Raw genomic sequence first — 119453 nt, forward strand, 5'->3', positions numbered from 1 at the left:
TTAAAAGATGACCGAGACCCCTAAATGTTGATCTTAACCAGAAGCACATAGCCAACAAATCCCAGCTGTAGTGGAGGGTCTTGAATATAAGAGACCATGTTATTTTTATGCCAGTATCACACAATCTTAATTTTATTAAGCAGGAAAACAGGCTACCTTTCAGTTGCCTAAACAACTGACTGAAAAGTGTTTTGAAAATAACTTTTTCACTATGATGCCCCAAAGAATTAGTGAATAAGAGAGTAACATCTAGTGGAGGGGTCCCCAACCTTTTTGAGCCTGTGGGCCACTTTGGAACTCTGACACGGAGTGATACACATCCCCACAAAATGGCTGCCATGGCTTACCTTCAGTCACAAAGTAAAGATCCTCATGCTACCATGGCAACTACTACCAAAGCAATGCTTTTAAAAGATCTGCACAGCCAAACAAGTCTCCAGTGCTGAATCAGAAGCTTTGCTTGGTAAAAAGCATCACCTAACCCTGTCCACTTTCCAAAAACACTTGGCAGGTACCAGGAAAGGTCCTAGTAGGCATTATGGCACCCACAGACACCACTTTGGGGACCCCTACTCTAGAGACCCGACTTGTACAAATTACATTTCTGTATTTTGATGAATAAGTGTTGAATATGAAGCATTATTTAAAAAAAAACATTTATCTTTATGTTCAGATGTACTTTATTATATGACAAAAACGCACAGAACTGTAGCTACAACAACTTTGGATGCATGTTTGTTAAAAATGCAAGTGACTGGAGACTAGATCAAATATTACATAGCAAGGCCATTAGTATTAGGTTACAGATGATAGATCAAATTGAACATATGTAAACCGAACTTTTTAAAAGTCATAAACATTCGACTAGTGTTTCACACTAAAGTAGTAGAAGGCTCAGTAGCATCTTATTATACTAAACTGAATCAATATAGCCTATGTTCCAGCTATTGGTACCATATAAGAAATGCTTACTGATTTGTCATTAACATCTGTAAATGTACCATTTTTTCATATAATCCAAATAAAAGTTGAACTAAACGGTAATTGTTTTTCCTGTGGGAAAAAAGGGCTATCTGGGGAAAATGTTCAAAACTTTATTGTACAAATGGGAAAGTGTCAAGCGAGTACCAGCTGTGGTTACTGTTTTTATAACATTATACTTCTTAAATCTGTAATGTGAAATTGTAACGAACTGCAGATAAAAATGCCCTGACAGTCTGTATACATTCTTTTCTACCAGCTTTGCTGCCAAACAGCAAAACTGAACCAGTGGATCCCCACTGGAAAGAAAGGCAGGTATAAATGAACTAAATAATAAAATGCTATTTTTTTTTCTGCAGCATGACTGACTCATAATGATGGTCAAGAAATTTAAGAATTAGAAACAAAGCAACTGTTTGTTACCTACAGAAATAAAAACTAAAAGCAGCCCCATTTCAAGCTTACAGGTTCCCTACCCCCCCAGTATTTCCTATGAGGCTAATTGTGAAGGTAAATTATTCTATGGCAATACGTTTACAAATACTGTACAAATTTTCTAAGACAGGAAAAATAAATAACACTGACAAGTGCAGTTCTCATTAAGGAGCAAAATTAGTAGCATCTGAGACTTCCCCACGTGTCCTAACATTTGTGCATATGCCCTTCTTTCTTTATGAGTCCTACAGGTCTTAAAAGAGGCACTGTATGCTCATATTCATAACTTTGTTTGCTATTTTTAAGAAAAAATAAACAGGTTAGTTAACATTGTCTGGTAACAGCCTGATATTAAAGTTTTACTGGGTTTTCTGGATTTTTCCAACTGGCAGTTAACACAGGGATGTTGGGGAAGGAGGGGAGATTACATTTTTAGACTCATAAAAAAATGACCGAATATCAGATAACAAGCTTCTGAGGCAAAGAACTCTCCTTTAGTAGAATTCCTAGCCTGAATGAAAATTAGAATAATCGTCTAGGAAACATGTTACAAAATGGTCCTAACTAGGACCATGCAAATGCTGTATTAGTAGCATGCTGCTGGAAGAGGCCACTTTCAGGACAAGAAAGCTAACATAGGCCCGGTATTGCTGCCATTGATTGTTTTCCATATATTGCTTAATGACTGCTATTTACAAAGAGGCAAACTCCAGAAACCACACCAACATACCCAAAGGAGGTTTTCCATTGCTTCAGCTTAAAAATGAGAGCCCAGGGAGTCCCATGAGCCATGCTTGGAGTTCATAAGCTCCCAAATAAAACAGGGACATGCTGTGTTCCACCTGGAGATAAATCTCCACGAGGAAACCACGTTTATTTCTTATGTAGGTAAATGTAGGTAAATGATTTAATTTTAGCCATAATCACCACTTAGAGAACATTTTATCCAACCTGCTTCTTTCTAAAAATATGACTCAAGAGAACTAATTAAAGCAAGATCTCAGGATCAACTGCTAAGATAGGACTGAGTATGGGAAAGTCATATAAATAGAATTGCCATACAAACTAGAGCAAATTATTTAGAGCTGACACTTGACATCAACAATGGGGGAAGACCTTTAATATAGCCATGGTATTAAAGGTTAAATTTACTCAAATAGTGGAAGCAGCATATAATGCCATGTAATTACCATAGCCGAGATTGCTGTTTTAGGAATAAGCAATCTGCACTTATCCAGAGGGACAGTTGACTTGTTAACTTTAAATATCTTGACACACCATACCGCAGTGATGTTGACATCCATTTTGAGGCTGAACAATGCTTACTATGTGGTGTGAGTGAAAACAAAATCTCAAAAGGAGAGCTGCTGTTAAGAGTTAGATCAAGTTCCTTTCCAGGTCAGGGCTAATATTTCTACTGATAAGCACATTAATATCAATTTGCCTTATACATATATAGGCTAATAAATGCTGAAAGGTCTTTTCATCCCAAAAAAAGTCTCCTGAAGAATTCCAAAGTCAGCTTTAATGGAAAATGAATGTACCACTCTACTCCATTATTCAGATCTAAATTATGTGTGCTAAGGAACACAAGGTAGAAGGCAGCCTTTTGTCAGTCAACTGTGACAACTGATCATATATCTAAGAGCCACAGCTACAGACCTGCCCAACCTATAAAGTGTTCTGCCTTAACATGACACTAGAGCATTTTTGCAACACAAATTTTATAGGCAGATTAATGCTACTGTTAAGTACTGGAAAAACATTAAGGGTTGTGGAAACCATTTTTTACATACGGAGGATATTAATTCATTATCTCCCACAGAACAATCCTACGTAGGTTTACATTCTATTGTTCAATGTGATTTATTCTCAAGTGTGCAAAGGATTACAGTCTAAATTATTGACATATTAACCAAAAACATTTAAATTCCAATCCTGTATCTGTTTAGCATATTTTCCATTGCTTTCACAAGTATAGCATATATGTGAAAAAGGGTATATATAGAACTTGTTGGGATTTTGTTTTAATTGAAAGGATTCCAATACAGAATTTCTTGCATTCAGCCAGCTATGCTTTTATTATTACTTACTGTTGTTTTCTTTTAAATGCACAACTAGAATACAATTTTTAAGATATTCTATATTTAGTAGCTACTTACACTAGTACTCTGTGCAGTTCTCAAGTATGCAATAACATAGCAAGATCACAGAAATCCTCATAGAAGGTAGTGATGATATCTCTGTCCAGATTTTGCTTAACTGCTGTAGTTGTATAAATATTGTGTCATATCGCTACAATTAGAATATGGTCTTCTAAGGTTACAATCCTATGTACACTTGAAATAAAATTCCAGTGAACCAAATAGAATTTACACATATACATACAAACACATATAGGATCAGGCTGTAAATATATTCAGGAAAAATAATAGCTTCAGGGTAGTAAGAGTACCACTGAACTAACTTTGCATTTTTTATTTATGCAATGGACTAATTTCTTCTTTAAACCTACATTCAGGCAAGTTATCTATGGGAACAGACCCAGAGAGTGAATCTCTTCCACATGTAATAGTGGTTTATCATTATTGCAATTAGTGAAACTGTTCACGATATTATTTTCTGCCCTTTATAAAGATGCAAGACAACTGACAACCATAACTATTAGAATTTATATATCAATTATTTTTAATAGGCTCATACACTCCTTTCTAAAGCACATCTCTCTTTAATATGTCTCTTAAAATGTAGAAACCATTAACAGATTTTAAAATACAATGTAGTGTATATATAAGCAATGTATCACAAAAGAACCAATATTTAAATATACAGTATAAGGATACAATTTCTATGACAGCTTTAACACAAAATGACAAACTAGTGGTGTTAAGACTGATTTAATCCTTATTGAGTCTGCATCCATATATTTAACATCCCATCTATTTAAAAATAAAATACCCAACAGCAGGTATTTAAATAATCCAGCAGTATTATCAAAGTTCTGCACATGGAACCCCATATTCAGAAATACACAAAAGGATTCTGTTTTACAATGATATTTTAAGAATATTGATGGATTGGGCATTTGAGAAACAATAAGATTAAAATACACTTCATTTTTACAGTCACAGCTGCTTACCTGCAAAGTATGCTGAACATTCTTTCGTCATAGTTTGAAAGCAAAAAGCTACTTATGCTGTAATTCATATGTTACACATACGTTGTATATGTGCTTTTCCTGGCATGAGTGTTAACCCACTATTTGGAAAACTGATATGCAAAATGATCGTGGATGTAGCAAAGACTTGCACCCTCAAAATTTTATTAAAGTGATATTAAAAATGTGTGTGTGTGAGAGAGAGAGAGCAAGAGAGCGAGATTGCGAGAGAGCTAGAATCTCAGTAAATTTGAGGCATCAAAAATTAAACTGCAAAGAAAGAACAGAACAGTAAAAAGTACAGGAGAATGATATCCAACAACAAGCAAATGATGCTGTGCAATGTAATTTCCAAAATTCCATCTTCACAAAGAAAATGCCATTTGTTAAGTTGAAAAAGAAACCCAGAGCAAGCTGTCTTGTCATTCCTAAAACTGCTGCTTCTGAAGAAAGACTGTGTGTTCAATACCTATCTACATGATTGTGTTTAAACACATTATATTTTAAAATGAACAGTCCTAAATTCTCATTTAGCAGCACATAATAACACAAGTATAAAGAGGGCCTGATGGCAAGGCAAAACTTTCACTTCAAACTATACTAACAGTATTGTTACCGCTTAAAAAATATGTAATCATACCACATTAAAAACTAATTGTACTTCTGACAACTTGCTAATCCTCTGATGGGCCCTCAAGGGGGAGGGCTCTCCCCCCAAGGAACACTCAGAAAGGCTAGCATACTATTGAGATCTGCTGAGCCCTCCCCCCCCCGATTGGCCATCACTGGGACAGCCCTCTCCCACTGATGGCCACTCAGAGGCTCTTCTCCATTCCCCCTCCTCCCACTTCACCTGAGCATGGAGAGTCAAGCAGGAGGTAAGTCACGCAGCTTGGGGTGAATTCCCCAGACATGCACCAACATGCTCCACTGTACTCTCCTGCCACTCCACCATTTCCTAGCAAGCCAAAGGCTGTGAAACCCCGTCCACCTGCACTCTTTCATGGCCACCCTGCCCATCTTGCTCTGCACAGCCAAAGGTAGCAGCAGGCTACAGCCTGGGTGCCAAAAGACTGCACTGCCTGTGCCGAGCCACAGTCACTGGAGGGCTCCTGCAGAGTGGGCTGACCTGGCCACTAAGCTTGTCTGCCCTGCTGTGTAAGAGTCCCCCCCACTTCACCCTCCATGCTCCTGCCTACTCTTTAATGTAGCAGCTGTGGCTTGCCGCCTATCCTGCCCTGCTGTGCACTGATGGCCACAAGAGAGGGTTCCTGTGCTCCTCCTCAGCATGCCCGCCCAACCCTCACCTTATGGCGACTTTCCCAAGATGTGCAGCAGCTGCCAGAGTTCCAGCTGGCCCACGCTGTTCTGTGCCCATTTTTAAAATGGGTTTTGCCACTAGTAAGATATAAACTCTGTAAACACAACTGATATATCTAGAACTTAAGAGACATTGCTTTTTAGCATTTTAATTATATTGGTAAATACCCAAACAGAAATTGTATACATACCATCAGAAAATAGCATCTGCCTGCAGGTTTCATAAAATAGAATACTTTATGTACATAGGATGCTAATATTTATTAATAGCTAATCAAGAAGAATGTTATCCTGTTTGGGTGTATTTCTTGCAGCTAGAACAGACCTAATATATTTTAATGGGTGCCAGTTTTCCTCAGAAAGACTAATCCTCAAGCTGGAATTTAAGGAATCAATCCTCATAAAATTATAGTACCAAAATCTAACAACCTTTGGTGGTAGGGATAAAGGGTACTCTCAAATGCCCTTAGGAGACAGGAAACATATTCTCTCACTGTACGGTTTATTCCCAGTAATATCAGAGAAATAAACACATACAGTAGGACAAGCAATTGAACTGCTACAATTATTAACAAGTGAAAAATGCCCTTTGAATGTATCATCAAGACAGCTTTAGAGAGTAACCTAAAAACCCTGTCTTTCTTTAAATATGTTCAGATTTATGTTTTCAAAATATTGCACTGAAATTCAAGCTAACATTCATGAAGTGACTTTAAGCCATTCATTCTTTTTGGCTATGATATGATGTCAAATCTTTGGTATGTAAATCTAAGCATCAATTGCCAAACATGACCAAGGCTACCAGCAGCCAACTTTTTTCTTTAAAATCAGGACTAACAAGTTCTAATAAAAATGTATTGCAGAAATTCAAGCCTTCACAAATGCTGAAACTATGAACAAGAATTGTTGCACAGTTTCAATGCATAAACAATATTAGTCTTCTTATAAAAAATAGTTTGAATTACTCTTTATTGCACCAGCAACATCTTTTAAAATACTTCCCTTTCAAGTTAAATGTTAAATTAATCCTTTTATAAACAAAATATAAGGTCTTCCTCTAAACACCAAGCAGAGATATGGAAGGGGCACCATAGAAAAAGAAGAGCGTAAAAGAATGACAAACATACAAATATCACAAATGATAAAAATATAAACTACTAGTTTTTTTTGTTACATCATTTACATGATTTTTTAAAATTTCCAAAGAACTTTTAGACACTTGTTATGCATCATCCTCAGATGACATCAAGGTGTTGGGGCAGGAGTCACTTTCAGACTATTAAGTGCTGCATGGATTCGGAAGTGTAATCTGGATTCCATGGAATAGTCTTTATAGTTATTCCTGTAAGACACAACATATTACTTGGACAGCCTCCAATTAGTCAGCTGGAATATCTTCTATATCATATTATTTTCCTTCATTACTCTTTTTTGGGCTTTTTCACACCCACCAATAAAAGTACAAGACATACTATGCTAGCAAACGAAGCTTCCATTTTGCAAATTGCATTTCTGGCGGCTGCTTGAAATGTTTCTTCCCACAAACTGAAGCTTGACTAGGCCAAAGGATTTTCACAGCACCAAAACCTAACTCACAGGCAGCTAGACCAGCCTTTCTCAACCAGGGTTTTATGATACCCTGGGGTTTGTTGGTGGCCCTGGAAGGATTTCCTAAATGGGAGAGAGTTAACGAATTTTTAATATATTTTAAAGCATTTATTGTGATATGATCATATATGGTCATGTTGACTACCCCTCCCCAAATGGTCAATAACAGGCCTGGAGGGGGCGAAGGAGAGCCTCGGTGGGGGGGGGGCAGGGACACAGTTATGTTTCCCAACCATATTCTGCATGATTGTGTCACTTCTGGGGTTTCTTGAAGCCTGAAGAATGTTTCAGGGGTTTCCAAAGTTTCAGGGGGTTCCAAAAAAGTTGAGAAAGGCTGAGCTAGACTCTGCACTAGAATATCCTTATTCATTGTTGTTCCTCTATATATTTCTGAAACAGTATAGGGGGTGGGACGTGTCCGGCTGTCCAAGTTGGAATAGGGCCAATCAGGGTGCAGCTAGCTCTCTAATATCGAGATGTTAGAGATCATTGAGATCTCTAAAATCGAGATCATTGTTAGATCATTGTTAGATCTATTGTCTTCTGAATATTATTCTCCCCACCAGGCTGAACTTGGGGGGAACTAAGATCAGAATTGTGACCACCGCCGCGTATATATTATATGTAACTTTTGTTGATGTTAATTGGGGTTTTTATGGGGATTTTATTGTGTTTTAACTATTTATGTTGTAAACCGCCCTGAGATCTATTTGGAGAAGGACGGTATAAAAATTAAATAACAACAACAACAACAACAACAACAACAATAATAGCTTTGTAGTGATTGGCCCTGCCATTGAGGCTCTCGTCTGCCAGTCCTGGACTCTAGCCTCTTTGCTCTCAGACACCTCAGTGCCTGGAGCCAGCAGCAGGTGAGAGGACCCTGGGCAAAGGGTCGTGGTGGAGGGCTTGCTAACGAGGGCCTTTTGGCCTGCTAGGCTGGGCCTGCTGACGAGGACCTCCCGGCCTGCTGACTGCCTGCTAAGGAGCTCTGTCTTGGGCCTGCTAATGAGCTGCACCGCCCCCGCCCACCCCACTTGATTTGACTGTGAGCTGTGGCCCAAAGCCACCTTAAGCTGCCTGACCAGGGGCCAGGGGAGGGGACCCTTTCAGGGCCCGTTCTTAGGAATGGGCTTTGAAGCTAGTTTGTCTCTATTATGAGGAAGCCCTCATAGCTAAGTTCTCACTTTCTGGAAAAAAATGACTTATTTTAGTATTTGACATGTTGTAGTCATCAACAGGCTTTGAACTATGTGTGTATCGAATTTCAGTGTACTGGGTATCCTAGAAGTATTTTAATCATTACAAGATACACTTGTTCTTACAAATGTCACTAAAATTTCTAATGTTATCAGAGTGGGTGTCTTGTATAGCAAAAGCCAGCTTTCTAGCTAGGGTGAGAATTGTTTAATCATTTGGGGGTCATCAAATCCATTGGTTTGAGATACACACACAAATACCAACATATAGCTAAGAAATATTTTTATTTATTTATTTTATTTATTTTTAGACCGCCAATCTCAGCATCAGGGTTTAAGCGGCACAGAGCTTTTATTCCAATCCGAGGTCGATTCAGTCCCTGCCATCTCCACTGAATGCGATTTCCATTTTGATTTTGTCAGATTTAAATTTTCCCTCTGCAACAAGCATGATTGATCCGAAGTGACCCTACCTTTATCCTGTGATATCTTAGAGTGCTTTTAACCCTTAATATTTTAAGAATCGGATTGAAAAGCCATGAGGAATTCCAGCTGCTTTGCATTTTGATGGAGACTCCAAGGTAGAGAAGCCCTGATTGGCTAGGGCTGACTCCTGTGATAGATTAGCCCTGATTGGCCAAGGCTGCCAAGCTTTCCTTAAAGAGGAAGCCCTAATTTTCTCCCCTCCTCTGCGGTATCCTATCATCTCTCCCCACCCCCCGCCCCCATTCAAGAAAAGAAAGAGGCTCCTGTTGCGCTTGGCTCCCCCCTCCCCTTCTGAGCTTCCCTAAGCACTTGCAGACCACTTTTCTGTTTCAATGGGGAGGGAGGGAGAAGAGGAAGATGCGAGTTCAAATTGATCTGGATTCAGCAGGATCCACAATGGAATAAAGAAAGTAAGTGCAGATTCAGCCCAGCTGTCTTGTGGCCATTTAACCTTAGCTACTACAAGCTACATTTTGAGGAAGAATATTGATGACATATTTAGATTTTTCCAGTAACTGGAGTTACAGTTTGTGGAAAAGAAACAAATGGCAGGAACCACAGCCAGACATCAAGACAAATTAAGGTTTTATTGGAGAGACCTTTAACTGTGTTTTCCACACAGAGGAAGAAGGGAAGGGACATTCATGAGATCTGAATACAGCCAGATTCCTATACCTATTAGAAGATCACTCCTTCTTACTCTCAGGCATATATTTTTTAAATGAAGGATCTAGCAAGGGAGGAGAAAACAGCTCTGATAACTGTTTTCCTGAAACTTTGTGAAAACATTCCCTTCAGTCCAGCAATCTGGTGCAGTAAGGTACATGCACTTTCCTTACAACAGCTTCCCTGTTCACTGTGAACAAACTTTAAGAATCTAAGTTTTGCTAATAGTTCATTTACACTGATAATGACAAGCTGTCAAATATGCTACAACAAGTAAACCTGGCCTTTTATATTTCAATCCATGACATAAAAGGTAACCACCACTTACTTTGCAGCTTCTATAAAACGTATTGCCTTTTCTCTTTCATCCTGTTCTTTGTACAGAAGGCCCAATTCATACATCGTGTATGGTACTAGATAATTATCGTATTTCAGTTGCTTCTCACTAATAGATCAAAGGAAAATTATATAACTTTTCAAGAAAATTCAACATGAAACAGTTATTAGGTTGAAACTCTACATAAATTAAAAGATAAAAACAAAAAAAACATCTAATATATTTATAGTCATCCAGCTCCACATCCAAGTTGATATACAGCCATCATAAGGTAATAAACAAACAGACAAGCAGAGCTTGAAGAAATACAGCACAGGTCTCTCTCCTGGTTTTTCCTTCACTGATTTCCTCCAGTAGCATTAACCCATACAGAAAATGGAAACTAGAATCATAGAATAACAGAGTTGGAAGGGATCTCATGGGTCATCTAGTCTAACTGCCCATAGAATGCAGGCCACTCACAACCCTATTTGTGTAGCCTGTCACCCCCTGTAGCCTGTCACCCCATTGCACCTTCACAGAATCAGCTTCTCTGTCAGATAGTTATCCAGCATCTGTTTAAAAATTTCCAAAAATGGAAAACGCACTGCCACCCAAGGAAGCCTGTTCCACAGAGAAACTGCTCTAACTGTTAGGAACTTCTTCCAGATGTTTATATGGAAATTCTTTTGAATTAATTAAATCCCATTGGTTCTGGTTTGTCCCTATGGGGTGAGAGAACAACTCTGCTCCATCCTCTATATGGCAGTCTTTTAATTACTTGAAGATGGTTAACAGATCCCCTCTCAGTCATCTCCTCTTTAGGCTAAACAGACCAAGCTCCCCCAACCTTTCCTCATATGTCTTGATCTCTGAACCTGTCACTATCTTTGTCACCCTCCTCTGGACATGCTCCAGTTTGTCCACATCACTGTCATTATTTGTTTCTGCCTCTTTAAAAACTCTTTAAGATTCTGCACAAACTAGTTTAGATTTAGGAGTAAAAGCTAGATGAAGGGAAAGCTAGATGACAGAAAGCCAGTTGTGGTGGGGTGATCCTGTTTCATGATATCATAGAATATCATTATGTACCCTAAAATTCAGGATTTGTTTTAGAAAATGTATACCCTCCCTTTGGGTATTCTCAACATTTTAAAATGGATTAGAATACTTCTTATGTATCTCTTCATCTCATAATGAAACCAAGGCTGTGCAAACATACTGTTCCCATAACCACCAGAAACCTCTCTCTTACTGCTTCTACCTCTGAATAACTTGATTGAAACAGAGTTCTGCTTGCAGGAGTCTTCCCAAATGTTTCAAACACAGGCCTTTCAACAGCTGCAACAGGCAGATGTCATCCATGTAGTATTCATTGTGATCTTAAAATAAAGCAGAATGTTTCAAATTACAAGCATAATAATTATGGCTATGACAAAATTAATCATAAACATCAAAAAAGGCCATAACAAAATTATGAAGCACATTTCAGTTGTAACTGATAAAACAAGACACATTTCCACCTAAGATTATTTCCACCTAACAAGGAGGAACCATGATACCCCCCCCCCCCGACACACACACACACTGCAGACTACTAAGACTTCTTGCGGGTTACTGGGATACCCAGGAACAGCACAGGTGCAAAGCAGGAGTCTTCAATGGGAGGAAGGGATTGATGGGGAAACAGTTCCTCTTTTTAATCAAAGTGCCCTTAGAAATGCATGGCTCAATATAGGACAAGCTCTCTCTTTCATGTAGATCCAGGATGCATAATATGCCACCCTACCAATAACTTTCCTGGCACCCTATCAATAACTTTCCCACCAATTGTTTTTAGAAAATGGGGAGCAAATGGGGCTTTTGTCCAGCAGGCTTTTGACTAGCCACTGGAGCATTGATTAGTTGTACAGATTTTTTTTAAAATAGGATATTCATTTTTAAAGGCATCCTGTTATGCAAAGCTTCTGCCTGAAATATCTAAGAGTTATTACCAGAGTCATGCATAACCTCACTCACTGATGTGTTGTAGTTGGCTTCATCTCCTTTTGTTCTTGGCTTCCCCTTCTGCAGAGGCCATTTTGTGAGCATACCTACCACCCTCTGTACCCAACCAACACCTTTTGTGGTACCCACCAAGCAGTTTTGGTAAATGGATGAAGCTAGATGGCACTTTCACACAGAAGGGGTTTTGATTGACTGTGGAGTTTTAAAAGCACCCTGTGAATATAAGCTTTGATCTGAAACATTACAGTTACTATTAGTGTTATTTATAACCTCGATCTCTGGCATTTCGTAGTGGGCTTCATCTTCTGCAGCAGCCATTTTGTGATTGACTTACTGTTGTAACCATTTTGTGATTGTGCCTACTGTCCTCTGTAAGAATTCCAAAAGTGCCTGCAAGCTCAAAACAGTTTGGGTCCCTAAATTACAGAAACAATGGCTGACTCAATATCAAACAATAAGCCTAAATCAGACTTAAGTAGAACTATCTGCTTAGCCATCACACCCTCATGTATTTTCCCCAGAAATTTAATATTGGTAAAGCCAATACTCAGAATTTCAAGACGGGTTGCATTCTGATCACTGCAAGCCACAAAATCATGATGAAAGCCAATACAGAATGAACAATCCAATGACTATTTAGATAAATCCTTCACAGGATAAATGCAGGCGCTAGAATATAATTCATTCTGAAATTAATACTTACTAGGTTCATTTTTTAAAGCCGTTTCTTCTTTTTCAATTGTTACCAGTAAATTTTCAGTGAGATCAGTTCTCTTTCCAACAATTGAAAATCCATTCCAGACATACATCATTTCCTGATAAAACAAGAAATAACCTATAATATTCCTTCACAATTAGCTAAAAACCTTCCTGCTGAGGCATCTGTATGCTGAGGTGAATCTGGCCTAAGCAAATCTGAGATTGTTTTGGTCTTTTCTATCAGACTGCTCGTAAAAGGTTGCAGTAAGACGTACTGAACAATCTCCTGGGAAGCTAACACAAATGGTGCTATAAGAGTCTGTGTTATCTCTCAGTTTATTTAATACCCATGTAAGACCCCTTAATGAGCCTGCCTGGAGTTTGGGAATATGCTAATGACATAATAAGCCAACTGCTGCTGTCTCTGCCCAGGGCCAGTGTCTAAAATGGGAGTTAACTTCCAAGTACACATGACTAGGGTTATTCGCAAAAGCTTCTGTTCCTCTATTCATACATTTAAGTCTACTCTCCCCTTGACCTATTGCTCAAGCAGCCCAATTAGCCAAGTCTGATATGAGCTAATTAGGGCTTTGGAGCTAAGCAGTATTAGCAATACTTGGTTGGGAGACCTCTAAGGAAGACTGGGGTTGCTATGCAGAGTAAGCCAGGGCAAACCACATCTGCCCATCAAATGCCTAGAAAGCTCTATAAAAGGAGTAACAAGGAGTCAGTTGTGACTTGACAGCATATTACAACAATCAGGTTGTAGGCAAAGACATTTTTCACAGCATCCAATAGCTCTTATTCGTTATTTGAAACTGAAACTGGCCTTCAGATACCCTCTGCTTTTGTAATAGAACTCAACGAAACATCACATTGTTTCATTAGGTGTCCAGAGATAGCATAAAGCTTGGGCTTAGTCCGCTTGCCAACTAATGTTATCATCCCTACGGTCGCAGGAGGAGGCATGCCAAGAATAGCCTTATCTAGGAGGCCCCCTGAAGAGATAGTATACCTAGGAGCATCCACAGATAAGCTCTGGCCCCTGCATAAGCTGCCCAATAGTTGGAGGGAAAAGCTATCAGTGTCATCTGCCAGCATTGGGCTAACAGCAGAGGCACTGAGCCACAGCATGGCCCAGACTCTGCCACAGTACAGAAGCTGCTCAGCAATGAAGGCAGCTCTGCCCCTCAAACATTCAGGCCAAACCATGTAGTGCTGGAGGCAAAGGAACATCATGACAAGCTCAATATGATAAAGGATTAATCCTGTACTGAATCTACCCAGAACACAAGTGTCAAATAAGTACCTGTAGTTCTCAAATCAAGGGGGAATTCATGTTTTTGTACACGAGACAACAGGACTGCATGTACCAGGAAGGTACAGGAAGCTCAAAAGCCTTCTATTTTCATTCATTATTAAAGATATCTATAACCTTATTTTAGTTAATCAAAATGAACAGTTGTAAATATACTGTAAAAATACCAGAGCCGGTACTACTAGCTTCACAGGTTGAGACCCTGCATAACGTCGTGCTTTCCTCACAGCAAACTTCTCTGTTGGGATAGATTTTCCTGCAATTCTTTGTTTTAGGCCTTCTACTTGTCTGCAAGAGGAAAAACAAGGTTTTTTAAAGTTACAGAATTGGAACCTCAACATTTTCATATCTAGAGTTAGCTTTGCTTATATCTTTAACCTAGCTTCATGAATACTCTACAATGAATACGTTTTATATATCTACACACAAACTCTGAATATTTATTTAGAGTTATTTTATTTCATTTTTATCTTGCCTTCCTCCAAGGAGTTCAGGGTAACATATATGGTTTCAGCTCTCTCCTCCATTTTATTTTATTGATTTTAAAGGAAGAAATTGGGAGACTTGGATTATGGGCTTGCCATTAAAAGACAGGATATGTTTTCTCCAGGCTGTTGGCAATCCTACTGTGCAATTCATTACAATTAAACAAAGGGCAATGAAATTGTTACATCCATCAAAAGATAATTACATCTGTAGCTGCTGTATGACCAGCTGGAATCATAACATAAAATATTACCTGAACAAAGCTACAATGCTTTCTCCTGTTGTTTTCACATCATCATCTGGAAGCATACACAAAATGGCAGCTTTTTGGAACACATAAATTGCCTATGTAAAACAAAATAAAATATTCAAACCATTTGTTATAGCATGTTCTGAAATAAACAGGCATCTAGCAGCCCTTCAGAAAGTACCAAGATGTTATTTCATCATAAAATTGTATAGACTAAAACCCACTTTACCAAGCTGCAATGCAATGCACTACACAAATGTTTATATATGGAATATAATAGAAGTAACAACTGAAAAGCAGGTTTGGGAAGTCTCTCGGATGAAATGTAATTATATTCAACAGAAATGCCAATCAAAAAAGTCCAGAAAATCTTACAACAGCAATAATTGGCTATTTCCATAATTTTGCCAAATTAGTTTTACTAAGAGGATATGGATAGGAAAAACCAAGATATCAACTAATCAAAGCAGTATATATTGATACTATTGTAACAGCAACAGCCCCAATCACAAAAAACATACATATGCAACATAAAGTATAAAATGGACAGAGGAGGGTGGTGACAGTTGTAGGACTGGGGATGACATCTTATCTTGCCTGTTGACTACTTTACTTTCTTTTCAGGCCAGATCAAAGTAATATTTTTACCCAATCTTATCAGCTTCTTAATAGTTGGCTTCTGTTTTACTAATAGTATGTCATAAGTGTGTGTGGGATCTTAATCAAAGTTTTATAACTACTAATTATTAACATATTTCCTAGCTCTCAGCTACCACTGGCTGGCTCAGAATGCTGTTCTCACTGGCTCCCCCATTGGTAATTTTTACAGTTCTGTCACAGATGAACAGAGATTTCTGTTCAAACTCATCATTACAAAATTATGTGGAGAACTCATGTCAATATTTTGATGAATTTATACTTTTTAAAGCATTTTCTTCATTTGACAGGTAATGTTTAAAAATGATATCCCGCATCACCAAGTAAATCTTCGATATATCAGTTTGTATTTATTTAGTAAATTTAATTCCAATTAAGAAGAAAACCAGCTTGTCACTGTTATCTCATAACTGCCAGCCAAAAACACATGCAGGGATTTTTATACTCAAAACAGTAAATTATTCCTGCTAGGAACCCCTATGCAGCAGGGAAGGTGGGAAAGTGATAAGCATTCCTTGGGGTGGAGTCAGTTCTAGGAAACCACCATTCCCTTTATGCCAACTGATTCAGATGCAGTTTTAATACCCCCTACATCTATTGTCACATAATCTTCTGAAGCTCAGTTGATTGAACCCATGAGCATTATCTTAGTGATATTTGACCTGAGCATTATCTAGTGATATTTGGATCAAATTTAGAGCAGAAAGGAGTCCTAAAAGGTACTGAAGCACTTAAATTTCAATACAAAAATGTAATTACTAGCGGATTTCGAAATTTCTTGAATAAATTGCTTCTTTTAATCTTCCAGTTACACCTATGCTGCCAAAGTGAGCATTGGCTTTAACATTGAAAGTGCTCTCACCACCATAACGACATCTATTCACCTATTTACCTTTGACCACCTGCTTTCTTTGCAAAGCAGATCTGCATACCGATATGCTTGAAGCCAGTTCTGCTGGAAGGAATAGCACCACATCAGTTCCCAGTAGCAAAGGTGATGGATCTGTTTCCACTCTTGCTGGGCTGCAATACATTCCTGGAATGTCACCTGAGCCTAGAATTCAAAATCACATTACAGACATATCAGTGAATGGTACCTCATTCAAAATTATGACTACTTAAGATAGGTGTTTACAAAGTAACTGAGTAAGTTTATGACTATCAAGAAAGCAGGCAGTGAATTAGAATATGTAATGTCTAAGTAAGATTCAGAGCTAGTAGTGGAGTGGAAAATATTGCCTTCCTCTGATCCATCAGATTAGTCTAGAGGTCCTTAAAAACCAACATTAAGAGAAGGATTTATTAGACCCAATGTGCAAATTGGAAACTGAAACAGATTTTACACATCTGGTACATAACTTGTTTATGAGGTTCAGAGTATATGAACAATATTCTCAGAACATTTTGATGCTTTGGATAGTGTGAATTTCTGACACCTGAGACTAATTTGAATGAATGGAAGCAAAATTAAGAGACGGTTGATGCAGTATACATCTCTAGTTGATGATATTAAGTAGAGAGGAAGGAAGGAGCAGAAAATACCGAAGCCCATGACATTCTTACTTGCTCCTGCATCCAAGGGAGCTCTCCCCCCTTCTGCTCCTAGGAGGGGAGTCAGAGAACCTTCATAAACTACATGAGATCAGAACATGTGGCAAAAATTGGCCAAAGTCATACAAACACCCTTATTAGTCACAAAGGTCATTATGTTAGTAGAATAGTACATTTGGAATCAATCTATATTTTTCATAGTCACACTAGAAGCTATTGACTTCCATTGGTAGAACCATGACTTTTTGAACTAATGTGGATGGTAGAAACAAGCTCTTAAAAAGTTCCTCCAAGTTACAGCAGCATTAAATTGGATTATAAGGGGACAGCTGTTACCTTTTCAAAGTTTCCTTTTACGCTATCTATTCTGGCATCATAAAACAGAATGAGGGCACCCTGGACAAAAAGAAAATGACAAATTATCACATTTTAGTAATAGTAAAATCATTAGTTTACAAAATGCCAATCCCCCCCCCCCCAAAAAAAAACCCTTACTTTTGGAAATTTCTGGAGATAGGGCTGAAGGAGGGCCTCTGCTTCTAAGAGGTTGGATTCTCCTGTTCCTATAAACATAAAAAAGTGTCTGAGTACTGACAATATATCAGCCGATTAATCTACTAACAGTGCCGTCTTAAGAAATCATACATCCTTCTAATTCCACTGAAGTCAATGAGCCTAGAAGGGTGTAACTCTGTTGAGGATTGCAAATATTTTTTTGTAGTTTTACTGGAAAACTATTCCATCTCATTGCATATCTTTAACTGCCCAGTGAGCGGTAACATATTTTGCTAAGGCTGTTGTGGGCAGAGAGTGGCCGGGCCCTCACCTGGACACGCCATGGCAACCAGAGAGTTCTAGCCACCCCCCCCCCAGGGTGTGTCAACCACAATATGGTAAGCTGAGGGCTCCGTGGGGGGGAGGGGCCCGGGGATGGCTTCTCTGGGCCCGTGGAGCACACCCACTGCCTCCCTGGGGTGCTGGGTGTGCTGGGCACTGGGGGGGGGGGCTTTCAAAGCCCGTTCTTATGAACGGGCTTTGAAACCTAGTATATATATAATCAATTTTCAGTGAAATTCAAAGCAAAACATAATAAACTTGTCAACAGGTTGTTCTATAAGTGAACATACTTGCAACCAGAGTAGAACAAAACTGTACCCTTGCAATTTGATTCTTGAATTAAATTTAAAACTTGAAGAAAAAATCCATGTTCAAGATTCTTAGGTATGACATCCTATACAATTTTTAACTGGTACAGAAAGAACTGGTACAGACAGGCTCACCTCAAGCACCACTCAGACACTAGAAGTCAGTCTTGACAATATCTGCTCCTTTCCTCCATGCAGCCCAGTCCTTTCTAGCTCAGATTTGCTTCTCCCGCCTTTGCATTGTTAGCCTAAATAGAACTGCATCCTTCTATAAGTTCACTGACTGCAGTGGATTTAGAAGAGCTATAGCTAAAAGGTAAAGGTATCCCCTGTGCAAGCACCGAGTCATATCTGACCCTTGTGGTGACGCCCTCTAGCGTTTTCATGGCAGACTCAATACGGGGTGGTTTGCCAGTGCCTTCCCCAGTCATTACCGTTTACCCCCCAGCAAGCTGGGTACTCAATTTACCGACCTCGGAAGGATGGAAGGCTGAGTCAACCTTGAGCCGGCTGCTGGGATTGAACTCCCAGCCTCATGGGCAAAGCTTTTAGACAACTGCCTTACCACTCTGCGCCACAAGAGGCTCTTGAGCTATAACTAGAGGCATGCAATTTTAAAAATGCGGGTTTTTTTCAGTTTGAATCTACTGGATTTAAATTTTTTTGTCATTTCCAAAAATTCCTGGATCCCAATACTGTTATGGTATCTGGATCCAGGATTCTCCAGAAATCTCAGTTTTTGGGCAGTCCAATAGACCTAAACCAAAAAATATCAGATTAAAACAATGAGGCCAGCCTGATCTTGGGGTTGGCTTGGCTTCTCCTGCAGAATGATTTGAACTGCTCTGCAGGAGAAGCCAGACCCAGGATCTGTGTGCTGCTGGGAGCAATCTCCACATGATGCACAGATCCCAACAGGGATGATTTTTTCTGTTTAAACTGGGCTGCTCCTCCAGCACTGCTGGTCCTTGCGCTGATTTCTGCGGTCCTTCTAAACTTTCTAAAGTGACAGCAATAAAACCCCAACAAACAGCTGACTGACAGGAGCGATCTGTTTTTGCCTCTCAGCTATTGTTTGGCTCTACAAGTAATTTCCAAATATATCAGGGGGGGTGTCGGGTTTTTCCCCTGGGCATTCTTGAAAAAACCCAGGTACATTTGGGATGCCAAAATATGACTAAAAATATTAATGATGTCAAATATATTTTTGACTTGGATAGATCCAAATGCATACCCCTAGTCATAATTATGACTAACACTGCACTGTTAATTGCTTTGAGAACTGGTCAGCGCTGCTGTTAATTCCAGTTAAACCTAACCAGAACTTCTTATAATCCAGGATATGAAGTCCACTTAAAATTGTTTTCATTGCTATTCCAACTACAGCATGAAACTATACATGAACTAAAAATAAGTATAAACTACAAACAAAATACTGTAACCTTTGTGATTCTTACCCAAGATTAATGAAACGTAGGTGTGATATAACAGCAGAACGAAACTACACAGTATGGCCCGCAGACTGGCACCAGAAGCCCCTTCTCGTAATTGTTGGAGGCCCAACTCCTATCAGCAATAACATAATTGTACAGGATGAAACAGCATTATCTCTAATTTCTAGTAGCACTAACAATTTCAAATAGTAGGAAAAGGAAGACTGAAAAGGGGGAATGGTTAGCTGGAGATTCCAAAGGTACAACAGCCTAAAGAACTGTATTATAAATTACACTGCTATATCCTTTCTTCAAAGACTTCAGAGTTAGAAAACAAAGTTTGAATCCTTTGAGTGGCACCTCTAAGACTAATGAAGTTTTATTCAAGGTACTAGTAAATAAGCCCGCTGCAGTTAGGAAATCAGCGGGTGCTAGAAAGGTCGTGCGGGGGGAGGGAAGACAGTGTGTGGGAAGGTGGTGTGCGGGCGTAGTGGCAGGGTGTGGGGAGGCACATGGCGGACTTACCGCTATGTAGTGAACGTCTCCAGGGAAGCCAGTGGGGCAAATAGACAGCAGATGGCAGGGTCACAGGTGTGCTTTACGTGGGGGGAGGGACATTGCCATGTCACTGGACTCTGCACTGCTGGCTTACCTGGCCTTCAGAGTCAGGGCCACGACGCACCTGGCGGGGCTCCAGCGACAACTGGCTGGCGGCATCGCAGCTTGTGTGTCGGCGGCTGGGTGCTCCAGCTCTGGAGTGTGATTTGTGGCTGCAGCCACAGCGGCTCTCCACCTCCTCCTCTGCCCTTAGAAGGCAGGGATTGTGTGGGCATGAGGTGCCAAATGCACCTCGAATCCGGCTTGAGGAGGTGGGCTCTATAGGGTCCGGGTTAAGCCGTGTGTTGCTGGGCAGGTGTGGCCGCTAGTGGGTGAGTCGGGCTGGTGGTGAAGCAAGTAAAGCAGAGGAGTGGAGTGGCGGGAGCCAGGCTGCGTCTGTTGGCAAGGGTGGCCATGCAGCTCACAGCTGGCTTTTGAAGGCGGGCACTCCAGGGGCCAGGCCAATCTGGTTGTGCCCATTGGCCCATGTGGGCAGAAGTGCAGGCCAGACACCAGATGTGTCCCACACAGCACTCCACCCACAGGGTGCTTTCCCAAATATTAGGAAGATCTTTATGGTAAGGATTAGGTTTTGTTTGCGCGCACATTTCCTCAGGTATAATGAAATGGGAGTCACCAGTTCATGCTTCTAGTTAAAGTGTGAGCAATAAACTAATATACAGCACAATGAAAATGCTTAACAGATTCCAGAATCAAAAAGGAATAACAAGCTTAGTTTATAAAGTTACCATTTGTTTGGGTAGAATTCCAGTGGATAATATAGCAAAGGAAATAAAAACATCAAAATGGGAAAGTAATGGGCAGATGTATCTTTAAGTGTGGGATGCTGATAGCAATTAGCTGAGACCCTGCCATTATGCTTCTCTCTAGCATGGATGTGACATTACAGCTTCTTCTTCCCTGAAGTGGGTCAAATGGCTGTGCAGAAACATTCCCCTTGTCTTTAGACCACAGAAAGACATATTGATCTACTGTTCGAAATTACATTAATTATACTATTCAGTACATTCATTACAATCTACTATTCAAATATATTATTTAATATCCTTACAATTTGTTCAATAAATATTTGTGAAAAGCCCCTGTAGGCGGGCCACTGTCCTGGATGACCGAACACAGCTTCCACCCACATGGGCCAAGCTGGGTGCGACCAAATTGGGCCAGCCCCTGGAGCACCCGCCTCCTTGCACTAGCTTTGAACTGCATGGCCAGCTTTGCCGCTGGACTCTGCCTGGCCATCGATGATGCCGCTGCTCCACTGCCAAGCCTTGCCCGTTGCACCACCGCGCTGCCCAGCTCCCGCTGCGATGTGCATGCCTCTGCAAAGAGTGCCCATCTCCCAGAGCCGCCTGCTCAGCAAGCGGCAAGACTCGCACCCAGATGCTGCCTCTGCTCTGGTCATACCGCTGCTTTGCCACCCAGCCGTTCCCACCAGCCTGCCATGCATCCCACCACCCGCACTGTCCTGCTCACCTCCACGCCCATTGCCCCATGCTCCTCCTTCTCATGGCACTTGCATGCTGCTACGCCTACCAGCCTTCCCCTTGCCCTGGCCGCCAGCGCTCTGAGTGGCTCCAGCACCACGTGCTTCGCTGCCTGCCTCTGGATGCCACGCCCCAACCGCGCTCCCCCACTCAAGATAGGCTGCCAGTGCTCCCCCTCCTCCCGGCTACTCTGCTGGAGCCCGCTGCATTCCTGTATGCAACAGGCTTTCAGGCTAGTTATTATATATTTTAATAGTAAAAAAATTGTGATGCAGCACAATGAATAGTATATAATGTAGTATAATTTGAAATGGAACAGCAACAATAATGGATACAGGGACCAAAAATAACTTTAATATAAGTGATTAAGGTATATAAAATTAGTGCTTTCTACTCAAAGGACCAGTAATCACGTAAATCAAATAATATACCCTGTTGCCTGAAAACCCAATAAATTCCAGAAGCCGGAGGATTCTTCCAGGTAAAAGGGACAACATCTGTAACAAAGGAGAAACAAATCATCCATCATTTTTGAAGCCTTCAAAATACAATACCAAACAAAGGAAAACCCATGCAGGATTTTTAAAAACTCGCAAATACTTTCAGTATTACTTTCAAATACCTAGTACTGTTTTCAGTTCATTTGAAAACAATAACACATATGTCAGTGAACACGCCCACAGAAATTCCAAATTATTCTACATTTTAAGATTAAGGAATTGTAGCACTACAACTTTGTTCCACAAAATTACAGCTACAAATCAAGTTTACTTTAAAAAGAACAGCACTATATTTTATGTTGCAAATAGTATGTCATAGCTGGCTTATAGTTTGGAGTCAAAGACACATACCAAATTGAATGCTCCTATTCCTAGCTGCACACCCCCTTCAAACTGGTAGTAGGTTTCATTTGTGCTTTTGCTATCTTGGGTCATCTGTAGAACTTGATGACATTCTCTTGGGATTTGAAAAAAGAGAGAAAGTAATGATGGGGGGGAATCTTTAAAGCAATATAAGAAATTATAATAAAAGATAAGATAGAACCATCACTCTCATTAGCTCTCCTTAATTTATTTTTGAATCATAACGTGTGCTGTAAACAAAAAAACTTTGGTTAATTTTATGATGGTAGCTGCCAGAATGGTTATTGCTAACAACTGGAAAAATGCTTAAAATTTGGTGATAGATAAATGGTGGAACTAAATCAACTTATGATACTAGAAAAAATAACTTAGAGTAATTCAAGGACCTTGTCAAAGTAATTAATTTGATTCAGTCTGGAATAATGTAGTAAAATACAATAGTAAAATACAATAAGAATTCTTCAGATAGCAATGTATGGGAGTTAATATGTTAATTTGTGTATTTAGTTAATTGTTTTGTGTGTGTTTTCCCCCCCAAAGTATTGGTGTTGGCATTGTAATTTTTCCTTTTTGTCTAATAAAAAATACTAAAAAAGAAAGTAACGATGGGAAGCACATCAGTAAAATATACACTGATGTAGAAATTCTAAAACTGCATCTGTATCACTATAAATTGCACACAATTATTTTGGCATCTCCACCATTCATCACGTAATACCTTAGCCTAATCTAACTAGTGATTTCTTGCACTACGTTCTTATTACAGTAAATGTTCTGTTATCTGGCTTTTGGTTAGTTTGAATGCTCAGTTAACCAGCACTGTTGAGGGGGCGAGATCCCCATTTCCCCAGCCACCATACCCCTGAGACTGGAGGGATCATGCACAGCTGGCCCACTTCTCTGGCTGCTGCACTGGATGGCTAACATGGGGGGGGGGGGGCTGACAGCCATTTAGTGCAATCTAGCTGTGAAAGTATTTTAACAAGTTACTCCCTCCAGCTCAGATTCATTCAATCTTTAATCTTTTATTTACTTCAACATATTTCTTCAAACTTCAAGATGCAGAACCTAAGGATTAAAGTAGGAATGCTCCTCCCCATTTCCCTGATGACAAAGGGGGGGGGAGTATTCAAGTCTCATGGGAATATACACCTCTGCAGCCAGGACAAGTAGGGACAATGTATGGGAAAACCATGCAGATGTGTTGCAACATAAAGTAACAGAGGCGCCTTTCAAAACTAGTCCTTTGCTGAAAAAGTCAAAAAATTATAAACAACATTTAAAGAATATAAACATAAAATTTTAAAAAGTCATTTTAAAGAGGGATTTAGAAAGGCATGTTAAAAAGCCATCAGACCTCTGTATATGAAAACATTTTTAAAATGATTTCTGGTACGCAAAGAATGAATTTTGAAGTGGTTTCTAACGGTTTTGTTTCTATTGCATGTATCCTAAAAAAGAACAAAAAAAACTTTTTCAAAACCAGCTTTTTGTATGAGAAAAATGGAAAACAATTTTCTATAGGTTGTTTTGTTTCTTTCACAACACACAGACATGAACTTCATGGTCGCAGAGGTATACAGCTATGGAACGTTTTAGGCAATGTCTTCCCCAGAGTCTGTGGTCTACTAAGACACCTTGGAAAAATTTAACAAAACACAAATTGTAAAATTCTCAGGATTTTCAATGGATCACACAAAGGGTGAGTTTTAACACAAAAAATAGTTCCCTAATAATGATTTCACCATAATGTTAGTTATAATTTATTTGAATCCACTGGAAAATTCCAGTAAAGACAGAAAATACTGAAATATTAATAGCTGCCTAGTTTATTCTTCCTGAGTTGCGATAAAATGTCAATGGGATGTTATTTATTTATTCAGAAATGTTAGTCTTTCTCAAAAAATGTACTTAAAGTGATTTACAAGAATATCAAGTAGAGAAATTAAAACAACATATTTTTAACGTCCACAGGGTTTTTAAAAGTCAGCAAGAGATCCCACAGAAAAAGCAAAGGTTCATGCAGCAGAATTTAAGTTCCTCATTGCAATTAAACGCAGAATAATAAAAGATACACCAAAATAAAAGAAACTTCAATCACACAGAAAATATTAAAAGCTGAATAAATTTCTAAAAGATCCCTAAAATCAACCGTGAACAACAATAATTATTAACTAATCAAGGATGTATGGAAGAGAGAGGTTTTATGATTTCATCAGAAGGCCAACAATGAAAGTGACAGATATACAGTACTTCTATGGAGAGAAACTTTCAGAACTTGGTAATCACACATGAAAAATGCTTCATGAGTGCTTACCTGCCTCACCTTTAAGGAGGTGGCCTTTTGTATTTAGGACACACCTGGCTAATAATAACATCTGGGCAGGTTCATATAGCCATAATTAGTTCTTCTGGTACTTTAGATTCAAATTGTGTAGGGCTTTAAAAGGTAGTAGAAGAAGAGTTGGTTTTTATATGCCACTTTTCTCTACCAGGAGTTGAAAGTGGCTTACATTCACCTTCCCTTTCCTCTCTCCACAACAGACACCCTGTGAGGGAGGTGAGGCTGAGAGAGCCCTGATATTACTGCTTGGTCAGAACAGCTTTATCAGTGCTGTGATGAGCCCAAGGTCACCCAGCTGGTTGCATGTGGGTGCATGGGGAAAAACCCAGCTTGCCAGATTAGAAGCTGATGCTCCTAACCACTACACCAAGCTGGCTCCAGGTAGTTACTATATTAAGGTGACCAGATTTTAACATTGGTAAAGCGGAACACCATTGACCGGGGGGGGGGGGGTGTCTTGATTAAAGATTTGGTCTATATAGAGCAACAAAATTTTTCATAGAACGCAAAAATCGTATTATAATATATATATTTTTAATTTTAACATAAGTACAATTTGCCAGGTGCCCCCAGATGTCCCTCCAAAAGTGGGACAATCTGGTCACCTTATACTATATTAGGTAAAATTCTAGCGGTAAAATTCTATTTGAGCCATTAGGTAAAATTCTAGCGGTTCCTTTGCTCTTTATTTCATCACTAGTAATCAAGCCTGCTGTAAAAAAATACAGCGGGCGCTAGGCAAGGGAGCCCCCGGCAGTCGCGCAGAGCGCGGCTGCCGGGGGTTCCCTTGGCCGGCGGCCTGACGCGTTGGAGGCGCTTTGCGCATTCCGACGTATCAGGCCGCCGGCAAGGGAGCAACCGTGAGCCGTGCTCTGCGCAACTCGCACTTGCTTCCTTGTCAGCAGGGCGGGAATCGGCTTTGCGCCTGTCGATTGGCCCGGCCGATGGTCTGTCCGGAGGAAGGGGCCAATCGCCACCCTTCCTCATCCCGGACAGAGCCTGCCCTAACTCCTCCCACAAAGCCCTTATGGCTTTATTTAGTCCGCAGCGCCCGCGGCGCCGTGGGCTGTGTTAAGATTAAGATAACCTCATGCCTTCATGAGGTCAGTACAGCTGTGGAACTATTTCATGTGGAGGATTGCTTACTTGAAGGGACACTTCAGTTTCCAGGGAAGTTGAACCAAACAGAACTCTATTTTCCCCTAGTGGTACCAGCTTCAAAAAAAGATATGTGAAGAAACAAGGTTGGAAAAATAATATTTCTGAAATCTGGTAACCTGGGACCTTTGCCAGCTAGGTAAATACTTCACCTGGGTAAACCAGAAAGGAAGCATTAGCTTTTTAATCACACATAATAATGGCAACAAAACCCATAATGTATATACAAAAAAAAAAAGAAAATTAAAAAAGAATTGAGTCATTTCTGTTTGAGCACACAGATGTGAGGAAACATTTTAATTTATTTTTCTTTGTCTGAAGCAGGGACAATGTAATATAAAGATGGCCCAGTACTTGAAGGATACCAAGACTGAATTACTTGAGCAAACAAAGACTTGAGCATGAAAATCTGAGGGCGCAGGAACTGCGAGTTCTCCTGATCTTATACACACCAGTCAGTCAGAATAGGACAAGGCAAGAGATGAGGAAAATCCACAGAGGAGTCTAGCGCTATAAGCATAGAGAACAATCTAAGGCCCAGAGAAAGGTACACAAGTCCCACAAGTAGCATATATGAAGAAGAGTGAAATAGACTGCAGGAGAAGGAACAGCAACATGCCTTAGAAATTCAGGGCCTTTTCGCACAGGGATCTTTGTTGCAAATTGTTTGCGGAATGAAAAATCGCCATTTAAAATAGTGGAATTCGTCGTTATGCATACCTGCCTTTGTAGTGGAATCAGTTGCGTTTTTTAGCGTTTCCCACAGGCTTCCGGTCTCGGCAGAAATCGCTAGAAAGGAAGCGCTATTGCCAAGCTCGTCCCGCCCCTGGCCGTCAAGCAGCCAATGGGCAGCCGTTAGCATGCTCCCAAACAGCCCCTTTCCCTTTAAGAAAGGTTTTTTTAAAAAAAAAAACGACCCATAGCAACGAATCTAGGTAGATTCGTTGCTACGGAGAGACCCATCCAGCTGCCTAATGTGAGCTGTCGTTTGATTGTATGATCGTTTGCACGCTGCCTCGAGTGATAAAAAAAAAATCCCCCCCCCTCTCACGGGCCCGATTTTCGGCTGAATTTATTTGTAAAAAATAAAGGGACTTTATTTCAGCAAACGGGCTTTTCAGTGGTTTGTGCTTAGTGACTAAAGGTGAAGGACTGAAGCCAGGGAAGCCTCTAAACAGAAAGAGGCTCGCCGGTGCGTTTATCCCCGCTCGCTCGGAGAAAAAAAAATGGCGATCGCTTCGCCGGAAGTTTGGAGGAGAGAGCCAGGGGGAGGGACTTTGAAGAACCAGCAACAATGGTAACGCACAGGTCTTTAGCGCTACTGTTGCAGATTGGTTGCAGGAGTGTATCGCTATCCGGAGGGTGAATCCACTTTTCTGGATTCCCCTGAAAGCGCCACAACGAAGCGCTTTTTGCTGATTGGTTTCAGGATTGTTGCAGATTGTCTACGACGTCGTGGGTTATGGCAAATTAGTAGCGTTTCCAAATAGCAACCATTCTGCTACTTTGAAGCCGTGCGAAATGGCCCTCAGAGTTTGCTGACAGAGCTAAAAGAAGAGTTATTTTCTAAAGACCACACCTTATTTCTCTGCAGTCTTCCTTAGTACCATGGAGAGAAGCAGCTCCAATATATCCACGTTTCAGCAGTGAGCAAGCCCTGAAATCCAGATAAGTAATTATCTAAATGTCTTTGATTCTCCAGGCCCTGCGAATGAATATCAGTGGCAAAGGTGGAAATGCCTAGAGAAAATGACATCAGTTGCCTCAAAATCTTCTTGTGGTGTAGTTGGTCCTGCTGATGACCAAGGTTGAGGAAAAAAGGATTTGTCAAGGGAATTATGCTGGGCAAGGGAAGATAAAGGGTATCAGTCCTTTCCAGATCACTAAGGTAGCTGTGAACTTCTTGCAAAATTCTGTATAACTCTGAGCATTCTCATCAGGAATGAGGCAAGGGGGAAATCTGAGTCTTATATACTTCTCTCTTGCGCACTGTATTGTGGAGTGCTGCAGAGGGTGATACTATCCCCCATGCTTTTTAACATGTATATGCACCATCTGCCACTGCTGGTCCAGAGTTTTGGACTGGGTTGTCATCAGTATGTGGATGACACCCAGTTCTATCTCCTGATGGATGGATAAAATGGCTATATTCTCCCCCGGAAACATCTTCCAGTTGTTTGGAAGCTGTTTCTGGATGGCTCAGGAAGAGTCACCTGAAACGCAATCCCTCCAAGACAGAAGTCCTCTGGTTGGGTGGAAGGGAACAGGAGCAGGAAGCATGTCTCCCCTGCCTGGATGGGGTGGTTTACAGCTATGCATGCACCCAGGAGTTTGGGGGTGATCTGCAATGCCTCCTTATCCATGGAGACTCAGGTCACAAAAGTAGCCCAAGCGGTATTTTTCCATCTGCTCCAGGCTAGGCTAGCACCCTAACCTGTCCTCGGCCACCTGGCCACGGTGATCCATGCAATGGTCATTTCCAGATTAGACTTCTGTAATTCGCTCTATGCTGGCCTTCCCTTGTCTCTGACCCAGAAATTGCAGCTGGTGCAAAATGCAGCTGCTAGAGTCCTCACAAGGTCATCTTAGAAGTCCCATGTCTCGCCTATGCTGAGGCAGCTGCATCGGTTGCTAATTGGCTTCCGGATCAGGCTCAAGGTTTTGGTTCTTACGTTTAAGGTCATCTGCGGCCTATCTGAGGGACCACTGTCTCCTTATGCCCCTCACAGGGCTCTCCGCTCTGTGGGCAGAATCTGCTGGTTGTCCCCGGTCCCTGGGAGGTGTGCCTGGACTCAACCAGGGCCAGGGCCTTCTCGGTCCTGGCCTGAACCTTGTGGAATGAGCTCCCAGAAGAGCTAATGGCCCTGACGGAATTGTCAACATTTAGCAGGGTCTGTAAAAGAGATCTTTGGCCAGGCCAGGAAGAGTCCTCCCTTCCTGCACGAGCCTATAGAAATATGCTGGGCCAGATACTCTCTGAAGCTGCCTCCTGGAGGGTTGACAGCTGTTGCATGTGAAGTTTGGGGGGAATGGGAAAAGAGTGGGTATCCTGCAGATAGTGATTTTACCACCATCTGGGTTGGTCTTTGTTGTGGGTATTGTTTTTATGTGGGTTTTTAAAAATACTATGTAAACCGTCACGAGCCAGCTGGGTCCAAGAGTGGAAGTTAACAAATACAACTGTAAATAAAACAAATGAGAGTTCTTCATCAGTTTGGCGACACACCTGATCAAGTCTAAAAACATGCAAAGTTCATAGGTGAACTGATGAGGTGCTGATGAGTTGTAAACAATTGTTCAAATGCTACTGATGTAGTTAGTGGGCTCAAGATGAAAAAAACTGCAGGGGTCATTAACCTCAAGAAGAAATCCCCTTGTCAATCCCAATGAATGCATAAACCCCAGTGTTCTTTATATGTATGGGGATGAAATTGAGGCCAAGATTTCTGATGGCACTAATAAAACACTGCAAGCTGAAGTTCTTAAACAAGAATCTTGTACAAAGCAGTCAGTTAACCCTTCTAAATGGCTGCTGTTTCTCATGAGGAGCTATACAAAGAAAAGTGTTTTTTGGTTAAGGATTGTCTGGGGAATTGATTCTGGATCTGACTTCATTCTGAAAAATAACGTGCCTGAAGTTCATGGAGAAACAGATCTGCTATATAGGAATTCTAAATACAAAGGGGCAAACTAGCTTACTAGGACCCATTCTGAACTAATAACTCTTAGGTCACTACTGTATTCTGTTCCACAACTGCAGAACGTTTGGAGAGTATCTGCTTTGGATACTCCCAGGTTCAGTCCATGACATCTACAGTTAGAAGAGAAGGATGAGGTAGTAGATGATGTGAAAGACCTCTGCTGGAAGGCCACTGCCAGGGTAGAAAATACTGACCTTGATAGGTGGGTGGTCTGACTCAGTACAAGGTAGCTTCATGCATTTACAGTGAAGTGAAATATGGCGTACTTTTTTGAAAGCTCCACCTTGCTTTACAGCTGTCATATCAACATTTGTTGTGCTTTACAGTCTTTTAAGGTTTATTTCCTCTCCTTCTAGACAACAACATATTTTAGCAGGATAATAATCTAAGACAACTGCATGCTGAATTTTATTTCCTTAATCTGTTCTAGATTAGAAACATTTGCTTTTTCCCCATCGCAAATAAACTTCTTGTGAAGATTACATTTTCTTCCTGGAAAGGGGAGGGGGGATACTGTGGTGAAATGGCACCTCAAAAGGTCCTTTTAGAATTGTATTTAAAATATTGATACCCTACTTTGTATCTCCATACTTATGAAGGCTAGCAAAGCATTTAGGTGTAACCACATCAAAAAACTATAACAGCTTATCAATAAGATAAAAACAACACACAAGAACAAAGCACATGTCATGTAACCAATGGAACCAAGAGGATGTTAGACAACAAAGGAACAATTACACTCTGGTAAACATTATATTCAGTTCCCCACTGATTTGTTAGATTCAAGGCCCTTATTTCCTGCATGTTATCAATTGGTCAGAAAACTGAATAATCTTTCGCTTGTTCAATATTTCATCTGTTTTGTAAATGAATACCTGCTAAGTAAAAGCTATATTTTCCCCTGTCACTTTCTGGTATTTTGTGCAATTTTACATAAGAACTTCCCACACTATCCAAGGAATTATACAAAACCCTCCAAATCCACACTCATGCCATGGAAGCTCACCTTGGGCCAGCCACATTCTCTCAGCCTAACCTACCTCACAGGGATGTTGTGAGGATAAAATGGAGGAGAAGAGAATGATGTAACCTGCCTTGGGTCCCCACTGGGGAGGAAAGCAGGGCACAAATAAAGGAAATTAATAAAGATTTCCAAGAAAAGCTAGTCACCTAAGAATTTGCATCATGCTTACTGTAAATAGTTGTAAAAGATTAGGAAATAATTGTGGAGGGTTGAAAGTAATGGACAGAAATAAAACAGAGTTAAGTGCAGAGAGATAAGAGGCAAGGAAAAGTAGGGCTTTAATGTTCACAATTAGTCTGAATTGGGACACAGGAGCAAATAGGAAGCAATTACAATTAAAGAGGGATGTTGAAAGAAGTAGATAATTTTGGCAGCCGAATCTAGGTTTGAAATCACAGAGCAGAGGTATCACAACAGAAGGTCAGAGAGGAACCTTCTGCAATAGTTCAGACAGGAGGGACCAGACTGTGAACAAAGATTTTGCTGTTGGGAGGGATAATAAACAAATTTCTGCAATGTTCTATGGTGAGACATGAATAAAACCAAGGCTTCATGTCTGATCCAAGATAATAGTGTCGTCAGTGGATACAGAAAGTATACCCGTAGGAGATGCCTTGAGAGAAGAGAAATTCATATGGGGGCAATTAGCATACAGGTGGCAATAAGACTTGTGGGGTTTGATGAGGCCATCTAGGGACTGAGCACAAAGCTAGTTGGAATGGCAGAAGACCTCTGAGAGATCCCAATGCAACTGAGAATCCAAAGGAAGAATTTCCCCAGAGGAAACATTAACAGAGAGAATAGTGGCACGGAGCCTGATGACATGAATTGAGCAAAACAATCATTAGATTTAAAGGCAGCAAACGCTGAGAAGAATAAAACGTTGAGGCTGATTTGCAAAAGGACAATTTCAATGGACAGCATAGCCAAATGGTAAAAAGCAGGAGTTAAGAGAAAAGCAAAACAATGTCAGTTAGTGATTACGTCAGGAATCTGAAAGCAAAAAGTAGACTGGAAATAGTACTTGGGAAGGAGAATGGTATTTTTTGCTAGTGGAGGGATGATTGTATGTTTGAATGCAATATGATCAGGAAGAAAAAGATAGGTCTATGTTGTAGACATATGAAAATGGAAGGGATTTAGCAGCCAGTAGTTGGGAGAGGACAGATTAACGAAGCACATGGAGTAGTTAAACAATGTTAACAGCTGAATAAATTCAAAGACAGAAAGCACAAGAGAGAAGGTAAAAGTGCAGACAGGAAATAGTGTAGTTGGCCTTAACAGAGTTATCATAACTAAAGTTTGGTTCCCATGATGCCATTCCTTCAGCAAAGCAACAGCTCTGATAGAATGGCTTTTATATTGATGCAGGAAGGCAGTCTGATTTTTGCTTACTACCCCCTCTTCCTGCAGATGATCACTCCCCCCGCATACACTGTTCCTTCAGGCCCAATGACTCAAAAAGCATGACGGGGGGGGGGGGAATGCCATGAGAGGGGCAGGTGGGGAAACTGACTTCCTCTAGTGCAACTTTGCTTGCATTGCTTTGCATCCCATTACACATACACAAGCAGAGCTATTCATAGGCAGTAAATTACTGCTGATTTGGAAATTACTCAACCAATATACAACTACAAGATTCAATTCAAAAGCCTGTATCAGCAAGGTTAATGCAGTACTGGCCATGACGCCAATTGCCTACTCCTCAGAACCTCTCCAGGCTCTGATACACTGAGAGGAGCCAAACCTACCAAAGTTTACTACAACCTTAAAGCTGACAGGCAATGACTGCCAGATAACAACACTAGTCCATAGGCTGTGAACATAAGATAGAAATATCATGCGAGAAGAAACTGGGATTTTTGAAACCAACTTCAACGAAGAAAAAAGGTGCACAGAAGAAGAGCACTTCGATGTCCCTTAGGGGCAAACAAGTACAGGCTAGTCTACAAGCACATTACAAAGTGCTTGTGCAACAGATGCCTTAGACACCTGGCCTTCTCTTATCAACCCCATCTGCTTTTTACCCTTCATTTATTTGCCCATTTTTCTCTGCGTGTTGTTTAAGGTATGTCTTCCACTCCCCTCAAAGAATCACTCCCTTAAACTGGACTCATCCAACAAGTCTATCTTGGGTGACATATAAATGTGCTTTTTATTTTATTCTCAAGTATTTTATTTTTATACTCAAATAACTTTCTGGAACAAGGAAGCATCTCTCACATTCTTTTGAGCACATATCCATGCACAGACTAAGTATGCATACCTCCACCTATTCTCAAAATGTGCTCTTCTGTATTCATTAAATTTCCCCCAGGTTTTTCAGCAGTAGTTCTCAAATTTGTGAAGCAAGATCCATTTCTAAATCTTCTTCTCTTTTGAGACTCACCACCAAAGCACCACAGACTACGGCCTGCCTCAGATGTAGCTGCTACCAGCAAAGGTCCAGGAGGCAGCCAAGAGCAAGCCAAGATCCTAAGAAGGAGCAAAGCTACAAGTCAAAAGAGAGGGTGGGAGAATGCAGCTGTTCCACCCTTTCTCCTGTTGCTGGATGCTGCATCATATGCCTTTCAACCATATCCTGGGACAGAAAAACCTGGCAACAATTTTTTGCTCTTCAGCAAAGGCAGGACATCATTTGTTGCAACACATAGAAATAGCACACATGTCCTGGTGACTTACTTGTATATTTGATAACTTGTTCTAATTTTGAGGCCGCCCTTTATGAAGTTGACCATATTTTCATCCTGGAAAAAAGGACATGGGGGAAAATCAAGCAAAGCTATGTAGCTGCCAAGATCTTACCAAAATAGAATTGAGCAAGATAAGTATAAAAACTGAACAAAACTGAAAATACATTTTGAAAAACAAAATGTATGATCTTATTAATGACATTAATATCAGCATGCATAAGAGCTCTGTGCTCCTCCGCCACCAACCGGCTAATGGTCCCTGGCCCTAAAGAAGTCCGCCTGGTCTTGACCAGGGCCAGAGCATTCTCTGTCCTGGCCCCCACCTGGTGGAATGAGCTTCCAGAAGAGATCAGGGCCCTGACGGAGCTTAAACAGTTCCGCAGGGCCTGCAAAAAGGAGCTCTTCCGCCAGGCATTTGGTTGAGACCAAGCACAATCAACAACGAATGAAGGGCCCCTGCTCTCCCCTCCCCTTCCTCCCAGAACTCCAACAGAGTGCTCTGGACCTGTTGTGCCATTTGCACGGTTGCACTGTTATACTGTTATACTATTATTATTGTTATACTGTTCACTATACTGTTTTCTGTTATAACCACTGTTATTATTATTATTATTGTATGAGTATTAATGAAGACTGTTCCATGTATTGTTTATATGTTTAATGTAAACCGCCCTGAGCCTCTGGGGAGGGCGGTATAGAAATATAATTAAATAAATAAATAAATAAATAAAATAAACAAGGAGACACCTTTTATCTATACATATAGTACATACAAATTTTCAAAGGTAAAATTCAGAGAAAAAGCACAATAAAATCAGAGTCCAGTAGCACCTTTAAGACCAACAAAGATTTATTCAGGGCATGAGCTTTCTAGTGCAAGCACTCTTTCTCAGACTATGATCTCCTTACATGACAGAGAAAAAACACTTATACATTCAGTCATGTGGAAAGACAAGATATACCACTAGATGGTGCAATGTATCTAAAACTCTCTACTGGTGGAGGAGGGAAGTGCTTTGAAGTTGCGGCTCACTTATGGTGACTCCAAAGACTTCCTTGCTGGTCTCTCATCCCAATAGTAACCAGGGTAGTTCCTGATTAGCTTCTGAAATCTGTCACGATTGGGCTAGTCTGGGCCATCCAGATCAGGGTAGAATGCTTTATTTAATATTTATATACAATAGCCCTTAATAAAATTATGGAATGCTTAAAGATGTGCATGCTATCCTCAGACAGGGGCCAGTTTCAGTTTTGCTGTGTGTACCAAAGAAGCAAATTATAGCTCCTACACACAGTAACCAAGTCCAGTTTACCAGCAGTTAGAAACTGTAATAATTATTAGACTTGCTGAGAATTCTTAATAAGATATTTTGTAGTTAATGGCTTGTATCCAAGGGTGATTTACTACCACCAGAAGAACCCTTCCACTGGAATAAGACGACTGGTGTTTTAGGAGGACACTGATGAGCTACAGCAGGATAGGTAAATAATAATAACAGAATAAAACTAATCAAAATAAGAAGATTGTTAATTTTTCTAACCCACCCTTCCCATGAAACTCGGGGTACATTATAATCTGATAATAAAATACAACAATAAATAAAGTTAAATGTGCATATTAATTTAATTAAAACAATTCTTCACTTTTTACCATTTCTTTGCCTGACTAGACTTAAATTTCTGAGAAGGTTTTGTTCTTTAGGTGGATGGATCTTCCCTGCATATTCCCACAGATGTTTCCCCAGCCAATTTGGTGTTATAGGTGTTATGTTCCCAGCTTCAGTCATAGGCCTGGCAGAATAGCTCTGTCTTACAGGCCTATGGAACTGATTAAGGTCCCACAGCGCCCTGATCTCAGTTGGCAGAGCATTTCATCAGGCTGGGGCCAAAAAGGTTGAGGCCAGTGTTACCACTTTGGGGCCAGGAACCCTGAGCAGATTTTGGTCTGCCGACTGTAATGCTCTTTGGGAGACATACCAGGAGAGGCGATCCTGCAGATAAGATGGTCTCAAACCATTTAGGGATTTGAAGGTCAGTACCAAAACTTGAATCTAATCCGGTCTCCAATCTGGAGCCAATGCAGTTGGGCAAACACCAGCGTACTCCAAACACATATGTGCGTACACTGCTGAAGTGTGAAGATTACATTACCTGTACAAATGTCAGAGCTGCTTTCTGTAGTAAACATTCAGCATAGCAGATTTCTGCATGCATTTCCTCTGTTAAATAAAACAAATCATACAATTGGTATATTTAAAGTACTATTGAATATTAAATATTTGTTCCCAGACAACAACTCTTCATCTAACCTTTTTGTCTTACATCTTTGTCCTACTCCATTGTTGATATTATTTTAAGTTGATGGTCCATTACTGTTAATTACCAAAGTTCTTCAAGTATATAATAAGTCCCCTCCCCCAGACTGAAAAATCTAAAGGCAATAAATCCTTAAAATAAATTCAGTTTGTCAGTTGTACACATGTATAATTATAGTAACACTTAAAATAACTCAGTAAAATCTCTTCTGAGTGACTGTAAAGGGGAAATGGAAGGTTTGTCTCACCATGAATCTTACTTCTTGGTGGGCCTGGAGTGAAGCAGTCTGAAAAGCATGGGAGTAAACTCCTCCCTAAGGGTAGGCAGGATCTCTGATCTTTGCAATTTCTGAGGGGAGGGGTTTCTTTCCCTGTCTGGTTCTGAAGCAGTTCAACTTGCACTCCAAAGTATTTCAAATCTCCAACAAACGTCCAAATGAAAAATAGATAAACAACTCACAAGGATTAGCAGACAGCCCTTCTGGGAAAAAAAAATTCCAAGGAAGCTTTCCTGAAGGACAGGAACATGGTATCTGTTTTGTGAACCCCCTTAAGTCCTGTCTATCTAGAAGCTCATTGCTCTCTTTATATATAACGAGTGCCATTTCTTTTCCTGAGGAGGTTTAGGATTTGGGCAGAACAAAGGAAGAATCAGTTCATCTGACTTACGAAAGGAACAATTAACCTTTGGGACAAGGTTGGGAGTGAAGGACTATCCTGCCATTGTGAAAAAGAAACAGTTCTTTATTGCTGAGATGAGACGGTAGCCACCTGTCTTTTCAGAGTTCTGTAACTCAAACTATCAAAACTCACCAGAAGGAAAGAAAGAAGATTGCCCACTTTCACTGAGCATAGGTCCAACGCTTTATCTGAGTACCCTGTCAGTTTTTAGATGCTACTAGAGCGCTACTAGGGATTTCCAAGGAACTCAAGAAGCAGCTTCGGAAAAACTTCCAGATCTTCTTCATCCAATACCTCACACTCCTCCTTAGGAGAGGAAGAGTCAAAGAAATCCAAGTCTTCAGAATCATGGTTCATCAAGAGTCTTAAGGTTTTAATGGAATACCTATTAGATGGAGCTTCAGTTAGTCTCTTTGAATGAGGAGCAGAAAGAGAATCCCTACTCTATCCTTTCCTTCCAGCACCAGAACTGGAGAGTGAGTGGTATTTAGTTCTGCTAGAAGGCCTAGAAGAATCTCTCATGATGAGGAGAACCTTGGAGAAGGCTGCTTTGAGCTCCTAATGCACTTTTCTTTTAATCCAAGCCAAGGTTGGCCTGAGCATTATCCCCCAAAGATCCAGAGTAGGTATTTCTGCTGTTTATGATTCAGGAGGGGAAAGGCAAGGCTTGAAGCAAACCCTTCCTGCGGTGCAAGCTCCAAAAAATCCATTTGAGCTTTCACTGGGGAAATTTCCTGCCTTTTATTTAAGGGGAGAAGGAGGATTGCTATTATCCTCCTTCCTCAAAACTGGCCTGCTTGCCTTACCAGGATTCAGTAGAGTGACTTAAGGAGATGCTTGGCAACAAGACGTAGTGTCTAGATGTGCCTTGTCAGCACATCTAGGCTACAGGGGGAAACAACAGAGCTCCTGCTGAGGAAGCCACTGATGCTCCGCAGATCAAAGAAGCAGCTGGGAAAGCTACTAACCCAAAGGCTGGAGTCCCTATAGCTTGCTTCTTTTCCCTGAAAGGACCAGAGGTGCATGTGGTTGGAGGTGTCTTGCCATAGGGATATACCCACAAGAGCCCTCTTTAAGGAATTGACATATTTCCTTGACCTCCTCTACTCCTGAGGAGAGACTGAAGGTGTGTGTGTGTGTGTGGGTGGGGAGTTCTCTTTGAAGTCAGGCTCCCTACCAATCACCTGTAAAAGGTGATAGCCTCCCTGGAACCCCACAAACAAAAAGTAAGAAAACACAAAGAAAAAGAAAAGCAATTGGGCATTCTAATGACAGCACTGCCCTGCAAGCAGTGCCAAGACTGGGGTCTGGGAGAGAAGACCCTCTTCATTGAAAACAACAGTGACTCTTCCTGCCTCTAGGGAGGAGTTTCTTACTATGTATTTAAGACTGCCCCACCCTGGACCACTGGAGAATGTACAAATCTTAAGTTACATTCAGAAACTTGGCAGTAAATGAGGACCTTTGAGATTTTAGGCAGTACTACCTTTTTCTCACTTGCAATGGCTTCTATTAGCCAACATGGTGAGCAGACCCCCAAGTCCTTAAGAAGTAAGACAATGCAAATAAGAATAAAACCTAACATTAAGAAGTTGGCCAAAGACTGTGTACAAAGATTGCCTGTAAATATCTTTTAATTTCTGGAGGAATAAGTGATATGCTTGATATATCTTGATAATTTAATTCAAATCAAGTGAGACTGAAATCAGTTTAATTTCCCTTAAAATTAGATATGAACAATTGCTAGAGTAAATGTCCAAAAGCACAGTATACACATAGCCAAGTTATTCTGCTAAAAAATAGACACAGCTAAAACTTGAAAGTCTAGAACCAGGCCCTTCTCTGTAAGAGACACAGACTGATCTTCAGGCACATGGCTGCATATCCAACATGCCCCCCTCCCTAATGGAATGCAGAGTGGCATAAACGGGACTCCTAGGAGATCTTCCAGCCAGGCACTAAACGAGAATAAGCAGTGCTAATTTAATATTCAGAGCAAATGACATACTACAGCATTTTAAATTACATGGTCTTTTAGATCCTGCAACCCTAACTGAGAAGCAGCAATCCCAAGCGTGCATGACAACGGCAGTATACTGTTCTGCTTTGCAGAGCATGTTCCCTTCTTTGCACAACTGAGATGAGCCCTGGGGTGCAAACAGTGTCAGTGAAGATGGCAGCATGGAAGAAGGTAATAGGCATATATTCGCCATGAAACTGTCAGCTGAGTCTAAGGTCAGCCTCTGAAATACTCCTAGCATATCTGGCCAAGTAAAACTCTCATTTCTTACCTCTGCCAACACATCCATATCTTTACGGATAGACATTGTCGTCCCCCACAACTCACACCAAAAATGTTGCCTACTCTACTATAGATATGTTTACTTCACTTATACCTTTTTTCTCCAATGGGGACACAAAGATGTTTACATCATTCTCCTCTCCTCCATGTTTTCTTTATAACAACCCTGTGAGGTAGGTTTCATCAAAAGTGTGTGACTGGCCCAAGATCACCCAGCTAGTTTCAGGGTTCAAACCAGGGTCTCCCAGCTCCTAGTTCAACATTCTAACCACTATGCCACTAGAACGATTGCATATTGCCATATGATCAAAACAATCTAAGAATAAGCATTACAAAAATTATAACTCACCCTGTGGTTTTCTTACCTTCACTCAACTGCTCTACAGACTGTTTTGAAACTAAACTGGACAATGATTCCACCACTGTATTTCTTTTCCTGAATCTACATTATTATGAATGAGAAAGAGAGAATCAGTTAAAAACGTACTTTTATTAAAGGAAATATTGTGAAACATTTGCACGCTTGACAAAAGTTCAGAGGAGAAACAGCAGCAAAGTTCAGTAATGGATAAAATAAACTGTTAATAATATGGAACAACAGTTGAGGGCAGGGTCCAAAGCATACTATTACTTAGCCAGTTTGCTGGAGAGAATTTGGAAAATTGGTAAAGGATGGTGCAGATTGATAAATACAACCAGTAGTCATCACCCTAGTATGTGGGTGTTAACTCATCTGAGTTTCTGGACTGGCTAATCACAAATACTAAAAATACTCTAGGATACAGACATAGTCCTCTCTTTAAACATTTGGACTGTGTCCTAAGCCTAAAAATACAATAGAGATTTTATTTTGACATTTGAGAGTATCTACTCATAGCTCATTTTTCACACCCAGTACACATGGTGAATTAATAAGATTTGTAAAAAATTCTCTGTCTAGCCCTAAGAAATGATGGGTTATGTAGGCTCTGACTCCTTTCCCTTGAAAAAAGTAGATATTCCACTCTGTACTCAGGTGGATTAAATATTATGTTGCATACAAATACTGAAAAAAGTTATACTGTACACCAAAGGGGAAAAATGGTTTTAAAGGCTTCTAACTGAACTTTTTTTTTTGTAAAGCAATAATGTATCTATCTCAGTATAAACCAGCATTTTATGAGCAAGTCTGTAGAAAGGGTGATAGATACTCTTTAGAAAATACTAAAAATCCCAGTAGCAGTGCAGAGTTCTCCACACACACACACTCAGAGACACACTATTTAGTAACCAAGTTATAGAATCATAGAATCATAGAATCATAGAGTTGGAAGGGGCCATACAGGCCATCTAGTCCAACCCCCTGCTCAACGCAGGATTAGCCCTAAGCATCCTAAAGCATCCAAGAAAAGTGTGTATCCAACCTTTGCTTGAAGACTGCCAGTGAGGGGGAGCTCACCACCTCCTTAGGCAGCCTATTCCACTGCTGAACTACTCTGACTGAGAAAAACTTTTTCCTGATATCTAGCCTATATCGTTGTACTTGAAGTTTAAACCCATTACTGCGTGTCCTTTCCTCTGCAGCCAGCAGAAACAGCATCCTGCCCTCCTCCAAGTGACAACCTTTCAAATACTTAAAGAGGGCTATCATGTCCCCTCTCAACCTCCTTTTCTCCAGGCTGAACATTCCCAAGTCCCTCAACCTATCTTCATAGGGCTTGGTCCCTTGGCCCCAGATCATCTTCGTCGCTCTCCTCTGTACCCTTTCAATTTTATCGATGTCCTTCTTGAAGTGAGGCCTCCAGAACTGCACACAGTACTCCAGGTGTGGTCTGACCAGTGCCGTATACAATGGGACTATGACATCTTGTGATTTTGATGTGATGGCTCTGTTGATACAGCCCAAAATGGCATTTGCCTTTTTTACCGCTGCATCACACTGCCTGCTCATGTTTAGTTTACAATCCACAAGTACCCCAAGGTCTCGTTCACACACAGTGCTACCTAGAAGCGTATCCCCCATCCAGTAGGCATGCTTTTCATTTTTCTGACCCAGATGCAGAACTTTACACTTATCTTTATTAAATTGCATCTTGTTCTCATTTGCCCATTTTTCCATTGTGTTCAGATCTCGTTGAACTCTGTCTCTATCTTCCGGAGTATTTGCCAGTCCTCCCAATTTGGTGTCATCTGCAAACTTGATGAGTAGTCCCTCCACCCCCTCATCTAGATCATTAATAAATATGTTAAAAAGTACCGGGCCGAGCACCGAACCCTGAGGTACCCCGCTACTCACCTCTCTCCAGTCTGATGAAACACCATTGACAACAACTCTTTGAGTGCGGTTCTCTAACCAATTCCCTATCCACCTAACGATCTGAAAATCCAGATTGCAGTCCTTCAACTTATCCATCAGAACATCATGGGGAACCTTGTCAAAAGCTTTACTAAAATCCAAGTAAATGACATCAACCAAATTTCCCCGATCCAGCAAACCTGTTACTTGGTCAAAAAAGGAAACTAGGTTGGTCTGGCAGGACCTGTTGGAGACAAATCCATGCTGACTTCCTTGGATCACCAAATTGTCCTCCAGATGTTTGCAGATCGCTCCCTTTAATATCTGCTCCATTATCTTCCCCACAACAGAGGTCAGACTCACTGGTCTGTAGTTTCCCGGGTCATCCTTCCTCCCTTTTTTGAAGATCGGAATAACGTTTGCTCTTTTCCAGTCCTCCGGGACATCTCCAGTCCTTAAAGAGGTTCCGAAGATGATGGACAAGGGCTGTGCAAGTTCTCTGGAAAGTTCTTTGAGTACTCTCGGGTGCATTTCATCTGGACCAGGGGATTTGAACTCATCCAGTGCAGCTAAATGCCTCTCGACCACCTCTCTATCCATGTTAACCTGCCACCCAGACACTATCCTTTGGCTACAGCCATCTCTAGATGTGCCTAAACACTTTGACCTGTGGGAAAAAACAGATGTAAAATAGGCACTAAGCCTTTCTGCTTTCTCTGCATCTTTCGTTAGAGTTTGTCCATCCGTACCCAACAGCGGGCCTATTGCCTCCTTTACTTTACGTTTGCTCCTCACGTAACTGAAAAATCTTTTCTTGTTACAATGGGCTTCCCTGGCCAATCTTAGCTCACTCTCAGCTTTGGCCTTTCTGATGATTGATCTACAGTGCCTAGTAACCTGTAGGTACTCTTCTTTAGAGCTCTGTCCTTCCCTCCATTTCCTGAACATTTTCCTTTTCTTTCTTAGTTCCTCTTGAAGTTCTCTGTTCATCCAAATAGGCTTCTTAGAGCTCCTGCAGTGTTTTCGTATTTCTGGAATAGTCATTGATTGAGCATGCAATAGCTCTTGTTTGAGTAGCGCCCACCCTTCACATGCTCCCTTCCCTTCCAGCATTCTCGTCCATGGTATGACACTCATCATGTCTCTGAGTTTATTAAAGTTTGCCCTACGAAAATCCAACATCCGCGTCTGGCTACAAGCTTCCTTGGCTCCCAATCTCAAAAGGAATTCTATGAGGACATGGTCACTTCCCCCTAGGGTCCCCACCTCCTTCACCTCATCCACCAACTCTTGCCTGTTGGTCAGTATTAAGTCCAGTATGGCTGAACCTCTTGTAGGTTCATCTACCATTTGATAAATGAAATTGTCAGCCAGGCAGGTCAGAAACTTGCATGACTGAGGACGCTTCGCAGAGTTTGTTTCCCAGCACACATCTGGGAAATTGAAGTCACCCATGATGACAAGGTCCTGCCGTTTGGATATTTTCTCAAGCTGCTCACAAAGTGCAGCATCCACATCCTCTCGTTGGTCAGGCGGTCGGTAGCAGACACCAACCACCACACTGTTTGTTTTCCCCTCGCTTATTTTCACCCAGATGCTTTCCACTGTAGATATACTCTCCTTCACTAGAATTTCCTGACAGGTAAGCCCTTTCCTCACATACAGTGCCACTCCTCCACCTCTTCGATCTATTCTGTTTTTTCTGAACAGTTCATATCCATCCACCATTACATTCCAGTCATGAGAATCATTCCACCAAGTTTCTGTGATGCCTACTAGATCATACCTTTCCATCAGCATGAGAAGTTCCAGCTCTTCCTTTTTATTGCCCATGCTTCGGGCGTTAGTATAAAGACATCTGAATCCTTTTACTTTTGGTTCCCTATGAGCTGGCCTTGCCGGTTGGGCTGCCTCCGATAGTTTTCCTTCCATACACTCCCTATGTTGATCGTCTCCTTCCCCTAGTGGCTTTAGTTTAAAGCTCTCCTGATGAATCTCCCCAGGTTCCTGCCAAACACATTCTTCCCCAGTTTATGACCTAGTTATTCAGATGCATCTGTAAAAATTTGTCCCAGTCCTAAAGAATTATATGGATTCACTTCAGATCAACAATTGCATTTAACATAGAATACAACTGCATCTCCAAAGCATCCTTCAATAATACCTAAGGATGTTTATCCAGTCAAACTGAGAAAACCATACAGGATGCCTCCAAGGTTCTGACCTTTGTCATGTTCCCCCATTACATTTTCCTTCTGTTCTGCTTGTGTTTCCTATCCCCACTTCTCTTGCTCAGCTGACCACAGTCTTGACTTTGGCCCCAGCTCATTTATCTTGCTCTTTTTATTCCTGCTTTGAAATACACTGCTGACTTCTCATCTGCCTTGAGTGTAAAATGTGTTTGAAATACGAGGGAATACGAGGGACAGCCCTTCAGTGGCTGATCTCCTTCCTCTGGGATCGTGGACAGAGGGTTGCAATAGGAGAGAAAACATCAGACCACCGGCAACTTACTTGTGGAGTCCCACAAGGAGCGGTCCTTTCTCCTATCCTATTCAACATTTTCATGCGCCCTCTTGCACAACTGGTACGGAAGTTTGGGCTGGGTTGCCATCAATATGTAGATGACACCCAGCTCTTCCTCCTGATGGATGGCTGCTCTGACTCTCCCCCAGAAGCATTAGCCAGCTGCCTAGAAGCAGTGACGAGATGGCTCAAGCAGAGTTGTCTGAAGCTCAATCCTTCAAAGATGCAGGCCCTGTGGCTGGGTAGGAAGGGCCCATGTGAGGAAGCGCGTCTGTTTGCCCTGGATGGTGTGCAGCTCTCTACGGCTCACTCCGCCAGGAATCTAGGCGTGATTCTGGATGCTTCCCTTACAATGGAAGCCCAGATCACAAAGGTAGCGCGGCTGGCATTCTACCATCTCCGCCAAGCCAAACTACTAGAGCCCTACCTGGCCCCGGAATACGTAGCCACAGTGATCCATGTGACCGTCACCACTAGACTGGACTTTTGTAACTCACTCTACGCAGGCCTGCCCTTAGCCTTGACCCGGATCTACAGCTGGTTCAAAAGGCAGCGGCCAGGATCCTCACTGCAACACCGTGGAGGTCCCACATCCTGCCCATTCTCCACCAACTGCAATGGTTGCCAGTTGGATCAGACTAAAGGTTCTGGTAATTACCTTCAAGGCCATATGCCCAGTGGGCCCAGTGTACCTGAGGGATCGCCTCCCCGCCTATGCCCCCAAAAGAGCTCTGCGCTCCACTGCTACCAACCAGCTAAGGATCCCTGGCCCTAAAGAAGTCCGCCTGGTCTCGACCAGGGCCAGAGCATTCTCTGTTATGCACCTCACCTGGTGGAACGATCTCTCGGAAGAGATCAGGGCCCTGATGGAGCTTAAACAGTTCTGCAGGGCCTACAAAAAGGAGCTCTTCCGCCAGGCATTTGGTTGAGACCAGACATAATCAACAGCAACTGAAGGGCCCCTGCTCCCCCCCCTCTGCCCCCCCTCAGAATTCCGCCAGTATGCGCTGGACCTGTTTGCATTGTTGCACTGTTGTTTTGTCTATATTGTTTATACTGTTATGTTATATGGTTACAACTATTGTAAGGTTATTCACATGTTTATAGACTGTTTTATGTATTGTTCTTTGTTCTTATGTAAACTGCCCTGAGCCTCCAGGGAGGGCAGTATATAAACAAACAAACAAACAAATACATCTAACAAATTGCAGTGTTGCAACTTTCCCAATCTTATCTGTAGAGAAAATAAAAATGGCATGAAACTTCCTTCATCTGTACCTGTATGTGTGATGGCATTCTATTATCAGTAAAATTCACTTTATATTCTATCCAGCTCTAGAGAAAGGATCAGCCAGCTGAAGAATCCAGTGCAGGCCAATTTCCAAAAAAGGGTGGGGCAGAAAGAAATGATAAGAATATACATTTCAAAAGACAATTGCCAAGTTAGGGGTGTTACTAAAAACCTGCTCAGAACCCATGGCCATTCCCAGTGTTAAAATCAAGTCTTTTAAACCAAGTGAAGGTGCAAACTCAGGAACTGAGAGTGCCCTCTGCCTTGAGGTGTACCATGAAAGAGAATACATATATTAAATGTCAAATAATTATCCTTTAGTGCAGCTCAGCAGTTGTAAATTACAATCTGTTCTCAACCCAACCCAGAAATGTAGCTTCTCTTTATATTACCTTTTCTATTAGTACTGTATTCGATTTGTTGAACAGAACCACAAAAATGACCATGTAGAACCTACTAATATTTAAATTTCATCAATGCACAATTCAATAATGCTTACTTTTGGCAAGTGTGTAAAGCTTCTTTCATTGTAGCAAGTCCCATTTGGATATCCTGCTGTTCAAAAGTCATAGCAGCTTGCATAACTAAAATAGTGCTGTATCCTAGGGCATGGTACATACTGCCTTTTGACCTGTTGGGTGGGGGGGGGGGAATTGACATTTCAGTTCAAGTGGACTTTTAATAATACCTGCTCTACCAAAACATTACAAGTTTTGCAAAGTAACATGCAAAGTAATACATACACAACTTTTCTTTCTATATATAATAAAATAATAACACATACATACATATCAGAAGTTTCACTAGAAAAGCAGCTTCCTAAAACATTTTCAAACCTACTTCTAATGAGTTCCTTCAAATCTCTTTCATTCCTAGGGACCTGAATATTATTTTGGAACCCAGTCCTGGTTTGATATAAACTCAATTTTATCAAATGAAACAAAAAGTGTTTATACATTTTCTTCCTCTCCTCTAGGTGCCTATGCAACAAAACAGATGACATCTTAAAAATGTTAAAAGTCACTAATTCTGAGATCACAGTATAATCAAGAGTTCACATAACTGAAACAAACAATTGCAGAAGATCTGCGTTAACAGAATGGAAAACAATGGAAATGACAATGTTGAAACTTCCTGTTGAAACAGCAATCATCAAGAACCAGGTGGCCTTTCTAAACTACTCACCATGGACGAAGTAATTCTAGAGCTTCTGAGAATTTGTTGTTTAGAAATAAATTTAATGCCATTGTACACTCTTCCAAAGCACACTTGAGATCCATCTTGGTGGCTCTAAAAAAGCAAACAATTTTATGTAAGTTTTAATTAGTAATCTGTTTTTTCTCCAACCAACGTACAAATTGCATGGCATAGTTTAGCTTTTTTGTACACTCTATTTTAAACCTGTTCCAGATATAAAAGTAGACTGGATAAATTTAGATAGATTCACTATGTTTTCTCATCACATTATCTTACAGCTAAGAAATAAATATATTTAAGGTCACCATGCAGAAGAAGGAGCCTTTCTGACACGGTGAGTCTTCCGCCCGGCTTCTCCTCGCCCCAGGAAAAGGAGCAGGTCCCTGCTCCTTTCCCACCCTTGCTGCCTTAATGCTGCGGGGGGGGGGGGCTGGTAGCTGGGGGCCTTCTCCCAGGCCCAGGAACAGCCTCTTCCCGGGGCTGGCAGAAGGCCTCGAGTTGCAGTCGGGTGGGTGGGGAGCCCGGGGGGTAGAGAGCCCTGGGGGGGGAGCCCTTCCACGGCGGCCCGGAGCATGATGGCTGCCTCTCAGAGCCGGGGGGGCCCTGGGAGCGCTGCGCTGGCCTGCCCACCAACTGAGCTTCCCGTCAAACTCCTTCGGTCCCTGGTTGGGGCGGGGGGGTGTTGTGGGAGCGCTGACTCGCCCCCGCCAGATGGAAACGCGCATGCAGCAAGTCTGCGCGTGCACGTTTGTGCTGGGGCTGCCACATGTGTGCGGGGCCCTGGGCTGCCCTCTCCTGTTACCCAGGAGCAGCGGGCCGCAGCAGTCAGAAGGTTGCTGACCGCTGGTCTAAAGCAATACAAAAATGTCAATGATAATATTTTAAGATGTAATTTTAGGCCTTTTTATTATTGTTATAATAGAGTCCTGCATTGTGTACTTTTAATTGTTTTTGTACATATAATGTCCCCTTTTTAATAATTTTTTTTAAGTGACTGTCAAGTGTAAGGACTCCTGCCTCTAGAAAAGTGGGCCTTTGACTGTGAGCTTGTGTAAGAGCTGAATAGGGAGGAAAAGGATATGTAAGAGGTAACATCACCCTGTTTTAAAATAAAATGCTTAAAAGTGCTGTGGCCTCTGACTTCCTTCTTCAACGATCCGCTCATTCCAAGGTAGTGACCCTGGTCTTGGAACATGATTAATAATTCATTGACCAGAATCAATTAGCATTTTTAATCATTTCCCCTAAAGCATTACAGTGTTCTTGCAGAACTGTAAGTGCTATTGTGTCCACTTTGAAAACTTATTCTTTAACTGTGTTACTAAATTACAAATTAAAATTATTGCATAAATATGCATTTAGACTAACATTCAGCTGTTGGCACCATGCCTTGAGCAAGCAGATATAGGAGATGCGATACAATGAGGTTTCCATTATGCAGCAGCTTACAGCAACATTTAAAAATACAATGGCCTTTAAGTTAGCGCAAGTGGATTGAATGATACACACCACCATCTCTGTTCATGTAAATCTGAACTTTTTGGAATAAGTCTTAAGCAGTGCAGTGCTTAAGTGTTAACATCCCCAAATTCTGGGGCTTTGAAAGGTATAATTTTATTTAGGATTGCATTGCTAAATTGTCTTAGAAGCTGAGTGCTTCTTAAAGTAAAACTCCAGCAAAAGTATTCATCTTGCATTTTATTTATGTATTTATTTTATATTGATATTTATTACACCTTCAAGGTCAGGCTGACATACACCAGTCTCGCTTCCTCCCATTAACTCACAACAATCCTGTGAAGTGGGTTAGACTGTAAATGAGTGAATGGCCCAGGGCCACTCAGCAAGTTACCATGACAGAGAACCTTGGTATTCTAGATCCTTATATTCTGACACTCCAACCACTATGCCACAGTTGACAACAAAAAGCAAGAAATGAAAAAGAAGCAAGTTCTAAAAATAAAATAATAGCTGTTAGTTCATGACTAATAAGTCATGGCAGCTGTGTTTCCTCTTTTTACTTGGTTCACGGTGCATGCCTCTCCTGGATGCATATTCACACTGTTTAAAACAGGGGTAGTCAAACTGTGGCCCTCCAGATGTCCATGGACTACAATTCCCAGAAGCCCCTGCCAGCATTCGCTGGCAGGGGCTTCTGGAAATTGTGGTCCATGGACATCTGGAGGGCCGCAGTTTGACTACCCCTGGTTTAAAAGAATAAAATGGCAACAAGGCAGTCTTTTTGCAGCATAGTTATTTCCTTTATTCCCACATCCTTAATTTTGTACTGCTAATCCACAGAATTTATTGCCTTGGTGCTAGTTTAGTGCTGGCTGTTCTTGCTGCACACCCCATCTCTTTCACCTAAGAGCAGCCAAAGGTTGCTAGCAAGAATTTTTAACAAATGATGAACATCCTGATATATACAATACACTTGGGGGAGGGGAATCTAGCACAACTCCATTATATTATTAAACAATAATAAAGAGCTCTAGAAAGGTAGGAGAAACAGAACAACTGATTTAAAAATTCCCTAGAGGAAAACACAATCCAGCTACCCAGCATATAGGGCAACAATACCATGGCAGATGTTGATGGCAGTAGCACTGCGTCATAGAAATGTTGGCCCAGATCCAGATGCATGATTAGGACAGAGTAATCTTTTTTTTCTGTGACTTTTTGCAACTCTGCAATATTTTACATAAGTTACTGAACATTAATCTTAAATAATTTCTGTTGCCCTTCTTAAGTAATTTTTGTAGAATGCCCTCAAGTATAATCAGGTTCCCCCCCTTTATTTTGAGACTACTGATTCTTTACTATAAGCTTCTGTAATGAAGACAAATTTAAGTTATTAGACATCATCTATCTATGAGTTTAAATAAACTCTAAAACACCACACTGTACAGTCAGGTCAGATGTGTTCTATTGTGACAGTTTCAGGAACATATCCTGAAATACACATCTTGCAGTATATTGCATCTCAGGCAATTAAAGCACTGACATCAACAGGAAAAAAATGACGACTGCAAGAAATAAACTATGATGGAGTGAGGAAAAAATAAACCATGCCTTAAACAACTCAATGGTTAATATTTACCATGGACAATCAAAGACATGCTGAACTCACTATATTTTCATTGCAAAATATAATTCACTTCTATAAAAACCATCACTTTAAACCAATTTACACACACACACACACAAATTGCAAATACTCCCTCACTTATTCCCTCAATATCAGTTAATACTTAGTAAAGACAAGACATAATATACTCACAGAATTAAATGATTAGATAACTTCAGATGGAAGAAATGCAATCAGTATAGGGAGACAAGCCTCTGTCAGCCACGTTTTGTTTCCATCAGAAACAGAAAAGCCAGCAGAAAGCACCCAGCGCATATTCCATTTTCTGTATTTTATTCCTCAATACCCATGGGGTTCTTATTAATTAGTTATCAAGCAGAAGAATATAAAAGTTCATGCAGCAGCAGTTGGCATCACAGGAGTCCTCCATAACAGAATTTAAAATAAATGTCAGTTGGAATAGCTGCAGCTACAGCAATGCTGGTAGATGAAGCCTCTGCAGAAGAGGATGATGGGAAATTCTCCAATCTCTACTGCAGCCTAATTCTAATCCATCACTATCTAGCAGCAAAGGGAAAAACTGAAAGCAATTCAAGGATTCATATATTTAAAAATTTTAATAAAGTTACCTCAATGTTTTGCATTTAATTTATCATGAAATGTTTAAAATCAAATAAAAAGGTAAGCCAGACTATTTCACATTTAAATGACAGAAGTGTTTAATAATTCAGTTATTCCTGTTCTAAATACAGTTTTACAATAAGTAATGAGAACACTAAATATTTACTGGGAAACTACCATCTATTATTCTTCAAAACATTAATAATTTTCTAAAAGTTTATAGCTGTTATTTAAAAGGAGCTAGCTATAGATATCCTGTCACGTAAGAATCAAGGATATCTTGGAAGACATGTAGCAAGAGCATGAAAAAATGAAAAATGAAAAAGCCAACATAAAATAAATCCTTTAATAATGGTTCCAAGGAGCAACTAAAGAGATTTCTAGTAGGCTTCCTTCAGTCTTCAATGACATTTCAGTAATTCATATTCTCAAAGGAAGCATGTTGTTGCCCCTTTTGGGCCATGGAGGAGAAGGCTCTGGCTCTAGTCAAGGCCAAATTGATTTCTTCAGGACCAGGAATTACCAAGCTGTTGGAATATACAGAACAAGTTGCTCTTTAGGAAACATAGACAAACAGATGGTCCTTGAGGTATACAGGACCCTGATCACATATGTCCTTGAAGGTGAGCACCAGGACCTTAAATCTGATTGGGTATTCAATTGGTATCCAGTGAAGCTGTTGAAGGATTGGTGTAATATGTGTTCCCCATGGTGTTTGGGAGAATAATCAGGCAACCACATTTTGGACCAGCTGTATATCTGGAGCAGGGATAAGGGAAGGCAGTAATCTAGACTAGTGGTGACTGTTGCAGGTGGAGGAATGTCCAGATTCCTGACTGACTGCATTGTTCTAAGTTGATCACCGATGGGGAGACATGCAGCCTGGTCTGACCCTTTCCCACCTTTCCAAACAACCTCTGTCTTTGAGGGGTTGAGTTTCACACGACTATGATGAAACCATTCCACTACAGCCTCCAGGCACCTGGCCAAGCAATCTGGGATTTCAGGCTGGCCATCTATTAGGAGTTCAAGCTGGGTGTTGTCTGCATATTGGTGACAACTCAAGCTGTAGCTTCAGACCAGGGCAAGAGGGTGCATTAAAATGTTGAATAGTGTTGGGGAGAGTATTGGTCCCTCTGGGATTCCATATTAGAGTTCACAGTGTTGCAACTGGTTCTCTCTTATTACCACACTTTGTCCTTGACCTTGTGGTGCCCATGGGCACCGGGTGCCTACCATGATCTTCCAAACAATTCCAAATAAGTGGGTGGAGCCCCTTTTGCAGAGCAAGGCTTCTGATTGACTGTGCAGATTTTTAAAAAATGTTGCTTTGGCAGTAGCTACCATCACAGCACAAGGATCCACAAGGCGTTACTGGTGTTAAACTGTGGAAACATTTTGTGGCCGGCTCTGCCTCCTATGGAAGCCATTTAGTTGCTGTGCCAGAACTGCAAATATGCCTGCAGGCACAAGAAGGCTGGAAACTCCTAATCTACGTGTTCAAAGGGATGAGTTGGGATGGAAGCAAAGTGACAGACGATTGGAAAACTGAAAGAGAACCCAGTACACAGGGAAGCTAAGGGACCAGTGTGTGCAAAATCAGAGCTGAAGGACAACAGCAAATAGGCAAAAAAGTGGTATCAAAGAATAGTCTTCTGTCAGAGGTAGGAAAGCTAAATAAAGGCAAGGCAAAGTAAAGCTGGGAAGCCTCACACAATTTCATCAGTGGCAGCAGGATTTCTATGTTGAAGCATGAAGGGAAATATGCAAGCTTTGGAGAAAGAAGATGATTTAAATATTCATATCTTTTAACTACTTTGTTTTGCTATAACAGATTCAAGCCTTGGTAACATTCCTTGGTTCTACCTTTTTAGAAAAACATTTGTGGGATAATGATATTTCAATTTGAATGTATGATGAAGTTAAACTCTGATACTACTATTTAAAGACATGAAATGTTAGAGTAGGAACATTTTCCCCACTTTTTCCTCTTGAGGCATCTCCCAGACCATCTCCCAGAAAACAGCTATCTGGCCACTATGAATTTTGAAACTCTGTACACTTAACATCCCCCTTAAAGATGAACTACAAACCATTAGAAACATCATCCCTGCCAAAACCACAACAGATCTTAAAACTGTATTCTGTATGTTTGTTTACACCCACAACTATTTCAGGTTTAGTTACAACTTATACCTTCAAATCAATGGCACAGCTTCGGGCTCCACAACATGACATTTTCATGGTGAATCTAGAACAGTGTTTTTTGAACTCCTACTCATTGGCACCCCCCTTCAAGGATCGCTGCCTTGTTGTGGCAAGGGGGCTTGCGTAGTTCAGTGAAGCTATGAGCTATACCGTGCAGGGCCACCCAAGACGGACAGGTCATAGCTGAGAGCTCTGACAAAAGGTGATCCACTGGAGAAGGAAATGGCAAACCACTCCAGTATCTTTGCCATGAAAACTCTATGGACAGTTCCAATAGGCATAACGATATGACGCCGGAAGATGAGCCCGTCAGGTCGGAAGGTGTCCAATATGCTACTGGGGATGAGCAGACGGCTAGTACAAGTAGCGCCAGAATGAATGAAGCGACTGGGCCAAAGCCGAAAGGACGCTCAGTTGTGGAAGTAACTGGTGGCGAAAAGACAGTCCGATGCTGTAAAGATTTTTATTCCATAGGAACCTGGAACGTCAGATCCATGAATCAAGGTAAGCTGGACGTGGTCAAACAAGAAATGACAAGACTGAACATCGACATTTTAGGAATCAGTGAACTAAAATGGACAGGAATGGGTGAATTTAATTCAGATGACCATCAGGTATACTACTGTGGACAAGAATCTCGTAGAAGAAATGGAGTAGCCTTCATAACTAATAAGAGAGTAGGAAAAGCAGTCTTGGGATACAATCCCCAAAATGACAGAATGATCTCAGTTCGAATCCAAGGCAAACCATTCAACATCACAGTGATCCAGGTCTATGCCCCAACCACTGCTGCTGAAGAGGATGAAGTTGATCAGTTCTATGAAGCCCTACAACACCTTCTAGAAGCAACGCCAAAAAATGATGTGCTTATCATCATGGGGGATTGGAATGCTAAAGTAGGAAACCAAAAGATAACTGGGATAACAGGCAAGTTTGGCCTTGGAGTACAAAATGAAGCAGGGCACAGGCTGGTAGAATTTTGTCAAGAGAATACAATGGTCATAGCAAACACTCTTTTCCAACAACCCAAGAGACGACTCTACACATGGACATCACCAGACGGTCAACACAGAAATCAGATTGACTATGTGCTCTGCAGCCAAAGATGGAAAAGTTCTATCCAGTCAATAAAAACAAGACCAGGAGCTGATTGTGGTTCAGATCATGAGCTTCTTGTTGCAAAATTTAGGCTTAAATTGAAGAAAGTAGGGAAAAGCACTAGGCCACTCAGGTATGAACTAAATCATATCCCCAACGAATACACAGTAGAGGTGACAAATAGATTTAAGGAATTAGATCTGATAGACAGAGTGCCTGAAGAACTATGGACGGAGGTTCGCAACATTGTACAAGAGGTAGCAACTAAAACCATCCCAAAGAAAAAGAAATGCAAGAAATCAAAATGGCTGTCTGAGGAAGCTTTACAAATAGCTAAGGAGAGAAGGGAAGTGAAAGGCAAGGGAGAAAGAGAAAGATACACCCAACTGAATGCAGAATTCCAGAGAAAAGCTAGAAGAGATAAGAATGCCTTCTTAAATGAACAGTGCAAACAAATAGAAGAAAACAATAGAATGGGGAGGACCAGAGATCTTTTCAAGAAAATTGGAGATATGAAGAGAACGTTTCATGCAAAGTTGGGTATGATAAGGGACCAAAATGGTAGGGACCTCACGGAAGCAGAAGAGATTAAACAAAGGTGGCAAAATTATACAGAACAACTATACAAGAGCGAGCTTAACATCCCTGATGACCACAGTGGGGTAGTTACTGACCTGGAGCCAGACATCCTGGAATGTGAAGTCAAATGGGCCTTAGGAAGTCTGAGCAATAATAAAGCTAGTGGTGGTGACAGCATTCCAGTTGAACTATTCAAAATCTTAAAGGATGATGCAGTAAAAGTGCTACACTCAATATGCCAGCAAATTTGGAAAACTCAACAATGGCCACAGGATTGGAAAAGGTCAGTTTACATTCCAATCCCAAAGAAGGGCAATGCCAAAGAATGTTCAAACTGCCGCACCATTGCACTAATTTCTCATGCTAGCAAAGTTATGCTCAAAATCCTACAAGCTAGGCTCCAGCAATATGTGGACCGAGAACTTCCAGAAGTACAGGCAGGATTTCGAAGAGGCAGAGGAACTAGAGATCAAATTGCCAACATACGCTGGATCATGGAGAAAGCTAGGGAGTACCAGAAGAACGTCTACTTCTGCTTCATTGACTATGCTAAAGCCTTTGATTGTGTGGAGCACAACAAATTGTGGCAAGTTCTTAAAGAGATGGGAATACCAGAGCATCTTATTTGTCTCTTGAGAAATTTATATGCAGGTCAAGAAGCAACAGTGAGAACTGAACATGGGATCACTGACTGGTTCAAAATTGAGAAAGGAGTTCGGCAAGGCTGTATACTGTCGCCTTGCCTATTTAACTTGTATGCAGAGCACATCATGAGAAATGCGGGATTAGAGGAGTCACAAATTGGGATCAAGATTGCAGGGAGAAATATCAACAACCTCAGATACGCAGATGATACCACTCTAATGGCAGAAAGTGAAGAGGAACTAAAGAGCCTGTTGATGCGGGTGAAGGAGGAGAGTGCAAAAGTTGGCTTGAAACTCAACATCAAGAAAACAAAGATCATGGCATCCGGCCCTCTCAATTCCTGGCAAATAGATGGGGAAGAAATGGAGATAGTGACAGATTTTATTTTCCTGGGCTCCAAGATCACTGCAGATGGGGACTGCAGCAAAGAAATTAAAAGACGCTTGCTCCTGGGGAGGAAAGCTATGGCAAATCTAGACAGCATCCTAAAAAGCAGAGACATCACCCTACCAACAAAAGTGCGTTTAGTCAAGGCTATGGTCTTCCCAGTTGCAATGTATGGCTGCGAGAGTTGGACCATAAGGAAGGCCGAGCGTCAAAGAATTGAGGCTTTTGAACTCTGGTGCTGGAGAAGACTCTTGCGAGTCCCTTGGACTGCAAGGCGAACAAACCGGTCAGTCCTAGAGGAGATCAACCCTGACTGCTCTTTAGAAGGCCAGATCCTGAAGATGAAACTCAAATACTTTGGCCACCTCATGAGAAGGCAGGACTCCCTGGAGAAGAGCCTAATGCTGGGAGCGATCGAGGGCAAAAGAAGAAGGGGACGACAGAGAATGAGGTGGCTGGATGGAGTCACTGAAGCAGTAGGTGCAAACTTAAATGGACTTCGGGGAATGGTAGAGGACAGGAAGGCCTGGAGGATCATTGTCCATGGGGTCGCGATGGGTCGGACACGACTTCGCACATAACAACAACAAACTCATTGGCACATCTTCTTTACTTGAGATTCATTGATAACATATTCATAGTCTGAAGGAACCCATGTAAAGGAAACCCTTGAAAGGTTTCGCTAGGCCTTCAACAGCTTCCACCCCACTATCAATCTTAATATGAAGTACTCCACCCAAGAAATAAACTTCCTGGACACCACAATACAGATACATGTGGGACGCATAACTACTTCATTACACTGGAAACTGAAAGGCCAGTAAACATAGCTACATGCCTCCAGCTATCACACCAACCACATCAAACAATCTATTGTCTACAGCCAAGCCTTACACTATAGTTACATCTGCTCCAATCATTCAGACAGAGATACTCAAAGGATCCACAGCAGGCATTTTAGCAACTGCAATATTCTCCTGAAGTGTTAAGAAACTCAAACCAGTTCAATGTATTATTATTTTATTTATTTACTAGGGGCAAAGCCTGTTATATCCAGGATTACAACGGGCACTAGAGCTTGGCCGTGCGAAGAGGAAGGGGAGCAGCTCTCCAGGCTGTAAGGGCATGGGGTTGAATGTGTGTGTTGTGTTGGAGGTTGTGATGCCGTGGTGACAAATGAGGGCATGGGTGTGGAGAGATGGGTGTGAAGAACCTGTGGTTTGGAATGTTCGTTGAGTGTGGAAGAGGACTGACCTTTGGGAATTGTAGCAGAGTGGTTACTAATGAGCTTTCCAGAGCCATGCCTTCAGATATGTGAAGGGAAAATCAAATTGGAGACTTTTCTTAGGGAGAGATTTCATAGTAATCAATTCTTCCCAGTTCTGCATCATTTCCCTTCTTGTGTGAATTAGGCCACAGACACCGTAATGTCCCCCTGCCATAATACACATGGGGTATTCACAGTACACAGGTGTCCCCCCTGCTCCTTCTGTCTCCATTTTTTCAGTTTTGACCTTAGTAAGTTTTTTTAATATTGGTGTTTTATTTGCCAAGCCAAGCTTGAAATAAGTCACTTCAATTCCCATGTCTCTCCAGCCATTTACTTGTTCACAGTTTCAGGCTGTAAATATTCTTTATTTAGATCTTCTTTCACTTTCCAGACTCACAGGACTGATGCTGATCTGTCTGTCTGTGCCTTAGAATACAAACAGTTGCTGGTAAAGACTGGCCAAAGCCCATAGCCCAGGAGGGACACACCCACACCATTCACTCCCAACTGCAATCTGCAAGCCTCTACCATGGTCTCTAGTTTGCTTAGGTGTCTGGGTTCTCTCTCAAACCCTGCTCAGTCCTTCCTATTCTGGTGGCTTCATCTCTACTGCAGGTGTTGGCACCTTACCCTGTCTCTCCACTACTGCTCTCCCCTTCCATCTTCCTGAACACTGGACTTTAAATCCTATATGTAGCCATCTAAGCCTTATTCTCCAACAGTGGAGGTGTGTCACATCTGTCCATTTTTCCCCTGCCCAAGCTTTGTGAAATGTCTTACTGTCACTCCCATCCTGCAGGGCAAGTTGGCCAACCAGAGTGATATAATTATTTCTTCTTACCTTAATGCTATATAAAGGTGGATATTATCAATCATTAACATTTGGTATTTATATAATGCATTTCAACCAGGACCAGGGCCTTTTTAGTCCTGGACCCCACCTGGTGGAATGACCTCCCGGAAGAGCTACGGGCCTTGCGGGATTTACCAGCTTTCTGCAGGGCCTGCAAAATGGAGCTCTTCGCCAGGCTTATGGTTGAGGCCAGCGCCTCCGCAGTAGATCGTACCCTCCCCCCCCCCAGGGTTATGTTTGCGGTGATTCTGTTCTCCTTCCCTTGGGTTATGAGCTGTGTGGTATAATGCCACCGTTGCTTGGTTTGGATTGGTTGGGTTAGGTTGGGTTGCTGGGCTTTTTAGGAGATTTTATTGTATTAGGTGGTTTTTATGGGGGTTTTATCCTCGTGACCCGCCATGAGCCTTATAAGTCAAATAAATGAATAAACAAACAACTTTTCAAAATTGATCACAGATTGTCTTTGAATCGTTTAAGTGGTTCTTTACCATTCAATAGGAGCATACTTTGCTACCTTCATCCCATGTTCCTCTTGGGATGGTTAAAGACCCAACTTTACAAGGACAGGACCAATTACACAGGTCTTTCCCATTTTCTTTTTATGATGTTCTTGACCATCTTTTAAATGTAATTATTAAGAAATGGTAAATAGTGTAAATTAAACATGAGTCAGCTCTGATCTGAAGATCCTTCCCTTCAGTCAGTAATCATGTGTTGGAGAGAAAAAGGAGTAGCAGAGCTGGAATGAAGGAGAAACAGTGTAGGCAATTACTGAAGGTTGAAAGAACAAAGTAGACAGTTCAACTTTTAGATTTGTTTTATACCTTTCTATTCCCTTTCTCTTCTACTTGCAGAATAAGACAATAAAATCTCACTTACACTGGGATGTTTTCAAAGGCATCTTCAAAGCTCTCCTGTAAATTTAGCAAGAATTCATTATTAGTAAGTTAAAGATAGCAGCTATCTTGCTATAAAAATAAAGTAGCAAGTTTCTTTTCATAGATTGTACATTCACACCAAGCTTCTATCTTGAGAATCAGGGATAACTAATATTTCTGGTCAGATCTGCTTTTCCATCCATAGAATCATAGAGTTGGAAGGGGTCTCCTTTGTCATCTAGACTAACCCTCTGCACTATGCAGGACACTCACAACCCTATCACTCATCCACTGTAACCTGCCACCCCCTTGAACCTTCACAGAATCAGCCTCTCCGTCAGATGGCTATCCAGCCTCTGTTTAAGAATTTCCAAAGATGGAGAACCCACCTTCAGCCAGTCTTTCTCAGAATGTAAAAGATATGGTAGTGATAAATATGAATCTGTGTCTTAACCAATCATATGGAACTGAGAAACACAGACCTAAAGACAAATTATTTTAGAATTTGATGTCTCTGGAGCATAATTTTTACTATAAGTTTGAGTCCAGTGACACCTTTAATACCAACAAAGTTTCATTCTGGGTATAAGGTTTTGTGTGCATGATGAAGTGTGCAAACCTTGTTCTATTGCTTTAGACCAACATGGCTACCCATCAGAATATATATTTTGTACTGTTAACATAAAGAACCTGTCATTATGTTAGAAAAAGCTTTATGCAAAACATAAAACATACAACGGAATTCAAGCAATCGTTTTCTTGAGGAAACAATTCACCTATTTCAGATGTATAAATACTGAAAAATAATTATTCATTTTGGGTCTAAAGGAAACAGTTAATATTTCATTCCTGTCAAAGCAACAGTGATTTAAGAAAGCAGGCTTTAAAAAGCCCAGTAGAGAGCTTGATAAGGACACGTACAAGGACGGCAGCCTTCCAAGTTGCAGTCCAATTGTTTCAAAGAATGATTTCAGGACTGCCATCATTTGAAGAGTTTGGGGGAACAATGTAGAAATTGAAAAATGCTAAATCCTTGCTAAATAAGGAAGTACTCCTGACTAATGACTATTACTAGTGTTTACATAGAAAGCCAGCCCTCAAGTGCAAATTTCAAAGTGTTATCACACAGACAGAGGAGCCAGGGTATCCTACAAGTCTTGGGAAATCCTAGAAATCTCAGATTCTCATCTCCATGGCAGGCCTGTGACTGGGCATCCCATTGTATGCAGATTTCATTGACAATAAACCTATTGTTTATAGCCTTCTAAAAAAACATGGCTGTCAAAGAAGGGAAAATAATAGCTAAGATAGGGTTATGAAAGGAAAATGGGAACAGTATGGATAGGGCCTTTAAGAATGCACTTCTGTCTAGGCGGAAAGCAAATGCACTTGGAACCATTTCAAGAGAGGGTGCAATAAATCAGGATTCAGAAATTGTGTGCTGAAGAAGGGGGAAATCTGAAAGTGAGCAATTAGAAGATATCCTCTCAAAAAGTTTGTTTTGAAAGATAGAGCAATTTGACCTCGTAGAGGTCTTTCTGCCCCACCCTTCCCCCTCATGCCCAGTTACCTCCCACCTACATTTGCCTGGTTCATGGATGAGGCCAGGTTCACGCTGCCTGGGGAACTGTGGGGCAGACTTGTTGTGCTGGCTCCAGCTGGCTGGGCTTGGCAGGTTGCTTGGGCAGCATTGGGGACCCCTGTAGTCTTGCATCCCCATGTCCCTGGAGCTCTGGGTTGGATAGCAAGACCACAGCAACAGTTCCTTGGCTTCCCACCTTGCCAGGGAGGCAGGTCTCAGTGTCATTGCTGCCTGATGGAGCGGAACCAATCTGCTGCAGTTGGACTCCCTCCGCAGCCCTTGTTCCAATTCCAGGAGGTGGTGGCATCTGCTGGCAGCTTCTCTAAGCTGCCTACTCTTTGGCTGAGGTGAGGGGGGTCTCTCTTGGCCTTCCAGTAAGCTGTGTTGTGTTGGTTTCTTCCTCAGTGAGGTGGGGTGGTCTCCCAGTGGGCCTGGGACATCCGGGAAACATCCTGGACAGCCAGAATCAAATTCCATTAGAAACTACTAGATCTGACTAGCAGTTTGCATTTGGATCTACCCAAATATGTGTATTTTTCAGGTATACTTTGGCTTCCTAAATGTATTTTTCAGGGGGAGGGGGGCAATCATGAGAAAATCCTGGATATATTTGGGAATTACTGATAGATCTGAAAACAGCAAACAGCAATCTGCTCCTGCCCTTCAGTTGTTTGCTGGGCTTTAACGTTTGATGGGACTGAAGAAGACAGCCCAAGGTCAGCTGTGCCAAGGAGAGCAGACTGCGTTCGCTAGCTGGGCTTGGGACTGGCTTCTTATGCAGCCTTGTTTAAACTAGGCTGCAGGAGAAGTCAGTCCCAGAAGCCGCTGTGCTGCAGAGAGCAATCTGCTAGCAGCAGCACAGCAAATTTTGGTGCCAGTTTCTCCTGTAGTGTGGTTTAAACAGTTGGCATGCAGACCCTGGGTCCAATTTAAACAAGTAGAACCAGTATTTTTCTTTGTGGGTCTACTGGACCAGAAAGGATTAGTTTTCTGATGTAGATTTGTGTGTACTGCTGTAAGACTCTGATATATCAGTCACCATGTAGCTTAGAAGATGGAATATGAGAAGTGTAAACAAATTTAAAGGTTCCTTATATTTTCCAGTTTAAATAGCAACATTCTGGGAAGGACTGTTCTCCAGTATTCCTTCTACCACAGTACAAGAACACTGAAAAATACTGAATCAGTACAAGGTCACATCTTTATCTATTCATATTGATAAGTCAAAAGACCTTTCTGCTCCCTGGCTACTGAAGAATAACTCATGTATCTCCTAAGATCCAAGAAAAGACTATGAAAATATCTGCCTTAGGCTTTATTTCAGATGATTTCTCTGTAATGCTTAGATGAGAGCAACCTTTCAGATGCTTTTCCTAGTTCATGTTCTGTTTCTAGGACAGGACAAACTGTGATAAGCTCTAGATATTTTTCATTACTCTAAAGTAACTCTTATTAAAGAAAAATATTGTTGACCCCTAAGCTATAGCTTTCATGAGCTTATACAACAATTAAAAGGCGCTCTTCAACAGTTTCTCTCTAGTCAGTCACAAAATCTGGTATATATCCTCTTCCTTGTTGCCATGAAAGTAACAGGTATCTTTGTGTTCCTCATCTCATATATTTAGATGGCATATTTTCCACACAAACTCAATAGCAAGAATGTACTTGAGTGCTATTTAAGTTCCATAATTGCTTCAGACTAGCTACAGGCTCTCTGTACTGGGGTCCAGCATCCAAAACTTCTTAAGGCCAGAAAAAGTGATGGACTTTTCAGCACCACTAACATATTACGAGTCAGTGTATACTGGACCTGTATTGTCTTCAAGAATCTTTGTAGATGCCACAGCATTACCACTGTGGCCTTGGTTCTAAATGAAGAGAAGCAAGTTTCTCTGTTATAATACACAATTCATAAAAGCATTTCAATGACAACAATTCCCATGAAGCTACAATTTTGTCATTTGGGCCACCTCTGTTTGTCTGTCCTTGCACTGACCGATTATGCACTGGGAACTTTACTGCCCCAGCTCCCGTGCAGGAGCACAAATCGGGGCTGGATAAGGTGCACCAGGCCAAATGCTCCCCCGTGTGGGTGCAGGAAGAGATAGAGCAACCTGCCACGACTAAAACTCCAGCCTGAAGCCTGGCATGAAACCTCCAGTGCATAAACGGTCACTGTCTCCTTGCCTTTCCAGCTGCTTATTCTAAGGTCATTGTGCACAGAATTACACCCTTATGAACAAAACACCTTATGAACAGGGCTACTCAGAAGTAAGTTTCATGTTTATAATTAGGCTTACTCTGAGAACATCCTCTAAAGCAGTGGTTCTCATCCTCGGGGTCAGGACCCCTTCGGGAGTCGAACGACCCTTTCACAGGGGTCGTGGCAGGGCAAGCAGCTTGGCTGGGGGGGGGGTGCTGCTACCGTTGCTGCTCCTCCTGCAGGTGCCCGTGCTCAGCTGCCAGCCGCTCCAGCAGTGCCTCCAGTGCAGCACAGTCTCCCACCAGGTGCTCCAGCTGGTGGTGCAGCTTGGCGGAACACGAGGCAGAGCTGAACTGAGAAACCCCGAAATACAAAGGATCTTCACGCCATTGGTGAGTTTCGATTTAATTTCTATGAAAGAACACCTGCATCATTTTATGGTTGGGGGGTCACACAACATGAGGAACTGTATTAAAGGGTCGTGGCATTAGGAAAGTTGAGAACCACTGCTCTAAAGACACAATTCTGAGCCTAAAGTCAGCAGAACCACTAAACAGTGTTCATTGCATTAGTGTCAAGTCAATTTGCCACATCCATGCAGGCAAGTTTAACTGGATTTCTACTGTTGCATAAAGCTCTTAATTAGTTTGCCACAAATCCTTATAGACCGTTTATGCACTGGGAACTTCTGGGCCAAATGCTTCCCCGTGTGGGTGCAGGAAGAGGTGGGGCAACCTGCCATGACTAAAACTCCAGCCTGCAGCCCGGCATGAAACCTCCAGTGCATAAACGGTCATAATGGTGTAGATACTTCTGATGCTAATTTGTCTGTTGTTTAAAATTACATTGTATGTAGCTTTTATTTAAGAACATTTTAACTGGTCACTTCTAACTATTCTGATATAGGTTTCATTCTGAAATGTCACACAACCAATTTAAAAAGAAAGTCACAACCATGACCAGCTGAAGTCAAATATTTTGAAATCATATTAAGCATATACTTAAATTCCTACCAAAATACTTCAAAGCTTCCACCTTAGTGGAATTTCTCCTGCAGTTTTTAAACTTCACTTCGTCAAACTAATTATGAATGTTTTTTTCTTCTTCATGTTCTGTAAAATATATCATGGCTGATATATTTCCAGATTCTTGTGAAGCAGGATAAACATGACTTATTTGCATAGATGTTGACTTATTTAGGTGTAAAGAGAAAATGGTTGGGTAGTCCAAATTATATTTTAACATGCTTTAATGAAAGCTATATTGTCTAGCTGAAATGTGCCAGTTATATCTTGTGCCACCTATGTTTTGATGACTCACTGATGTAACAGTCATATTACAAACTTAGTGCCATGCTAATACACTTGTGTATTCCAGATAAGATTACATAAATACTAAACAAAGAACTCCATACTATAGATAAACATATCCAACATGACAGCTTTCAAATCAATAAAGGTATCACAAAAAGTATGCTTTCTTAGGTTGCAAGTTTAACTTCTTTAACCTCTCTTATCTTCTAAACCAGGGGTGGCCAGACTTACTCAACTTAAGAGCCACACAGGCCAAGTTTCAGATGTTTCAGAGCCACAAGACATGAGCAAGTTACACATGTGTTTATCATCAAATGCACATTTGGTAACAAACTTTTAATATAAATATTAAGTTGAAAATAAATATTGAGTTGAAAACAAAGGTGGCAAAGTTGGTGTGTCTGTTAAAAAATGTACAGACAGATCTGCAGTACACCCAAATTTCAGTATTTTCTGGGGGCAATATTGGCTGCAATGATGAAACAAGATGGCGGAAATGGAAGGCTGAGCAAGATTTTAGCAAATGATTTGAGCTTCATGAAACACTCGTAGCATTAATCTAAAATCTTCAAATAATAGAACTTTTAACTTTGTTTCCTCCCTTGCTACTGAATTAGGTGTTTTTTATCTTATCAGCTTTATAATGGTCTGCATCTTGTCTGAGTTCTGTTTTTCTGAATTTCTGCAAGGGACTGGCAGATGACTGATTTCCCTCCCATCTTTTACTGTTTGTGTGCTAAGTCAAGAATAAAAAAAGGAATGTAATAGGTTAGAGAAAACTGATGTCCTTGCTATGAGAGTCCAACACAGAAATCTGTGCATGAGTCTCTCTGCCATTCCTTCCACCCATCCCAAGGTCTTGGGTTGCCAACCTCCAGGAAGGACCTAGTACAGCACTAACAAGGAAGTGAGCAGGAGTTGCAGGTGGCAGTGGGACCTCATAAGAAACCCTGAACCCTTGCAGCTACCCCATGGTTTCACCAGCCCTGACTCAGAAGCAAGTTCACTCAAACAACGTGGCCCCCTCGCATTGGCTGCCCAGAGCTCACCTGGCTTCTCCATTTTCTACTCTGGAAAGGACTTATTGCCTTCACCTCCTTCTGAGCTGCTGGGAAGCCCAGCACTGCAGGCAAGTGCCTGGCTCAGCCCCAGCACCTCATGAACATGTGGCCACTTTTTAAAATGAAATCTTTGCATGATTGATCTAGCTTTGGAAGGGTTTGGGATCTTGGAAAACTACTCCTCTTCCTGGAGGCAGCTAGCATTTAGTCATATAACTGCAACCATTACTAGGACTCCAATCCAGTGGCGCACCAATCTAATGATGCTCCAGTGGATTGGAGCAACAATTACTGGGATTCCAATCTACTGGAGCGCCAATCTAATGAACCACCATACGATTATATGCTATTTACTACGCCGAGTTATGCCCTTCTGACCTCACTGACTGCAATGGACTCAGAAAAGTTTAACTCTGCCTAGGACTTAAGGTTCAGATCCTTTATATCAGCTTGGTGTAGTGGTTAGGAATGCGGACTTCTAATCCGGGTGAGCTGGGTTTGATTCTGCACTCCCCCACATGCAGCCAACTGGGTAACCTTGGGCTCGCCACAGCCTCACCCACCTCACAGGGTGTCTGTTGTGGGGAGAGGAAAGGGAAGGCGACGTAAGCCACTTTGAGACTCCTTCGGGAAGAGAAAAGAGGCGTATAAGAACTTACTCTTCTTCTTCCTCCTCTTCATCAATCCTGAACTGGATAGCCTAGGGTAGCCTAATTTCATCAGATTTTAGAAGCTAAGCAGGGTTAGCCCACATTAGTATTAGGATGAGAGAACATCAAGAAGTATCAGTGCTGCCATACAGAGGTAGACAGTGACAATCAGCTATTCTCTGAAAATCCTATGGGGCTGTAATAAGTTGGTTACAGCTTAAAGGCAACAACAAAACCCTATACCAAATGTACTGGCAGAGGCATCCACCTAATTGTGTTAAGAGATACTTGTCATGATAAGGAAATGCGAAGGCACCTTGTTTAACGCAAAGGAGATATTGATCCCCAGGCCTTTTTCCTGGGAACAAAGCAATAAAAGACGCAGATTTCAGGCTGACTGGATATGGTGTCCCTTTATGGAAACAAACAGGATGAAGATGGCTGTTTGCCCACCTGTCAGCAAGCGGCAAGATAGATTGCTGTTTGTCTTTCCTGAGTTACAGCCATAAAACCTTAGGGTGTGTGTGTTGCTATGATAGGGGAAAGGTGCAGGGCAGCACATGTAGAAACCCAGTTCCAAGATGGCAGAGGAAACACTCCCTGCTGGAAGCTGATATAATAAATAGGAAGAGGGTTTGTATCCTGCCTCTCACTTGTGGTCTCAGTAGCAGTTAACAATACAGTTGAAAATACAACTTGAAATATGTGAAAACAGTAAAACATAATTTGATTAAAAAACAAGGTTTAAAAAGTTAACTTTCCTACAAAAAACACAACAAAAATAGAGTCCAACAGCACCTTTAAGACCAACAAAGATTTATTTGTTTAAGACCAACAAAGACCAACAGCACCTTTAAGACCAACAAAAGCGTGAGCTTTTGAGTGCATGCACTCTTCCTCAAACTAAATGAACAACCATCATAACTGTAGAGATAAGGCTAAAGCAAACTGTAAAGATAATGCTAAAGCAAACTGTGACAAATTAGTAAACTGTGTCATAATATCCAAATTAAGCCATATGATGCCATATGATAATTCTTTCCTTAAACAGCTAATCAGTCCTTTTGAGTTCAGTTGTAGTTCACAAAACATTGGAGAAATAAAACTGTCCACATTAGTAATTAATGGCAGACACTTTCCCAGTTGTCTGAAGAAATAATTAAAAGAGACTAGGTCCTGTCCCCATCTGTCTCCACCCAAGCGTGGAAGCATCCCCAAGAGTGACAAGCTATGCTGGCAAGTATCTTGTCCTGAGATCAGAGAATTAAATTCATAATTGCATTGCATATTACTACCATCACATTACAGTCACACTGTCCAAAATAAAATAAATTTAAAAGAAGAGGAGGTTGTGTGGATTTATAAAAGTATAAAGGTATAAAGGTGCTATTGGACTCTGTTTTTGTTGTGCAACTTCAGACCAATATGGCTACTCACTTGAATCTACAAAAAACAGTTAATCTCAGCTAGTTTTGACTTGTGAGACCATACTGGAAAGACTTAAATGGAATACATATTTGGATAGCTAGTGATGGGCTACTATTGGACTTTAAAAGCCTTGTTGATTTACATACCCTCCTGCCACTAATTGTTTAAGGAAGACTTCCCAATTAATATAAAACCACAGAATAATCTGGAACTCTGATTTGTAGGCAAGAAATAAATAAAAATACCTTGTTCAGACAAAGCAACAAATGAAAGCTTGCTGCAAAACAGGTCATCTCCAAACCTGAGCAACACTCAATGTGAGGAAGGAGGACTTCCACAGCTAACCAAAGCTTGTCATTACTTGAATGCAGACACTGTGTTCAACTGACAACACGTGAAATCTTATTTAAAATCAAAACCTGTGTTTTAAAGAGGACTGTAATAATATTCCACTGAAGGAAGATGTGCAGTACATTTTAACCAAAGACAGGAGGGTGTCAGATCTATGCAGCTTCCAATTATTTTATACCAAGCTACTGGCAGCTCCAGTACATGGGAATGCTCTAATGGCCAATTAAACCTGCATGAAACCTCCTTTGCTGCACTGGGCTGGTATATATTTGACATAATGATCTTTAGTGTATATGCTGACATTCCCCAAGTATGTTCTTTGGGAGCATCAAAAGATTTGTTTAGATTTGCTTTCATATGAAATAAAAAGATCTACTTCATGCAAAGAAGTATCTTGGGTTCCAGACCAAGTTCCCTTAGTTTCACGGGACAAAACAGTCACAGCTTTTCAACTGTGTGGCTTGAGAGCGCTACTAGGGAATACTTGCAGATAGAAACAGAGGAATAACTGCCTTTGGATGGAACAGCAGTCACAGTCCATCCTGAGAAGTATGATTTAGCTTCCAATTATGCATGCTGTAATCACATTTGTAATGCATTCAAAACACAGGGGTAAGAAGGGGTACCATTGGTGGCCAACTGGAGCAGGTGGGGAAAAACTGGCACTGCACTTCTAATGATGCTCTAGAAACTCCCAGGGAAGACCCGAAAGTGATTTTGCTGCATTGCACTATGGCTTAGGAGTGTCTATATACCAAAGATTACAGAGATTGGGGGAATTCCTAGAACACTGCACAATGCAGCAATGATACATCTAGGTCTCCATCTAGCAGCAATGTCACCATGTCTCTTCTTCCCCAGTTTACACCTGATTTCTTACCATTATGAGTTTGGGAGCACACCCAGTACTGAAAAATCCATGCTAGCTGCTGATTTGCGTCTTGTCACAACTGAAAGTAATAACCTATGAAGTCATAAAAAGACCGGTCCCACAGCATTTAAAGGACTGCCTTCTCCCACATGAAGGTCCCTGTCATTTATTGTCAGCTTCGGAGGCAATGCTTCATGTCCCCTACCTTCAGAAATAGGGTGGGTGAGCACTTGAGGCTAGGATTGGCAGGCAAGGGGGACTTTCCAGCAGTGTGGACCCGTAACAGCTATGAAACAATGTTGCTGGTGATTTTCTGACACCACTCCCTAGTTTGACCCCAGAGTTTTACACAAATGCCAGAGCATCCCAGGCATTCCCTGGAGATGTGCTTACATCACTTCTGGGCACACAGAGGATGTGTGTGACATCATATGCATTTCCTTCTACCCCCCTCCCACCCCGATGGCTGTCTGAGTGGTAGCAGAGAAGCGCCCACTGGGGCCTAGGGATTCCCAGCCCCAGGGATGAATGGCAAACTTAACTAAAGCAGAACCTTCTATGCTGTATGGCTTCTGTTATGGAACTCCCCAGCCATTGGCCCGGCAACAAGCTTGAACTTTTGAAGAACATTTTTTTCATTATCCGTTTTTCATTAATGACTCCTGCCATTCTTTTCCCACTTCCTTTAATTACAAATGTTATCCTTCTCTTGCTAATCTTCTTATAAAATGTAAATTTTATTCTTGGTAATTTGCTATTATGTTTTTGATAACAGTAAATATTTTAGTCTTTATTACCGCTTTATTGATTTAATAAATGATTGCTGGAAGCTCCCTTGGTAACATGCATGTTAAGAGTGCAGAAACTTATTTTAAATTTATCTATAAGTATCAAAATAGGATAGTCTCATGTATATCACTCTGAGCTTGGAAAACGAACAGGATAAAAATGCAATAGTTTTTTTAAAAATAAATTAGTTACACTTATTAGTAGTACTTTTGAAATATGTTGCTGCTGCTTCCCCCCTTCTTCTATAATCTGAAACTTTTTCAGTTACTTCCACAATGGAAAAGGAGAACTGCTTGAATCTTGATTGTCAGAAAAGAAAGGTACTGTGTCAACTTATGTTTGCATGATTGAAAGTAATAGTGATTTGATTTCTACTACTTTTTTTAATGAAGGAAGTATTTAGCCTATACTATAGATCAGACTTTCTCAACTGGGGTTTCATGAAACCCTGGGGTTAGTTGGCAACCCTGGGTTTCCCAAATGGCAGTTAAATTTTAAACATTTATCAGTTGATATGACCATATATGGTCATGTTGACCCCTCCCAAAATAGCCAAGGATGGACCTGGAGGGGTGGGAAGGGGAGGGGTCCTGGGTGGATGTGTACACAGCTATGATTCCCAACCCTCTTCTGCATGTTCGTGCCACTTCTGGGGTTTCTTGAAGCCTGAAGAATGTTTCATGGGTTTCTCAACTATAAAAAAGTTGCAAAAGGCTGCTGTAGATTCAAGGGTTTAGCCTCATTTATTTATGTCTGGTTCTACGTTCTAAGTTTTTACTTTGTTTAGGGAGAATATCTGTAAGAATCTTTATCTGTAGTACCTTTCACCTGTGAAGATCGCAAGAATTTACAGAAATAACGATTGCTGTTGGTTTTGTGGACAGCAGAATACAAATTCTTTGCATATGTGGTAATATTGTGATAGCGCAGAGGTGTTCTGGGAGACTTGACTTCTAAGTTTAAGAAAAATGGTAGAACTTGTTCTGCTTTATTATACACAGCTCATTTCAAAACCGTATCAAACCATTGCTTTATATGTATTAACTGCCATGAGGCTGAAATTTAGATAATCTGAGCCATAAACTGATTTTTAGATAATCTGAGCCATTAAGTCATGTAAATATTAGATTCACACTCCATTTTATATTAAGCAATCCACCACAGGCTACATAACTACACTGTCTTACACTGGAATATCTATGATCTTACCTCAATTTATCGCGAGCTACAAAGGATAAACAGGTGCTTGTGCAAAGCCTTTGAATTGGTTCTATGTCTTTACATCATGCAGATTTGTACTGAACTACAGCTGTTAAAGGTTTGATGCTCTACACTGCATGTTATGTATTTTATTATTTACACTGTAAGGTATTTTGACTTCCTCCTGTAAGGTAGAAATAAATAAATTAAATTTTGCCTACCTGCATGCCAAACACTGCTAGTTTTGTTTCAAAACAGAGCTCTGTAACAGGTCAGAGAATATATAATATATTTATATATACAAATCTTTCACTGAAAAATATTTCCAACCTTCCCTAGTGATAGTCTAATATGTCATCAGGGCATAATCCTATGGACTCTAAGACATGAGTTTATTTTGAACAATACAGCTGCAGTCCCATTTCATTTTTGAACAAGCAGCGAATAAATATGAATTTTCTAGGAAAAGTCCAACAAACCTGTTAACCAGTTTAATAATTATGCAGAAAAAATGTATGAATATTCTAAGATGGTTTTAGAACTCTGAATCATAAACCTGCACTATTTCATAGTTTATCCAAATTACAGAATCACTACTAATGTGAAATTTGAGTGTCTTTAGTATTTTGGTATTATTGTTTGCAGAAAGGAAAAATGCCTCAGCTGTCTTTCTTCTATCAAACTTACTTGATGCCATTGATTTAGAATTATACCATGCATCCCTGAACTCATACAAGAATGGGAAAACAGAGACCTTTTTCACACCAGGAATCCAGCCTGGTGCAGCCCTTGTTCAGTTGCAGAGCTAATTTCTGCTTCCAGACGATGTTGGTGCCAGTCCTGGGCAGCCTCAGGCCTGGTGCAACACAGACCCTCATTTGCCTCATGGCATGGAAATATGGATCATATCTGGGCCTGTATAACACCGGGCCTGGGACTGTCCTAGGCTGTGCTGTTGTCCAAAAGCAGAATTTAGCCCCACGACTGGACAAGTACTGCACTGGGCTGGATTCCTGGTACAGAAAAGGTTTAAGGTGGAACTACACATTATCTCAGCAAATACAGGTTTTTATCTCAACTGAATGTTTATACTACTAATTATTTTATCAGCACCTTGCTTAGAAATCAAATTAACATTTTATATTAGACTAGAAAGTCACAAAATGTTGTCATCTACTTTACCTATGATTTCACTCTAATTCCCCAGTTTTTGAAAACTTGCCTTTCCTGGCTTTTACAACTCTAGACTTAGAGACTTGTAGTACAAAATATTTTATAAATTTAAACTTGATCATTGTAAATTAAATTTACAAGTTATTGTACCAGGTATTATGAAGAATGCCATGTATCCAAAAAGCTGCAACATCACTCAACTTCCTCCCCACACACACACACACACTACCTTCCATTTCTTCTTTGATGACAGCAGATGCTCTGAAACAGGACAGCAGCAAACTGGGGGCCTAGTAAAAGGGCAAATTGGACAGAGTTGCTGCTTCCCCCGTCCCAAAGATACATTACCTTAACTCTTTGATTAATCACTGGTTATGCCAATAAAGGTTTATATAGATATAGATTAATCACTTAATACATGTCCCTAATTTTGGAGGGGGAGAACTGTCAATCTCAAATTTCCCACAAGAAAAGATACGTCTTTCAATTCCGCTATGCAAGAGGAATCTTAACAGTAGGAGGTTCCAGTGTCCAGCATCCAGAACACTAGTTTCATTAACCATCAAGTACAAGTCCACTCCTCACTGGCAATTTCTTTTTTTCAGAACCAGTGTCTAAAACAGGTGCGTGCTTCACTCCTAAATAGATTACTCTTTTCTCTCTTTTTTAATTAATAAAGACTCCATTGTCTACTAATGAACTGGAAGCTTACAAAGCTGGAATACATACAACACTGTACTCCCCAGCTGTCTAAAGTGCAAATAATGTGTTACGCTCAAGTATACTTAGAATTTACTTTAAGTAGCTCTATTCTAAGGCCATTAAAGCAAATGGATTTCCTTTTTCCCTTTTTTCCTTTAGGATTGTGCAATCAATCTCTATGATTCCCCTTTTCAAGGAATTCCTAGCAGAACCCCATGGATTCTCAGGGCAGGAAAAAGAAAATAACCAATTACCTTTAAAAAAAAATTATATTTATTAGAAATATTTAGAAAAATAAAGTAGGCAGAAATTTATTAAATGCAACACAACACTTTGAGACAAGTGACATAAAACATAAACTAGCCTACTTCCTAATATTTGATGATCCGTATTATGAAGTGCATCCTTAGTTTCTTGTATAAGCGGGCCACAATTCAAAGTCATCTTTCCTATAATACTGCAGCAAGTCCATAGATGTGAGTCAGTAAAAATCCAAGCTAGCATAACATCTCCCAATCATTAGGCCTGTTAAAATTTTAGGCCCACCAGGGTCAGGCAACCAATCTGGCCAAGTAGGAATCATTCTTGCTAGACTGCTCTAGAAGATTACCTCATCTTTCCAACTCACCCCCTTCCTATCGGAAGATATCAGGTTTCTCATGTAACTAATTGTCCAGACAGTGATGTCCTTAAGGAAGTCGAGAGACAGCCTGAGCCAGTCTCTCATTGCAAACACCTGAAAGATGGAACCATTAAACATACCATGGGAGGAGGAATCGAGGCTGCTTTGCTTGATACTCCTTTGCCCCAACTGAGTTTGATATGAATTTGTGTTTGTCCAGAATCCTTTGAGGCCATCAATCTGATTATGCTTGAGGACTGACTATCTCCTCAGAATGCAGTCACTCAAGACTCAAGTCTATGTCTGGTATCCTGGAACATCTCAGGATGGGGGAGGAAATCTAATGACCCTGACTTAATGAAATACTTGCATTCTTTTGACATTGTGCTTCTTCAGGAAACTTGGATAATGAGGGACTTTGTAATATCGAGATTCTCCTCATATACCAGCCCTGCCTTCAAAACCAACTCTAAAGGTCGACCTAAGGCAGGATTGTGTTGCCTTGTGAATCTGGCATCTACTCTTAAAGTAATGTATTTAAAGGCAACTCCTCCCTATGCCCAAGCAATTTTAGTTAAACATACTATGGGTCAGCTGCTTTTGATAAATGCATATATCCTTCCTTTCCCTACAATCGACTCTTTATCCCATGCTTGGTCGACATTGAGAAACTGCTTAGAATCCTTAATGGCTAACTATCCAATGGCTTCCCTTGTCCTGGTAGGTGACCTGAATGCTAGGTGCTAACAATGATAAGCTTACAGCACACATGCACTGGGACTGTAATGAGCTGATTCCACCTTCATTCTCATTCCCTAGGGCTTCCAAAGACCAAGTAATCAACCAAGCAGGGCCTTATCTGGCAGATTTCTGTGCCAGACACAATCTTCGAATATTAAACTGATCTCTCCCAGGAGATAAATTTTGGGGACTTCACATTTATCTCCCCTCGAGGAGCAAGCATGGTGGACTTTATTTTAGTATCACCAGATTTAGTTCCACAGGTCATTGATTTTAAGATTGATACTCGATCGGAAAGCGAGCATTCTCCCACCCAGATGAGGCTATCTTTAGGAATACCTGATGATCCTAGACCAGGGGTAGTCAAACTGCGGCCCTCCAGATGTCCATGGACTACAATTCCCATGAGCCCCTGTCCTAGACCAAAGGCATCCTCTAACCATACCTCATATTTGATTCATGTGAGATTGAAATGGTCTAATGACCTTAGAGCCCAGTTTAACCAGTGGACTTGTACAGCTGAGGCAGTCTTTCAAACAAGCTATATTTGAGGACGAACTACCAGTTGCAGCCATAGCAGCATACGGTTATCCGCTCTATTGTGGATTCAATGAAATCAAGTCATACTCCCAGTAATTTTAAAGGAACATCCTCTTGGTTTGACTACCAATACTGGGCCCAGAAAAAATATCTACGACGACTTTACCAACAACTACGTTCCGAGTTCTCTATTATGCTTGCCTCCAGCTATTTTGAGGCTAGAAAAAGATGCCAGCTTACTTTGGCAGAAAAGGAACATGACCATGCCTTGAAGAAGGACCTGATTACTGAAAGCAGTCCAATCAAGAAATACTAAAGACTTCTGGGCTCCATCGGGCTCCATTCAGCCACTTAATGTGAACTACTCTTCATCTATTTCAGCCTTTGATTGGATGGGACATTTTTCAAATCTTTTTTCAGAATTGGTACTAACAGAGGCCTTGGATGATTCCCTGATTCCATCTAATGTACCTCTCTGGCCTCCTATTTCTCAAGAAGAGATCTGTGATCTCATAACTTCAATGAAATCAGGTAAAGCACCAGGCCCTGACGGCATTCCTATAGACCTAATTAAAAACAACCGAGAATGGTGGTCTGAACCACTGGCTCATCTATTCACCTTAATTGATAAATTTGGGGTCCTACCCAATTTATGGCTGAACTCCGTTATAGTCCCAATTTTCAAAAAAGGTAGCACTAGCATTCCTAGCAACTATCGCCCCATAAGTCTATTATCTGTACTGGGGAAACTATATTCAAAACACTTATTGGGACGTTTATTAGACTGGATGACTATTAATAATCTACCAGGCAAAGAACAAGCAGGATTCCGCTCTGGATGTACCTCACTTGACCACTGTCTTGTATTATCCTTTCTAGCAGAAAAGTACTCCTTACATCTAAAAGGCAAATTATATGCAGCTTTTATTGATTTACGGGGAGCATTTGATTCCATCAATAGATCCCTATTATGGAATAAATTAGCTGCTCTGGGAATGGACAAGCGATTGCTTTTCCTAATTCGTAAATTACACACTTCAAACAGCTGTCAAGTGAGGTTTGACAGTAACCGTTCCTTAACTGAAAAGATCCCGGTCACTAAAGGAGTGAGACAAGGATGCCTTCTGGCCCCATCATTATTCAATTTATTTTCAGCAGATCTTCCTAATTAATTGGCTGAATCTGAAGGTCATGCACCTAGGTTAAATTCCCACCCTATTCCTCTCTTGTTGTATGTGGATGATGCAATTCTTCTTTCCATCTCTAAAATTGGGCTCATGCGTCTACTCTCAGCATTCTCATCCTTTTGTTCCCAAAACAGCCTGTTTATCAATTTTGATAAAACTAAGATAATGATCTTCTAAGACCTGAAAATGCAGCCAATGGAAAGCAAATGGAAATCCTGTGGAGCAAGTAAAATGTTTCAGATACTTGGGCGTTAGTTTTCACCACCAAATGAATTGGTCCTTGCATCGGAAAGCGGCACTTGCCGCGGCAAAGAACCAGTTAAGTGCAGTCTCACGTTTTCACTTTCGTAGTGGGAACCAGTTTGTGCCAGCAGCGATCCAGATTTTTCAGGCGAAGGTTGTTAATCAACTCTTATATGAGATACCAATCTGGATTGAGTCTTTGAATGATGAAGTGGATCGTATAGCCGCAATTTTCTTTCGTCGTATTCTGAGTCTTCCAAATATGATTAGTCTTGCCACCCTTTGTAATGAGCTGGGTCTTGGTCTGTTGTCATCTAGAGCATGGTTATCCACTATCAAATTCTGGATAAAATTACATTATCGCTCCACTCCTAATAGTCTCTTGTATGATCTGCTAAGTGATCCTTTTGTTTCTAAATGGTACTGGCAGATCCAACATAAAATTCACACTCTGGGTATCAACTTGGAGCCTCTGGCTAATTATGAGGAGTTTCAAATATACAATATTATTAGAGAATCCGTGATATTGAGAGACAGACCATCGAAGCGGGAATCAATCGGACTTTTCCCCCCTGCTTCTTCGGCCTTACTTCCAACACAGGTCAGGGAGCTACTTATATGCAAAGTCTTATTAACCCACTCCATCATCGTGCTTTTATGCTTGCTAGATTAAATATCTTCCCATCAGCTGTCCTAGCAGGCAGATACAGCAATGTACCAATTGGGAACAGACTTTGTAAATTTTGCCAATTAGAGCCTGACTCTAATTCTACTCTATTGCCCATCACATTCTATGCTTAGACAACGACTGGTTGTCCCTATCACAATGGACTTTTCTGGCCCTATGGACAGAATAACCAGCCATTTGTTAGCTGATAGGTCCCCAGAAATAACGGAACTGGTGGCCAAATTCTTGGCTACTGTAATACAAAAGGACAGTCGGCTAGGCAAGAATCAGGTCTAGACCAGGGGCACCTACAATTGGTGGAAATTACTGATTGCTGGGCATTCTGGAGGAATCTACTGTTGGTTACTGCTTATTTTATTCTCTTTTATTTGTTTATCTAGACTATGTAATTTTTATCAATTAATTATATTATGAATTACCCTTGTTCTCATGATGTTTTATATGCCATTAAAGGTTTTTTGAATTTGAATATGATATGAATTTGACATACATTTGGGTATGCCACTGTGATGTCTAGTTCACCTCTCATTGGATGGGCTTGGGTAGGACATTAGTTTCAGGGTTCTTGTACAGCAGCTAATCGCAACCTTTATATTATTGAGAACCTCCTGAAATGTGTTTAGGATTTAGGAAACCCCAGAAATAATGTCAGCAGGCCACAACCCCCTGCAATGCCCCTGGAAATCATGTCACAAGTGCCATCACCAAGGCCCTCCCACCACATGTGACATCACGGTCTTCCCTCCTGGCTCCCCCATACCAGAAACAGACTAGCAGCCTACTCTGCTGGGGCAAGAACAGGGCTGGGACAGCCAACTGCTGCTCCTTTACTCCCTGGGGGCCCTTCCTGCCCGCCCACCCCAAATGAGACTACTTAGCTCTCTGGACTCCAGTCACTACCACGTGCAATGAGCCTTGGCCAGTGAGGATTTTTATGACTGGGGCCCCTTACCTTTCCACCCCCTCCAGGCTCATCATTAACCATTTTAGGAGGGAGATGCATGTCAACATAACCATATATGGGCATATCACTCAATAATTCTTTTAAAATAAAAAAAATATATAGAAAATTAATTAACTTCCACCCAGTCAGCAAAACTCTCCCAGGGCTGTTGAGAAACCCCAGGATTTCACGGAACCCCTGTTGAAAAAGCCTGTTCTAGAGACAGAAAACAGAGCCCTGAGAAGCCTGAAAGAAAGGAAAAGGCAAAGTCTGTTGAAAACCAACAAGGTTTAATTTTGGGTATAAGCTTTCATGCGCATGTGCACTTCACCAAGCAAAGGGAATATAGCAAAAAACGTCTTAACTATCTGTTCCAAATCTGGTCTGAAATCCTATGTGGCTGAACAAGTTGGAACAAATCAACATTAAAGAACTCCATTCAAAACACTGTATTTCCTACTATAGCACCAAAAAGCTGATTCAAATTTGGAGAAATATTGGATCCATTAAAAAACTTAAGACCGAAATTTAAACAAAACTGCATGAATAGACTTGATGTGGCATTTGCTTTAGGATCTTTGAAAGGACTTATGTTTTCATTAATATTTCTTACTAAAATTGCATCTAGAACAGTGCTGCTTTTACCCAAACGAGCATTAAAGTCTCCCTCAAGAACAATTTTTGCAACAGGATGTACACTTTGTAAAGAGACAACTTGTCCCAATAAAGGTAAAAAGGTAAAGGTAAAGGTATCCCCTGTGCAAGCACCGAGTCATGTCTGACCCTTGGGGTGACGCCCTCTAGCGTTTTCATGGCAGACTCAATACGGGGTGGTTTGCCAGTGCCTTCCCCAGTCATGACCGTTTACCCCCCAGCAAGCTGGGTACTCATTTTACCGACCTCGGAAGGATGGAAGGCTGAGTCAACCTTGAGCCAGCTGCTGGGATTGAACTCCCAGCCTTATGGGCAAAGCTTTCAGACGGCTGCCTTACCACTCTGCGCCACAAGAGGCTCCCTTGTCCCAATAAAGGTGACCATCAATTAACTGATAAATGGGAGGTAAATTAAATATTAACCAAAATTAAATTTAAGTCAGTTCTGAACAGCACAGCTTGCACAATTGCAGAATGGGAACCCAAGTATTTAATGTTCTTACCTATATGGATTTTTGGGAGAATACTAAGTCCAGCTTGGTTTGGAAGCAGGTGCTATGGGCACCTATCATATATCTGTTTTTCTCACCTTAAATATATATCCTTGGATCTTTGTGTTACTTTTATGTTATATTTAGAAGATTAGATAGATTTAGACATACACCTGTGAGAGACAGATTTCAGTCATTGGAACACAGAAAGGACCTCTGGAAAACCTGATTACAAATACATACTAGTGGTAGTATTTGTGCGTTTGTTCTTACTCTGAGTGAAACCTTCTGAATGCCTTTAAAAACAAACTATGCCCTAGCAAAGTGCCTTTTGTTGTGAAGCCTACATAGTAAATTCTGCATGCACACTCCCTTCCTGTCCTGGGATGCAATAGTGCAGGACATCATTGCTATCCTTTGAAGAAAGCAACCTGACAGAAGAGGTCCTGGTCCCACCTCGCTGAGGAAGGTTCATCGCTTTAAGGGGGTGACACCTGTCTGCCCAAACTCTCAAAAGGCCGTTCTCCCACCACCACTTTCCGCCGCTTAAACGGAAGGATCAACCTTGGCACCTGTTGGCAGCAGGCAAGGAGCGTCAAATCCCCAATGAGGAGGAGCGAAGAGGCGGGCGGGATGGTTGCTAGCAAACGCCGGGCCTCCTCCTCCTCCTTCTCCTCCATCCTTTCCGCCTCCCAGGCCACCCGGATCGAAGGCTTGGCGAGGTGGGCACGGGAAGAAGAAAAGCCCCTCCCGTCCAATGCGACAGTCCCAGGCGTCTTCACACCCGGCTCGTCCACCAGCGCTGCAAGAGCCCCGGCTCATCCCCACGCACAGCTGCGCCACGCAGGGTCCGTCCTCCCGCAGACAGCCCCGTCTCCCTCACCGCGGAACTCGGTTACCTCTTCGCCGCCGCCGCCGCCGCTCGTCCCTTCGCATCCATGTCTGATGCTCGCCATGTTCCCTGCGGAGCCGCGACGGTAACTTTCCAGAACCGGGCGCGCGCGTGTGGAAACGAGCGCCGTTTGACGGCTCCCTTCGCGGCTCGCGCTCTTCCCCTTCCCCGAGCTCGGCTCAGGCAAGCCGTTGGCCGCGGACTAGCCTGGTTCTATAGAACGCTGCTCAGGCGGCTACCCATTAAGCTCGCGCCCACGGTTATCTGCATATCAAACCCCGCCCCCGAAGCCGGCTGAAGGCCTCGCCCTCTCCTTCCTTACCGGGACCGGTTCGTTTGCATACTAAGCTCCGCCCACCGCTCGCCTCCTCACTTCCCAGCTTCTTGCGTCGGCGACTCCCCCCCCCCATCACCTTATTTGCATGCCGAGCTGGACGACCAATAGGGAGCCCGCTCCGGAGACCTCAGGTTGGGCGAGGTACCCTTTTAGTAGGGCGCAAAAAATACCCATGGTGGGTTTCGCGGTCCGGCAGGATTTGTGGCGGTCTCTGGGATTGGTGTTTCGGTTGCAACTGCCTAGTCACTTGAGAGTGGGAGGGAAATTGGTTTTGCTGTAATATCTCGTTTAGTGGAACCCTGGAAAATTGAAAGGCTTGTTACTCATCTAGGTCATAATTCCGGGGGAGTAGCTGACTGAGCCAGCTGCACCAAAATTAAGCAGAAGTCATGTGACACATGTATGAGCTTTATTCTTGCACAGACTCACCTGATTAGAGCCTGCATGCTAAATATTTATATTGCTGGGCTAGAAAGTAAAGCTGGGTAGTCAAGATACCATAAGTCTCTGAGTTGTTTGCTTATGGGGCTGAAGATCCACTGAAATGAATCCTGGGTGTGTCTACTTGGAAATTGCACCGTTGATCATAGAATTTGGATCCGGTTAAACATACTTCCAAATATGTATGCATAGGATGATCAAGCTAGCCTGATCTCATCAGGTCTCAGAAACTAAGCGAGGCTGACCCTGGTTATGAGAGACTAGCAAAGAAGCCTCGGGTTGCTATGCAGATGCCGGCAATGGCAAACCACTCTGGAATATCTCTTCCCTGGTAAATCCTGCAAAGTTGCCATATAAGTCATCACTGGCTCCATAACATTTCCCACCACCAGTGGTTCCTCCCTTCCCCCATCCCGCCTCCTCAGGCTTCACCTCCAAAATCTCTACCCTTGCAATGACATCAGGTCCTATTCTATACCGGTTGGTCATTGGAAGGCCTTGCCTGCCACTCAGACCTTATGCTGCTTTGGCTTGTGCTACAACTAGTGCCAAATAAAGGTAGTTCTGAAGGTCTGAGGCTGTCCAGAATTCGCATACCTTTTAAAGGTATTGTCCATTATAGCCCCCCCCCCCTTCAATTCTCTACCCTACTTGGCAGACCTGCACTAAGCTCTCACATGATACAGCTGAGCTACAAAGGACCCTGGGGAAAGCCCATATTCATTAGGGTAATGTCCCTGTCTTGCACTAGGCCTGGAACTGTGGGCTTCTGGGATGTAGACCATGACACACTGCATATTATCAAAGCATTTTCCCTTATGCATGCTGCCTTACGTGTTTCACATCTCTGTTGTTTCCCTACCCTTTACATCAGAGAAGCAATATTGTTGTCATTCTAGTTCTTACGTGTTTACTGTCCCAAAGTGTGTAGTTTCAAAGGCCACTCAAACTTACACTGTGGAAACGTTTTGGGTTTTTTAACCCCTTTACTTCATTTGGATCGGGGAAATTTGGTTGATGTCATTTACTTGGATTTTAGTAAAGCTTTTGACAAGGTTCCCCATGATGTTCTGATGGATAAGTTGAAGGACTGCAATCTGGATTTTCAGATCGTTAGGTGGATAGGGAATTGGTTAGAGAACCGCACTCAAAGAGTTGTTGTCAATGGTGTTTCATCAGACTGGAGAGAGGTGAGTAGCGGGGTACCTCAGGGTTCGGTGCTCGGCCCGGTACTTTTTAACATATTTATTAATGATCTAGATGAGGGGGTGGAGGGACTACTCATCAAGTTTGCAGATGACACCAAATTGGGAGGACTGGCAAATACTCCGGAAGATAGAGACAGAGTTCAACGAGATCTGAACACAATGGAAAAATGGGCAAATGAGAACAAGATGCAATTTAATAAAGATAAGTGTAAAGTTCTGCATCTGGGTCAGAAAAATGAAAAGCATGCCTACTGGATGGGGGATACGCTTCTAGGTAGCACTGTGTGTGAACGAGACCTTGGGGTACTTGTGGATTGTAAACTAAACATGAGCAGGCAGTGTGATGCAGCGGTAAAAAAGGCAAATGCCATTTTGGGCTGTATCAACAGAGGCATCACATCAAAATCACAAGATGTCATAGTCCCATTGTATACGGCACTGGTCAGACCACACCTGGAGTACTGTGTGCAGTTCTGGAGGCCTCACTTCAAGAAGGACATCGATAAAATTGAAAGGGTACAGAGGAGAGCGACAAAGATGATCTGGGGCCAAGGGACCAAGCCCTATGAAGACAGGTTGAGGGACTTGGGAATGTTCAGCCTGGAGAAAAGGAGGTTGAGAGGGGACATGATAGCCCTCTTTAAGTATTTGAAAGGTTGTCACTTGGAGGAGGGCAGGATGCTGTTTCTGCTGGCTGCAGAGGAGAGGACACGCAGTAATGGGTTTAAACTTCAAGTACAACGATATAGGCTAGATATCAGGAAAAAGTTTTTCTCAGTCAGAGTCGTTCAGCAGTGGAATAGGCTGCCTAAGGAGGTGGTGAGTGCCCCCTCACTGGAAGTCTTCAAGCAAAGGTTGGATACACACTTTTCTTGGATGCTTTAGGATGCTTTGGGCTGATCCTGCGTTGAGCAGGGGGTTGGACTAGATGGCCTGTATGGCCCCTTCCAACTCTATGATTCTATGATTCTATGATTCTATGATTTCTAACGACCCAGTAAAATTGTTTATATCAACCAGTTTTTTTTTTACAGAAAAACCCTCAACAAAAGTACTGGTAAGAGAAGGCAAAAATAAAGAACAGAATAATAGTCTGTTCAATGGGGAATGGAAGCAGTGTCAACTAGACGTCTAAACTGCAAACATATGCTGAGCAAAATGATGAGTCAGGGGCACCGAATCAGTAAATGGAAATCATGGCTATTCACACTTGAAGTTTGGATTATCTTTCATCGATAAAAACAGGAAATACTTTTGAACATTTAATACCCATAGACCATGATGCTATTTTTTTCCATTAACAAACAGTCCCAACAGCTAGTAGATATGTGATTTATTTACTGCATTTCTTCCTCGACCTCACTGTGGAACAAAACAGATACAGTCCTGGATCTAGCAGAGTAAGACATCTTACTTTTAACTTCATAGCTAGTAAAAGGATAGTGATGACTCTCCTGTTATAAGATATTTTCAAAAGCATTTAAACACTTCCCATTGTATAGGATGGGGAAGCCAAACTGTGGGTCTCCAGATGTCCATCAGCTACAGTTATCATGAGCCCCTGCCAGGAAGGTCCTATGAAGTCAAAGGAATATGCGGCCAAGAATTTCAGTTAGCTGTCATATACAAAGGCTTTACAAGGAAGTGAACAGTGAGACTTTGGGGGGAACTTGGTGATCTACTTTTATTAGGCAATGACTTGGCCTCCAAGACAACAACAGGAACTCCAGTTGCCAGCAGTAGGCCTCAGGCTTCAGAAGGGCAGACATCACCAGCCAAGCAACAGATCTTGCTAGCCAAGTCCAGGGAAAGCGAGGTTTGGAGGTGGGGCTGCAAAAGGGTACAGTGTCTCAGAGTCCACACTACAAAGCAGCGGTTTCTGCACAGTGACTTGATATTTATAGTCTAGAGATTAGCTGTCATTCTGATAACTCCAGGCCCCACTTGGACATTGACCCTAGAGTTGGAAATTTTCTTTGGGGTTGCCAGCTTCTCAGTGGGGTACAAAGCCCACACCAAACCATGAGCTAGAGCCTGTTGCAATACAGCACATAATGGGCTTTACTACAAGTAGATATATAAAATGAGCATGCTATAATAATTATTAATTGTCTAAGTATAATAGGGCTTGAATGTGTTTCATTATATAACTAGTTTTCCTACTATTTACTGAAAAAAACACTGGCAAATTATGTACATGGGGGCAGGAGAAGCACCAGTACTATGCTAATGTATAAGTATGTTGAAATTCTCTACATTACAGTGGCCTGTATTACTCTTCTTCCTGCTTGTTTCCCCTGCTGCCCTAGAGATATTAGAATCCTAGCCTCTTGGGCTACCGTTCCTATTCTTCACACACATAGGAGATCTGTGGAGGTTTGAACATTTTACCAGGGCTTGAAAATTTAAAAACTTTCTTTAAAGAGGAATTATCCTGTATGAATGTACACCTCCTTAAACAGTGAAGGAAAAAAAAGAGCATACCAGTAAGACAACTCCCAATACCTCCCTGAGTAGAATCTAGAGACTGGAGGAAGTCATGTCCTAGCAGGTCCAAGAAATTTTCATCAGATATGAATGGTCTAATCCAGCCTTTCCCAACTTTTCTACCATTGAGAAACCCCTGAAACATTCTTCAGGCTTTGAGAAACCCCATAAGTGGTGCAATCATGCAGAATATGGCTGGGAAGCGTAACTTATGTACATGCCCACTTAAGACTGTTCCCTTTCCCATCCCCTCTAGGCCCATCACTGGCTATTTTGAAAGGCCCCAATTAAAAAACATATTAAAATTAATTAACTTATTTGGGAAACCCTTCCAGGGTTGTCAAGAAATCCCAGGTTTTCACGAAACCCTGGTCTAATCATAAAAAACAGATGTCATTTACAAAGATATTAGATCTCTGTGATCTTGTGAAATGTATCCAATATCTTATAGGTGCAGCTCATAATGTCTCATAACAAAATAATAGTGCTAATTTAGAAAATTAAGCAAGGCACAGTACAATTCTAAGCAGTTACACCCTTCTTGGCCCACTGACTTTGACTTTGAAGGATGAAGCACTCTTTAGGATTGCACTGGAACTGTCCTTAATTCATTAAAGTTTCAACAAGACCATTTAATTTAAATAGCTGTGTAGAATTGTTGACTGAAGTTTCAGTCAAACAGGTTTGTTAACTTGGTGTCCCCAACACTCCAATTAAAGAAAACACCAAGGGTAAGTAACCTATCTTTTTATTCATCAGCTGAGGAATAGGCTTCCTGCAGGAAAAGCAGGGATCCGGGATGGCAGAGTCCACACAGGCTCTCTAAAACAAAGCATTCATATCTCTGATTATAATACAATCACATGATCAATTATGTGGCAACATCCACTTCAACCCTCAAAGTCTACTGTTGGGATCCCCTAGTCATGTCATGCACAGCTATTGTGCTAGTGTGAGGGTGCAGTGAGGCTGTAAATATGGTGGTGTAGGGTGTTGCTTTTATTATGTAAATGATTAAAATGCCTTCTATTCAGTTCATTTGGCATAAAGCACTGTGTTTGTTGGAAAACAGCTCTCTGTGCGATGTCTTCTGATTTGTGGGGGTGCAAACAGGAATTATCTTACCATATAGTAAGATAGAGAGGAACACTGGCCTCTCACCTTTGATCTCACTGACTTGTCCCTAGAGGGTGATTTCCTGTTTCCCCAGTCTCCCTTCTCTCCAGTCAGCTCAGAAACTCAGAAGCTAGATTGGCAGGTTAGCACAAGGCAAAGAGGAGATCCATGTGCTCTTTCAGCTCCTTGAGAGCACAGCCCGATCTCTATTGTTATTTTAACGATGGCTGAATCCAGGAAGCCTGAATTGAAGGCAGGACTCGTTCCTTTGAGAACAGACCACTATCATGATTGGCGTGGACACCTTTTGATATGTTAGAACTAGGATTCTTTGTTCTTTGGCTAGTTAGATACCTTCAAATCTATGTTAGTCACATAACTTTCTCTGAATACAATTGCCATCTATAAGAATTACAACTCGGAATGCAGGCAGTAAGTGGTAAAGTGTTCTTGTTCTATGATGTACTCAGCTGTACTGATAAGCATTTCTTAGCTCAGACTGTGACTCTCATCTGAAATTGATTTCTGTTCAGAAAAGAGGTGAATTATAAAGCACTAGGGGCAAAGCCCATTGTATCCAGGAATACAATGGGCACTAGAGCTTAGCAGTGAGAAGAGGAAGGGGAGGAGTTGTCCAGTCTGTAAAGGCATGGGGTTGAATGCGTGTGTTGTGTGGGAGGTTGTGGTGGTGTGGCAACAAATGAGGGCATTAGTGTGGATAGATGGTTGTCAAGAACCTGTGGTTTGGAATGTTCGTTGTGTATGGGAGAGAACTGACCTTTGGGAATTGTGGCATAGTGTTTACAGATGAGCTTTCCTGAAACATGTCTTCAGGTATGTGAAGGGAAAATCAGACTGGAGACTCTTCTTAGGGGGAGATTACATGGCAACCAATTCCTCCCAGTTCTATATTCAACATCATTTCCCTTCTTGTGTGAATTAGGCCACAGACACCATAATGTCCCCCTGCCGTAATACACGTGGGTTAGTCACAGTACACAGGTGTCCGCCCTGCTCCTTCTGTCTCCATTTTTTACTGTTGATAAAATGTTATATGCCCACATGCTTCTTTCACGGTTGATCCATAGAAGAGCTGGATTTTTGTACCTTGCTGTTTACTACCCAAAGGAGTCGCAAAGCAGTTCACAAACACCTTTTCCCTGTGTCTCCCACAATAGACAACCTGTGAGGGATGTGGGGCTGTGAGAAGTCTGAGAGAACTGGGAATGAGCCGCAGTCACCCAGCAAGCTTCAGATGTCTCAAAGCAGCTTCCAATTGCCTTCCCTTTGTCTCCCCGCAACAGACAACCTGTGAGGGATTTGGGGCTGTGAGAGATCTGAGAGAACTGGGAATGGTCTGCAGTCACCCAGCAGGCCTCAGGTGTCTGCTTTGGAGGAGTGACTGTGTAGCATTGTATCTCTCTTAGGGATGCCAAACTCCAGGTGAGGTCTGAGAATCCCCTGGAAGTACGGCTCATCTACAGCAAGTTAGGCTGAAGGGAGAGCTCTTTCCCCTCACATGCATCCCTTCAAAAGGGAATGAACGTGGTCCCAGACGTGGTTGCTTGGTTGGTGATGTCTGCCCTTCTCAAGTCTGAGGCCTACTGCTGGCAACTGCATTCCCTGTTGTTGTCTGCAAGGCCAAGGCAAGGGCCACTTATGCCCCTGAGTTCATAGGACCTTCCTGGCAAATACTGTTTTCTGCCCTTCTGAAGCCTGAGGCCTACTGCTATCAACTGCATTCCCTATTATTGTCCGCAAGGCCAAGTCATTGCCTAATAAAAAGTGGATCACCTAGTTTCCCCCAAAGTCTCACTGTGTACTTTCCTACAAAGCTAACTCCACTTGAAATTGTGGCATGACCCTCCCATGACCAAAATAACTGACCTCCCAATGGTATTATATATTGTATTACTGTTGAACTGTTATAATGTTTTATTGAAGGTTGCTCAATGTTGCAGACTATGTAATGTTCCATGTAATAGCTATTTAATGTTCAACGTAAGCTGCCCAGAGCCACAAGGAATGGGCAGTATAGAAATCCAAATAAATAAATAAATAATTCTGGGCCACGTATGCCTTTGAGTTCATAGGACATTCCTGGCAAATACTGTTTTTAAATTTACCAGGCCAAGCTTTAAAAAAGTCACATCAGTTCCCATGTCTCTCCAGCCATTTACTTGTTCACTATTTACAGTTTCAGGCTGTAAATACTCTATATTTAGATCTTCCTGCAATTTCCAGACTTGCAGGACTGATGCTGGTCTGTCTGTCTGTCTGCGTCCCAGAATACAAACAGTTGCTGGTAAGGGCTGACCATAGCCCATAGTTGATGGAAACATTTGCACCACTCTACCCCAACCTCAGTCTTTAAGCTTCTGCCATTGTCCCTAGATCACTGCTCATCTGTAGATTATAATGATCAGCTCTGCATGCAAAAATGGCTACTTTGGAGGCTGGACTCTGAGGCATTGTATGATTTTGAAGTCCCATCTCCAAACCTCCAGGAATATTTCCAATCCAGGATTAGCCAACCTCCAGGTGGGGCCTGGAGAGCTCCTGGAATTACAGTTCATCTGCAGGATGTAAAAATCAGCTCCCCAGGCAGAAAGAGCTGCTTTGGAGTTTGGACAGGGTTGTGAAGAAAAAACATTTAAGGCTTCCCACACAGGTTGTTGTTGAGTTGAAAGACTTAAGGCCTACTGCACAGGGTTGTTGTGCAGATTAAACAGGAGACAAAAGACCCTCTGCAACAGCATCCAGTTTTGTCTGCACAATAACACTGTGAAGTAGGCCTCAATTCTGCAGAGAGTTGCTTGGCTGTATCTTCTCTCCAGCAGCAAGGCCACCCAAAGCAGTTTTTTTTTAAGTGAGAAGAGGCTTTTCTTGGTCCTCCCTGCCAGCCAACTGTTTGGCAGAAGAGGAAAGCTTCCCCCCTCAAAAGGAAAGCACAAGTACCTCCACAGACTTGTCTGCTTTGCTGTCAGAAACGCCTCTCTCACCTCAGTCAGGGGCTGATAGAGGCTTTCTTCACAGCAGGCCTGAAGGGAGGGAGAGGGGGAGGGAGAATATCAGTCACCTGACAACTTTGTCAGTGGTCTGAGCCAAAGTGAGGGAACTTGTTGGGTGAGACAATTAGGACAGCCCTGGGGGGGAAAGGGCTGATGCGGCCGGTCCGAGCCTCCGTCCTAACCCCCCTCAGCAGCCCTAACGACCTCCTCTTCCTGTGGTGGTCAGAGGCAGGCAGACTGACAGTGATGTCACCAGATTGCCCCTGAACCGGTTGGTGGTGGGCTGTGTCACCTCCCTATTGGTCCCAAGTCCAGGGGGTGGGGCCAGTCCAATCTTTGGACAAATTGGAAGGTCCAAAGATTGGACTGGCCCCTCCTACTCTCCATCCACCTAAGCCTTAGCTTTTTATATTATATAGTGAATCTGTTCCAGATAAGCACAACCATGTTGTATATGTTTTTGTCACCCCAAGAATTTCAACAGGTGCAATATTTCTTGCACATACATAGCATGCTGGACCTCTTTTGCACATTAACCATATTACAGTTCTGTCCATCTTAGCTTTGGTCTAAGATTGTCATTTTGAAACCCTTCGGAACATTTACGGATAAGGAGAAGCCTGTGAAAACTCAGAAGGTGTCAGAAGGTCTATGACTAAACCAGGCCGGCTCCTGCTCTGCTTCCAAGATCAGATGAGATTGGGCATGTTCAGGGTGGTTCAGCTCTTCAGGATCTGGCCTTCTAAGGAGCAGTCAGGGCTGATCTCCTCTAGGACTGACCGGTTTGTTCACCTTGTAGTCAAAGGGACTCGCAAGAGGCTTCTCCCGCACCAGAGTTCAAAAGCCTCAATTCTTTGACGCTCAGCCTTCCTTATGGTCCAACTTTCAAAGCCATACATTGCAACTGGGAAGACCATAGCCTTGACTAGATGCACTTTTGTTGGCAGGGTGATGTCTCTGCTTTTTAGGATGCTGTCTAGATTTTCCATAGCTTTTCTCCCCAGGAGCAAGCATCTTTTAACTTCTTTGCTGCAGTCCCCATCTGCAGTGATCTTGGAGCCCAGGAAAATAAAATCTGTCACTATCTCCATTTCTTCCCCATCTATTTGCCAGGAATTGAGAGGGCCGGATGCCATGATCTTCATTTTCTTGATGCTGAGTTTCAAACCAACTTTTACACTCTCTTCCTTCATCCGCATCAAAAGGCTCTTTAGTTCCTCTTCACTTTCTGCCATTAGAGTGGTATCATTTGCATATCTGAGGTTGTTGATATTTCTTCCTGCAATCTTGATCCCAATGTGTGACTCATCTAACCCCGCATTTCTCATGATGTGCTCCACATACAAGTTAAATAGGCAAGGCTACAGCCATGACGGACTCCTTTCTCATTTTTGAACCAATCAGTGATTCCATGCCCAGTTCTCACCATTGCTTCTTGACCTGCATATAGGTTTCTCAAGAGACAGATAAGATGCTCTGGTATTCCCATATCTTTAAGAACTTGCCACAATTTGTTGTGCTCCACACAATCAAAGGTTTTAGCATAGTCAATGAACCACAAGTAAATTTCTACTGGAACTCCCTAGCTTTCTCCATGATCCAACATATGTTGGCAATTTGATCTCTAGTTCCTCTGCCTCTTCGAAATCCAGCCTGTACTTCTGGAAGTTCTCGGTCCACATATTGCTGGAGCCTAGCTTGTAGGATTTTGAGCATAACTTTGCTAGCATGAGAAATGAGTACAATGGTGCGGTAGTTTGAACATTCTTTGGCATTGCCCTTATTTGGGATTGGAATGTAAACTGACCTTTTCCAATCCTGTGCCAATGCTGAGTTTTCCAAATTTGCCAGCATATTGAGTGTAGCACTTTTACTGCATCGTCTTTTAAGATTTTGAATAGTTCAACTGGAATGTTGTCACCTCCACTAGCTTTATTGTTGCTCAGACTTCCTAAGGCCCATTTGACTTCACATTCCAGGATGCCTGGCTCCAGGTCAGTGACTACTCCCTTGATATGCCACTGCCTTGGTATGCCACTGCCTATAGCATCTCACCTTATATTACTTATATTTGATTTATTTATGGATTTTTCTGGAAGTATCATAATTTGCTGGTATGTTGTTGGCACTCCTCACCATTTGTCACCATTGTTCTCCTACCAACCTTCAAGGTTTGCTGTGACCTCTCCTGCCATAGCAGGACACCTGTCAAGCCTGGCTTGATCTTCCATAGAAGACAATGTTGCCTAGTGACATAATCACCACCACACTCATAAACCTCATTTGAAAGTCCTCTTTCAAGAGCTGTTTGTGTTTGTGGTCCTGGTTTTAATATGTTGTTGTGATTATGAGGCAAGACTTACCGGTTTGTCTTTCTCACTAAGCTTCACCATGCTTACTTGGGACAAGAGGAATACTTAAATTGCAACAACCAGTTACTCCGCTCTTACATCACTTTGATCCTGAGTTGTTGATATGCTTTAATTATATATGAGCAGTCTAGATAAAATCTGAAGTCTGTTATTAAAATTGATTTCATAAGTGTGATACGTAAGAAAATGGAAGAGACCTATGCACTGCTTTTATTTTGTTTTGTTTAGCTTTTAGGCTGCCCCTCTCCAGAACAGTTTCTGGGTGGCTTACAAAATTTAAAACCCAGATACAATGCAATGAAATAATATCATACCAAGCCCTCTTTTTTTTCTGTTTCCTAAATCTATTCTCCTTTTTTCCTTAATCATGAAATTCACAACTCATCAGTTTACTTTTTTTCTTTTTCATGCAAAAAGCCATAAGGGATTTTCAGTTAGCAATCTTGAATAATAATGTACTTATTACATGCGCCTCTGGATTCTGTGACAAGTCTTCAAGCCAGATTATTTCATACTAAATTTTTTTGGGAGGGTGGAGAATAAGGATTGAGGCTCTAGCCCTGGGGAAGACAGGCTTAATTATCCTTGGTCACTATTTCCCTGTCTTGAAATGGGCTCCCTCAGGCTATTTTAAGCCTTGCTAGGAGGCGGAAAAACATGCCCATATTATGCCTTTCATTCCTCCTGTATCCTAGGAATGGCAATTTTTGACCAGCAAAATTGTGGACAGGGAAGAGAATGAACTCCTTCAAGTGTAGGGTTGCCAGATTTGGGTTGGGAAATACTGGAGACTTTGGCAGTGGAGCCACGAGTGGGCAATATTTGAGGTATGGAGGCATCTCAGTGTTGTATAATGCTATGGAGTCCACCCTCCAAAGTAGCCATTTTCTCTAGAGGAACTGATCTCTTTAGTCTCGACCTGTAATTCCAGGGGATCCGCAGGTCCCACTTGGAGACTGGCAACCCCATTCAACAGCCAAGGTCCCAATCCATATTTGAGTTCCATTAGGTGTTTTTTATGAGCAAGTAATACCCCTGATATTCCAGGCACTGAATTTCAGCATCGTGTAGATTGGCTCTAAGCAACCAAGTTCCTTCCACAAATTTAATTATGTGCTGTAGGCCAGTGGTCCCCAACCCCCGGTCCAGGGACCAGTACCGGTCCGTGGATCACTTAGTAACGGGCCGCGGCTCCTCCTCCTCCTCCTCCTCCTTGGCTGCTGCCATGGGGGCTGTCCTGCCACTCTGCCGCTGGCTCACCTTTGATGCTTTCCAGCAGCCACCATGGCTGGGGCTCTCCCTCGACGTGGCACTGCACCCCCCAGCGGGTGGTGGGAAGTCAGGGGCATTGGCGGGAAAGCAAGTGGAGTAGGGGCTCAGGTGACGGTGGTGATGTCCCTCGGCATAAGGCTACGCCTCCCCCCCCCCCCCGGGCCTCAGTAAAACTGTCAAGCGTTGACCGTTCCCCGGTGATAAAAAGGTTGGGGACCACTGCTGTAGGCTGACAACGCTCATCCATGCAACCTTTATTTGGGACCCCACACCCAATAACCAATTATGTTAAGCTTTCGCACTCAACAGGTCATGTCATTCTGACTGAGAAGATTGCTAATGTAGTAAACAATTTAAGCAATTATTGTAATATATTTGAAGCTGTAACTGGATAGCCCCCCCAACAGTTGGCAATTTCAAGATGTGTAGATAATCACTGCTGTGGATGTTACTGGCTTCAAAACCCACTAGACTAGTCACTGATTTTATCACATAGTCAAAGAAGAAATGTTTCCATTATTTATTTTATTGATCATAAAATGACATTGCTGACTTAAAGCTGTCCACAGGGTTATATAATCAGTTATAAATTGTTTTTGAATACCTGCTTTCTTCTAGCCCTCCTTCACTGTACCCTAACAACTGCTTTCCTCCCCTTACTAATTCACCAATATTGCTGACAAATACCAAATTCTGCAGCATCCATTTTGTCATGTAATGCCTACTTATTTTGCATGCCGCTACTTCACCCTTCAAAGGGACTAAAAGAAAACAATTGCCTTACTTTCTTACTACCTTTGCTGGCAGTCAGTCCTTTAAGAAAGTACACAGCAGACAGGAGCATATGTTTCCCTCCCTATCAGTGAAGACCTGGCAACCCTAATTCCCCATCTGCCACTCCATATCTTATGCTCTGAACAAGCTCACTGTGCCTATGCAACAGAAAAGGGGCCCTTCTTACTTGGAGAAAAGGCCAAAGCGAAATAGTGCAAGTCAAATAATTTACTGAGCAAATAAGTGCTTTTGAAAGCCCCCCCCCCCCCCCAAATCCCCAACAAGTCTTAAATGTCTCCAGGGGAAATGGAAATAATTAAACCATTATTAAATTAAATGCATTCCCAAGGAAGCTAAAAGACAGTGTATATATCCTTCTGCCATGAAGCATCTAAATATGTTCTTGAATATAAGAATAAATTCTTAAAGTTTATGACAATAGTGCAATCCTATGCTTAGTTACTAAACCCCCTGAAATCAACAAGTGTAGATGTGAATAATTCTGATTAGGAATCTGCTGTTACATCTGGTAGCTTGCACAAGACTGAAAAACATTTTAACACTGCAGATATCTCGAAAGTCCTCTCCGTTCCCAGCAAAGCAAACATCATTTAAAATCTGTTGGCATGTATAAAGGTGAATGTTTATATGCTGCACTGTACAAAGGTGTAGCCTCAGTTGAATAATGGCCATTTCCACACTGAGGGGTGAAACGCAAGTGGCTTCTTGCTTACAAACGCAGGATTTTGCGTTTGCAGCCCCCTCACGGGGAGACCCCTCTCACATTTTTTCCTCTGCTCCATCACAGCTTTTTGCTTCCTGACAAGGCAGCAAAGGAAAGCAACACTAATTTCTCCCTCCACTCCTTGGCTTATCAATCACAGCAAGCCTCTAATCAAAACACAGCAGTTCTCCCCTGGACTGAAACTTTGTCCCAGCCCCCAAATTAATTAATTTTTTTATAAATGCACTTCTGTGTTGCTATGTGGTAATACCACAACGCAGATGTATTTTCAATAAAAATCAACTGGCCTGTTGCTATGGAGAAACGCCAGAACGATACAGCATTCCCTCCCCTTTTTTGGGGGGAATTCATGCTCTTTTTCACTTTATTTCTGTCTGGGTGGATTTCTGAGACCCTGAACATGAAATTGGAGCCCAAAAAGACATTTTGTGCTAATGGTGGGATTTAAAACAATGTTCTCAGATTCCTGTATGGTCGGGAGAATGCTGCTGGATGAGCCCCCTCCTCCTTTCCCAGATAATTTTCCACCTCCAGGTAACAGAAAAGGGGCTGTGTTTTGCCTGCCTGATCCCAAAAAGACTGTGGCCACTTTAAAGATTTTATTTTACCTTTGGCAATGTAGGTTTGAGGTCATGCTGCAACACAGACCATGGCATTAAAAAAATTACTTGGAGCAGGAAATGGAGAGGGGAGGATGGGTGCGAGGGCAGGACAAAGCTGCTAAAACTATCACGTTTCCCCCTCCATATGGTCTTACCCCTGGTTGCTTACTGGTGGTTTGTGCAATTTAGGGTGGTAAATCCAGGGCCATTCCGCACAAGGACCAATGTTGCCAATTGTTCACAGATTGCAGAAATGCTATATTAAATAGTAGAATTTTGTCATTCCGCATACCTTTATTTTTAGTGGAATATATAAGTCCCAGTAGCGTTTAATTCATTCCCCACAGGTTTCCGGTCTCGCTGGAATCGCAACAAAGGAAGCAATTTTTTTCTGTGCTTCTTCCCACCCCCTGTCCGTCAATCAAACGGAACAGCCAATGGGCTGTTGTGTTCATACTCCCAAAAAGCCCCTTTCCCTTTAGGAACTGTTTAAAAAAAAAACACACACACACCCTTTGCAACGAATATGCTTTCAATCATTGCATCAGAAAGATCATTTTGCTGGCGTAGGAGCTGGCGATTACTCGTTTACACGCTCAAGTAGAACCCCCCCGCCCCCCACGGGCGCGATTTATGGCTGAAATTATGGGCAGTGCTGAACAGGGGGCTGTGTTGTGCTTGGGAACTTAGGGAGCTTTGTTTTATTTTAAATCACTTCTGTGGAGGGACTTTTGCCAGTGAAGCATCGCTTGTTGCTTTCGCAGGTGTAAGGGGAAAAAAATGGCGATCGCTTCTCCGTAAGTTCGGGGCAAGAGCGGGGGAGGGACTTTCTTTCTACCGCTACATTGAGAATACACATGTCTTTCGCTGGTTTGTTGCAGCTTGTGCGCAGAAGTGCAGCGGTTTTTTCAGGGGGAATCCACTTTTCCCGATTCCCCAAAAAGCGTTATAACGAGTGTTGCAGGAGTGTTGCAGATTGTGTGCTACGTCATGCGGAATGTTGAATTTGTAGCGTTTCCCAAAGGTAAGACTTCTGCTACATTTAAGTCATGTGGAATGGCCCCCAGTTTTGCTGATTCCCGAAATTGCGAGTTAAAAATGGCCAAATTGCGATCCGGCTACTGGACAACCTTGAGATATTGGCGACGTCATGTGGAGGGTACTCTATATGCAGCCAACATGTGAAGGCTGTCCAGGAACATTCTCTTCATGTGGAAATGGCCTTGCTGTTTACTCAGATATACATACAGGTAAGTAGAACTTTTGCAGCAAAGTCAGAATTATGTCAGGAAGATACCACTTCATCATATTACTGGGAATTAACTGAGAAGCTACAAGTATTTGTGGTGCTGCAGCTGACTTCTTAATGTGTTCAATGGGCAAAGTCAGTATGGATCCTCTAAACATCTCCTTCAATACTGATTAAATGCCTTATGTGCCTAGTACACATTTTCAGATTTTGATCATAATGTTGCAATATTCTGGCACTAGTAATAATTCATTTCATTTATTCAAGAAAGCCTACATAGCATGTAAGCCATGGTCCACAGTTTGCAAGACCTGAGAAAGGCTGTTAAGGACAGGACCACCATGTCAGAAGGCCACCATGTCAGAAGCAGCTTGACAGTACTTAAGATACACACACACACACACATCTATTAAAGAGAAAGGATATTTTCCTTTGGGGCAGTTGACAGCCCCGGGCAGAACTATGTGAAATAACTATTGCAACTCATGCTACCAATTTTAAATGGTATGACTAGCATCAATAGGGAAACTGGTTTATTAGAGGCAGCAATTTGAAAATATCCCCATCCCTGGGAACTGGGAAAGGTGTAAGAGGAGAGGGAGATGTGCATTTTACAATTCATACCCATTTGGGGATAAATTCCATTCAACACAGTGAAGAGGAGGATGTAAAGATCCTCATGTCCTTTCAGCTGGTGTCTGTGTGTGTTTCTTGATTTCATGCCCTTTGAGCAACATTTGTATGTTTAATTTGTTGATATTTCCTCCATTAACAAAAAAGTGAGGTTTTAATTAAAAGACTGGAAAATGGAACCTAATTCTGAAAGCTTACCTCTCTATTCAGGCCCAGCAACGTGCAACCCCATGCACATGACAATGACCATCTTGTCCTTCCCAGGAATATGGACTGTCATCAGCCTAGACAACCAGGGTTCCACTGAGCTGATGGAGTCAGCGTGGACCTAAGGGGCATCAAGCTGTATATCAGTAGAAAGGTCCTGAAGTCTAGAGTAAGAGCTTGTAGTTGATAGGCACGTATCCTAGGCTGGTGGAAGAGACAAAGTTCTGAGGTAATTCCGTGTTGCACAGGAATCCTTGAAAGGGCCAGAATGAAATTTGCCAGCTGCTTTCCTATCATCTCAGTGGTAGCAACCAGAGCCCATTCGTTTGGAGGCATCAGCTGACAGACTATGCCGCCACCCAAGTTTCAGATCTGGGGCTAGAAATGTGTCCAGCTTCTAATCTGCATGAAAATGTCAGTATATATCAGAACTCCATAGAGCCTCTTGTGGCGCAGAGTGGTAAGGCAGCCGTCTGAAAGCTTTGCCCATGAAGCTGGGAGTTCAATCCCAGCAGCCGGCTCAAGGTTGACTCAGCCTTCCATCCTTCCGAGGTCGGTAAAATGAGTACCCGGCTTGCTGGGGGGTAAACGGTAATGACTGGGGAAGGCACTGGCAAACCACCCCGTATTGAGTCTGTCATGAAAACGCTAGAGGGCGTCACCCCAAGGGTCAGACATGACTTGGTGCTTGCACAGGGGATACCTTTACCTTTACCTTTACCAGAACTGCTCTAAGGTACAACAACTGCATGCATGTGTGGTCTGACAGGTTACTTGTTCAGACATCTGATTTTTCCCCCCTATTTCATTAAATACATTTAACCCTTTTTTTCTCTATGGGGATTTGAAAATACTCCCATAATTTAGACTTCTCTTCTAAAAACAGAGAAGCCAAATATTAAAGAAGGAAAAGTTAAAGTCTAGTTGACAGCTAATGTGGTATTGTGAATAGAGTTTCAGACTAGGGCAACCTTTTCAGCCTTTTGACCATGGAGGTACTGCTGAGAGAGTTTTCAGGCCTTGAGGAACCAGGAAGTGATGGCAGCTGGCCATGCCTCCCTGCCACACATACACAGAAGCGAGAGGAGCCTCAGTCAGCAAAGGTTTAAATGGACGGAGCCCCGCCCCTTCCAATCCCCTCTAGGCCCCCATTATTGGCCACCTTGGAAAGAGGTGGGTCAACCTGCAGAAATAAGGGTAGAATTGTTTTAATTGAAAAAAATATCTATTTCCTCTTTGTTTAGGGCTGGAAATGGCAAGCATGGGGTGGGAGGTCCCTTCCCAGGTGCCATTTTGAAAACCTTCATGGCACCCACAGTACTGTGGGTGGCAAAACCTGAACTAGGGTCTAAAAGACCCAGGTTTGAATCCCTATTCTGCCATGGAAGCTCACTGTGTGACCTTTGGCCAGTCACTCTCTCTCTGTCTAACCTCCTTCACAGGGTTGTTGTGAGGATAAGCTGGAGGACAGGAGAATGATGTAAACCACTTTGGATACCCATTGGGAAGAAAAATAGTATATAAATGAAAAATAAGTCCACACAGTTTGTTCACCCAGAATGGCAACAGTGCTTGACCCAGTTCTCTGGCTATTAAGTCTGCAATAGCAATCTTGAAGTCTGCCGCACACATAATTGCAGCACAGTGTGGCTGTGAATCTCTGCTGTGCACACAGCAGGGATTGCTGAAGTGCTGTTTTTGAGCACATCAATTAACAAGCTGTCCTCATGGATTCCAAGAGATCTAAGTGATTCAGCCATTGTCTGGGAGACAAATTTTCTGGAGCATGTTTTAAAGGATTCTTTGTAACCCTTAACCTTAACCAAAGACTGCATTTGCCAGATCTTTTAGTGCGAGCTGGTGGTTGAACCTCCATAACTCTTCTTGCTCTCTCAGGGAGCTTCTGCACTCAAATCTAGCAGTTAAATTGCAGAAGAACATGGCAACCCTCTGAAACTGCTAAAAGAAATTAGATAAGGTGTCCATGGCTGTAAGAGTAGAAAACTGTTAAACATTTATTGGGTGATATAACCATATATGATCATGTCAACCCCCCATGGCCAATGAACAGCCTGGAGGGGTTGGGAAAGGGAAGGGCCTCAGGTGAATGAGTATACTGCTGTACATATTCTTCACGATTGCACCACTTCTGGGGGTTCTCAAGGCCTGAAGAATGTTTCAGGATTTTCAAAGGTAAAAAAGTCAAGAAAGGCTAGCTTAGGGTTATGATCATTTGAAAGAAATGCAAACAGTTCCTCAAGGGATTTGGCCGCAGGCCTTTCAGGTGCTACCAGACTTCTGTCTTTGCTCCACAAACACCCAGCAAAATCACCATAGTTTCTTTTTGCCAGTAACCTTGTTGCCAGGGAAGTAGTGATGAGAGGAGGCTTTTTCTGCATACTGGATCCAATTCTTCACATCCAAATCAATCCCTTAATGAACCCATGGGAAATTACTCTGTGTCCTAAAGCAGCTGTACTGTTACATACAGTGTGTAAAGATATTGGCCAATCCCATCTTCGTCACCAGAGCAATGTACAAGGCCCAGATCAGTCAACATGATGGTGTAGGTCACCTTGAAACAGTTCAGAAGAGGGAATAACCACACACCCACCCGTACCCCCTCCCCTCCTTCAGCCATGTCTGATCCTATTCCAACAATGACTAAACAGAGCCACTAGGTGGCCATGCTGAACATATACAAAGGCTACAGAAGCTTTGGCAGTATGGAGGAGAGAAAAATAAGGGGCTTTCCGCACCGGGATCCTTGTAGCAAATTGTTTGCTGAACGAAAAATCGCCATTTAAAATAGTGGAATTCGTCATTATGCATACCTGACTTTGTAGTGGAATCCAGTTGCGTTTCCATCGTTTCCCACAAGCTTCCGGTCTCAGCAAAAATCGCTAGAAAGGAAGTGCTATTGCCGAGCTCGTCCCGCCCCTGGCCGTCAAGCAGCCAATGGGCAGCCGTTAGCATGCTCCCAAACAGCCCCTTTCCCTTTAAGAAAGGTTTTTTTTTTTTAAACACACCCATTGCAACGAATATGTGTTGATTCGTTGCAACGGAGAGACCCATCCAGCTGGCAGGTGTGTTTGAGCTGTCGTTTCATCGTTGCCACGCTCCCCCCGAGTGAAAAAAAAATCCCCCCCCTCACGGGCCCGATTTTCGGCCGAAAACAGTGTAAAAAATAAAGGGAAAATACATCAGCAAACGGGCTTCTCTGTTGTTTGTGCTTAGTGACTAAACAGCTCTGGGGAAGGACTGAAGCCGGGGAAGCCTCTAAACAGAGCCTTGCTGGTGGGTTGAACTCCGCTCGCTCGGAGAAAAAAAAATGGCGATCGCTTTGCCGGAAGATCAGAGGAGAGAGCCAGGGGGAGGGACTTTGTAGAAACCACAACAATGGTAACGCACAGAACTTTCCCGCTAGTGTTGCAGATTGGTTGCAGGAGTGTAGCGCTTTCCGGAGGGTGAATCCACTTTTGGGGATTTCCCTGAAAGCGCTACAAGGAAGCGCTTTTTGCGGATCGGTTTCAGGTGTGTGGCAGATTGTCAACGACGTTGTGCATAATGGCAAATCAGTAGCGTTTTCAATTGGCAACCATTGTGCGATTTTGAAGGCGTGCGAAAAGCCCCTGAGTTTCCCCTCCCAGCAGTTGCTTGCTGGTCCCTTGCTTCTTAAGTAATAAGTCTAACTTGTCTGTGGCTTAGCCTATAAAGGTTGCCTTTCAACATTTGCCTTGGCATCTGTCACCTAACTATTAGGTACAGTGACTATACTCATACACACACAGCATTTGAGGCACTATCACTATGCCCCAGGGTTGCCAATCTCCAGGTGGTAGTTAGAGGTCTCCCAGGACTGCAACTAATTTAAGGTGACAAAGATCAGCTCACCTAGAGAAAATGGCCACTTTGGAAGGGGGACTCTAAGGCATTTCCCTTCCCTCTCCAAACCCTGCTATCTTCAAGCTCCATCCTCCAAAATCTGCAGATATTTTCCAGCCTAGAGCTAGCAACTCTACTATGCCCATAGAATGTATTTTAATTGTTTACAATAATTACTGCTGCCAATGTGGCCATCACAGTCAACTTTAAGCACCTAGTAAGAGCACTGCATGAATACTAAGCATGTCGGTCCATCACAACAGGCACACCGAGGAGACATTTACTATTTAAAATGTGGCACTAAAAATGTACCTCTGATCTTCTCTTGTAGTATTTGTGTGCAGAGGTGTGTTAATAATGCAGGACAGGATGTAGAAGAGAAACTGAGAAGGTTCGTATTCGCATTCTAGGTTGCTTAAACCTCATCTTCTATTAACAGCTATTAGTCATGGTAGCTAAATGAACCCTTTATGCTCAAAAGAGGCATTCACCTTTTTAAATAAAGGAAACAGGGTTAGTAAATGAAGTTAGTTGGTCAAGAGGCCACTTACTTACAGGGACTAGGGTTGTAGTTTATTGTGCTGTTTATAGGACATATTATCTTGTTTGTATTGCATTGTTTTCTAATTTTTGTACTCTAGTTGTTGCATTGTTCATGGCATGTCTTAGATTGCTTGATTTATTTATTGATTTATTTTTCTAATTTTGTAATTTTTTTTTAGTTTCAGGGAGAAAGACAAACTATTAGTAAATGAAGATAGATTCAAACGGGTAGCCATGTTGATCTGAAGCAGCAACAAATTTTGATTCCAGAAGCACCTTTGAGACCAACAACATTTTATTCAAGGTATAAGCTTTTGTGTGCATGCACACTTCTTCAGATACAATGTCTGAAGAAGTGTTGGTCTTAAATGTGCTACTGGACTCAAAATTTGTTATTAGTAAATGAGTGGGCCATACCTCTCTGAATGCCAGCTACAGAGGGTGTTGTGGGGTACAATAGTTACTACTTTCTTTCCCTGCTTATTTATTTAAGAGTCTAGAAACATAACCTAAGAAGAGCACTGCTGGATCAGACCAGTGGCCCAGCTAGCTCAATATCCTGTCTCATACAGTGGTCATCCAGTTTCTCCTGCAGTTCAACAACAGGACACAAAGGCCTTCCCCTGATGTTGCCTTCTAGCACTGGGATTCAGAGGTTGATTGCTTCTGAACATGGAAGGTTCCCCTTTAGTCACCATGGGTTGTAGTAACTATCTGGTGGAATGAGCTCCCGGAAGAGCTACGGGTCCTGCGGGAGCTTTCTGTGTTCCGCAGGGCCTGCAAGATGGAGGTCTTCTGCCAGGTTTATGGTTGAGGCCGGCGTGCTAAGGAAGATCTAGACCCCCCTTATTCTGACGGCGGATTAAGGGTCTGCAATCCCTTTGTCCACCCCTAGGGTTGATATTGAGTGGGATCTGGCTGTTGGTTTGGACATTTTTTACCTTTGGATTCTTGTGCATTTTATGGAGTAGATTTTGATTGTTTTAGGGGGGTTTTATGCACGTTTTGTAACCCACCTTGAGCCTTATTGGGAGTGGCAGGCTAGAAATATAATTAATAATAACAAGAACAACAATAACAACTGATAGACCTATCTTACTTTATTTACAGTCATGTGTTTCCCAGAAGCTGGACAAGATAGTCCTTTGGACTGCTCCACAAAGGCTTGTAATTCATCCACCACTTCATGGCATTGTTACGGGCAAAAAACACAGTTCCTAAGCATGCATCCCCAAGGACCCTTGGAACTTTTGAACTGAGTTGCCTCAGCTCAGCTGCCCTGGGATGCATGAAATCCATAGCCTCTGGGTTGTATAAAGTCCATAGCCTCAGATTACATCAGAAAAATCATGGACACATTGCCTTGTGGCATCACCAGAGCACAAAATTACTATTATTTATTAAATTTCTATACCACCCTCCTGAAAGTGGCATGGATCCTCAATGGTCTCAAACTCACTATCAGACTCTGCGGCACAGCAATGATGCAAAAATATGGATCCACAATGCAAATTGTACTTTCATGATTTCTTCAATGAACATGCCAATATAGACCATATCACAGATGGCATCAACATTAATGGCATTTTCCCCCAAAGTGCCATCATAATGCTAGCCCATGGCACAACAGGGATGCCCACCACTTTTACATAAAAGTTCCTGAGAAAAATCATTGCCAAAGAAGAGATTGTATTCATTTCCACGTTTTTTTACCATTTAAAAAAAATCCAAAACATTATGGTACCACCATGACACAGAAAATCACAGAAAAACTTCTGTTCCTCACAATTTCTGTGTGAAGTGTTCCAGAATGTAGTATGAAATGAGAAGTCCATTTAAGGACTCAAGTATTTACTGCAGTTTTTGCCTCAAGGGACAGTACCACAGAGTAGGATTTGTGCTCTTTGGGATTCTTTCTGTGGGCATAGACATGGTACATGATTTCCTGATGAGTTTTCCATAAACCTGAGTAGAATTCACGAAATTTTAATCTATGCTCCTGTACCATGGAGGTGCTGTGAAAAGGTGGATTCATGCTTTTTGTGGTACAATAGTTTGCTACCGTTCTCAGCAGTTGAAGCCGCGAGAGTCCCATCTCTTGTTCTTCCCATTCGCTTCTGAGACCAACAAAGATTTATTCAAGGCGTGAGTTTTCAAGTGCAAGCAGTCTTTGTCAGACTACTACTATTGTGCTACTTTGTGCTACTTCAGACGAACACAGCTAGTCATTTTATCCTTTTATTTTAACCTTGCTATCGGTAGAGATGGTAGAGACGAAGCTTATTTTTAAATAGAAATTAATTGATGCCCTCAAGTAGAAGTTTAGATCTAATCCAGGGGCTCATCCCATCTCCTCCTAAAACCTTGCAAGGAAAGAGATTCCATTTCCCTCCGAGGCAGCACATTCCATCTACGAACAGCCTTCACCGTCAGCAAAACAAATGCTCTCTAATATTTTCCCCGCCCTCTTCACTCCTTGTAATGTAACGCTGCCGGACGGAAGACGTGTCGAACCGGCTGCTTTTTGCAAGGCGATGGAAAAAAGCCCAAGCAAACTGGAAGGATGAATCACGAGCTGAGAGGCTTTCCAAGGAGCTGGCTGAGCAGAAACTACAATTCCCACAATCCAACGAGCACCCCCACCGGGACTTCCGGTGCCGGCCTGTTGTTCGCGAAAATGGCTGCAAGCGGCCGGTGGGGTGGCGGAGTTGGGGGTTGCCGTAGTAACATCCCCCAGTACGAGGATGAGTCGTCGGAGACGCACACTCGGGCCTTCCACGTGGCGTCTTTTGGGGCCGCTTGGAGGGACGCGTTGCGCCCGCAAGACCTGAGTCTGCAGCAGACGGCGGCTGAAGAGCAGGACGCCGCGGTAGCCGAGGAGTTTGGTTGCCCGCCGGAGATTGTGTCCCAGCTGAGGGCTGTGTGCAGGTAGCTGCGAGACAACATGCCTCTCCCCCCGCACGAGTGAGGCACAGGCCCCGCGACTGGAGCGCTTGTAGGGCTTGGCTCGCAATGCGCTTGTTTAGGATCTGGCTGCATGCTTAGCGCTCGTGTAAGAGGCACTCCGGTGCACGTTTGGTTTGGCGGCAAACCTCTCCCCGAGTGCTAAGACTGGTATGAGGGCAGTTCTATACACACCGGGATTAAATTCCATTACATTTAGAGCTCCTGAATGAGCACGCATAGGATGAAGATGTAGAGCTCTGGTCCTAACGGTGCTGGGAGCCTGGTCCCCTGTGTTCCTTCAAAATAGGGTTCAGTTGACACTCATACTGGTAGTTTCCAAGAGTGTCGTGTTGGTCTGCAGTAGAACAGTTAGAGTCGAGTCTATTAGCATCTTAGAGACTAACAAGATTTTTCCACTTTTGAGAGTTGTCAAACACAGGAATGGAGATCTCTGAGTCAGGGGTACTGTAAAGAATGCTTGTAAAGGATGCAAAGATGCAACGTATATGATAATTATTATGTGCATTGTACCTTTGGAACCTTTACAGGTATTCTCCACAACACCTCTCCCACCTACTGACTTGGAGATCTCCATACCTGCTTGTATGTGATAAAGAGAACGTTGACTCTTGAAGGTTAGACCCTGAAAATCTTGTTGATCTCTAAATTGCTAGTGGAATATAATTTTAATAGTAACCTCAGACATAGGATTATCAGGAAGATGCTTCTGATTGTATGGTTTGGAACCAGTAGGTAGGTCAGGTTGAAAGGCAGTTTCCCTGCCCAGTTACCAGAAAAAAACATTGCAATGCTTTCTTGAGGACTCTTGCCTCATGCTGTCCTCAGAGGAAGTCTGTTAGGCGTTGAGCAGGGGGTTGGACTAGATTACCTGTATGGCCCCTTCCAACTCTATGATTCTATCCCCTTGTTACAGATGTTTTATGAAATGGTGTTGAGTGTCACATGATGTATTATTTATGCAAAGTCTTGCTCTCCTTTTTCTTGATTTGTTCCAGCTTATGGGTCCAATCAGGATTTTATTTATTTATAATTAAATTTACAGGACTGACTGCCTTGGCCCAGCCATCTCAGATGGTGTACAACAGTTAAAAACAACAGAATTAAAATAGATCATTTACCCCTTTAAAAGAGTTGCTTCCAGGCCTACTTACATCATTCCCATTTTAGGGGTATGCAGAGGGTCTTTTAAAATAGATTTATGCTACGAATAACAAGAATGTTTGCCTTTATTTTCCACTGTTTAGACACAGTCCTCTCAGAGCTTTCTCAGCCTCACCTACCTCACAGCATGTCTGTTGCGGGGAGAGTGATTGTAAGCCACTCCTTCAGGTAGTAAAAAGAAGGGTAAAATATTCTGATATATTCTTAATAAATTCTGTTGCTTTCTATTCCAAATAATGCACTATAAATGGTGCAATAAAGTATGAATGCAAAACATAAAAGTAGAGCTATACATTATAAGAAACCAACATTGCAATCTTATTGTTCAACTCTTCTTATATGGGTTACAGGATGACTGTACCAAGGACCTGTGTATTTGTTTTGTTTCAGTATTGATGCATTAAAGAGCCCTGGAAAAGAAGATACAGAAGAAATACCTGAAGATACTAATTTGCTAACTCTCACGTATGCTTTTTATTATTTATTTAAGGATTTCTAAACTGCCCCTCCCCAAAATTGGTCTCAAGTATGTTGTACTTGGTTCTAATTAAAATCCAAATCCGTTCTTTTTCCTCCCTACTAGTGTGTTTTGCTAGAATGTTTTTAGTTGTTGCTTGCTGGAGCAGGCAATGAATGGTTAACCCCAGCTGTCAGGTTAAAGACTGCTACTTACAAATTATAAGCACATCTTTTGAGGATCCTCCTGTTTCTAGCTTTATTTTTGTCTGAAAAGAAACTTGTGGGAATACGTAATTCATTGTGCTGTTTGCTCATCAGGCATACTTAATTGGAACTTTTTGGGGGGGGGGTTTAATTCTTTCATCCTTCAGTGGTTTGTAGATATCTCCCACTGTGGGACAGGGAAAAGGAGCAGAATGCTAAATCTAGTGGTTTTCACTCCCAGAGTTTGCAGCAGGAAAAGGAGCAGAGAACCTTATGGTTTTGCTCAAATATCTGTTGAGGTTGGCCGTAGGCCTGCGGAAAGTCCCATGGAAAGTGGCATTTGTATAAATGAGATTGTTTTGTAATGTAAAATACCCAAATCTTTGTATGGTTTTAGAGTCCTACTTTTTTGAGCCTTTCCACATGTTCGCTTAAATATTAATAGCTTTTTTCTTCTTTCTTCTATAGAATTAGGAAGAAGGCCCTGGAGAGGAGAGAAGAAACATGTATTATAGATCGTGCATGTAGACTAGAAACATTTATTTATGAAATGGTGAGGTGTCTTTCTAACTCAGTCTTCTATGCATAGTCTGTGTGACAAGTAAAGCCAATCCAAGTACCTATTTGAATTTTTAAAATTAAAGCTGTAATCCTCGAAAGTTAGCTATATTCTCAAATATATAAAATATGATCAATTTGCATTTTGCCGGGTCAGGGGATGGGTTTGGGGGATGATTTTGATTGGGAAAAATGGCAGAGAAGAAGGTTAAAAGGGGTTTTAAAAAGCTCTCTCCATTGTTAGTGATCTGACTTAGTTTGCAGAACCCAGCAACTACCTATTAAAAACAAATATTGGGGATCCAGTCACAGTGTTCTGGGTCACATCTCATTTGGTCCTCAGTTGAGGGTGATGGACTTTATCCTGTGCAGCAGTGGTATTCCACCTTTCCAGATTTAGCAAATCATTGGAAGAGGAGGGAACTCACTGCCAGGGCCATGAACAACAGGCTTAAATTACTGGGAACGGAATGCAAGCCGCATACCAGAGATGTATTCTTGTGAGGACCAAGCCATGGATCAGAACTGTAGAGCAGGGGTAGTCAAACTGCGACCCTCCAGATGTCCATGGACTTCAATTCCCATGAGCCCCTGCCAGCATTCGCATTCGCTGGCAGGGGCTCATAGGAATTGTCCTCCATGGACATCTGGAGGGCCGCAGTTTGACTACCCCTGCTGTAGAGGAATCTCTTCTACCACTGAATGATCTCACCTCTCTGGCCTGCTGCTCTTAGCATACAGGGCAGGAAGTATGGCATCCTTGGTCTCTCTGTACTGGGTCCTTCCAAAGGGCAATAAAAAAAGTGGCTCAGCAAGAGGGGGTTTTCAAGAGTCCCAACGTGCTGCTGTACAGGAAGAGGTTATTCCCCCCATATCTGGCTTGGAAGTGGTAATGTACATGTTTCTGTGGTTAATTGCAGTCTGTCCTAACTATCCTGTACAGTGGTTTTTTGAACTCAGGAAAAATAACAGATTGTTAACGGCCAACAAAATGTCTTAACTGCAAAGGTATTTGTTCTTGATATGGGTCCAGAAATTAGTTAATGATGGACAGCAGAGACTACGAAGTGTATTTAATTTCATGCGTATACAATAAAATGGAATATACAACTTGCCAATAAATGGGTTATGCTGGCTTTTCTGGGGCTTAATCTCTCTAGATTTTGGGTTGGATCCTGCCTAAAGCTTCTGCCCACACAGCAGGTGAGGGTTTTGTTTACTGAGTTTCCTCTCCTACAACAGAGTATTCCCATGTCCAGCTATTTCTAGCAGTCTCCAATCTCCCAGGAGCAGCACTTTTGTGCATTTTGGGATCCTGTGGAAGGGTGTGTAGTTGGCTTTCATAGATGGAAATCTTTCCATCTGTAGAAATCAGAAAGGGTCCACTTTTTTGCAGACATAACTGCATTAATGGAAAATCCTAATAAGTGCCCCTTTGGCAGAAAATGTGGTTTAAACATTAATAATCATAAATAATAATGCTAAAAAGTATTGCAAAACAGGCACATGTGCCTTGTTCATTTAAGTAAAACTGTTTATCCCAGTTCAGAACATCTTTGGTTTGAAAAATGCTACAAATAGGAAACTTAGTGGAATCATTCTCTGTCCCCAGAGGTATGGGGTAGTATAGATTAATAGCATAACTGACCAATGTTGCTGTCATTAGCTGCATCTTAGCCTCTGTCTATCTTAATGCAATTAGAAAGTATCATTCTGTTAATCCATTTCCACTTTAGGTATACCCTAGTCCAGTGGTTCTCAACCTCCCTAATGCCATGACCCTTTAATACAGTTCCTCATGTATGGTGACCCCCAATAATAAAATTATGCAAGTGTTCTTTCACAGAAATTAAACCAAAACTGACCAATAGCGTGAAGATTCATTGTTCATGATTGTATATAAATTGTTTTTTTTCCCAGGGTTTCTCAGTTCAGTTCTGCCTCTTGTCCCACCATGCCGATCTCGCTCTTTTTCGCTGCTCCAGACAGATGAACACTCTTATCTCGATCTACCCCACAAGGCTATGGTTGCAATGCATTCTGGGGGTTGATTCTCTCTTGGTGGTGGTGGTTTCTGGGAGCAGCCTGATTCTGGGTGCAACAGGCACCAGGAGAGGTTCCGGGACCAGGTGCTACAGTAGAACACTCCAGGAGCCACTCTGCACCTGGCCATGGTCCCTGCGGCGGAGCACTTTGAGAGCTTCCCCAAGCCCAGATGCTTCCGCGGAATAGTCCAGGAGCTGCCCTGGGCCCAACTGCCATGTCAGGACTCTGGGCCAGGTTTGGCCTGTGGGTAGTGGCAGAAGACACTCAGAACTCCTCTGGGCTCAGAGCAACTCCCAGGCACAGTTGCCACCAGCTAAATGTGACTTATGGGGCCAGAAACTGCTAAGGGTGGGGGGATTCCCCCCCCCCCATGAGTCTCCTGCTTCCCCCAGCCTTAAGGGGAATTTTCAGAGATGAGGAATCTTGGCCTTGAGAACCGTAGGTCTCAACTTGTTCTGGTATAATTTGTGGTTGTTTGCCTTCTCTATCAATTCTGATGGATTGTTGTTCAGCAAGCATTAAAATAATGTTCTGTCTTCATTCTTTTCAGGAATCTCATGCAATTGGAAAGAGACCTAATGATCCTGCAAACTTGGTCAACGAGGGAGAGCTTGTTTTAACTCTCAATATTTTCTATCCAGTTATATTTCAGAAGGTTAGTGATGCTTTTCGGTTAAAAAAAATAATGTGCATTGCAGATATTTACTTCTCTTATTATTCAACACAACTAGTCCTGATCCGTTAGGGCAATTCTAGGTGAAGAAGAAAAAGAAGAAGAGGAGTTGGTTCTTATATGCCGCTTTTCCCAACCCCAAAGGAGGCTCAAAGCGGCTTACAGTTGCCTTCCCATTCCTCTCCCCACAACAGTCACCCTGTGAGGTGGGTGAGGCTGAGAGAGCCCTGATATCACTGCCCGGTCAGAACAGCTTTATCAGTGCCGTGGAGAGCCCAAGGTCACCCAGCTGGCTGTATTCGGGGGAGTGCAGAATCGAACCCGGCATGCCAGATTAGAAGTCCGCGCTCCTAACCACTACACCAAACTGGCTCTCTTACAGGGGAGCTGTATCCAGTTGTGCTCCAGGATATCCGATCGTTGGATAGCTGTGAGTCAGAAAGGCTTTAAAGTGTGAATATGTCACTTAAAAGCAGATCAGTTGCACTGAACGTGTTTGAACTATCAAAAGCCCAGTCTAAGTAAAATCTTACAATGCTTCCATGATGGCTTAGGCTTAGACTCCACGAGAAAAGAATTTTAATTTTGGCACAAACTCCACTATTTTAAATTTGTGGTTTCATATTATGCATGCTAAGTTATATTCAAATAAAGCGATGCCATAAAGAATGCTGGCAGAGGGAGGAAAGAGTAAAACAAGAAACAAATGGAATAATGCTTGCAAACACTCTGAAAAGATAAGACAGATTCATGTAGGATAAGTCCATCAGTGGCTTCTAGCCACGGTGATTAAAGGGAACCATCATGCTGAAGAGACCGCACATCTCTAAATACCAGTGCTAGGAGGCATCATCAGGGGAAGGTCTTGGCTTTTATGTCCTGTGGTTGGCTCCTGTGTGAAGCAGGATGCTCAGCTAGATAGAGCATTCGCCTGCTCCAGTACATCTTTTCTTAGGTTTTTATCAAAACCCCCTAGCTACTGGCTGTAATTCTTGAACCTCTACTGGTGGAAAAAAAAGCAAAAGATCAAAACACCTTCTAGACCCATAGAGAAGCAATGTGATTCTGAACTAAGAGAAGCTCAGTTCTTTTCCTGCTAAAGGCCAGCTGCCCTGAAGAAGGTTTGGTGGAGTTTCTACTAGAATGCTGTTCAGTTTTTAGTGGGTGGGTTGGGCAGACGAGCCGGTCCTGGTTGATGGAGGTGAGACTTTATTATGGGGAGTCTGCTTCCTTTGCTTTGTGAGCCACCTGCCACTGCATCAGTGTTGCAGCACCATTGGCATACAGTAAGTATATGGAACACACAGTGTGGCTAGGATGCTGTACAGTGACAACATTCGTTGGCACTGGGCTCTGCAAACTGTTCAGTAGCTGTGTGTCTGCATGGTGCTGGCCTTGGCCTCTCTGTCTCTGGTAAAGGTACTATATCCCCTCCCCCTGGAATATCCTTCCTGTGCCCCACTATGTGAATGATTGCCACCCGTGTCCTCTTGCCATCCAAACGGAGGGCACAGTGATTGTATTGCTTCATGCCAGTTGTCGTTCATCTACTACATCCAAGGAAGAAAAAGCTGCATGGTCTATATCTCATATTTACTGTTCCAGAAACTAACGAAAGGCTTACTGTTTCTGTCCTGCAAAGGCTCAAAGTGTTCAAGATGGTGACTTACTGCCTTTGGCATATGCAGGAATTTGGTGACAGCTTGAAGTGCTTTGATTTCAGTTATGGTTAATTCTAGCTCTTGGTGTCTCTCCTCTGCAGCATAAGACCTGCAAGCCTTATCAGACGATGCTGGTTCTCGGCAGCCAAAAACTTACTGAGGTCAGAGATTCGATTTCCTGTGTCAGTGACCTTCAGATTGGTGGGGAATTTAGCAGTCATCCTGACCAAGCACCAGAATATATCAGTAAGGTACCCTAACATTAATTTTTAATATGCTTACGACTGATTGATGCATTGTTTTAGTCCTAAGATATTTTAATGGAATTTGTTATTGCTTAGGATGGCTAGTCTTTTTAGCAAGTTCTGGAGATCAACTGCTCTTTTTCATGTAACAAATGTTTGCAGTAGTTGGTTATATTGGAGCCTTCGGAAAGCGTTTAGTTACTGTCTTATTTTGAACAAAGTTTCTAGTGGCACCTTTAAGACCAACAAATTCAAGGTGTGAGATTTCATGTGCATGTACATGATGAAGTGGAAGTCACCAGCTGTTTATACTGTAAGCTGCCTTGAGTTCCTGTAGGTAAAAATCCTTCAAATAAGTCAAGTGCTTTAAATAACTAAATTAAATAAACAAACTAACTAACAGAGAGCCAGTCTTGTTGACAAGCACACCGCCACCAGAGGTCTGTTCTCGGACAGAGATGCCCTTCAGAGGCAGATGACCAACCGGTGGGGCCATATGGATGACAAATCAAGCATCATTGTAGCGTAGCTGACGTTTCCCCCTGACTGTCACTTGCTAGAGGAGACAAGTGTGTCATTGTGGAGGCTGTACAGTTGGTCAACGCAAGGCTTTCAGTCACTTGTGGCTTCATCTCAATAAATTAATTTGTCCCTCAGCTTTCAAGAGAGCTTTCGTGCCTACTAAGGAGGAAAGTTGGAACAGGTTTGCTGAAATCTTCACTTTCAGTGTAAACCATGCAGCATGTTAGTTTCATTTTTTGTTGAGCAGCTGCAGAATTCATGTGGGCATTGATAATGCTGACCTAAATAGCATAATATGTGCATCGTCCTTTGAAAGGCAGTTGTGTTTTCAGCAAAAAGCCTGTCCCTGCCTCATAAGTTAGAGCAGTGGTCCCAACCTTTTTATCACCAGGGACCAGTCAACGCTTGACAATTTTACTGAGGCCTGGGGGAGAGTAGTCTTTTGCCGAGGGACATTGCTGCCGCCGCCTGAGCCGCTGCTCCGCTTGCTTTCCTGCTGGCGCCCCTGACTTCCCGCCGCCCACTGGGGGGCGCTGCCAGCAGCAGCTGTGCAGTGCCACGCTGAGGGGGAGCCCCAGCAGTGCTGCCATAGGATTCCCTGATCTTGTTGAATGTCCCAGTACTTTTGGCATTTTGAAAATAGCTGCTGTGGAGGCATGGTTCAGTCACAAAATTCTTGGAGGATCCATGAATCTCAGAGGGAAAATACTATTTTACTAGCATCTAGGGTTGCCGGTTCCAAGTTAGTAATTCCTGGAGATTTGGGGGTAGTGCCTGCGGTGGTAGAGTCTGGGGAAGAGAGAGATGTCAGCAGAGATGTAATGACATAAAGCCATCCTTTTAAGCTTCTTTTTTTCTAGGTGAACTGATCTCTGCAGTCTGGAAGTTGTTGTAACTCTGTGAACTCTAGATCTCACTTGAAGGTTGGCATATCCCATGCTGCGATAGGCTTTCAGAACTGCATTAATGATATGGAACATTTAGTTAAGCCAAAGCATGGTCTAGACCAGTGGTCCCCAACCTTTCTGAGGCTGGGGACCGGCAGGGCATCGGACCATGCCCGCGCATCGGGCTGCGCCTGCACGGGCCGCACATGCGCGAATGCAGTAATGGGTTTAAACTATAAGTACAACAATATAGGCTAGATATCAGGAAAAAAATTTTCACAGTCAGAGTAGTTCAGCAGTGGAATAGGCTGCCTAAGGATGTGGTGAGCTCCCCCTCACTGGCAGTCTTCAAGCAAAGGTTGGATACACAGTTTTCTTGGATGCTTTAGGATGCTTAGGGCTGATCCTGCGTTGAGCAGGGGGTTGGACTAGATGGCCTGTATGGCCCCTTCCAACTCTATGATTCTATAGTCCCTCAAATATGTGGGTCCCAGTCTGCGAAGGGCCTTAAAAGTCAACACCAAGACTTTGAACCTGACCTGGGCCACAACTGGTAGCCAATGCAGCTGCCTCAGCACTAGCTGAATATGGGCCCTCCAAGATCCTATTTGACATTAGTGTGGGGCAACAAAAATAACATATTCTTTATGTATAATTAGAACGAAAATGTAAATGCAGTGTGTCAAGTTGATGCTTGGAAGATATGACTAATATGATGATGTTGGTTGATTTTTTTTTTCATATTTTTGGGTCAGCGAGGAAGACAGTCTTTTAGATATTAGTTTCCACGCTAAGGACTTTCTTCTTTCTGTTCCATGTCTTTCCCTTAGGATCTTTTCAAGTCTGCCTTTTTTCATTTTGAGGGCATTTTTTACAATGATATGAGGAATCCAGAGTGCAGAGACCTGAGCAGGTAAAAAAGAATTCACATTTATATGTGCCAATCCAAATCTGGAGCAAGGTACATCTGTACCTGGTTGGATTGCTCACTAACCAGCAAATATTCTGTGCATTTGGCTTTGGTCCCCCTGTGTGAGGATAGAGTTGGATGTAACAGGGAAGGATTCCGCCTCCCTCCTGAGGCTGATTTCCCCTCTCAGCTGGGCTCACTTCTGGTTATGTTGCTCACCTGGGAGGAAAGAAAATGGAAGAACAAATGTCTCAAGGAACAAGCATTAAATATCACACTTCTTGCCACTGACATACTTTAGAAATACTTCCAGTTCCCACGTTAGGATTGTGAGGGAAACTTGTGTCTGGGAATTCCTTCATAACATTTAATTCTGCCTGTACTTATATAGAAAACACTTACTGCATGTCTCACTTAATTTATTTTGAGTAGTTACCATTCTCTGAAACAACAGCATTTTTTCCCTTGTGAAGCCTGAATAAAAATTGCCACCATAAATATTTTTCTCTCTTCCCCATGCCTCAGACTTCTTGTTGAACGAAAGGTTTGGGCTTGTGTAGAATTAAAGTGTATTCTGACAATTTACCTGGAACTTGAGATAAAATCTTTCTGCTTTTAACATTGGCACATTCAAGGTCCAATTTGACATTTGTTTCTTTATATCTTTCTCAATCCTTGCACCTTTATCAAGGAGAGTGTAATGTACAGAAATAACAATAGTGACGATAATTTCAGGACAATTATTGAGTGGGCAGAATCTCGAGAGAGAGGCTACACGAATCTTCAAGCTGCTAAAATGGAAGACTATGCATTTAGTGATTTGAACATCAAAGTTGGCTTCCCATACCTGTACTGCCACCAAGGAGACTGTGAGCACATAGTTATTATCACAGATATCAGGTAAAGAACTATCCATTGACCTGGGCTGCTCAATTTTTGAATTTAGATCTCTTGAAAGTATAGGTAAAGGTATCCCCTGTGCAAGCACCGGGTCATGTCTGACAAGAGGCTTTTTTCCAGCCTCTTTCCAGCCTCTAGCGTTTTCATGGCAGACTCAATACAGGGTGGTTTCCCAGTGCCTTCCCCAGTCATTACCGTTTACCCCCCAGCAACCTGGGTACTCATTTTACCAACCTCGGAAGGAAGGAAGGCTGAGTCAACCTTGAGCTGGCTGCTGGGATCGAACTCCCAGCTTCATGGGCAGAGCTTTCAGACTGCATGTCTGCTGCCTTACCACTCTGCGCCACAAATCTGTAGACTGGGATATAAACGCGACATTGATTGTTAGATAAAGAATAAAACAGAACATATAACCCCCATTCCCATCATCTGGCAACACACAGAACAAAACAATTGAGTTTATTTATTAAAACAACTTACAGTAGTTAGCTTCTTCCTTCATAATTATTTTGGAGACGATGGGGCTCTGGGGATGCAGTTTCTTCCATAAATGCAAAGGGGATCAGAGAGTCCTTTGCTGGACATTCAACGCACTTGGGTCTTGTAGAAGGCAGGTGGGCAGCCATCACTGGTTTGAATGTCTGCTCACTTCTGGGAATATCACCCAGTACTTCAGGTTGTGCCCTTCCAAGTTTGGCTGAAGAGAAGCCACTCAGTAGAGCAATCTCAGATCCATTGACAGCATCCTCTTTCCACAGAGAGTGCATAATGTCATAAGAAGGCAGGAGCTGGCTTCCAGCTTGCCTCTACCCAAAAGCATCGAGCAAATTAGATAAGTTGCAGAAAGGGCTTGCCATTAAGCTTTGTTTGTTTGTTCATGACCTATATTGTTACCTGCCTTTCATAGAAATGTACAGAAATCAGTGTATTCTAATTAGCTTCTTATTCTGTCTCTGGTTAAGGCTGATTCATCAGGATGACTGCCTGGATAGGAGCCTTTATCCCTTGTTAATTAAAAAACATTGGCTGTGGACCAAGAAGTGTTTTGTATGCAAAATGTACACAGCCAGGTGAGTGATCTTGATATGTTGGTTTTGGTTGTCTCTAGGCAGGTCATTATGGCTGTGCCTCCAAGAAAAATACTCAAGCATATCTTGATTGTTTGGGGTGGTTACTACAAGCTGTAGTGCTGATCTTTTTATAGGTGGCAAGAAGTGATACACCTGTACCACATCAGTCCAGTGGGCTAAGGTTAACTGTGCAGGGACTTTCTTCCCATTATGTCCTGATTTTCGGAAATGTGTTCTTGTGTTAAAGGAGCTAGATGTGTATGTTCTCTGCTACCCAACCCCATCACCATAAGTTTCATAAGCTTTGTTTTCACTGAGGTAGTATTACTCCATAAACTACTTCAGCTGCACATGGGAGCTCACAAAAGAATTGGCTGCTTTTCTGTTGTTTTTTAATCCTCACATAAAAAATCAATTATGTCAGGAATATGGATCCTTGCTTAACTTTGTCCCTGATTTGTAGGTCCATGTTTGTTTGTTTTGTCTGTGTGGAGGAGCAGTCGGTCATGTGAATCCTCACCCTGCAGTAAACCCAGACTCAGGTCTTCTACCTCATTGAGAACTAGGCCACAGACAACTGAATAATGAGTGAAATGTCTGTATCCAGTAACTACAGCTATTTTTTAACAATCTGTGCTGTTTGGGAAGAACTAAGTCTTTTGGAATGGAGATAGCGGACAATATTTTAGGGTGGGGTGAGGACAAAGGGTTGAGAAGTACAGTAGCTATTTGTGAACATTTTGCAATGATTGGGTGGCTACCATTTGGGAATTGTTGGTTTAAAGGACTGCCAAAAGCAGGGTAAAGTGCTGAGCTTTGCAGTGTTACAGATCTGATGAATCTGTACACAAATCAGGCTTGCAAGTTTTATTCAGTTGCCTGGGTTGAGTGTCACTTTTATTCTTTCTTTGAAGCTCTCAAAGTGACATATTACCACAAAACTCCCACAGAGTTCTCTTTCTTGTCAGGGTGATTATTGCATTGATACAGGAGTCTCATAACCAAAGTCTGCATACCCTCTACTAAACACAAAACTCCCTCTTCAGTTTTCTTAAGTAGGAAGGGGATATTTTTCCCAAGAGATGCTGACGATGTACAAAACGTATACCGCTGTAGCTCAGAATATATTTTTCAGCAGTTCAGACAAGCAAGACAAGCTTCCCAGCAGCTGTATTTCCCTTTTTGACTTAGATAGTAAATGCAAACCAGAGAATAGTCCTTTCATGACCGCCCAGCCCAACCTCTGCCCTTCTGATGAGGAATGTTGAGAGTGGTGAATATCAGTTCTCATAATGTACCTACGTAGGTGTTGATGTTACTCACCAGCTCAGCCACTGGGGGGCAGGAGGGGGAGGGCATGGAGGAAAAAGGAGGATAGTTAGCAAAAAGGAAATAAACTGTCTCAAAAGAATATGATTACCTTCTCCAGGATTTATAGTTTAGTGAGCCAGGTGTCTTTTAAATGAAACATTGACCTTTGTATCAGTGGCACAACAACATTGGAGTCCAAGGGCACCTTTAAGACCAACAAAGATTTATTCAAGGCGTGAGGTTTCGTGTGCATGCACGCTTCCTCGGACAGTTTTGTTGTGCTACTTCAGGCCAACACAGCTATCCGCTATCAGTGGGTTAGTCTGACACATTGTTCTTATGGTAATGCATAGGTATTATCCATGGTGGTATTAAGTGCATCAGGTGGCTGTCCACAATTGGGAGATGTTGTTTAACACTATTAAATTAGGAGCTAGAATGAAAAGAAGAGATTCCAAACCATGGCTGACTATAGCATGTTTGAATGGAATACCTTGCTTCCCTAATCTGACCTAAATAATGCTGTTGGGTTTCTTGTTGTGACTACTTCTCTTTCTTGGCAGGATGATTATTGCGTTGATATAGGAGTCTCATAACCAAAGTCTGCATACCCTCTACTAAACACAAAACATAGATACTCTGGAATGGAGCAAGAAGTAAATGCCCATTGGTCCAGTGTTTATGGTAGATGTTGGGTGGATCTTAGAATTTGTAGTTTGATGGCTGTCACGGAGTCGGATGGAAAGTGTCTTTGCACACAACAGCTCATTTCCTGAATAAAACTTTGTTGGTCTTCACAGGTGTCACTGGACTCAGACTTTGTTCTCTTGCTTCAGACCAACATAGCTACCCACCTTAATCTTGACCACTTTCCCCTAATGTTTTTTATTTTGGTAATAAGTGGTGAATCCTGTGTGTTAAATGTCACATACACAAAGACCACAATTCACATTTTAGTCCTCTTGTTAAAAAAGCGAGAGTCTAAACATGATAGAAAAGTAGAGAGTGGGGAATGCCACTGAGCAAAACTCAACAGATTATTTATTTATATTTATTTGTTTTCGTATTTATATACTGCCGCACTCCATTTGGACTTGTGGCGGTTTACAATAAAACAATAAAAACCAGTCCAGTCCCCTAAAACCCCTTAAAATATAACAATTAAACATTGACATTATCATTAAAAGATGGCTTTTACCCCCCCCCCCAACCTCTCCCACTGACTGAGGCCAAGAACTCTCTTTCATTGGGAGTGAGGGTCTTGATCTAACTGATGTTAAGGGACCCACTGATGGTAACTCCGGGACCCTACCATGGCCTCAACCATACACCTGGCGGAAGAGCTCCCTCTTACAGGCCCTGCGGAAAGCTGACAAATTGGACAGGGCCCGTAGCTCATTCCACCAGGTTAGGGCCAGGGTTGAAAAAGCGAGTGAGTGTTCATTGTTTTCAATCTGTTCAGAAACTAGAAGTGAGCACAAGGCTGGGAAATGTCATTCTAACATGAAGCACTTCTGTTTTGAAATTTACAGATGGGTGACCAACGATGACAGCCTAGCTCCTCAAGACCCTTCTTTCTTCTGTGACGTTTGTTTCCAAATGCTCCACTATGATGCAGATGGCAACAAGTTAGGAGAGTTTCTTGCTTACCCGTATGTTGATCCAGGGATTTTCAACTGAGACTTTGTTAAAGAGCAAGGCAAGAAAACTGTTTTATAATCTGCTTCAGTGGCTGCTGGAAAGTAAAACACAATTAAACGACGGTCTTTTTCAAAACACTGTTTCCTCTGTATATTTGATATTTTTAATTTTGTAAACTGTTCAATAGATGACAGACCCCTGGACCACATTAATTACAAAGCCCATTTAATAGCATGACCAAATAATGTGTGCGTGTTTAATTTTTCTTACTGTTCTTGGCTGGATTTAAATGAAGAAGTAAGTGTAATGATTGATTTATATGTTCACTCATTCACACCTAAGGCATGTGTGTACTTAAAAAAGAAAAACAAGTATAAAATATGAGGGAGGGGTTCTTTCCTAACCTCATCTTATTGCATTCTTTCAATTTAAAAGTTTTTAAGCCCAGCTTGTACACTGGGAGTCAATTAGGACCAAAGAAAATTAGTGTAAGCTGTAGAACACAGTAAAGTAAGGAACAGCAGGTTTTAGCACCCCTAACCTACCCATTCCATTTTTGTTTTACTAGACTCCACCACCCCTTTGGAGATGTAAACAGCAGTGACAAGTTATTCACTAATCCTGCCCCCACTGCATTTAGTTTGGTCTTTCCATGGTGTTGTGTAGGTGTCATAGCTAGCCTGCCTTTAATAGGGCAGTCCTCTAACACAGTGGTCCCCAACCTTTCTGAGGTTGGGGACCAGCAGGGCATCGGGCCGCGCCCGCGGGCTGCACCCCCGCATTGGGCCGCGCCCGCGCATCGGGCCGCGCCCGCGAGCCACGCCCGCAAATCGGGCCCCGATTCCCTCTCCCCGCCCTCCCGCAGTAAGAAGTTTCCCGGGCCGCAAGCTTGCGGCCTGGGAAGTTTTTTACTGCGGGGGGGGGCGGGGAGAGGGAGCCGCGGCCCGGCGCCATGACCTTCGCGGCCCGGCACCGGGCTGTGGCCCGCAGGTTGGGGACCACTGCTCTAACAAGCATTCTAGTCAGTTTTGCAAGCATCGTCTTAATACATGAAAGATAGCAGAATTGACAGTTTCTAGCTAGTGCATCTAGAATGTAGATTTCATAAGAGCCTTATGCCATCCTTCTTCCTCTTCCCTAAGGGGAAAACATCCAACAGTATAAAGATGCTCTTCAAGAATTACAGGGGAGAAAGAGGAAACAGTAGTAGAAATTCCTGGTCTAAGGAGGAACCGCTCAATCTGTGCCAGAGCTGATTGGCATAAGGTGAGCACTATGTGAAAGCCACTACAGTTGGATCCAGTTGCTGGCAACTTCCACACTATGGGTAGTTCATGTTGGTGTCTTATGCTTGTGATTATCCCTTTTTTGCATTTTAAAAGCTTTTTTAATTGTCAGGTAAATTTTAGTTGGTGCATGGAACCATGGTAACGGTCCTCTGGCAGAGGACAAAGAGGAATAGGTGATTAGACCAGCAGTTTGGATTCTGCAGAGCAGTGGTACCCAAAGTTGTATAGCGGCCATATTTTAGTCTGGAATAAAATATAGAAGTTCTTTGTACAAGTCATGTAAAAGCCAATGTGGGTCCTTATTGGAGAGAAAGAGAAGCAAAGAGGGAGAGAGAAGCAAGTAATGAAAACCCCATGGCCAGAAGCAAGCAGGAGAAGCTTTTTCCAGCCTCCCAAAGATACTTTTGGGGAAGGATTGCCAATCCTGGGTTAAGAAATTCCTGGGGTGGAGCCTGGGAAGGCCAGTCTGAAGAGGGGAAGAAGCTCAGCAGGAATATGATCCCAGCCAGGCCACCTTCTGAAGCTGTCATCTTCAGGAAGTTAAGCAGGGTTAGCCCAGGACACCACTGGGATGGGAGACTGTTCAGGAGAGGCAGGCAATGGCAAGCCACCTTGGAACATCTCTTTTTAGAAAAATGCAGCTGCAGCAGGAAGAGTCATACTGCTGCCATCCAAGTGCCCCCAAATCCCTCATCACCCCTCTTGATCCTTCCACTGCCCTCATATTGATCCTTGAACCTTCCACTGCTTCTTGTATCCAGATTGGCAGAAGCTTTGGAGCGGGGCTTCTCGTGCAATTCCCATTTCACAATTGAGGGTGGATATCACCTTAGGCAGGATACACTGTAAATGTTCTGCCTGGAATAGTCTAGTAAAAGTGTCTGTTGTGTTAGCAGCTTCCTTTCCTGAGTGTTCTTCTTCCTTCTTGTCTGACAGCACCTCAGATAAGGATGCAGTGGAATGTGCCTCGCTGGGAGTGCCAGGGCTGTAGGCATGCTGTCCAGAAGTGAGATGGGAGCATTGCCTAGGAGCGGAAGCACTCCCCCCCCCCCCCACAAACCTTTGTGAGCCATGCTTCGCCTTCTTGCGAAGACTCAGAAGCATATTGGTCATAGGCCAATGTCTCCCTCTTGGCTTGAAACTGCTTTCATTGTAAAAACTCTAGGAACATTTGTTCATCTAATTCTTTTTCCTCTGTATAAGCATAGGCCCGTTTAGATTGCTGGTAGGCCTGTTTCCCCCCCCCCCCCCCTTTCCAGTAGTATGAGAGGGACCTGTCAAGTGACCAGGGCTGGAGTCAGGAACAGAGCCCTCCCAGCCTTGTTTGCTAGGGCCTGATGCTGAACCTGGTAACCCGGGAGAGGGGGGGGGGTCGTGGCAGGGTACCATGTAGGTGGTGCCATCTTGGGAGTGTGGCAGCTCTCCTGACAGGAGTGGCGAGAGTGACTTGCTGGGGCTTGTACCTGGAGCTCTGGAGTGCCCATGGCTCTGTTGGCGGCTGGGGGGTGTAAGGCCAACACTCTGTGCTCACCTGTGGGACTCGCCAGCCCCACCTGACTTACGCTGTGTTCCTCCAGCCTGGCCTCCAACGCTGGGCGGGTGTTTGCGTCTGCAGTATGTGTGGTTTCCGGAGCTCCGGAATGCCTCGTGCTTTAGTCATGACTGCGGGTGGGCTGCTGCTTCCTCTTGGCTGCCTGGGTGCCATGTTGCTGGAGCTCCTGGCTTTAGCGGGTTCCTTCTTCCAGGTCGACTTTTTCTCTTTGGTGCCTGGCTTCCTGGCAGGGAGCGGGATCTGCCATGCTGCAGCCTGGTCATACTGTGGCTTTGTTGTAGGAGTGGTGGTCTGGAGCTCCAGACTCCTCCTCGAGGGTTGTGGCAGTCTCCTCAGTGAGTTTTGCCTGCAGTTCTAGAGACAGGTGACCAGCCTTGTC

General features: G+C 42.3%; 2 protein-coding genes across 6 annotated transcripts; one reads left to right on the forward strand and one right to left on the reverse strand.

Moving 5' to 3' along the window:
- Positions 1 to 229: 229 nt before the first annotated feature.
- TTC39B (tetratricopeptide repeat domain 39B) lies at positions 230 to 78462 on the reverse strand. 5 transcript variants are annotated; one of them, XM_077345105.1, is made up of 20 exons: positions 78144 to 78462; positions 57815 to 57849; positions 46175 to 46279; positions 45489 to 45620; positions 39263 to 39339; positions 35751 to 35818; positions 33589 to 33653; positions 27761 to 27838; positions 22668 to 22773; positions 22248 to 22313; positions 19739 to 19847; positions 17632 to 17699; positions 17473 to 17532; positions 16478 to 16639; positions 14932 to 15023; positions 14360 to 14480; positions 12879 to 12990; positions 11433 to 11550; positions 10181 to 10297; positions 230 to 7235 (listed from the first exon to the last, which is right to left on the reverse strand). In XM_077345105.1, the coding sequence occupies exons 1-20, from the start codon at positions 78198 to 78200 to the stop codon at positions 7139 to 7141; spliced, it is 1845 nt and encodes a 614-aa protein (XP_077201220.1). In that variant the 5' UTR covers positions 78201 to 78462; the 3' UTR covers positions 230 to 7138. The 5 variants fall into 5 exon arrangements, with proteins under 5 accessions (XP_077201220.1, XP_077201223.1, XP_077201221.1 ...); XM_077345108.1 differs by lacking the exon at positions 78144 to 78462 and adding an exon at positions 67478 to 67606; XM_077345106.1 differs by lacking the exon at positions 57815 to 57849.
- A 23191-nt stretch (positions 78463 to 101653) lies between these two features.
- SNAPC3 (small nuclear RNA activating complex polypeptide 3) lies at positions 101654 to 116368 on the forward strand. The gene is made up of 9 exons (XM_077345111.1): positions 101654 to 101946; positions 103537 to 103611; positions 104278 to 104362; positions 106964 to 107068; positions 108849 to 108998; positions 111232 to 111314; positions 112047 to 112211; positions 113174 to 113281; positions 116125 to 116368. The coding sequence occupies exons 1-9, from the start codon at positions 101696 to 101698 to the stop codon at positions 116270 to 116272; spliced, it is 1170 nt and encodes a 389-aa protein (XP_077201226.1). The 5' UTR covers positions 101654 to 101695; the 3' UTR covers positions 116273 to 116368.
- Positions 116369 to 119453: the final 3085 nt, after the last annotated feature.

Source organism: Paroedura picta, chromosome 7 (assembly GCF_049243985.1).
Source record: "Paroedura picta isolate Pp20150507F chromosome 7, Ppicta_v3.0, whole genome shotgun sequence".
Taxonomy (NCBI): domain Eukaryota; kingdom Metazoa; phylum Chordata; class Lepidosauria; order Squamata; family Gekkonidae; genus Paroedura; species Paroedura picta.

Coding starts and splice junctions, on each gene's coding strand:
- TTC39B (XM_077345105.1), bottom strand. CDS start 78,200: ATGGCGAGCATCAGACATGGATGCGAAGGGACGAGCGGCGGCGGCGGC. Junction 22,774..27,760: donor GAAGACTGCAGAGAAATAAG/GTGTGGTCTTTA, acceptor TCAAATCCCAAG/AGAATGTCATCAAGTTCTAC. Junction 22,314..22,667: donor GAATAGGAGCATTCAATTTG/GTATGTGTCTTT, acceptor CCTTTGTTACAG/ATGTTGTCCCTTTTACCTGG.
- SNAPC3 (XM_077345111.1), top strand. CDS start 101,696: ATGGCTGCAAGCGGCCGGTGGGGTGGCGGAGTTGGGGGTTGCCGTAGT. Junction 104,363..106,963: donor AAACATTTATTTATGAAATG/GTGAGGTGTCTT, acceptor CATTCTTTTCAG/GAATCTCATGCAATTGGAAA. Junction 111,315..112,046: donor GAGTGCAGAGACCTGAGCAG/GTAAAAAAGAAT, acceptor CGATAATTTCAG/GACAATTATTGAGTGGGCAG.